The sequence below is a fragment of the Hippopotamus amphibius genome, chromosome 2, assembly GCF_030028045.1.
Source record: "Hippopotamus amphibius kiboko isolate mHipAmp2 chromosome 2, mHipAmp2.hap2, whole genome shotgun sequence".
Taxonomy (NCBI): domain Eukaryota; kingdom Metazoa; phylum Chordata; class Mammalia; order Artiodactyla; family Hippopotamidae; genus Hippopotamus; species Hippopotamus amphibius.
The window spans coordinates 45987922-46120286 of NC_080187.1; the positions used below are offsets into that span (position 1 = coordinate 45987922).

Below are 132365 nucleotides of genomic sequence, written 5' to 3' on the forward strand. Positions count from 1 at the left end.
AAAGGATATGAATATGCTTTGTACATTGGCTGAAATATAATAAAGATTTATTATTCTCACAAAATGAGGAAGGGTCTTGATAGTAGGTATTCATTGGGGACTGCTGTGAGCGACTCACTTTTTCAGAAGATAAGTTTTCCACGTGCCATTTTCTTTACCAGCTTTTCAAACTCTGGGATATTCATGGTTATTATTTTGCACTGAAATTGGACCTAGATATGTTATAACACTGAAAACCACTTTTCAGGCAAAATAGAGGCTAAATCTGCCAGTCCTTAGTAATATATGGAAAGAGCACACAAAAATGCTATATCTTTATCATATTTGACTAATGAACACACAAAAAACAATCATTTTGGAATCACCAAATATGGCGTACGATTCACTGTTTCGTATTGTATTATTTGATTAGAAATTGTTGTGTTGAGAAAATTGGTGAGTGTTCAATAGTCTAAAACCACAATGTTTCTTATAGTATATATATATTTATTATTGCTTGGGTGAAAAACAATTACTTTTTTTAAAGAGTTTTCTGAAAAATGTTAAATATGTTAAAATTGTTAAATAAATATGCTAAAAATGCTAAAGCTGTTAAGTAGGCAAAAAAAGGATTAAACGAACAGTTTATGAAGTAAATCTATATATGAAAATATCATTTACTGTCAGTAAATATTAGTCTACAGCAGTATTTTAAATGGCTGACGTGGCTGAAAAAATTCCATTATGTAAATTTACCATAACTTAAACAATTTCCAATTGTTGGAAATTCAGTGAATTTTTTTTTCAAATTTCACTGTTATAAACAATACAATGGATGAACATTATTGTGGTTAAGTCTCCTAGGAGGTTTTTCATGTACAAGAAATATCTTTGACCTGGAGCTAGATCCCAATTCTTCTGATTCCCAAGTTAATATTTTTTTCTCTATGCTAAAATGGGGAGATTTAGACCGCACTAGATTGGCTATACACAGATTCTGCATAAACACAGAAGCAAATATGCAAAGATTCCCATGAACACACACACAGAAGTTTATATTGATTGCCCAATTCAAGTGATTACAATTCTCACTCCAGAGTAATTGACTGACAGTTTACTAAGTAATACTCTTTTTGAGACACACAGTCAAGGAAAAATTGTAGTTCTTGTCTGACTTACATTGTCCTAATAGTTTGTATGGGGAATCCCTTATGACTCAATGCCTGTGGGCCAGAGCCTCTTTAAGAGTTTTCCAACTTTCCTTACTTAACCAAGTAGTGGGAATAGTGCGTTGTGTTCACACACACACCAAAAAAAATGCCTAGCTCTAATTCTTCTGCCTTACCTTTATCTCTTTATTGACTCATAAAGGTAATTAACATGGAAAAACTCTGGTGAACTACATGGCAACAGTGCTCAGCACTAATCGTGTTACACACACACACACACACACACACACACGCACGCGTGTGCACACATAAATATTACCTGGGCAACTGCACACAGAAGCAATGAACCCAGTGACAAATGCAACTGAAGTAAGACTCCACGGCCTTTGAAAGGTATAATCTAGTATGAATAGGAAAGAAAACACTAAATGTGTTTTCATATACAGAGAAATAAATGGCCTCAAATTGTACTTCCAATTCAGATGTAACATTTTCCTGATGAAGCACAGGACCTGGCCAAGCAGAATGCTGTATCATAAACAAGTTTTCTATAGGTGCTACCAATCTATTCAAATCCAACATGTTCCCTTAGCTTCTCTCTCCAGCAGTTCACGTAAAATACACAGTATATTAATGTAATTTATCCATCTTGTTCAAGAAGGATAGAGCAAGGTTTACATCAATTCTGTCAAGAAAGTACAGAATTGGTGAGGTGAATTGATTTCCCATTTACTGTCTCTGGAGTTGATTTCCTTGAAAATGAGATGTGTTTGGATTTAACCTTCATAAATAGCAAATCAATGACCATTTTGCTTTCCTTCATTCTATTTATAAGAAGGCAGGCTAGGGCATTGACGGGCTCCCTAGACATAACAGAAATGGAAATGCCAAAGAAGTGTTACTGCTGCTTAAGGGACTGCTGGAGTATGTAGTTTCCACAACCCCACAATCCCCAAAGCAATCACCAGCAACTTCCAGCAATTATCTGCTACTGTGGAAGCCAAAACCAGATGTACCTGCTCCTCTCACTTCTGAACTCTCACAAATGCTTCTGAATGACAGACCCTAAGAGGAAGCCAGTTGGCAAAGGAGCCTGGGAAATGTAGTTTGTAGACTCCCAGATGCAGCAGTACAGAAACAAGTATGAAAGAGGAAGTGTTTGGCTTAAAGACAACAGATAAATAACGCGCATACTTCTAAAATAAAAAACAGAAGCAGAAAAACAAAATGGAATTAAGGAGTTCAGCAGAAATACAAAACAGGAAACAGGAACAAAAACAATTATTAAAATAATAATTAACAACTTTAAAAAAATAAGAGAAGGTATAATCTTCATACAACAGAATGAGACACTCAAAATAAGGGAACTTTCAAAAATAAAATGGAAGAGTTCTTGAAAAATTAAAATCTTCATAACCAAAATTAAAAATAAAAATTCTAAAGGCTGGGAAGATTAAGTTAAAAAAATTCCCATTAAGGTTTTTTTTTTAATACTGTAGAGAAAAGTAGAGAAAAGACAGTAAAATTAGAGTATATTTTGAGAAGTTTGTCATCTGAATAACAGCAATTCCAGAAAAAGAGAATATCAACAAAAAATAGTGGAGGGGAAACTAAAAGATAGAAGAAATTTTCTCAGAACTGAAGACAATAAAATCTATAGTTTGAAAAGTACCCCAAAATACCAAGGCACGTCATCATAAAATTTAGCACACCGGGAATAAAAAGATCATAAAAGTTTAAATAGAAAAAAAGGAGGACACATCAAAGATTCAGGAATAAGTATCTCATCAGACATCTAACAAGCAAAAATAAGGGAAGGGGCATAGAAAATGTCATCAAAATTCTGAGGAAGAAATTCTTTCCAGCTTAGAATTCTTTCCTGTCTACATTATCAAACAAAAAATAAAGACTTTTTAGAATACAAGGTACTCCTCAGATAATATATCTCTCAAGAATTGTTTCCCAAGAAAGCTATTATAGCGTAAATTCCAGCCAAAGAAAGAAGCAAACCAAGAAGCCACAAGATCCAAAACACAAGGAGTTAAACAGCAAGAGAAGTGAACGGAATTCAGAAGAGAGTGCTTCATGGATGGCGCTCTTCCAACCAACGCAGACTGGAGCAGCAGGACGAAAGTCTCCAACAGAGCTGTCTCCGTGCTGGGGGGCAAAGCTAATAGATTACCTGATGCATAGCGTGTGGCTATGCAAAAAAGACCTTTACCATTCAGACAGAATGGGGAAGAAGTAATGATAAGCACATGTGAAAAAACACAGCAATTATAAACGTAAGGGAAAAAAACTGTAAGTAACTGTAATCATATTACACTTTATGATAATTTGTGAACAACATTTACTTGATCAAAATTGATTTCTCCAAAAATGTATAATATGACCATACTAGGAAGATTGAAGCAGAAGCTTAGGTGGGGTTGGTGGGAGCATGTGTTGAGGGAGTACAAGAAAGGTAAAACTTCAACTTCTCTAGTACAAAATCAATAGAATATATTTAAAACTGAGAAACTAAGGAATATCACTTAAGCATGAGGATCAGGATCCATTTTATCGATAATAAAACTAATGTTTTTAAGTTGTAACTTGCCTCAGATTATACTCACAGTAATGACGGTGACCGGATTTCAGTCTAAACTTGTTATGTAAAATCTTTTTAACCCCTCTATGTGCTAATTCTGCCTCTTTGGCAAAGTCACCTTTTATATTTCTAGTGTTTAAGTTCTAAGTCCTACTCTATAAGATGAGCATTTCTAACACCACAGAGTCCCAAATAGCATCATATTAGGGATGTGATTCAGGAATTAACTGCAGGGAAGAACTGTACCAAACCATTTGTCAGTATAATATGCTAACCACGAAAAGTAGCACATCCTCTCACCTGCATTCTCTGAGAATTAACTGTAATACCAAGATCTTTTTATGATTTTAGAAAATCATTTTAAAATAGATTCTCATTGAACAGTATGGCGGTTCCTTAAGAAACTAGAAACAGAACTACCATATGATCCAGCAATCCCACTCCTGGGCGTATATCTGGAGAAAAGCATGGTTCGAAAGGATACATAAATCCCAGTGTTCACTGCAGCACTGTTTACAATAGCCAAGACATGGAAGCAACCTAAATGTCCACTGACAGATGAATGGATACAGATATGGTACATATATACAATGGAATATTATTTGGCCATTAAAAAGAATGAAATCATGCCATTTGCAGCAGTATGGATGGACCCAGGGATTATCATACTAAGTGAAGTAAGTCAGACACAGAAAGACAAATAATATCACTTACATGAGGAATTTTTTTTAATGATACAAATTAACTTATTTACAAAACAAAAACAGACTCACAGACTTAGAGAACAAACTTATGGTTGGCGGGGGAAGGGTGGAGGGAGGGATAGACTGGCAGTTTTGGATTGACATGTACACACTGTTTTATTTAAAACAGATTACCAACCAGGACCTAATGTATAGCACAGAGAACTCTACTCAATACTCTGTAATAACCTAAATGGGAAAAGAATTTGAAAAAGAATAGATACATGTATTTGCATAACTGAATCACTATGCGGTACACCTGAAACACAACATTGTTAATCAACTATACTCCAACATAAAATAAAAATTTAAAAACACAGCTTCTCATTCCTGACTTCTTAAAAATAAATAATCATTGTTAACTTTATATTAATGATTCAATCCATTGCTTTTAAAGTCTTATAGAAATGCGCTTTCTCACATCACCAGGCTACTTTGGAGGAATTTTAAAGTAAATGGCAGGTCTAAAGTAGTAGGTTTTTGCCAGCTATAATTAGAATCACCTGATGAGTTTTTAAAACTACTGATCCCTAAGTCCCACTAGCGACTGATTAAAAATCAGCATCTCTGAATGTTTTAAGAGCATCCCAGGCAAATTTGTAACGTAAAGCCAGTGCTGAAAACCATAGGTCTAGAACAGTGATTCTCAAAATGCTGTTCCCAGATCAGCAGCACCAACATCTCCTGGAAACTTGGCAGAAATGGGAATTCTCGCCCTTAATTCACACCTACTGAATCAGATACTCTGGGAGTGGGGGCCAGCAATCTATGTTTCAACAATCCCTCCTCCAGGTGAGCCTGGTGCACACCTGTATTAGTTTCCTTGGGCTGCCACAGCAAATTATCAAAATCCAGTGGCTTAAAACAAGGGAAATTTCTTTTCTCACAGTTTTGGAGGTGTCAGCAGGGCTATACTCCCTCCGAAGGCTCCTTCTCTTCCTTGCTTCTTCCAGCTTCTGGTGGCTGTTGGCATTCCTTGTGGATGCATCGCTCCAATCCCTGTCTCCATCTCCACATACCTTCTCCTCTCTGTGCCTATGTCTTCTCTGTCTCTTATGAGGACACCCATCACTGGATTTAGGGTCCACCTGGAGATCTTTAACTTTACACCTGCGAAGACACCCATTCCCCTCACATTCATAGGTTCTAGGGACATATCCTTTTAGGGGACCACCATTCAGCCCACTTCAACACTCAAGTTTGAGAAGCAATGGTAAAGGGAGAACACACATACTCCCTTTAATTTCACATGAACCCTCCACTCTTTTCCTTTTCTCCTCTTCTTAGTCTTGCTCACTCCCTTCTCTTCAATTATCTATTTGACTGTTACATTTTTCTATTTATTTTCCACTGTTTAACTGATTTCTCTTTCTTCATATTCCCTGAGGAAAAATCTTTCTAACATTCCTGAATTCTTTTCCTGATATTTATTCATACCGGAAACTTAGCAGATTTTAGCAGACTATTCAGGGTAGCCCCCCAAAAAGTTGCCTTTCTTAGATGAAAATATCATAAGTCATATTGCACATAAAGTGTGATCAAAGTTGATTTTAGAATTAATACTACAGATAAATTCTGTATATAATTTCTTAGGAATTCTAGTTTTTATCATTGCCAGTAGTGTCCTCTAGTGGCCAATGTCAGAACTGATAATAAAAACTAAAGCACTTCAATCCTTTTCTTGCTCACTGATAGTGAGCATCTAATGTATCTCAGACACTGTAGATGTCTATGTGAGATATCTGGACAAATAAACTACATATCCTGATCTTCAGCTGTTCAACTCTTTCCCAGAGTTGGCTTGGCATTTAGGGGTTGGCTGACTGGATATACTGTGTTTTTGGTCAAGTGGGGCATTTACAGGGACACAGAAGTTATCAAAGTTTCAGTTTGTTGACGTGGCACCACAAGCAGTTGCAGCTCCATCTTGGGCACAGAAATTTATTTCTATAATTGTAACACAAATCAGAAATCCTGGGTGTGATTTAATGAATTATGAATGTTGATATAGAAATTTTAACTCTTGGACATTCTTTTACCTATAATGTAATTATTACATACCTCTTTTTTCCTTTGAAAACTAGCAGTGATGGCTAGTTTTCAAGATAGCTAACCAAGCATACACATTTCTCTCTCCTTCCTTCCCAATCACACTGAAATAATTAAAGAAATATAAACATGAGAATAAATCTGTAGAGAGTTGAATGAATGACATCAGACCAAAAGAAAATGCAATTTTGACAAAATGTACTTGCTAAGCACACAGAGGTTCCTTGTAAGACATGAGATCTTGTGGTTACTATAGGGCTTTCCAAGGGCTGTGTTGGTATGCACAAGAAGAAGAGATTAATAGGGAAGATGAGGTAACAGCAGGGAAAAAATAAGGAGGATTCATAAGAAGCAAGAAATTAGAGCAGGTGTGACCTGAAGAAATATAAATTTCTGGAGATCTCTGGAGATACTGGAGAGAACACAGATTTCCAACAGCATATGGGACTAATGTTGGAACAGTTCTATCCAGATCAGGTAATCTGCTAAGGCTGGAGGATATGAGGACACCTAGACACCAAATTGATGGGTATCAAATAGGTAAGCTTGCAAATCATTTGTGTGTGTTTTTTAAAATACATTAGAATGGTCTTGCTCTCTCTATAATAACATCACTCTAATTCACTTGCACTTAGTATACTTGATTGAGAAAGGGGCAGTAAGAGCTAGCTTGAGGGCAGTAAGAACTGATCTTGGGTGTGTTGCATTGGGGAATATTATCCATCATATGTTTCACTGTGGGAAAAAAATGATTCATTTCATGGAATTCATCCAGGGAGCCTGTCCTGATGACTCACCTGATGTGTTGTTCATAATCCTCCAGTTAAGGGAGGCTCACCCAAGGGTTGGCCCACACTTCCCTGAATGATGAGAATAGAGAATCAAGGGAAAAAGGCTGCTCCTTCAGTACTCTCACACCCAAATCAGTATACCTATTCAAAAGAGCCCAAACATCTACATCCCTCGTTATAGGCTGCACTGTATCCCCCACAAATTCACATGTTCAAGGCCTAACATCCAGTAGCATCTTACTGTCAAGGGTGGAAAGCTGAAAATGAGAGAATTCTGCACAAACAGACTTTGTTGAAAAAGTAAATGTAAGACCAGCAACAACAGTGTTTTCAAGGCAGCATTGAACTTGGAAAACTCTATGTTTTAACTGGGTAACTAGGTATCTCCTCATGGCTCTGTGGGTCAAGACTTGATCCAATACTAAATATTGGATATATGATGTTGGACCAAGTCTTTAATCATAAAGGGACATAAAAGTTTCTTACTAGGTACATGAAAAACACATGATACAAAGTGTTCATTCTGGGAAAAAAGGTTTTACTCACTGTGTTATGCTTGTGGTTGCATCCTTTTAAAGAGATGATTAAGTTAAAAGGAGGTCATTGAGGTGAGCCCTTATCCAGTCTGGCTGATATCCTCATAAGAAGAGGAAATTTGGTCACACAGCGAGATGCCAGGGATGCATACACACAGAGGAAAGACACAGCAAGAAGACAGCCATCTTGAAGCCAAGGAGAGAGGCCTCAGGAGGAACCAAACCAGTCAATATCCTGATCTCGATCAACCAGCCTCCAGAACCATGAGGAAATAAACTTCTATTAATTTAAGCCACCCAGTCTGTGATATTCTGTTAGAGCAGCCCTAGCAAACTAATATATTTCTCAAGGTATGATATCTGATTTTTAGTTTTCTGTCTCACTAGTCTCTTTTTTTTCTGCTATTAAAATTCAGTCACCAAGGTTTATTTGTTTCCAATAGCAAGAGGGAGCATACACATCCCAAAGTTGTATAGATATTTATTTACAGGGTTTGGGGGCCTGGGGTTTATCATTAGGTGGTTTTAGGACAGAAGACAATGAGCAAGGTCTTGGGCAGGGATCAGTCAAAATTTGCAAACTAGGTGAGTTACTGGAACAATCAGTGGTTTTTATCTCTAAAAGATAAAAGTCTTTAAACAGTATTAGATCAAGTCTGTGACTTATCTTGAACATAGGGGTCTGAATGAACTAGTGTTAAAGGGATCAGAGCTTAGTTTGTCTTACAGTCACAGTTTGGTACGAGTTTATCTGTTTTGCAAGTTGTGGTTTCTGTTTCATTTCTCACTACTCAGAACCTCTTTGTGCTTCCCTCAGTGATCTCAGATACAATCCAGATAGCTGACATGGATCAGTGAGCACTATATCAGTGAAGAGTGATTATGCTTACTTTCTGGGTGATTCCAAAATTCCTTATCTGTTTACAAACCATCATAATCCTAAGATTAAAAAAAAGCAACTAAGGTCTGAAAAACTAAATGTTCAACACATTCAATTAACACAAATTTACTTTTTCATATTAATTGAGATCCAAACAGTGGGATTGCATTAAGAATTTAGCTCAAAAATTGAAAGCAGGGCTCTGGAGTCAGGCAGATCTTGATTCAATTCTCATCTCCCTGGCTTATTAGTTATAGGATCTTGGGCAAATATTCGGAAGGGAAGCAGGTTAGAGGATTTTCAGACCCAACCAGCAGAATTCGGGGGAGAAAGAACTCTTGCCAGCAATTGCAGTATATGTCACTGAGGAATAGTTACTGGAAGAATCATACTACAGAACCTCCATGTTTGTGTCAAGGTGAAAATTCTAAAAGGTGCTATACAAATAAATGTAAATGGAGATATATAGAAATCAATCATGAAAAGACACGACATCTATTGGTTGGGGGGCACAGGAAAGTTGATGTACAAGCCACAGTATTTTAAAGCAGAAGCAAAGTAGATGAGTCTGTAAGGAAATGAACTTAGTGGCATTTATGCAATATCTACAAAACTCTGCCCTGGGCATGCAGGCCTAGGTAAGAGCCCATCTTGGCACGCTGATGGAAGTGCTTGTACCATTAGGCTGGGAAAGGACTTTAGTGACTAAGGGCAAGGCTATCATAAGCCTGAAGATCCCCATCTTCACAAAGATCACTCTTACAGGAAAACTGTCTAATCTTTACAAGAATAATTAGAATCTTAACACCAATATCACCAATGACCTCTGTGTTGCCAATTTCAGTTACCACTCTCTGTCCTAATCTTCTTTATTATTCTTATAATAAGAATTTATTATTCTTATTATTTCTTCTTTCTTTCAGTAGCTTTCCACACAATTAACCTATCCTCTCCTTCCTTTAAGCATTTTTCTCTCTTGGTTTCAATGACTCTGAAACAGGAGGGAAGGGGGCAGGGCACAACCTTTAAAAGAAGGACACAGCCCAAGGACACAACAATAAACTGATTAGAACCAAATAGGTCCAAGATGGCAGATGAGTTGACTTCCACTAGACCATGAGCCTCAGTGTACACTCATTTGTAACACAACAGTAAGTCAACCAGCCCTTAACCTCCAGCCCTTAGAGGTGATGTCAAAGAGAAGGGCCTGCAAAGAAAACTTGGCCATCCAAAAAAAAAAAAAACCACACAAAAAACAAAAAACCCCAAAGCAAACTTTAGGGAAGGAAGCAAATCTGATTTCAAGAGTTACCATGTTATAATATTCAAATATCTGGTTTTCAACCAAAAAAAGAAAAATTACAAAGGCATACAAAAATAGCAAGGAAGGGACTTCCCTGGTGGCGCAGTTGTTGAGAATCCGCTTGCCAATTCAGGGCACGCAAGTTTGATCCCTGGTCCCGGAAGATGTCACATGTCGCAGAGCAACTAAGCCCGTGCTCCACAACTACTGAGCCTGCGCTCTAGAGCCCATGAGCCACAACTATTGAAGCCCACGCACCTAGAGCCCATGTTCCACAGCAAGAGAAGCCACCACAATAAGAAGCCCGCACACTGCAATGAAGAGTAGCCCCTGCTCTCCACAACTAGAGAAAGCCCGTGTGCAGCAACAAAGACCCAATGCAACCTAAAAATTAACTAATTAATTTTTAAAAATAGCAAGGAAAATATGGCCCCTTAAAAATTAAGTGACAGGAAATATCCTTGAGGAAGCCCAAACATCAAGCTTACTAGACAAAAACTTTAAACAACTCTTGCAAGTGTGCTCAAAGACCTAAAGGAAAACACAAGGAATTAAAGGAAATCAGGAAAATGATGAGTGAATAAATTAAGAATATCAATAAAGGGAAAGAAATTATAAAAAGGAGTCAAACAAAATCTGGAGCTGAAGAGTAAAGTAACTGAAATGAAAAAAATTAACTAGAGGGATTCAAAAGCAAATGTGAGCAGGCAAGAGAATCAGCAAACTTGAAAGTTTGACAATTGAAATTATTGAGTCTGAGCAGCAGAAAAAGAGTGAAGAAAAATGAGCAGAGCCTAAGGGACCTGTGGAATGCCATCAAGAGGACCAACACATGCATTACAGGAGCCTGAGAAGTAGAGGAAAAAAGGCAGAAAGAATATTTGAAGAAATAATGGCTGAAACTTCCCAAATTTGGAAAACTCAGTCAACTCCAAGCAGCACACTCAAAGAAACCCACATTTAGACACTTACAATCAAACCATTAAAAGACAAAGAGAGAATTTTAAAATTAGCAAAAGTGAAGTGATTCATCATATACATCAGATCCTCAATAACCTTAACAGCTGAATTCAGAAAATAAGCTGGTCAGAGGACAGTGGGCTGACAGATTTACATGCTGAAAGAAAAAAACTGTCAACCACGAACTCTATATCCAACAAAACTGTCCTTCAAAAATGGTGAAGAAATCAAGACACTACCAGATTAACAAACAATGAAGGAGTTTATTACCAGCAGGCCTAATCTACAAAAAACACTGAAGAGAATCCTTCAGGCTGAAATGAAGGGACATTAAACAGCAATGCAAAACCATATGAAAAATTAAAATCTCTAGTAAAGGTAAATACATGGGGAAATGTAAAAGCAAATATTACTGTAGTTTTATCAAGTCGTATTATATTGAAATTTATAACTACAATTTTTATTTCACACAGGATTAAAGGCAAGTGCTTTAAAATATATAAACCTATATTACTGGACACACAATGCATAAAGATGTAATTTGTGACAACAACATAAGAAGACGATGGATGGAACTGTATAGAAGCAGAGTTTGCGTATGCTACTGAAGTTAAGTTCTTATCAATTCAAATTAGATTGTTATACATTTAGGATGTTAAATAAACACACAGAAGGAAATGAGAAGAGAATCAAAACAATCTACTGCAAAAAAGTAAATAAATAAAATAAACACAAATGAAGGTAGTAATGGAGGAAATAAAGAACAAAAAAGGTATAAGATATCAGAAAACAAACAGCAAAATGACAAAGTCCTTCCTTATCAGTAATTACTTGAAATGTAAATGGATTAAACTCTCTACTCAAAAGGCAGAGATTAGCATAATGAATGAAAAACCATGATCCACCTATATGCTGACAAAACAGACTTTAAGTCTACTAAAAAGAAACAAAGAAGGATATTATATATTGATTAAAAAGGTTAATTCATCAGAAGATATAACAGTTATAAACATAAATGCAATATAAAACAGAGACCCAAATATATGAAGCAAACATTGACACAATTAAAGGGGAAAATAGACAATTTTACAATTACAGTTGGAGATTTTAACATACTTTCAATAATGGATAGAACATCCAGACAGAAGATCAATAAGGAAATAGAGGATTTGAAAAACACTATAAACCAATTAGATTTAGCAGACATATATACAATACTCTACCCAACAACAGCAGAATACAAATTCTTCTGAAGTGTACATGGAAATTTCTAGAATATCTCTCTAGGATGCAGCATATGATAAGCCACAAAACAAAGTTTCAATCAAATTTTGAATGGCAACCATATACAATATCTTTTCTGATTACAATATTGGAATGAAGCTAGAAATCAATAGAAGGAAAACAAAATTTCACAAATGTAGAAATTAAACAACACTTTCTTAAATAATCAATAGAACAAATACAAAAATAACAAAGGAAATTAGAAAATACTTGTGGGCAGATGAAAATGAAATGAAACATGCCAAAACTTATTGAATGAAGACAGTGCTTAGTGGGAAATTTATAGCTGTAAAGAATTACATTAGAAAAGAAATGTCTAGTCAATAACCTAATTTATACCTTCAGGAACTAGAAAAAGAAGAATAGACTAAACAAAGCTAGCAGAAGGAAGGAAATAATAAAGATTAGAGTGGAGAAAAATAAAATACAGAAAGATAAAGTCAACAAAATCAAAAGTTGACTCTGAAAAGATCAACAAAATTGACAAAACTTTAGTGAGACTGACAAAGAAAAAAGAGATGACATAAACGACTAAAATGGAAATGAAAGTGGGAATGTTGATATGCTTTACAAAAATAAAAAGGATTGTAAGAGAACATTATGAACAAGCGTATGCCAACATATTGGATAAGCTAGATGAAATAAATTCCATACAAATTAGCTAAACTGACTCAAGATGAAATAAAAAATTTTAACAGACCTATAACAAAAGAGATTGAACCCGTAGTCAAAAACTGTCCAACAAAGAAATGTTCAGGATCAGATGGCTTCACTGGCAAACTATACCAAACATTTAAAGAAGAATTAACACCATTCCTTCTCACATTCTTCCAAAAATCAAGAGAAGAGGAAACACTTCCTTACTCATTCTATGAGGCCAACATTACCCTGATACTAAAGCCAGAAAAAGACATCATAAGAAAAGAAAACTGGGACTTCCCTGGTGGCACAGTGGTTAAGAATCCACCTGCCAATGCAGGGGATATGGGTTCCATCCCTGGTCCGGGAAGATCCCACATGCTGCAGAGCAACTAAGCCCATGTGCCACAACTGCTGAGCCCATGCACCTAGAGCCCATGCTCCACAAGAAGAGAAGCCACTGCAATAAGAAGCCCACACACAGCAACAAAGAGTAACCCCACTCGCCACAACTAGAGAAAGCCAACACGCAGCAGTGAAGACCCAAAAGCAGCCAAAAAATAAAATAAATAAATATTAAAGAAAGAAAAGGAAAGAAAAGAAAAGGAAATTATGTGAGAACTCCCTGGCAGTCCAGTGGTTAAGACTCCGTGCTTTTACTGCCAAAGGTGCAGGTTCCCCAATCAGGGAACTATGATCCCACAAGCCATACGGTGCAGCCAAAAAAAGAAAAAAGAAAAGAAAAAAATACAGACCAATATCCCTTCTGAATATTAATGCAAAACTCCTCAATAAAATACTAGCAAACTGAATTCAGCAACACATTAAACTGATCATATACTATGACCAAAGAGGACTTATCCCAGGAAAGTTGATAAGGAAAAACCGATTAATTCATTAATAGAACAAAGGGGGAAAAACCTCATGATCATCTCATTTGACACAGAAAAGCACTAGACAAAATCCAACGCTTTCATGATAAAGGCACTGAGACAACCAAGAAGAGACAGAAACTTCCTTAACATGATAAAGGGCATTTATGGCAAACTCACAGCTAACATCACACTGAATGATAAAAGACTGAAAGCTTGCATCCTAAAATAAGAAACAAGAAAAGGATACTCACTTTCATTATTAATATTCAACACTGCACTGGAAGTTCTAGCCAAAGCAACTAAACAAGGGGGGAGAAAAGGCATTCAAATTAGAAAGGAAGAATTAAACTCTATTCACAGATGGCATCATTCTATTTACAGAAAATATCAAAGAATCTTTAAGAAAGTTACTAGAGCTAATAAGCAAATTCATTAAAACTGTGGGGTAAAAGATAAACAAACAAAATTCAGTTGTGTTTCTTGCAATGAACAACCCAAAAAGTAAATCAAGAAAGAATTCCATTTACAATAGCATCCAAAAGAATAAAATACTTGAGAAGTAAAATAAATCTAACCAAGGAAGTCAAAGACTTGTACACTGAAAACTACAGAACATTGAAATTAAAGACCTAAATAAATGGGAAGACATCCCAGGTTCATGGGTAGGAAGACTTAAAAACTGGAAAGATGTCAATACTACCCAAATCAAACCACAGATTAATGCAATCTTTATCAAAATTCCAATGGCCTTTTTTGCAGAAATGGAAAAGCCAATCCTCAAATTCATATGAAATTTCAATGGACTCCAAGTAGCCAAAAACAGTTTTGAAAAAGAAGAACAAAGTTGGAGGACCCACATATCCCAATTTCAAAACTTACTTCAAAGCTACAGTAATCAAAACAGTGTGTTACTGGCCTAACCACAGAATACAGATCAATGGGATAGGATTGGGAGTCCAGAAATAAACCTATTCATGTATGGCCAATAGATTCAAAAATCTATGAAGGACACAGTTGATGGGAATGTAAATTGATACAGCCACTGTGGAGAACAGTATGGAGGTTCCTTGAAAAACTAAAAATAGAACTACCATATGAACCAGCAATCCCACTACTGGGCATATACCCAGAGAACACCGTAATTCAAAAAGACATATGCACTCTGATGTTCACTGCAGCACTATTTACAATAGCCAGGTCATAGAAACAACCTAAATGTCCATCAAAAGATGAATGGATAAAGACGATGTGGTACACATATACAATGGAATATTACTCAGCTGTAAAAAGGAATGAAACTGGGACATTTGTAGAGACATGTCCCACAGTCTCCCCCAGAGACTGTCATACAGAGTGAAGTGAGTCAGAAAGAGAAAAACAAATATCGTATATTAACACATAAATGTGGAATATAGAAAAATGGTACAGATCAACTGGTTTGCAAGGCAGAAATAGACACACAGATACAGAGAACAAACATATGGACACCAAGTGGGGAAAGTGGGGGCAGGGGGGTGGGGGGATTGGGAATATTAGAGGGGATGAATTGGGAGATTGGGATGGCCATACATACATTACTAATAAGAAAAAAAATATCAAATTGTACACTTTGGATATATGCAGTTTATTGTATGTCAAATTGCATGTCAATAAAAGCTCTTAAAGAAAAAAAATCTATGAAGGAGTGTCATGTCCATTCAATGGGGAAAGAACAGGCTTTTCAACAAGTGGTGCTGGGACAATTGGATTTCCACATGCAAAAAAAATGAAGCTGGACCCCTACATCACAACATATACAAAAAGTAACTTAAAATGGATCAATGATCTAAACATAAGAGCTAAAACTATTAAATTCTTAGAAGAAAATATAGTGGTAAATCTCCATGACCTTGGAATTAGCAACAGGGCTTTAAACATTACACCAAAATCAAAATCATAAGCCGCAAAAGATAAGAATAGATAAATTGGGCTTCATCAACATTAAAAACTTTTGTGTACACCTGAAACTAACACAATTTTGTAAATCAACCATATTTCAATTAAGAAAAAAATTTTTGTTCTTCAAAGGACGTTAACAAGAAAATAAAACAGCAACCTACAACATGGGATAAAATATTTGCCAGTCAAAAATATGTAAGGTTTCAATATCCAGAATATACATAAAGAACTCCTAAAAGTCAACAAAAAAAAGACAAACAACTCAATTTTTAAATGGTCAAAGTTCCTGAATAGACATTTCTTCAAAGAAGTATATAAATGACCATGAAAATATGTTCAACATCCTCAGTCCTTAGGGAAATACAAATCAAAACCACAATGTGATACCACTTCACACCTACTGGATGTCTATAAAAAATGGAAATAACTGTTGGTGAAGATTGGAGAAATTATAACCCTCATACATTGCTAGTGGGTATATAAAATGGTACAAACACTGTAGAAAGGATTTTTGTGGTTGCTTTAAAAAGCTAAACATAGAACGACCATATGACCCAGCATTCCCCTCCCAAGTATAATACCCAAAAGAATTTAAAACAAGGACTCAAATGTATACTTCTATGGCAACATTCACTGCAGCACTATTCACAATAGTCAAAAGATGGAAACAAGTGTCCATCCATCAACAGATGAATGAAAAAACAAAATGTAGTATATCCATGTGATGGAATAGTATTCATCCATTAAAGAGAATGAAACTCTCGTACATGCTACAACATAGATGAACCTTGAAAACACTATGCTAAGTGAAATAAGACAAATGCAAAGGACAAATATTTATGATTTCACATAAGAAATATTAGAATAAGCAGATTCAAAGAGACAGAAAGTAAATTAGAGGTTATCAGGGGCTAGGAGAGGAGGGGAATAAGGAACTGCTTCTTAATGATTACAGACTTTCTGTTTGGGTGATGAAAACGTTTTGGAAACAGATATTAATGTTGGTTGCACAACAGTGTGAATGTAATTAATGCCACTGAATTATACATATAAAATGGTTAAAATGGTAAATCCTATGTTTTATATATTGATATTTTACCACGGTTTAAAGATATATATAAATAAACACATGTACACTAACAAAAGAATGTGAGCAGACACATATCCTGGGAATATTTGCTTTTTAGTAGGGAAGTACATTTATTGAACTAACATTTCCTGGTCCAGACTCTGTGCTAATGCTCTGGTCAACAAACATTAAGACAAGGTCCAAAAAGCAAACAAAACAAAACAACAAAAAAAGACAAGGTCCTTGATCTCAAGGAATTTACAATCCAGTATAAGAGGCAGATATGCCTAATGCCAACTGTGATAAATTCAGGGATAGATGTAAACTTAGGAAGCTAGGCAGCACATAAAAGAAGTACCTAATCCAGACCAGTAAAGAAATAAGACTAAAAAGGGTCAAAGTATTCTGGGCAAGAACAACAGCTTTTGCACAGGCTGGAGGTGAGACAAACTGTACATTACGGAGGAACTGTCAGTGGTTGAGCAAGGTTGGAGCAGAACTGGGGAGGGAGGAGTGGTTATAGAGGGGTAGTGAGGCAGTGATATAATTATGGGCTGCTCTATAAAGAATGGATTTAAGGGTGGTAAAACTAATGTTTAAAGGAGAAATCTTCAGGAGACAGAAGATCTATCAACAATGACCTAAAATCACAAACTGTTTGATAAATTCTGTGTTGGTGAGGCTTTAGATAAACAGGCATTCTCATTCATTACTCATGTAGGGCAGTCATCCCATCAGAGTAAGTTGACAATATTTATGAAAATTTATGTACATATTCAGCAGTTCTTCTGGGAATTCATCCTACAGATAGGTACATTTGTGTGTAAAATGGCATACATATAATGTTATTTATCACTGCACTGTCTGTAATCATAAGAGCCTGGAAACAGCCTAAATATTCAGTAGTTGCAACCTTGCCAAATAATTTGTGGTACAGCCATACACTGGAATACTATTTGATAATAATAAAAAAAAAAGTGATAAAACTCTCATGTACACATAGAGAATAACTGCCAAGATAAATTTTTAAGTAATAACAATAATGAAAAAAAACAACTTCCTCCAAAAAAGAGTGTAAAATATGACACTCTTTAGTTAAAAAAAAGAAAAAAAAAGAGGGAGGGGGGATCTTAATTTAAAGAGGAAAAGTTATTCTCAAAATAAAATTTTAAAGAATAACAAAAAAGAAAAAAGTTACTATTTGTATAAAAACAAAAGAAAGAAATCTTGGATTTAAGAAGAAAAATGCTATAAGGAACATTAGTAAGACAACTGGGGAACTAGCATTATAACAATGTTAAACTTCCTGAATGTCTTGACTGTATTGTAATTAAATAGAAGAATGTCCTCCTTGTCTATAAATTCATTATTTGTTTTATAATTCATTCCATAATTTTAGCAATGACTGCTATAAAGCCCATTTACCTATAGTTTCTGAAATTCAACTATTTCCTTCTTTGAAAAATAAGGATATTTGCTACCATCAAATTTATGCCTTACTATTGGAGAGATAATAAGTCCCTTTATGCAACTGACTCCTAGCATATTAGTTGTTCAACATCCAGTTCTAAATTTCCTCCTGACCATCTGTCTGATATATTGATTAGAGTCCTCAGGTTTCTCATATCATCTGTGTTTTAGGAACATCCATAAGAATTAATTTTAAAAGTGGACTCCAGACACAGACCTTACACCCTTCACAAAAATTAACTCAAAATGAATCATAGGACCTAAATGTAAAATGCAAAACTATAAAATTCCTAGAAGATAACTTAGGAGAAAACCTGGAGGACCTTGGGTATGGTGATGCCTTTTTAGATAAAACACCAAAGACACAATCCATGAAAGAAAAAAAAATGACAAGCTGGACTTCATTAAAACTAAAAACTTCTGCTCTGTCAAATACGACGTCACGAGAATAAGAAGACAATCCACAGACTGGGAGAAATATTTGCAAGAGACACACGTGACTAAAAAAAAAAAGACTGTTACCCAAAATGTCCAAAGGACTCTTAAAACTCAACAATAAGAAAGCAGACAGCCTCTTCAATAAGTGGTGCTGGGAAAATTGGACAGTAACATGGAAAAGAACGAGATTAGAACACTTCCTAACACCATACACAAAAATAAACTCCAAATGGATTAAAGACCTCCATGTAAGGCCAGACACTATAAAACTCCTAGAGGAAAACATAGGCAGAACACTCTATGACATACATCAAAGCAACATCCTTTTTGACCCACCTCCTAGAATCAGGGAAATAAAATCAAGAATAAACGAATGGGACCTCATGAAACTTAAAAGCTTTTGCACAGCAAAAGAAACCATAAACAAGACTAAAAGGCAACCCTCAGAATGGGAAAAAATAATTGCCTACGAAACAATGGACAAAGGATTAACCTCCAAAATATACAAGCAGCTCATGAAGCTTAATACCAAAAAAGCAAATAACCCAATCCACAAATGGGCAGAAGACCTAAATAGACATTTCTCCAAAGAAGACATACAGATGGCCAACAAACACATGAAAAGATGCTCAACATCACTCATCATCAGAGAAATGCAAGTCAAAGCCACAATGAGGTATCACCTCACACCAATCAGAATGGCCATCATCACAAAGTCTGGAAACCACAAATGTTGGAGAGGGTGTGGAGAAAAGGGAACTCTCCTGCACTGTTGGTGGGAATGTAAGTTGGTATAGCCACTATGGAAAACAATTTGGAGGTTCCTTCAAAAACTACAAATAGAACTACCATATGATCCAGTAATCCCACTCCTGGGCATATACCCAACGAAGGGCATATACCCAAAGAAAACCATAATCCCAAAAGAAACTTGTACCATAATGTTTATTGCAGCACTCTTTACAATAGCCAGGACATGGAAGCAACCTAAATGCCCATCAACAAATGAATGGATACAGAAGATGTGGCATATATATACAATGGAATATTACTCAGCTATGAAAAGGGATGAGATGGAGCTATATGTAATGAGGTGGATAGAACTACAATCTGTCATACATAGTGAAGTAAGTCAGAAAGAGAAGGACGAATATTGTATGCTAACTCACATATACGGAATCTAAAAATGGTACTGATGAACTCAGTGACAAGAACAAGGATGCAGATACAGAGAATGGACTGGAGAACTCAAGGTATGGGAGGGGGCGGGGGGTGAAGGGGAAACTGAGACAAAGCGAGAGAGTAGCACAGACATATATATACTACCAACTGTAAAATAGTCAGTGGGAAGTTGTTGTATAACAAAGGGAGTCCAACTCGAGGATGGAAGATGCCTTAGAGGACTGGGGCGGGGAGGGTGGGGGGGACTTGAGGCGGGGGGAGTCAAGGAAGGGAGGGAATACGGGGATATGTGTATAAAAACAGATAATTGAACCTGGTGTACCCCCCAAAAAATAAAAAATAAAAATAAAAATAAAAAAAAAAAAAGAAAGCAAACAACACAATTTAAAAAAATGGGGCAAACGCCATGACAGACACTTCACCAAAGATGTACAGATGGCAACTGAGTATATGAAAAGATGTTCTACATATATCATCAGAGGAATCCAAATTAAAACAACAATGAGTTACCATGACTCACCTATTACAAAGGCCAAAATCCAAAACTCTGACAACACCAAATGCTGGTAAGAATGTGGAGCAACAGGAACAGATGCTGGTGGGAACACAAAATGGTACAGACGCTTTGGAAGACAGTTTCGTGGTCTCTTACAGAACTAAACATACTCTTACCATATGATCCAGTAATCATGGCTCCTGAAATTTACCGAAAGGAATTAGAAACTTATATCCACATGAAAACCAGCACACAGGTATTTATAGTCGTTTTATTTATAACTGCTAAAACTTGAAAGCAATGAAGATATCCTTCAGTAGGTATATCCAGACAACAGAATAGTCTTCAGTGCTAAAAATAAATGAGCTACCAAGCCATGAAAAGACATGGAGAAACAAATGCATGTTACTAAGTGAAAGAAGCCAATCTGGAAACGTTATATACCGTATTATTCTAACTATACTCCATTCTGGAAAAGACAAAATTATGGAAACAGTAGAAAGATCAATGGTTGCCAGGGGTTGCAGGGGGCAGGCAGGTGATGACTAGGTGGAGGACAGAGGATTTTTATGGCAGTGATACTGCTGAACAATGCTCTGTATGATACTATGACAATGGATACATGTCATTATACATTTGTACAAACCTATAGCATGTACAACATCAAGAGTGAACCCTAATGTAAACTGTGAACTTTGGATAATTATGATGTGTCAGTATAGGTTCATCAACTATAACAAATGTTTTCCCTGGCAGTAGATGTTGATAACAGGGAAGATTATGCATGCTTGTGGTCAGGTGATATATGAGAAAACTGTATTTTCCTCTTAATATTACTGTGACCCTAAAACAGCTCTAAAGAAATAAAGTCTTTAAAAAAAACTGGACTCCAGACTAAAAAATAAATTCTACAGAGCACTTGGGAATCTTTGGGTTCAACGTTAGACATTTAATGCCATTATTCCTCATTTATCATGAAATAAATTCCTTAATTTGAAAGCCTGGATCACAATGCATAACCTTCCTCATTACACCCTCCAAAGAAATTTCAAATAGAAAAAACTTCCTTATCTTTAAAGTGTACTAAGAGCAAATGATTTATAAAATTTTTCCAGCTCTGAATTTTATTTTTACTTCTACTTTTTGTGGTTGTGTAAACTGTGAACAGATATATCTTCCAGGCACAAAATTCCTAGATCGGCAAGTAAAGATGTCAACTACAAATTGGCACTTGCTACTGGCACTTGTCATCTACCTCTACAAGGATTAAATCATGCACTGTTGCAGCTGCTGGCTTTCAACACCTCCCTGAAAGGAGCTCAGGGAAGAGAGCAGAAATGAGGCACTCTTGTGCTCTGGGAAAAACTGGCAGAACAGGTCTTCAGGTAGTTAGGTATTTTCAGGAGCCGATTTTATGAGCCCAATTCTTGTATCTTCTCATATCTAGAAAAGCACTAAAATCCTACATGGTGACGTCCGCTCCTCGTGACTAGCAGAAACCTTCTGCAAAAAATATGTGCTTGATTACATGTACTCCCCCTTCACCAAAATCACATATAAACCGACCTTCCTTCCCCTCTACCTTTTTGGAGCAGTTTCTCAGAGCTATCTGAAATGCTGTCTCCCAAGGCTACAGTCCTCATTTTGCCCCAAATAAAACTTAACTCACAACTCTCACGTTGTGCCATTTTTTTTAGTCACAACTATTATGTCCTACATTCTCTTTTATACTCTAATTTGACCCACGGTAGATAATTGAAAATGAAATCTTAAAGATAAAGAAGTTAAATTTCAGAGAAGGAAAGAAGGCAAGAACTTAACATTTATTAAATGAATAATACGACTAGTATTTTCTGTATATCATCTCTTGACATCTGCAAAATCATTTTGCTTGGTAGCCAATAGTACCTTCATTTTAGAGATGAGAAAACAGGCTCAGAAGTCACTCACCTAGTTTGTAGCTAATCCAGGACTAAAAACAGCTCTCCCTGAAACTGAATGCTTTCTTCTCTATGCCATATTTTGTAAAACATACTGTCCTCTGTTAGTAAAAGGGGAAGTCAGAATGTTTTGCACTATTTTCACTTTTTCTGGTAATATCTTGGTCTATTTGAAATTTCTGAGAATGTCTAAATTTACAACTTCTTAAGAAATCTGTATTTAAAATGTTCTGGGACTTCCCTGGTGGTGCAGTGGTTAAGAATCTGCCTGCCAATGTGGGGGACACGGATTCGATCCCTGGTCCAGGAAGATCCCACATGCCCGGGGAACAACTAAGCCCGTGTGCCACAATTACTGAAGCCCCCTCGTCTACAGCCCATGCTCTGCAACAAGAGAAGCCACTGCGATGAGAACTCCGCACACTGCAACAAAGAGTAGCTGCCACTTGCTGCAACTATAGAAAGCCCATGCACGGCAATGAAGACCCAAAGCAGCCAAAAATAAATTAAAAAAAAAAAAGTTCTGTACTTCCCAATCACAAGGAATGGTTCTATCAATGATATGTAAACTGACATTTTGGACCTCTTGATATGTATGATATAAACAAGCGTTTCAAAAATGGTCAGTTCTATATAAATTACAAAATAAGCAAATCTTTATATGTTTTTACATTTCCTTGATTTGTAGTGTCAACCCTTTGTTTGGGAAGCAATTATTTGACTTCAGAATCCAAATAATATTGATCATACCTCAATGACACCCACAATTAGCCAGAAATAATCCTCTTTTCCTGAAATCCGAAAGATCATTGTATATCTATTTTAGAACTACTCATATACACACATATAATGTAACTTGTATATATAATTTTTATATATGTATAACATATACATTAATTATATATCAAGAGAGAAAACATATAATAAGAAATATATATTTGATCTCCCATCCCCCTTTCCTGGCACACAGTTCCTAAAACCCTTGTAACACCTGAAGTGATGTGTCTTCTCTGTATGCTAATGATATGACTAACAGCTGGAGGGATCCTGTCAACCCTCAGGATGAGAGCTGTTTAACCAGGGTGGTTAACTAGCTGTTTAACCAAGCCTATGATTAGAGGGTTGGAACTTTCAGTCTCACCTGGGAGGAAGGAGGGGCTGGAGGTTGAGTTAATCACCTATGACCAATGATTTAATCCATCATGCCTGTGTAATGAAGCCTCCATAAGAAATCCTAAGGGAAGGGATTTGGAGAACTTCTGGGTTGGTGATTACACGGAGAGCAGCACACTGGGAGAGGCAGGGACCCTCCTTGTCCTTTCCACCACACCTGACCCTACACAGCTCTTCTACCTGGCTGTTAAACTAGTAAATAAACTATTTTCCTGAGTTCTGTGAGCCACTTTAGCAAACTATCAAACTCAAGAGAGGGGAGGGAGGGAGTCATGGGCATATCTGAATCATAACCAGCCGCCCAGAAGCACAGGTGACAACCTGGCCTTGTGATCAGCATCTGAAGGGTGCCCAGGGGCAGTCTTGCAGGACTGGGCCCTTAACCTGTAGAATCTAGCGCTAACTCCAGATGGAGTGTCATAATTTAACTGAATTATTGGACACCTGGTTGGTCCCCAGAGAGTTGGAGAATTGCTTGGTGGGGAAACGCACACATTGGTGTCAGAGTGTAAAAAGTAAAGGGAACAGAGTTTTCCTTTTCTGCATCCACCGAGGCCTACCCTAAGCTTTGCTAATATAAGGCAGTCCATAAAAGCAAACGACTGAAACCATGCTGACCATGTATTCATCTATTCACCGAAAGGGGACTTACCAGGTGGCTGGCCCTCTGCCCGCGCTGGACATGGAGGCCTGGGCTCCAGTCCCCCCAGGGCGGGGGATTTTAAGGAGAAGGAAGCCGGCAGCCTGGGGATTCGCCCTCGGAAATATGGCAGCAGCAGGGGTGCTCGCTGCCCGGGCGGCAGAGGGCGTGGCGGAGCACGCGACACAGGTCGCAGGGAGACCTCGTGTTCCAGGTGCCGAAGTGACAGCGACGCCAACGCGGTGCTGCACGTGGTGGAGCGAGACCTCGTCGCCCAGATCTCGCGAGATGACCTGGCGCAGGCCGGAGAGCTCTGGGCTGGGGGCCCTGCAGACAGCCCGGCGGCGTTCGGTCGCTCCAGCCAGGGTAGTGGTGCGTCTGCCTACGGGTCCGTCTCTCCAGCGGGTAGGCAGAAGTGGCCGGCGCGGACCCCATGCTAGTCCGGAGGGGAGAGCCCTGCGTGGAGACGCCCTGGACCGCGTGCTGAATACTTGAGGAAAATCGCGGATTTACAAGTACAGCTCGGTTATCATCCAGGCAGTAGCAGAGATCTGGGCACCTGGGCCTTGGGTATGTTCCCAAAGAAAAGATTTCCAAAGTAAATGGAAAAATATTTGAAGGACAGGTAAGGAAATCACGGGCGCAAGAAAATGTCCAAGCAGCCCATGGGAGGTTAGAATTCAACCATCCGTTCCATTCCTGTGGCTTCACCCACTGGTGAAGACGGAAATAGAGGGAAATCTGATTTGCTTTCCATATAAAAGAAAGAAGGGGGGGGGGAGGGAGGAAGGAAGGAAGGAAAGAAAAAAACACTAGACGCGTACATAAATGTTTATGGCTTTTCATAATTGCCAAAAACTGGAAACAACTCAAATGTTCAGCAACAAACTGTTACATTCGTAAAATGGAATGTTTTTTAAGATTTTTTTTTTAATGTGGACCATTTTTAAAGTCTTTATTGAATTTGTTACAATATTGTTTCTGTTTTATGTTTTGGTTTTTTGGCCCCAAGGCATGTGGGATCTTAGCTCCCAGACCAGGGATCGAACCCACAACCCATGCACTGGAAGGCAAAGCCTTAACCACTGGATGGCCATGGAAGTCCCTATAAAATGGAATATTAACCAAGCAGTTTTAAAAAAGGAACTGTTGATACCTGCAACAAATTTGGATATTCTCAGGCACTATGCTGAGTGAAAGAAGTTTTGTCTCAAAATATTATATACTGTATGATTCCATTTATATGACATTCTGGAAAAGATAAAACAGGAATGGAGAACCGATCTGGAATTGACAGTAGAGTGATTGACAGGGGGGGTGGAGTAGGGGAGGGTGTGACTGTAAAGGGATAGAACATAAAGTTATTTGGGGTGACAGAACCCTTCTGTATCCTGTGTTAAAAGTCATAGACCTCTACATAGAAAAGGGGAAAAAGTCAATTTTACTGTATAACTTTTTTAAAGCACTTACTCTATGCCAGGCACTATGTTATCTGAGGCAAAACAATAAGCTCAGTGAGATATGGAGTGAATATAAACACAAAGTATAATAACTATGGCACAAAAGCATTTGATATATGATAACTGAAAAGTAAAAATAGCAAATGTTATAGGAAATTAAAGGAGAAAGAGATCATTTCCAGCTTAACTGAACAGAAAATGCTTCAGAGCAGATGCTACCTTGGATTTCAGTTTCAAGAGCAAGAGAAGACATGATCATTCTGTGTGGAAAATGGTCAGTTAGATAATCATGTCACTAGCCTGCAGGAAGAAATGGAACAGAAACTGCCTGAGGGTAGAAGGTGTGCCTCGTTAGATGGTAAGGAATTTGGGGAGAGCCTGAGCTGGGGTGCTGGCCATCTAGCACAGCAAGCCTTTCCAGGCAGCTGGACCCACGCCTGCAAGGTACCCTGGAGACCATGTAGAAGGTTCGCCTGGTCCACATCTTCATTTTGTTCCCACCGAGTTTTTTGCCTCATTTACAAATGTGGGGCACATCTTCATCTTCCTTGCTTCAACTCTGACTCTTCCTAATTATAATTATGCTGTCTCTTACCTGCAGTTTGTCCTCATATCCCCAAAGACATCCTTTTCCAGCTTATTTTATTGACCAGCAACCTCTACTCAAATAGTACCCCCAAGACAGGGACACAAACTCCTCCTTGAGAATCCAGGCAGTAGGAGTGGAAATGGAAAGGTAAGCACAGATTTAAGAGACATCATTTGGAGTTAGGATTGACAAGGGTTGTAAACTGGAATGTAAGGGATAAAGGAACAGGGAAGAAAGAACAAACACAGGTTTCAAAGTTCTAAAAGGATGAAATGTAGATAGTGATAATTTTTTATTATTATCCAACAATTGCATATAAATATTAGTTTGCTTTAATCAGTATTTTTAAATGAAACCAACTTTTCTTTATTAAAAAAATTACATGCAGGGCAATAAAAAATGTTCAAGAACAGGCCATTCCAAATTCAAGTTAAAAACTTAAAAGTATTTTAAGCAAAAGCATAATTAATCCAATTTTTAAAAAAATCAAATAATAGACAATCCCTCAGATCACAATTAAAAACTCCTTACTGGTGTGAAGATGAGGAAAGAATTTTCATGGATTTTCTAAAATACAGAACAATAAAATAATATATAATTGAAGTATTCTTTAAAAATAAGTATTGGTGGCTTTTCTCATAATAAAGAAATCATGTTGAAAGAGAAATAAAAATGACATATAGAGAATAAAATCTGTTACACAGCTTGCAGTAAAAAGGAAAATTTGATAGTACTGGATATATATTGTTACGGTTTTAGTACTAAACCACAATTGTATGCAGCAGAAGAGACCTACAAACTAATTTGAACACAATGAGAATTTTCCTATTGGTGCGAATTCATGTGAAATCATTGCTAACACAGCAATAAAAAATATACGCAAGCCATTAAAATAAACAACACACATCAATAAAAACTGAGGAAGTGAAACTGGCCTTTCATTATTACTCATTTGAACTTATTACAAAGTTTACTGGGTTCTTGGTTCAAAGGAAACACAATAGACACAAATATTTACCTTTTTACCATGGTTTCATTCTTAGGAGTCCTCAGTGGCTCTAATGACAATGCTGTTAGACAAGTACTAAGTAAAAGCATTCAACATATTTAATTATTATTCTTCAACTTAAAAAGGAAGCACCTTAAAGACAAAAATGTTCATCAGTATTAGCTGAATATTCAGCAATATTCATTGCTGATAGATGAAACAGAGAGAAAGCATGGTGAACACTGATACTCTGCAATTGGACATACTCTATGGAATTGTCATCTTGTTATTGTAGTAACTCAGACACCATAAAGTTAGGACACAAGAGTTTCAACTCCTTTTCATCTAGGATAGGTAATAGGGGCCAGCTACAAAACATGGGTAAAATTCAATCCTTTCAAATTTCATTTTGGCTAGCATTTCCATTTCTTCCCATATTTACTTTTTATCAGGAGAGAAAAGTAAAAAAAAAAAAATTGATTCAATCAGGACTTCCCATTCCCCCTGTGTGTGGCTAAAATGTAGTTAGAAAAAGAGAAAAGAGGATGAAGGGCAGAGATGAAGATAAAGAACTTGGAAAATCCACTAGAGGAAAAAAATGCCTGAAGTAGGAAAATGATCTCGCACACAGCAACATGATTTAGAAAGAAAAACCCATGGCAGTTATTTCAAATCCTCTGCATCTGATTCCTCATTGGTGATCAGCTCTGTCATTAATTTGCTGTTTCTAACAAGACGTCACTTCTGGGCCTCAAGCTCCAGCTATTAAAAAGTGGAGATGGGCCAGACATTAGACTGAGTAAATAACATCTGAGGACTATTCAAGGACATAATTTAAGAACAATTCTAATATAAACGCAGTTAGTTTTCTTGCTGAAATATCGTAGTGGGGAATAAATGCTAAATAATTAGATGTAGTAGTAAATGAATTCACATAACAGTACAGAAGAAACCATTGCTAACTAGAAATGAAAAATGGAGAAAGAGAGAAGGCACAATTTTCAGAGAGAGAAGAAAGGTATTCACAAATTTGATACAGTATCTGTAAGGAGTGACCAAAAGTTTAAAAACTCGAAAATCACATGATTCATAGAAAAGCAATATCCCCAGCACTGATGAATGCAGATCTAAAGATAAGTAAAAACCTCCCACTACACCACACCATACTCATACTCAGCTGAGTCTCCATGTGCCCTTTCATCCTGAGATCCACTGTCTGAACCCCAGTTCTGAGATTAAGTTCAGTGGTTCTTCATGTGTCCTGCTGCAGATAAGGGGTATCACATGCTGGAAAACTGACACAGCAACCACAGTGACTTATGCTGTAATCTGAGATGCTCAAAAATCAGATCCTTGATTGAGGTCTTGTAAAAAATTGAGGCAGCAATGACACTTGGCATTCACACAAGGAGGCAATGTCACCTGATCCTTACTACAGGCGCATCAAGGGCTTGAGGGGCCTGGCCAGTATCATAGGGCTCAGAAATGACAGGGCGAGGGCTATAGGCCAGGTTTCCCTGAGTCCTGGTGTCATGGTGACAAATCCTCTCTACCTGAGCGCTTTTCAGAGCTGTGTATTTCTCTGAAGTTATTTCTAGTTTCAGCCAGTGACTGGCTTTGGCTGATTCTCCACACCACGCAGTGCCCAAACAGGCCTCACTTCTACATACTTCCTCTTGGAATAAGAAGGCGTTTTCCTTGTGGCCCCAAAAGTTCCCCTCCTGGAGTGGCAAATGATGAAATATCCAATTTAGTCCTTCCTTATACTATCACCTTCTTGTTCAAAGGTAGTGAGGATTCTATGATACTTTTCTTCCAAGTGTCTCAGACTCTCTACTGTATGTCATTGATACTGGGAGACCAAATTTTTGAAGCTTAGACCTTATGGGGGAAACATACAAAGTTGCAAAACTCATCCATTTAAATAGATAGATTGTTTCCATTTTGAAGTTACATATAACAGCAAGATGGTAACACTAAATACCCTTCTAATTTGAAATCATCACTTACCAAGTATTGGACCTTTGGTATTTCAAGCCCATCAAACCACTCCAAAGCAACAATATAAAACTGAAGCAGTGGCAGAGACATTCTCCTCACTTCACCTTTGAATTATTTTAATAACAACAGTAATAACCAGGTCTTTTCAAGTTACATACCTCTTCCCTGTAACTCACAGAAAGTATATTTACTTTGAAAAAAAAAAAGCTACTACCACATGTAAACACATCTAAATGACTGTAAGGAAACATCGTCTTCCACCCATTTTAAAAGCATTTTAGGGAATCCCACTCTTCACAATAATGGTGCCTTTGGAAAACATTTACCACATTCTTCATCTGCACACACCTATTTGTTTTTAATGAAAACTTCCTTATCAAGCTTATGAGTATAGCCAACATGTATTTAGCAATTACTCCGCCAGATACTATCCTAAGTCATTTACATAGATCATTTTATTTAACCTTCTTAACTTCAGGCAGTGGGTACTATTACTTTCTCCCATTTTACAGTTAAGGAATCTGAGTGTTTTAGGTACCTTGTCCATGTCACTCAGCAATAGGCAATAGAACTAGACTTGAATCCAGAAAATTCTACTCCAAAGCCCATACTCTTAGCCACTTCTTGAAGCATTCTTATGATTTCATATCAGAACTATGGGTAATTTAGAACAGGTCACCATTTCTCCTTTGCTATTTAGCCTCTTTCCTCGTCTCTTCTTCCAATTTCCTTCCTGCTTCCTCGCAGTCTCTCTAACTTATACCTTTGGATTCCTCAGTTATCTTTTCCAGACACAGCCAGCAACCTGGCCTCACTCCAGCTCCTAGTTGGCAACAGTGCAAGTTTAGGTGGGAGGCTGTAGGGAATCCCAAGCAGATGGCCACTGGCAGAAGACAGCACTGCCTGCGACGTGTGAGGTTATCTACATGTCCACAACAACCTCCTACACTTGGGTAAGAAACATTCTCCAGTGCTTCACAGGGACGCACTTATTTTCATGGTAAGGTGGAAATACATGAGGAGCTCTCAGGCTGTATGAGGGAAATGTTGAATTTAGCCATGCAAACTCAGAGCAAGGTGAACAGCTGCTAATCAAGACTTTCCTTCTTTAATACTTACTCGGTCTACTGTGCATTTTGTTGAAAGTTTTGGAAACTTGGGCGTACAACCTGCTTCATTAAATTATACTTCTTCAGGGTTACTGGGAACCAAAAAGGTTTTCCAGAATTTTTCTGGGAAAAAAAAAAAGGAGATCCTTTATTTAAAAACAATTTTTTGAGTGTTGGTTTAAATATCACAATTAAATTAGCTCCATGTATGAGATGGAAAAGGAGCTGGTCTGTGTCTACATCTTTTTCTGGCAGTGTGTGAATCGTGTCACCTGCCAGCTGCAGGAGGCAGCAGGTGCATGAGCTCAGGCGTCAGCCAGACCTGCATTTCCACCTTCAAACAGTGTGAGCTTGAGCCAGTTAATTAACTTCTTCAAACCTCAGCTTCTCTGTAAAGAGGTAGGGGCGTTAATGTTCACTGCCCGGGGTTACTGTAAAGATCAAGTGACATCATGTCTATGAAAGTGCCTAGCACAGAACTGGCAGAGTAGGCATTTAATAAATGGTTGTTTTATTTAATTTTATGTCATTTTAAGGGAGGAGCGATGTACAGGCTTGTTATTAAGAAATAAGGAGACAGAAACCATAAATTTGTGGTCTGTAATTTTTTCTCCACTTAAGAAAACTGTTCACCAAAGCTATAGTTTCAGTTAAAATAGGGAGAGCACAATCTTTTGCAATACTTCTCCCACCAAAACCTCAACTTTTAGTAATCAGACACTTCAAAGTTTGACAATATATGGCTGTCTGTGTATTACTGCTACATACATACATGTTTACAACATAAAATTCAGGAAAACAAACACAAAATCAAAGTCAACAGGGAAATGCTGATGATCAGATGTAAATTTTAGGCTCTTGTAGCCTATCAGAAATCATCATTTACAAAGAAAAGATGAGAAATACATGTTTCACAAAAGAAGAAATACCAGTAAATCAGAAATTCTACACAATAAAGAACATTTGTGAAGAAAGCTTATATGGGAATATTATGTTTTCTTCTGCCTAAAATTATCTCAGGTTTTATTTTCAGCATTATTTCCAGTTTGGTTTTTTAAGATTAAAAAAAAAATAGGGTCACCACTGCTTTGCTCAACATTTCCCTTTGGGTAACAACATAGCCAGTTCTATTTTAAAAAGCAGCCAGTGGGGGGATGGGTGGGGGGTGGTTCACTGAAGCAACAGAAACTGACAAACTGTAATGCATGGCAGTCCAACAACAAATAATTTGCAAGACAGCAGTCCTGGAAAGAAACTTAAATGAGAAACTATGATAAAAACTGTTCTTTGCATGAGGACAAGTCTTTCACTGCCCAAGGGGCTGAAAGGCATTTTCTATGTAAAGGATGCAACGGTTGGGAAGGAGTTCAGGCCACAGTGACTGTCAGAAAGCTCAGGTTACAGCAAAACCTCCAAAGTCATTTCTAGAATATAATCAAAGCTCTCCTTTGCACAGAGCCAGAGTGGTGGCAAGTTCCAGGAACTGAATTTTGTTGCTGAGTTCAGCATTAAACAATCTCTGAGAAAGCTCAGATAAGCTAGACTGAATAAACAAGAAGCAAAGTAAATCTTCCCATGGAGTTTCAACCATAGCCAAAGGCATTGTGCTGTTTCAACCAAAAAAATTGTGCATATACCTAAGTCTGCCCTCCACTGCCAAAAAAACTATACATAGTTGACCAGCTATTCTCTTAGGTTTGATAATATTAAAAGCAATGACAGTGAGGCCTCCTTTCCTCAAATACATTATAAATCTACATCAAGCACATAGTATTTCCATAAAAATTATCTATATTCCTACAAACCGTATTATCTCTACCAATGTTAAAAAACATTGAGTGCTTAGTTGGCACCTATTCTGATTACCCCAGGCCCAAAGTATACAAGAGATCTCCAGAAGGTTTTTGTTAAGGCACAAGCCCCATTTTAAAAAAACAAATCTTTAAAAGGTTCTGTGGGAACAGAATCTCAACAAGAATTTCATTTATTCAATTATAAAGCAATAAAAACGTTTAATTCAAATTTTCATATTTGTTCTGAAAATAATCTTTTTTACTAATTTCAGATTTTGTGTTCATCCTTTGCTGTTACTACTTGTACAGATGTCTTTCTACTAAAATTTATTTGGGGTATTTGACAGATCTCAAACAGGCTTCTCAGGGTATCCTTTCTCAAAGCACCCACAGAGAGAAAAACCAAAGTCACAGACAGAGGAAACTCCTCTAGAGGCAGTTATTCATTTCCTGAGCTAACCCACTTCCTTCTTCAAACATTTCCTTTTCTTCACCAATGTGTTTTTTGAAATTAGCATCAAAGTCATCCTGCAAAATATACTTCTGGGTCTGGGGCCTAGAATCTAGGCAAATGCCAGTGGCTGTGTCATTTTTTAATATCATCACTGTAGTGATACAAAATTAGAATCTCAAATGAAGTGTCCCTTCAGTAGTACAGAAGGCTCCCTGCAATGTTAAATTGATGTTTTAACAAAAGAATCCAGATCATTATGAGCTAGAGCCATGTTTAGAGAAAATAATTGTTACCAAAGTGAAAAACAATGTGAAAAAATTTCATGGCTCCTGGCTATTGCATTATGGAAAACTACAGCATCTTCCATAATAAAGAAATCAATTTTTTAAATCTTTCAAACCTTAAGCAAACTGTAATGAGTTGCTGGGTTTCTTCACAATGAGTACAATATTGGAGAGAAAATTAAAAGTCTCATAATTATTAAAGTTTATATATTTTATTAGTAATGTATCTCCTCAATGATTGTTGTCTTGACTTTAATCAAAGCAAATACAGAAGGCTGAACAGAAATTTGGCTACTATGCCAATCCGATACCCTAAGAATCTCCCGACCTCCACACAGTTTCCATCCCAGACCCTCTGAAGAAGGGGAGGGGCTTAGGGAGTCCTACTTTGTCATGTACCATCAATAAAGTACACTGTACCCAGAAAAAAAAAAAACTTGGCTACTATGATTCTTCTGAGCTAATAATACAAAATGTAATTTAAAAAATCAAATCAGTCTTTACCTAAATATAAATATAAAAAGCTTTATTTATTTACCAGCAAAGAGTGATACCACAAAACAGACAAAAGAAATAAAGTCTCTTAAAATGTTTATTTTTGTCAGAATAGCTGACAATTTTCTGTTGTCTTTTGGTTTATTATTATAATAAGCATTTCCCCCCTTGAAAAATCCATTTAAAATATCTCAATCCTTGAGGTAAAGAACTTCTAAAAAAAATCCTTATTTTTTTAAAGAAAAAAATTCTTAAAATTTCTTTAAGCTTGATAAATAGAAATAATCTCTTCTTGTTCTACTCTGGTGAACAAAAATGTACTTTATACAGCAAAACATCCAGTCACTTATTGGCAAACTGAAGGTGAGAAGTATTCATTTACACGTTTTACTCAAACACAGTGCAATACTGCCACGTTCATATAGACTTTTTTTTTTTTTTTACAGTTACCAACACTTCTGGCAAAGACAAGGTTTTGAAATGGCAAAAGCTACAGAAGTTTTAGATCTCAAAGCTCCAGAAGGGAATTAATCTGAGTCTTCATCATCAAGATAGTCCTCAGCACTGCTTAATGTTCGGACTGCATCTAAAAGGAATAGAGGGAAAAGCAAAACAGAGAAATTACAAATGGCTCAAATTTTGTTTTCACTTTCAAAGCTCCTGCAAATTCAACAAATTACAATCTTCCCTCAGACCTAGGGATTCTATTTTCCCCAAGGATCTTTTTCTACTTTTGTTTTCCAGTCTGATCAGTTTCTGCTGCCACAGAGGCTGACAAATACATTTACATGTTACCTAGACATGCAGAAAAGCACACAGTGCTGAGGTACCATTAGTCTGTCTCACACAAAATACAACCAGCTACATGCACCATGACCAACGTGGAACACACCAGAAGCCCGTCCACCCTGACAACTGTGCTTCCAACCGCCTCTCCCAATGACAAGTGCACAGGTGGCTTCAGTCAGTCGACAGCCTGTAGCCTTACCTGAAGGCAAGGTCACTGGGTAGAAAGATAACTAATGAAGGAGGGAAAAGGAAAAGAAAGAGAATGAAAACACAAAAGCTTCAGTTTCATTTTAGAAAACACTGATAAAGTATACTCAGAAGCAAAAGAAACTGAAATGAAAAATAAAAGTTTTAAGATAGAGCTGAACCCCAACAAATGTTGTCAACCTTAAGCAGAGTTCAAAAGGAAGACATCTGATCTTTAACTGTTCACCTGTTCAGTCAAACTGTCTAGTCAAATTCCTATAGCAACAGGTTACATGAGATAGTTTTAAGGGGAAAACTGAAATGCAAGTATAAGTACATTGTTAGAGTTCAATAAATGTTATGTTACAAAACACAGAACATGATCTCTAAATACTGTAAGCCCACGCTCATTGGAAATATGACTGATTTCAAGTCTGGGGCAGAAACTATAAAAGACAGACCTGAAACCTCTTATGCCACAAAACAAGGATCCTCGCAAAGAGAGCATCATTTTAAAAGGGCTTCAGATCCAATCAGGAGAGGCCTCCACTAGCCAAATATAGGCTACCAGTAAGGAAACTATACTGGATTAAAACACAGCAAATATTTCAACACACACCAAAGAGAATTCACTGGTCCCCTTTGAAAAATAACAGGTTATTCTGAAAACTCTTAAAGGGCAAAAATCAAGCCTTTATTCTGCCCCTGCTATACAAACCATTGCTCTCAGTAACCAAACAGTTGACGAGGGGAAATTTTTCTTTATAGAATGTTCCAACTAATGCCTGAGAAAGGAGTGACAAAATGAGAATATCACCATTTTGCAACCATCAGTGAAATAATGAATCTAGACAATGATCACCCGTGGATGCTAACATCGCAGGATGAGTGACAGATATTATGTGTCTGATACAAGAACACAATTTTCTTTATGAAGTATTCTTCCCTCTACCCCTAAGATAGACAGATATGATAAAATCTAATCAAGCCCCTAGATGTAATAGCAATTGACAAAAATATAGAGGACAGAGGAGCATGATGACACCATCGAGAATGCACACAAGATGCCCAGTCTCTTTAACAAATAAACTGCAAGGCTAAACAAAGAGAAAAAGGAGAGGGAAAGGTAATAGTAATTGAAAAACAAAAACAAAGAAACAAGAGACATAGCTATCAATTTGGACCCTACTTAAACAAACTGTATACAAATAGATAAATAAGCAAAGAATAAACAAACATGTAACAGAAAATAGCAAATTTAGACCATCACAAGATATTTGATGACAGTGTAGTTTTTTTAAGTCTTTATAAGTTTAGGAAAATGATTACTGAAAAAAAAGGAAGGGGCAGGGGAGAGGGCAGGGATATAGAAACTGATTTACCTTATACAAGAGGGAGAAGGAAAGGTAAAAGAACAAGAGGATGTAAGCAGAACAGAGGTGGGCTTCAATGATTTCACACCAGCTTCCAAACTATTAGAAGTCTCTGGGTTGACTGTACTCTTCTCCATTCTCCTTAAGAGGAGTTCTGGAGACCTGGGAGGAAGGTATTTTGTTCTGTCCCACACACACCCGTGAACTTCAGGACTGGCTGTGGACTTGGAAAAAGCAGCCTTTTAAGCTAAAGACAAAAAGATAAATAGCAAAGCTCTTCCCCTTTCTACTTTGCTACTACAATCCTGTGTTTTGCAAGATGGGAGATATTCTTTGTCCTTCGATGGTTACTTTGGCACTTTGCTTTAAGCAAGAGAAAGATGACCTGCCATGGCGCAAACTCTGACCGAACAGAAAGTAAGAGAGAGCCAGGCAAATAAACTCCCTTCCTTCCTCCCTCCCTCCCTCCCTCCCTTCCTTCCTCCCTCCCTCCCTCCCTCTCCTTCCTTCTGTGGACTTTCTGCAGCACAGTTTCTCTGGAAACTTCTCACATGGCCAAGTGCTGATGATGAGCTGTATCTTCATAGCCCGTTTTGGGGCATGACCATCATGGTAATGTATCTCCTAGAAGTGCTTCCCAGCCTCCCCTACCTCACTTCCATTTTTTTCTTAATCTCACTGCCTTGGATTTACACATTCCAAAGTACCAGAACTTAAGACAGGCAGACAAATAAATAAATGGTGGAGGAATAAACACAGTAACATGGCTAAATCTCATAGATGTGTTACGTGAAAGAAGTTAGACACCAAAAAGCACATACTGTTTGATTCCATTTATATCAAGTTTGAAAACAGGCAAAACTAATCTTTGGTGAGAGAAGCAGATGATGCTGAGGGAGGCTTCTGGTAGGTGGGAAATGTCCTCTGTCTTGACCTGGGTTGTGGTTAATAAGTGTAAGCACAGTGGAAATTCTGTGGCAGTCCAATGGTTAAGACTCTCCACTTCCACTGCAGGGGGCCCGGGTTTATCCCTGGTTGGGGAACTAAGATCCCACATGCCCTGTGGTGTGGCCAAAAAAAAAAGGTTAATTTCAGTGAGGATTAAATCGGGTTAATGAATTTTAAAAGTGTAAGCACAAGTAAAAAAGAAATTATCAGGATGTACACTTAGGATTTATGTACTTGATGTAAATTATACCACAGTTTATAAAAATTGGAAAAAGAACCTAAAGGTTCAGTCCTCAAGTACGGCTTGACCTCTCCCTATATCCTAAAGTTACCCTTCATGGTAACTATAACATGTAAATTATTTTGTCCCTATAAGAAATTCAAGATGTGCTTTAAAAAGTGGACAATATCAGAATACACCTGTTCTAGTGTAGGGTTCATGCTGGCAATTAGCTATATGGCTCAATAGTCAAACTCTCATTCCAACCAGGATCAAAATACACATTAAAAATTTTTAAACTGGATAACTGGGGGAATGAAGCGCGTGTGCACGTGCGCGCGCGCACACACACACACAGCAGAGAAAAAGGTAACATGAAAATTAAATATGAAAATTCATTTCTTGGCTCCATGTGCCAGGCCCCAAGACTACCTCATTACTGAGATCAGTATAGCACAGATTTACGAAGGCAGACTAAAGACACTTGGAGTAAACAGAGAAAAAGAGCACCCACCTCCCAGAGCTTTTCTACAAAGACTACAGAAAAATGAGAGGGAAAAGAGAAGTTTTCCACCTGCCTCTTCCAGCTCCAATTGCTCACGTGGAGGCTTCTGGGTGTAGCTCTCCGGGGTCTGAGCACGTGTGATGTTTTCCTTGTCTATCACAATCAAACTCATCCTGTGCATGAGGCTCTGACAACCTTCAGCTCATAAGAAACCTTACTGCTAGGTCAGGATATTTTGAAGATACCCATATAGCAACAGGAAGTCCGTGGCAGAAAAAAGACATTAGGTCACAGTCTTTCTTCCTGACCCAACCAAGGCAGCAGGGAGGGAGAGGTCCACCTCAAGTAAAAGTGTCTCTCACACACGGCTGCAAATACGGCTTCTCAGTCTAAAGGGAGCTGGGAAGCACCTCTCAGTTGGTAAACACTTTCTCACTCACCTGGTAGAACCTATATTCATCTATGTATGAGTAATTACTTTAAAGAAAGACTTGCTCTGCCAGTGAACATTCATGGCTCAAACAATTAAGAAGTCCCTAACTGCTTAATGGTTTACACTATACCTGAACTGAGGTTAAATAAGAATCTAGAACACACACTTATCTGAAATAAGGGACAAAAGGAACAATGGATTCGTGAGGTCGACTATGATGGGAATTTGATGGTAGGTAAGGAAGATGATTCTGGGAAGCTCCCTTCAATAAGCCATGAAGAGACGGGGGCTGCTTGCTTTTTTTGACTGACTAAAGCAGGAAATCAGGGGACTGACTGTACTTCGTTGCTTCTGCTAGAAATGGAATATAGGACAGCATAATACTGACTCTTCTCATAAATCAAGGGATACCTGAGGGACATTAATGGGAATGTTCAAACATTAATGGGAATTTGATTCAAATGATAAAATCGGAAATGAGTATCTCATTACCCAAGTTTGAGAATTCTGAAAATGATAATACCCTAAGGATAAAATGAAAACACACGCACTTAGCATCTATAATGGAAATTTCTAAAAGTTGTTTTGGTGATTCTCCACCAACATGGATCAGTCTGAACGTCAGACGCTGAAGCAATACTAAAAAGTACAGAATGATCAGTGGCAATGCAAAGACTTGCAAAAAGTGAGTCCTCCATTATACTAGTTCCTTTCTTGAAAACGCTAGTAAAAATGTATCCACAACAGGCTTATACTTCAAAGTGGTATTAAAGTGTCAAACATGAGATAATAAAGTAGGAAACAGCTTGAGAAGTGAGAAAAAAGAGATTGAATGTTCCTTCCAACCAAGCATCTTCTATCTTTCTATTTTTCTGCCTCTCTGGGTTTCTCATGGGTCAGGATGCTGATGAAGAATGAAAGAGGGGCGAAGGAGAGGTAGATGGGAAGAAGAGTTCAAGGCACACTCCTTTCAAGAATCACCCAGCACTCCTTTCAGGAATTACCGTATTAGAATGAATCTGGGGGAACATATTCACTAGACTACACACTGAGAAGTCAAATAAACAGCCAGTCTCTAAATAGTAATCATGAATGTTGCAAATGTGTTTAACACCTTTTCTTTCCTTTAACACCTTTTCAAAACCACCACACAAACTCTTCTTTTTCATAGAATTGCATGTGAACTTTTCAAACCTCTTCTCCCACATCAATAGATATTATCTTTAAGAATGTAATACTCTATCTTTAAAAACCACCCATAGAACTGTGAATAGATACCAATAAGTTTACCAAGTCTAGAATAATTCTGATTACAGTTTATTGATACCCTCATTTAAAATAGAAACAAAATATAATCATAAAGCTCTTGAATGCATAATTTAAAAAATATTTAGCGATAACCACTCATAAAAACAAACCTGAAATGAGAATATGGAAACAATGGTTCTCTGATAAGGAGTGTAATGGAAAGCAAGGTAATTAGAACTTGACTGTAAGGAATAAGAAACACACTAATTATTGCAAAAGATCGATGTCTCTTCACATTTGTTTGCATAAAGGTATTCTTCCATGCGGGAGGTTCTGATTCAGACCAAGGATATAAAATCTAACTTTACAATCACCTGAAGAATTTACCAAGAAAAACTTTTTCCCAATACCAAATCGATAAATCTTAAGTCATGACGGCATCAGGAGGAAGAAGGATTAAAAGCAAGTACCTGTTCCCTGTTTCTTTTTCAGGAGAGACGCACAGGCAGCATTAGTAGCCATGTCCAGGGCCAGCTTCTTCTCATTGTTTCTTAAGTCTGTTCTAGCACCTTCCCCAACACAAGAAAGTAAATCAGGTGTTTTGAAGACTCTATAGTAGCAGTCAATCCCTTTTTTTTTAACTTTAGTTTCTTTTTTCTCTTTGCTTTCTTCCAGTTTTATTAAGCTCTCGTTGACACACAGCACTGTACACATTTAAGGTGCACAGTATGATCTGACTTATGAACATCATGAAATGATCACCACAAGTTTAGTGAACATCTATCATCCCATATAAATACAAAACTAAAAGATACAAAATTTTTAAAAAAAAATTTTTTTTGTAATGAGAACTCAGCATTTACTCTCTTAACCACTTTCTTATATAACGAACTGTAGTGTTAATTGTATAGTTACCAATCCTCTTTCCATTAAAACTAATCACTTTTAGCAAAACTAACTAGAGAACCATTCTGGCCCCAAAGTAAGCTCTCTCCAAAGAATAGAACTTTCTCAAAACAGTAATAGCATATTTGGCATCTTTAATCAGGGAGCTTATTGCTGCAACTGTAATAATTATACACAATTAAATACAGCCTCCCTTTTGAGTCCCTATAGAATTGCATGTGAACTTTTCAGTGAGGAGTTTACTGTCCCCATAGTAAAATGTTAAACCAGCTAGACTCAGCGTGCCTTGGCATGAGTTTTTGGAGATTAAATTCAATACAGCTTTTCCCTCTTCTGTTCAAGAAGATCTTTAGAAAAGATCATGTAAGTTGAGCTTTAGGGGATTAATATTTATCTCAAGTATATACTCTCACGCATATTAGCAGAATAGTAACACTAACATCTAGAGGCATCCATTGTTCCTATTACCCAGCTTCTACTAACTTCTTCCTTGTCTTTATTATGTTATAAATTACATCCGAATTCATAAATACATTCTCACTGTCAAAGATTGAAAACTACAGAAGTGTGCTGAACAAAAGCTTGTGTCTCATTTCAGCCCTCCGCTAACCCCTTGCTACGCCATCATCTGCCTTCCCCAAAGGTGACCATTCCCAACAAGCGGGCACCAGTTCCCGTCTCCCTTACGTGCAAGAATGCATTCACAGACACATGTGGACACATACACAAAATCGTACTACATGTATGGGTCTCTAATTTGAATTTTTTTTTTTTTTGCCAATGATATTTTCCCTTTTTTAAATTGATTATAGCTGAGGTACAATATATTTCAGGTGTCCAACATAGTGGTTCACAATTTTTAAAGGTTATATTCCATTTATAGTTATTATAAAATATCGGCTATATTCCCTGTATTGTACCATCTATCCTTGTACATCTATCCTTGTAGCTTATTTATTTTATACACAGTAATTTGTACCTCTTAATCCCCTAACCCTATCTTATACCTCCCCCTCTTCTCTTCCCCCTGGCAACCACTAGTTTTTATTTTTTTTAACTTAACACTATATCATGGTATTCATCCCACAGTGGTATACATACTTCTAACCCAATCTATTTAAACATGTATAATTATTCCATCTTGTGGGTGTTCCAAAATTTATGTAACCACCCCTCCACTGAGGGGCATTTAGGTTGTTTCTAATTTTCATTACCACAAACAATACTACCATGAACCTCCTTGAACAACATCTTTGTTTACATGTATTTCTGAAGGATGGTTTCCTAGAAGTGGTGCTGAAATGTAAGGATGTGTATGTTTTCATTCTGCTAGCTACTGTCAGATTGCCTTCCAAGAAGGCTTACCAATTTACACTTTCTGCCAACAGTGTGTGAGAGTGCCATTTTCTCTACAACCACATCCTCTTCACTAAACAAAAAATGTCCTAAAACTCAAAGCCACAAAAATGCTATCAAGAAAAAAATAGTATGTTTAATTAGGAATATGGTGATTGTGTGTGAAAATCTCTCATGAACAAATTTATATCTATCCCCAGCTGGGGTTATAGGGAAAACCTCATTCTCTCGCTGTGCTGCAGGTCAAAACTCCTGCAGGTTCACAGTTCTGTGATTACACTTGAGAGCTCACATACTGACTTCTGTCAGGAGAGGAAATGTTCACAGACAGGATGCTAGAGAAGAAACTCAACCATCTCCTGCGTCCCTCTCAACCAGCGCTGCCCAACCGAAAATCTTGTGGGCCACAGACGTCATTTAAATGTCTCTAGTGGCCACATTTTCAAAACGTGGAATTCATTTTAAAAATACATTTTATTTAACCCAGTATATCCAAAATGTTACCACTTCATCAGGTAACCAATATAAAAATTACTGTGATACTTCACTGTTTCTGTTTTTACTAAGGCTTCAAAATCTGGTGTTCATTTTACACTTACAGCACATCTCAGTTCACACTAGCCTCAATTCAAGGGCTCAGCAGCACATGTGGTTAGTGGTCGCCGTAACAGCACACAGCACTGGTCTTGGCATACCTTTGGGGGGGCACTACAGTGGTCCTCAAGGCGTCTGATCTTTTGTACCTGGAGTTTACATCATCAACATCCTTTAAATGAAAAACATTTCCGGGACTTCCCTGGTGCTGCAGTGGTTAAGACTCCGCACTCCCAATTCAGGGGGCCCAGGTTCGATCCCTGGTCAGGGAACTAGATCCCACATGCATGCCACAACTGAGAGTTCGCATGCCATAACTGAGCCGGCAAGCCACAACTAAGACCCGGCACAACCAAATAAAATAAACAAATAAATTAAATTAAATTAAAATTAAATAAAAAACATTCCCTCTCATATAACCCACAACATTGCTCCGAGGATCCCTAATGATAGTGCATCCATGTGACATGTAGGTTGGAACTCAAGCATCCTGTATTACAGCCTTCTGGACTACGGTGCAGTGCGAGGTGATATCCCTGGTCTTCTATAAGCGTTAACTAATATTTGTGGGACAAACAGATAAATAGATGGTGAGTCCATAATTTCACTGTTCCTTCTGACTTGTGTAAAAACAGGGAATCAAGGTATCTTCTCATTTGCTGTACATCTAGCACCTGCTCAGCTCAAAGCAGGACACTGCAGCCACGGCAGTCTTTCTTATCTATCGAGACTTTCCTGTGAGAACAGGGGCCTCAGCAACTGTACCCATACAGCTTTCTTAGAGGGATCTCCTCTGTATGTGTGCGTGCACACGCACACACCCCTTCCTTCTAAGGCCCTTTAATTCTGCAGAAATGTACAATAAATTCTTACTAAAAGTAACATGTAATTTTTAAGCTTATCAAGCTTTTGAGTTAAAATTAAGAACTTACATCACCTCAGCAATTTTATCTTATCATAACAACTCTGTGATGCAGACAGAGATCAAAATCTCAGTTTTAAAATAAGAAGGCTATTATTTTCCCTACTATTTCAAATGGTATAATGGGATGTAGCCTATTTTTCAGGGTAAGTAAAGACCAGATAAAGTAAGCATACTTTACCCTTTGCCAGAAGCAACTGGACAATATCTGCATAACCCTTCCAGGCAGCAGCATGCAAAGCTGTGTCTCCCAACTTGTTCTATGGTGATAACAAAAGAAAGCAGCGTTTTAAAAGGAGAGTGTGGGTTGAAAACGTGCATGAATTTAGGTTTCCTCTAACCTAAGTAAATCTAAAATGAGAACAAAGTTATAAAATCATATAAAATCCCAAAGAGGGGAAAGAGACTCAAGAGATCAGAGATGAGTCACTTGGGGAGAGGGAATGGGATGGAGGAGGAGAAACTGACTTGGCAGAGCACAGTGGAAATGCAGATGCCTGCAGAGGAAGATGCCAGGAGGAAGCAAGCAGATTTGTCCCCGCAGAAACCAGCATGAATTAGTAACTGGAGATGCCTGGAGACACGGGAGCAGGAATGAGACATGGGAGTGAAACCAAGAGTACTGGGTGAAAGTGTTTCTAAGGAGTAATCAGAACCCCAGAACCCCAGATCACCTTCCTCTCTCCTTGCTGCCAGATGGCCCAGTACAGATGGTAGAATTACCCTGTTGAGAAATTAACCGGAAAGTTTCCAAGCTCATGGAACTTGGAGGCACAAGAGAAGGTGGCAGTTAGGCCAGGACTAAAAGCAGGGGACTAGCTGAAAAACCTACAAACTGAGCAGTAAGACTCCTCTCCCAACTGCCTCTACCTACCCCACTGTCCCAGTGTGTACAGTCTAGCATCTACACCCCAGGGAGGAGGCTGAAGAATGCTTCTCTGCTGGAGCTGAACAGCCCCAATGCGGGGGAGGAAGGGAATATTTTAACTTGGCATCTGGGTATAAGCCAGCAAAACAGCCAGGACCTCACCACTTCACCCTATGGAGAAACCCACCAGTCAATAAGCCCCACAAGCACACAGAACTTCCAATCACACTCAAACATGAATGGACAAAGGCACTGTGTATTTGAGGACAGCCTTCAGTATCTGAAGACAGATCAAAACAAAACTAATGGATCTCAGAAGAAAAAGACACGGCACAGTGAATAGCAGAAAATGTTTTAAAATATGTATATAATTAATATATCAGAGATGTAAGATGACATTATGTTATGAAATGAGAAAAAGATGCTACGTAACAGTAAAAATCAGAGTAAAAGGAGGAGCTTGTGGTAGAAAGAATTCTAAGATGGCCCCCAAGTCCCTGCCCCCTGGTACACACCCCCTATATCATTTCCTCCCGTTAAGTGAGGGTGAGACCAGTGACTATAACAGGATGTCACGCCCATATTTTCTCATCAATTGATGTTAAGTTCATCAAAAGACATTACCCTACGTGGACCTGACCTAATCAGGTAGGCCCTTTATAAGGAAAGGCATCACACCAGCCACACAACCTCCTGCTGGCCTTGAAGAAAAACGCAGGTAGCCATGCTGTGACCATCAGGAGGGGGGTTTCTGAGAGCTGAGGGCTCAGTACCACAGGTGCAAGAAACGCAAGTCTCCCAGCAACATGAAAGAGTTCGGAACAGGACTCACGCTTCAGGTGAGAACCCCACTCCAGCCAATACCTTGCATTCAACCTGTGAGACCCTGAGCAGAAAACCCAGCTACGCCACCCGGAAGTCTCACCTACAGAAAGTATAAGGTAAATGGGAAAACTTTTAGCAGCTTAAAAGTATGGTAATTGTTAGAAGCTGGTAATTGTTACACAGCAACAGAGATCTAATACAGTGCTCTGGGGAATTATTAATAAAAAAGGTGAAAAAATCTCTGAGAAAAACTAAGAAAATTAGAGGCTCAATCAGAAAGGTCCAACACAGCTACTAATGGTCCATTCCAGAACCAAAGAACAAAGGAAACAGATAAAAATATAGAAGAAATAAACAGAGACACAGATGTAGAGAACAAACATACGGCCACCAAGTGGGGAAAGCGGGGAGGGCTGAGGGGGAATGTATTGGGAGATTGGGATTACCATATATACATTACTAATAAGAAAAAAAATACCAAATTGTACACTCTAAATATATGCAGTTTATTGTATGTTAACTGTATCTCAACAAAAGTTCTCAAAAAAAAAAAATATATATATATATATATGTGTGTGTGTGTGTATAGGAAATAATGCAAGATATTTTTCCAGGCTGACAGAGTTCACCACCATCATCAGGAAAAGACCCATTCTAAAGCACATCACTGTAAAAGTTTAGAACACTAAGGATAGAGTAAAACGCTAGTCAAGAGAAAAAGCAGATTACACGAAGAATGGGACTCAAAAAGGCATCAAACCTATCAAAAGCAACCCTGGAAACTAGAATACCATGGAGCCATGCCTGCAAAATTCTGAGGGAAGTCATTTTCAACCCAGAATTCTATCAACCAAATAATCAAGCTCAAGCTCCCCTTTCTCAGGAATCTACTTGAAGGTGTTTTTCAACAAATGGAAGACACAGGATCCAAAAAAGTGAGGACACAACACAGGAGGTGGGAAAGGTCTCCCAAGAAGACAGCAAAGGGCGGTAGAGACCAAGTTGCTCTGATTAGAGAAGGAAGATGGAGGGCTTCAGTATGATTCCAGGAAGAAAAAGAAAGAAAGCAATTATCTTACACATTTTAGAAAAGTATAATAAGAGAGTATAAAACAGTGTAGAGGTCTTTGTGAGATTAAAAAAAAAGCACTAAATATTAGAAGTCAATAAATACAAAAACAAAAAAGTTATACAAGCAGCAAACGATATTTAAATAGCCATAATACCATAATATAACCCAAAACAATGATATGATACATTAGGAGGACCAAAGGAAGAAAGATTGGATGCTAGAAGATGACAGCTGGGCAGATGACAAGCATAAACCTACCAGATAGGATGCTAAAATACTTATGAAGATGATGAATTATGAGACAGCTCCACAAGCATATTCCTTAGTAACGTGAAGGTAAGAGGAAAGAACTAAAAGCTGACAGTGATATATGACGAGTGTATGGCAGGCATTTTTGGCTTTATAAAATTTAGACTTTAAAGCAATAACAATTTTTTAACTACATGCTTGTAGTATTTTGATTAAAAGTTTTATAAAAGATAATAAATGGGAAAAGGTCAGTTCAAGACACCAAGGTAAGATTTTACACAGCCATAAGCTAAACGAGGAGAGCATGGCAGGTGGGTTAAATGACTTCTGCTTACGCAATCTCACCTGTTGGTTCAGTTCAACGTTTGGCTGAGTAAAGAGCATTTCCACTATATCTGAAATTCAAATAGAAGAGATCTTTTAAGAGAATGAGACTAAATGTCTGACAAGACTCAGCAAAATAATTTTAGTGTTTTTTTTTGTTTGTTTGTTTTTTTGGCACACGGGCTTAGTTGCTCTGTGGCATGTGGGATCTTCCTGGAGCAGGGATCGAACCTGTGTCCCCTGCATTGGCAGGCGGATTCTTAACCACTGTGCCACCTAGGAAGCCCAGCAAAATAATTTTAAAAGGGAGGATTCTTTTTAGAAGAATCATCAAGAAAATCCTTATAAAAATTTTTTCAATATTTATGTAAATAGAAGACCTAAGAATATAAAAGGTAGAATTATTTAGGGAAATTTTTTTTTCAAATATTTTGGCTTCTGCATTTTCACACAACATCTATGATAGGAATATTTTTACATTTGCTGAGGTACTTAATATTCATATCACTAATTTGTGTTTAAATTTTCCTTTGGCCATGCTATTTAATTTGTTGGGTTCCTTGTTTCTTATTACCGTAGGGATTATTTTCTGTGTGCTGTAGAGAGAGGGAGAAGGAGAATGAGTGTGGTAAATTCTCGGCCAGGCTGAAATACACCTGGAAATTCCATTTGTCATTATTATAGATTGTAACAGAGAAAGTTATCAACTGAATTACTAACTCAAGCAAATGCTGTCTCTCTCCCAAATCTTAAACTTCGAATGTAAATCATAAAAGCTTCCGGGGAAGAACTAAGCTAGAGGAGTCAATTCTGGCCCTTTCTCTGTGGGATTAGATGGTGGGGTTTGTTTTTATATTATTGTTGTTTTTCTGTAACCTTTCCAAGCCTGAGAGAGGAAAGGAAGCTTCCATTCTTTCAAGTGAAAATGTCCTTGTCGTGAGCTGAGCAATCACATTCTACCTACTATTTTACAGAGCTTCCAAGGACTGGGCTTTTGGCTGATGTTCTGAAAAATTTAAAAGAAAAATCAATTTTTTTTTCATTTGTGTAACTCTGGCCCCCCTAGATGAAGCACATTTTCAGTAGCACACACATTTATAACAAACAAAATGTAATACCTTTGTGGCCCCCGTGACAAGCCCAGTATAGGGCAGTGCTTCCAGCTTTGTCCAAGCCATTAACACCAACTCGGTTGTCCAAACACTCTCTCAACCAGCTCAAGTTGCCTGAAAACATTTTACATTTATAAAAACACATGAAAAAGGTTTTTTGGTTTTTTCCTTTTGTTTTTAAATCAATTCCATCCTGCATAAATTCACATTTGCAAAGGATGAATCAGCAAGTCTGAAATTAAAACCTGCCCTGTAATGCATTCTCTATGGTACATTTTGGCTTCCAGTTTATTAACGGAAAGCATTAACATCAATTTTTAATGGTAGATTAATGGGAAGAGATGCCTAAAAAGGTCCACTTAAGGTATTTTTACTCGGTAAAAAAATTTTTTTTTCCTTTGTGAAATCCTAGAACTTTGGGGAAAAACAGTCAAACCCAAGAACAAGCAGACACTACTCATATTCATATTTAAAACGCATTTTCAGTTCCTACAAGAAAAGGAAAACTGAATAATCTACTCAAAACTGCTGCTCTTATATGTTAAAGTATAACTATTAATTTAAAATCCTCTGGCTAACGCCCTAAATATCTAGTTTACAAAGAATTTTTTAAATGTCAATTTAGTAGTTCTACTTACACACAATCCTAAACCAATAATTTCCTTTTGCACATTCCGATTTCAAAAAGATCTAAAATTAAATGAAAGAGAGCTTACTGTGGCCTTACAAAAAACTCCCCATTATCTACGGCAGGGTTTCTCAACAGCGGCGCCTTTGACGTTTGGCGTTGGAGGATTCTTTTTCACGGGGGCTGTCCTGTGCACTGTAGGATGTTTAGCATCATCCCCAGCCTATACCCAAAAGGTGCCATCATCCCTCCAGTCATGACGGTAAAAATGCCTCCAGGTACTGCCAAATGTGCCAGGGTTTGCAGGGAGGAGCTACCCTCTGTGGAGAACCACTGATGTACGGGAGAAAGCCCCAAGTACAAGCCCCTTCCCTGGTGCTCCCTCCTCCCTGACTCCATCCTCACCATACACACTTGCACTACACCAATACTTTCCCAGACGCTGGACCCCAGAAAAGCCCCCACTCTCTGCCCTCCTGTTACTCATTCTGGCCTCTACAGCCCATTTAACTGAAAGACACTTCAACTGCTGTACTCATCACAGCATCTTGTAATAATCTGCTACACATATCTCTCCCCCGCCAGACTTTGAGCAATGTGAGTCACAGACCATGCCTTTCCACTTGCCACTAAGCACAGGGCAGGTAAAGGACTCAAAAGCATTTGTTGACTGACATTTTAAAAATTAAAATTACACATTTCTGTAGAGTGAAAGAAGGCAGAACGGAGACTGCCTCTGGAGGAGACAAGGACTGAACTGGGAAGGGAACTTTCTGGGATGACAGAAATGTTCTGGATCTTGATCTGGGTGTTGGTTACACGGGTGTATATATTTGCCAAAGGTCATCAAACTACATAATTAGTATCCCTGTGTTTTACTGTACTGTTTATCTCAGTCAAAAAGAATCAACCTACCTCTTTTTGCAGCTTCATGCAATGGATTGTCAATGGATTCTGCCTGCTCGGCCACTAGATTGAAAAGAAAAAGTGCAAATCAATGTTGAGAGGGCCACCCAAAGGATTCCCCGAAGCCAACTCAGTACCCCAGCTTCAGAAGTGCCAGGATCTTCCACCACACAGCTTCCTTTACTTAATGTAGATTTTAAAAAATGGCAGAAAGTCAAAGTGATGTTTGGTGCTTCAAAAGAAGCTGAATTATGTGTCAAAAGAAACCAAGCTAAGACAATAACACAGCAATTAACTGGGAGTATAAACAGAAACAAACACAGCAATTAACTGGAAGTATAAATAAAAACAAACAGACCCAAGGTCTGCATACCAGTTTCCTCAAATATTTCACCAACAAATTTAGTCAGGAAACTGCAAAAGAAAGCATTGAGGTTCATTTTTACATTCTATAAAAACACCCTGCTTTGAAGATAGCCGAAAGTAATTGTTTCCCTTGTGTATGTGCATATGAGGGGTGGCGTAAGGGAGACATATTTTGCTTTCTGTATTCAGAAAGGGCAATCAGCATACCAACCTGCCTCTAAGGAAGATGTGTTCACTGCTTTCCTAGAATCAGCAGGAGTGAATACACGAAGACTGTTGTTCAGATGAGACTTCAGACCCACCCCTCCCACCACAAAGCTCCGTAACTAGATACTCCTTTGGCTACCAGGGATCTAACAACTGAGGAACATTTCTGCACCTTCAGTGTCTATGCCTGGCTTGGAATGGAATGCACAAAAGTTGTTTACTTGGGATTTCAAAAGTTAGAGGAGTGTAGAAATGTTTAAAGTCTTTTAAAATCCAGAATGGTATGGCCCTTAGACCAGGTAAGTGGGGCCCCTGTGTTGAGCCCCAGGTCTCACTCATTTCCCTTCCCCCCTCCCTCTCCTCTTCTCCCCTAAGAGCTTTGAAGTGCCTTCCTTGAAATTTTCTAAGTCCCCTCCCGGTGTTTGGACCTGGTGCCTGATGTCAGCCCTACTGGTCTAAGGATGTGTCTAATGCTCAAGTCCAAAGGAAGCTTAGAAGTAATTTAAATCAAACCCTCTCATTATACAGATGGAGAAATGGTCCCGGGGCAGCAGGACCCTTGTTTGTCAATCCTGCGTGCTTTACTCTGCTGATTTCTACGAAGGTCTGCTTTGTCCCCCTTCCAACCAGAAGCAGCTTCATGGCAGGGCCCGTGTCTCACTGCTCAAGCTCCTCAAACTGCCCTAATATTCACTTAGTGAACATCACTGCCCCAAACATTAATTAACATAACAAGGCAAGGTTACTTCATCACAAAAGAAAGGGCTAGTCTAAAAAACAAAAAAGAAAGAAAAGAAAAAGAAAAGTGTTCTAAGCTTTGAATAAAGTAAAGCCATAAGCATTTCCCTGGAAACCTTAGGTGCTTTCAAGAATGTTAGAATGCATTTTCTCAAGCCAAGTAGTCAAGTTCAAGTACCTCCAGTGTCCATGACCACCCTATTAAGAGGAGGCTCAAAGTAGAAAATGTCCTAGACTGGCGACAACTCCATTGATTTCTCAGCCACAGCAGGAAGGAGAAAGGCCTCAGGAACCAGATAATTGAAAATGCAAAAAGTACAGCCCAAGTAAAGCCACCGCAGGCTTGCTTACCATAGTTGCTTGGGATCAGTCCAGTCCTGCCTTTGGAGGTGCCTTTCCACCAATTGGTATCACTCTGGTGAAAGAAGAGTTAAATTAAGTAGCACCAAATCCAGTTTACATTCAGTCACTTTTAAAACCATGTGGCTCATATTGGCCTCATTTGGGGCAGTTGATATTTTTGTTTTATTTTATTTTAGATAAAAGACAACATACTTCCAATTCAAATGCAGAGTTACTGCTTTACCAAATGTCCATCAGCCCTGGTCACACTGATCAAGCTTCCTCACTCCCTAGTTACAGAGTTATGTCCATTCCCATTATCATTAAATTACTACACACATCTGCCTGCAGCAATTCAAATACACTGCATCACAGAGCCTCAACATTCAAACAAATCAAACATAATATGAGAGAGAAGGGGAAAAATTACATTTAGTTTTGACTATCTGTAGAATTTTTCTGTCCAGAGTCTGATTTCTCTTAGTCTCAAGATGTATATATATTTGGTTTTCTAAAGACCTCTTTATTTCACCTTTGCTTTTTTGGTAACTTTTTATCACAGAAAAATTCAAACCTATACCAAAGGAGAAGGAACCATATAAGGAACCTACACAAGCTCATTTCCTAACTGCATGAATTATTTACTCATGGCCAATACCGTTTCGTGTGTATCCTCACTTACAACCTCCCTCCCCTTCAGATTATCCTGAAATTTAAATTCTAGACATCATATTCTTTTATCTGTAAATATTTTAATATGAATCTCTGAAAGATAAGGACTTTTTCAAAGATATAATAATAATATCACTATCACAGCTTAAAATTTTTTCAACAATAATTCCTTAATATCATCAAATATCTGTAATACTCAAAATTTCCAGTATGCCTCATAATAAGGGCCATGGAGCATGATTACTTGATTTGCCTCTTAAGTTTCTTTTAGTCTATACTTTCCCCATTCATTTTTTTTTCACTCCCTCACAATATACTTGTCAAAGAAACTCGTTTGTTCCAAAGAGTTTCAAAACGTCTGGATTTTGCTTGTTGTAACCCTTGTTATTAAAAAAATGTGTTCCTCTGCTGCCTGTATTGCCTACAAATTGGTCATTAGTTCTAGAGGCTTAATTAGATTCAGATTCAACTTTTTCAGCAAGACTATTTCATCTGTAGCATTGATTCTTGCATCAGGAGACACGCGATGTCTGGTGGTCTCTCCTTTTGTAACATTAGTAACCACGGATAAGCATTATCTGGATCCACTAATTCAGAAGGGTTGCAAACCATAACTCTAATTCTATCATTCCTTCTTCATTTAAATAACTAGAATATTACTTTAAAGACAAACTTTTCCTCATCAACTCTCAGGGTACCCAGATAAAGTTCGCAGAGAAAAGGCAGAATAAATACTGATTCTTTTCCTTAACAGTCATCAGAATACAAACGTGGTTCCTAGCATTCTCCCAGGTTGGCTGATGATGTCTGGTTTTGGTTTTGTTTTAAGTATCATCAGGAGCTCATGAATTTAAACAGAGTAGATGTGTTTCAATCCTTGGGATTGTTGCCCTAATTGACTGTCCTATCTTTGACTAGCAGCAGCCTCTTCAATTTAGTTCTATGTCCTTCCAGTGTGACCCTAGTTGCCTCTGGTAGCTTCCTTGCTTTCTAATAACAAGATGTCCTGGGATTATCTTGTACCTTTGCTGCCCCCAACCTGGTACCAGACATTTCTCAAAGGAACTTTGTTCCTTTTAAAGGGAAATAAAATATTATTATCGGGTTGGCCTTTCTTTGTTTGTTTGTTTTTGCCTTTTCAAAGGACAGAGCAAGAAACATTTTTGTTTGTTTTATTTTAGATAAAATACACCACACTTCCAACTCAAATGCAGAGCTTAATCCTACATCTACCTGTACATCCTTTCTCGCAAGCTGAAACTCCTAGTTTTCTACATCACTGACCTAATGACTCACTTGCTCTAAACTGCAACACACATGCAGCAATCTCGGAATAACAATACCAACAATTCTCCAACATCATGATTAAAAACTTTTTTTTTTTTTAAATTGGGGGGGGGGTTCTTTTTTGTTCTTCATATTTTCCTACTAGAGATATTCAGTCAAAATGCTGAGTTTTAAAGTCACTTGGAATACTTCCCCTCTGTGTGTTATGCCAAAAACCTGGGGTACAACTAAATTCGTTTGATTCATTCTGCTTTTAATTTTCAGGGATTGCTTTTTTATCATTTAATTTAATAACTATGAAAAAGTTTACATAATTCAAAGACAGATCTCCAAAACAAGGTGTAATTTTTTAAGTCTATATTCCATGTTTCCCCTACCCTTTTTACCTTTCCTTTCAGAGAAGAAACCACTTTTTAAAAACTTATGACTCCTTTTTTATTTTAAATTGAGAAAAACAGGTATATGTATATTGTCTCACCTTTTCTTCGATAAGTAAAGGCACAGTATCCACATTTTTTTCACGTTGCTTTCTTTCACTTAAATTACTCCATATCATATTGAGATATTCCTCACTCTTTGTTAAAGCTGCATAATACTCTGTTTGTAGATACAGCAAAGTTTATTCAGCTATTTTCCTACTGATGGACATAAGGGCTACTTTCAGTCTTATGCTAAGTGAATAGACATGGGTGTATGTATTTCTATAGCTACACATGTAAATAATGCACAATATTACAGCTATATAAAATAGTCTTATACATCTTTAGTTCATGGGTGGTATGACAAAATATTAGCTGGGCTTACCATGTCAGTAATGTAGATAATATCACCTTCTTCAAAGTACAATTCATCTGGCTAAAAAATAAAATAAAAATTAAGTTTTATTCCACGTGATTTTTTTCATTAATTAGAATACACTGATGATAATTATACAAATTCCAGATTCTACAATATCCTTATAGACAGTGTAGTTTTTATATACTTAAATCTGCACATAAACCATATAACAAAACATTACTGGCAAACTAACACATGTATAGAAAGGTGAATCTTCCCATGATAAACTTCAAAGAATTAATATATAAGAATTCCCCCCTCCCCACCACACACACATCTTATATTCTTCCACAATGAAAGCAAGCCATTTTTATACCAAAATAGAACTTCTTCATTGTAAAAATTTCAAAAGGTGATACATATTTTTTCATAAAAGGATAAATGTCTAAAATTAAAACCATGAAAAAAAGCTAGAAGTTGTCTCTCTCCCAAATGATAAGGCTTCAATCCTTAAGCCCTTTCATATCAACATCACCATCTACCTATTTTGAGAAAACCATTATCTTATCTCTTCATGTTCAGAGAGAATGAATATCTCATATATGAGAATAGTTCATACATAATTCAACCATTAATAAGGCTAAAGAGCTGAAAGATATGAAGCAGTAACTCAGTCTTAGGCCATAAGCAGCTCTAAGGGGTTAATTAATTACACATACAATACGTGCTCTTGTACAAGCAAAATGTCCTACAAACTCTCTGAATAAAGCCAGGCACTTTCGTCTTCTTTTTCCCATCAGTAGATAACACTTATCATCATGGCTTTATGAATAAATAAAATGATGTCTAGGGAGTTCCACAGCAGTCCAGTGGTTAGGACTCAGCGCTTTTACTGCCAAGGGCCAGGTTCAATCCCTGGTTAGGGAACTAAGATCCCTCAAGCTGCGCAGTGTGGCGAGGAAAAATAAAAAATATATAGATATAGATATAGATATAGATATAGATACAGATATATAGATGTCTATTGAGAGCAAGTTTTAGATATTGGGAAATGTTTACATAGTCATGTTGAGTGAAAAATGTAGGGCACAAAATTTCACATAGGATAGGATCAAAATTATGCATGAAATATATATTGGACATTTTTCCAAATTTTCTATCATGAGCATGCATCAGTTTCATAATTTTGGTTGGAAAAAAAATTTTTTAAAGGCTTTGATATTTCTGATTCTAGTTACTGTTTCACACAAATAAAAATTATGCTAGTGAAACAAATTATTTCATTCCTTCATTTTCCTTTTGTTAATCTCCTCTCTCAGCAGCAGACTAGGGCAGTAAATATGATTCTGCACCAGTAATTTATTTAGTTTCAAAGGTGATCTCTATTATTATTATAACTATTTCCCCTGAATATAAATGAAGACTATGTCAGCTATATCATGTTTTAAGCAACCATAATTCATAAATATTTAGATGCAATATGCATTCAAATATAAAAATTAGAGACTGATAATTGATGAAGCCAAAAAAAAATGTCTGAGTTCCTCTAAAAAGCACTTCTTGAAGCATTTGTTGAATTTACACTTTGGTCTGCAGAGACTAGACTTACTACACATAACATATCCATGCAAAATTAGTTGAGCCTATGTAGATCAACGACATACATTTTAATATTATCTGAAATAGGCGCTCGGAAGGAAAAAAGTAAAGCCTTAGAAGATTTTTCTCAATCTTTCTCTAAAATGTTCTGATGATCTATGATCAATATTACTACCAATATGTGATGGACATAGAAAGTGATTAGGGAAACAAATTGTTTACTTTAGCATTTCCCTGATATTAACTGGCTCACTTCTCAGAGGCCAGAAAGGGGACTCACCTGCCACCAGAGCATCCTAGCTGGACGCAGTGGCCATCCCTACAACAGAAAGGTTGGCCCTCACTGGCGATTTGAACAGTATTTGAATCTCTCTTCCTTTAGATGACAGTAAGGAACGGGAGCAGAGAATGAAGCAGGATGTAAGGAAGTAAAGAAGATAGAAAATATGTGAAAACAGCATTTTTTTGGAGTGGCTGAGTTTCTTAGAGTTTCAAAAGAGTTCAATGTCTTGAAAAGAAGCTAACCTTGCCCACTTATGTCTAACAATGAATCCTCCTCAATCAGTGCTTACATTGACGTGAAGGAGCCATCTCTACCTACAGTTTTGGCCTCCTTCTAAAATCACAAGTGTGCCTGAATTTCCACACTTAATAAGATCATTCACCCCTGAAACAAAAGGCACATTTTGAGAAAGTCCCAAACAAATAACAAAGAATACACACAAGTCTCTGTAATTAGTCTTCCTCTTAAAAAGGAATATAGCCTGGAAGAATGGAAGGTAAGTGTTTAATGGGTACAGAGTTTTCCTTGGGGGTAATGAAAATATTTTGGAACTAGACGGAAGTGATAGCTGCACAGCATTGTGACTGTACTAAATGCCACTGAATTGTTCACTTGAAAATGGTTAATTCTGCGTTATGTGAATTTTACCTCAATTTTTAAAATTCTTATGGTATTTTTAACTAATTCTTGTCCTTCATGGTTTGGTAAAATGCATGATTTGGAAACTGTCACAAAGTACGGTCATTTTGAAACTTCTCAGCGCTGTTTCGGATTTTAAATTAACTGCTGTTGTTCAACAGCGGTGCCTGCCTCAGCCACCTATTAGATCTGACTTGTTTTTCAACTAAGGCAGCAACAACAGGCAGTCGATTTCAGTCAGGTGAAAAAACGCCTGGCTATTTTTTCATCCTGAGAAAAGAGAGTGGAAAGTTTATTTTCTTTTTAATCAATAGCTCCCAGACACACAATGCTACTCCCTGTAAAATAGCTTCTTCCAAAGAAACTAGCTGAGGAGGTAGTCTATCAACTTCTTCAGATTGCTGGTAGCAATACAGACAATATGGTAATTTCATGATTTTAGAACTTAGATTTTACCCCCAATATTCACACTTCCCATTAAGAAACCACTTGCAAGACATTTAATGTGAATTGTTCAGTGATGATCTACTTTTAAATTCCTGGCCTGGTATTTGTGGAATATGATGGGAAAAGAGTGACACAAGCAAGGAAGCACTTTATTTCTAGTTTGTTCTTTGGTTTTTAACCATATTCCTCTTTTCCTCTCTCCTTGAAAAACCACAAGATAGCAGAACAAGTAAAGTGTTGGCCACTGAGATGTTACAGGGATGAGTACACACTTGGTAATATATATCCTCGTTCCTGTTCCATATATTCTTGGTAATGTATAATTCTCAAGGCATTAATCTTGTTGGTTTATGCAAATATATATTTTATGAAAATTTTTGGGAAGATTGTGACATCCTTTTGAAATTTTTCACATTTGTCAACCTGGAGTCCCAAGAATGAATAGAAAGGAAAAAAAAATCAAATTCTCCATAGATGTTTTCATTTAGCACTTAGAGTTTTATCATGTGCAGGGCACTGGTCTGGACACTTACAATCTCACCAGCAATACTGTGAAGAGGGTGCTACTCTTACCATCACATTATAGATGAGAAACTTGTCCAAGGCCATACAGCAGGTAAACTGATAGACTCTGAATGTGAATCATGACAATCAGATTCTAGAGCCCCTGCCCCTCATCACCACCACTGCTTTCTCTCATACAGGAGGGTCATGTGTAGCCATTACTGGTTGCCACGGTGTCATGACCAGGATAAAGCGCAAAGGCTGTGGAAAATATCTGTTGTTTCTCTCTACCCCACCCCAACATAATGCAATACAACAAAACCAGTAGCAGTAACTTATACTTGCAAAGCATACTTAACCTCATTTGATCCTTACAACAACCCATTAAGGCAGGGCTGGGTCATGGGTATAATCTCCATCTCACAACCAGGCTCAGAGAGGTTGAAGGACTTGCCACAAATCACACAGTTAGTGAGTGGTAGGACTGGGCTCCTACTTCAGCTTTTGGAATCCCATTCTAGGGCTCCCCTATAGTGCCATAAACCTAAAGAAGCCTAGCAAATGTTAATGACAGAGGAGGGGCCCACTGGTTTCCCTGCACAAATCAATATACGCCTACTTCCAGCACACAGGACATGCTGTTCTCTCTCCCTCAGTGCAACTTTACACTGGTCTATCCAGTCTTACCAGGCCTCTATATGACACATTATTGGATTGAGGGTTGGGCAAGAAATAAGAACCAGACAGGGCTGGGTGGTGCCAGGACTACCTTGCCTTCAAGCAAGACAGAGGAGAAATGGGTTGGCAGGAAGAACCAGGAGCGACAAGCTTCCCAGTGTCCTACCTGTTCAGTGGATCACCAAGACAAGTTGGGCATTGCTGTTCCTCTCTCCTGAGAGTAGTACAGTAGCAAAAAACTGGACCCAAGTCTTTTGGGGGTACTGTACATGTCAGCAATGGTCTCAGACAGTCCAGCCTAGCCCTTCTAATTTTCTTTGTCTCAATGACTTTTAGGTGAGTTTAGGATGTACTGGGGTAAACCCATCCCCCTAGAGAAGATGGCTACTGGTCTCGGGGGAGAAGGACCAAACTTGTCCAACAGAAAATCCTCATTCAGGAAAGGAAGGTAAGGCTAACCTAGTTCTGGGATGATATTCGAAATACTGAACAACTGGTACAGCATGGGCACTTAACCATGGGACCTAGAGGCTACCTGCTCAGCCAGATGCCTCCCCTTTAACATGTGGATTGAGGGGAGATGGAGAGGAGCAGAGTGCAGGGCCAGCAGGGCCTGGGGTAGTTATTACTGACCATCCAGTACATATACGATGAATTGGCAGCTCTGCTCTGTAGCCTACGATCCCTGGGACCGTGGAAATTAAAAATAGCATTTTAAATGTGGAATATTCAAAAAACCTAATGAATTAAGTATCTGTTTTCCCGTGTACATTCAATAATAACTAAGACTTTTAAAAAAGCAGTAGAGAGATTTAATCATGGGTTAGAATTGGAGGTGATTTAAAGGAATTAATACATCAACCAATCAAAAATATGTATTAAGATTCTAAGAATACAGCAACAACTACTCCTTCTAATAGTCACAATGACTCCTTAACAGTAACAGCAGCTTTACACAATTAATCTCACTTAATTCTCACTAAAACCCTATGAGATTATTACTATTTTCACTTTACAGATGAGTACACTGAGGCACAGAAGTTAGGTAATTTCTACATTTACCAGATCATACAGCTGCTAAAAGAGGTAGAACAGGTCCTAAAAGCTACTGTCAGTTCTAAAACCCTGTGTTCTGCACCCCAGACACTGTGCTGGTGAGCAGGCCTGCAATGCCAAGTGTAGAAGTTCGGAACCGGGAAAGACATCCCACTCCTCCCTGGGGTGATCAGAAAGTCTTTACAGAAGAGGAAGCATGTAATCAGAGCTTAGAGGGGTGTAGAGCCCTGAGTCTAGAAACTGTTCAGAGATGAGTTCTACTGTGTACCAAATCCAGACTGGAATAGTCCACAAAAGGGAAGGAGCAGAGGATGGCAGGACTGGAAAGGGGGTTGGACCATAAAGAGCTCTGTCTTTAGTCAAATGAAGCATTGAAGCAGCTGATGACCATTTAGGCCAGAGGAAGTATCTAAATGAAATCACCTTTGGTTTTTATGTCACTTTTAAAGTGAAAAACTTAATACTTACAGTTCTGGGTTCAAACGTATAAAGAGCTCTGAACACTTTAACTTGCCCTGAAAGAAAAGAAACAAAAAACACATGATCAATTCTTTCATTTCTAAATTTGCTGTGAATAGTATTATCCTTTATATTCTTCAGAATTCACTAACTAAAAGCCCCTGTGAGAAATTTATTTTGGAATTAAGTGCTTTTTCTGCATAGGAGGTATTTTTTAAGTATTTGTTAAATGAAAGTATGAATAAACACACAGCTCTGAGGATGCTTTTGTTTCCCTCTCTCAAACAACAGAAGCTACCTAGTTATTTGTACTTAGCTTCTGTCCTATGTAGAGCCTCTCGAACCCTAAGATCTAAGTTTAAAAACAGAAAGGTGAGAGTTTAACATAAAGAGATACTTTTTTTAAAAATAGCGTTACTTTTTTAAATTTTTTTAAAAATATTTTTATTTATTTATTTATTTATTTATTTGGCAGTGCTGGGTCTTAGTTGCTGCATGTGGGACCTAGTTCCCATGGATTAATCTCCAAAATATATAAACAGTTCATGCAGCTCAATATCAAAAGAATAGACAACCCAATCAAAAAATGGGCAGAAGACCTAAATAGGCATTTCTCCAAAGACATACAGATGGCCAAGAGGCACCTGAGAAGCTGCCTGACATCACTAATTATTAGACAAATGCAAATCAAAACTACAATGAGGTGTCACCTCACACCAGTTAGAATGGGCATCATCAGAAAATTTACCAACAATAAATGCTGGAGAGGATGTGGAGAAAAGGGAACCAATCCTCTTGCACTGTCGGTGGGAATGTAAATTGATACAGCCACTATGGAGAACAGTATGGAGGTTTCTTGAAAAACTAAAAATAGTATTACCATGTGACCCAGCAATCCCACTACTGGGCACATAACCAAAGAAAGCCATAATTCACAAAGACACATACACCCCAATGTTCACTGCGGCACTATTTACAATAGCCAGGTCATGGAAGCAACCTAAATATCCATCGACAGAGGAATGGATAAAAAAGATGTGGTACATGTATACAATGGAGTATTACTCAGCCATAAAAAGGAACGAAATTGGAACTTTGTAAAGACATGGATGGACCTAGGGACTGTCATAGAGTGAAGTAAGTCAGAAAGAGAAAAACAAATATCGTATAGTAACGCATATATGCAGAATCTAGAAAAATGGTACAGATCAACCAATTTGCAAGGCAAAAATAGAGACACAGACATAGAGAACAAACATATGGACTCCAAGAGGGGGGTGGGGGGGGTGTGAACTGGGAGATTGGGATTGCCATATATACATTACTAATAAAGAAAAAAATATCAAATTGTACACTTTAAATATATGCAGTTTATTGTATGTCAATTATATCTCAATAAAAGTTCTTAAAAAAAAAAAAAAAGCTAATGTGCCAAACCACCCCACAGCTTCCCATAAAAGTAATTTTCAGCCAGAAGGAGGAGGGCATCATCACAAGAACAAGAACAAATAAAAAACACGGCAAAATTGGTTGCTGTATAGTATGATACTATAATCTGTTTTTGCATAATAAAATATACATATGTATACACATACACAGACACACAGACACAGACAGACACACACACTAGTCTAAAGCTTTCCTCTGGGCTTTATACTCATAATCAATACCTGATATCTCCATTTGGAAGTCACTCAAGGAAAACAAAAAAAGAAAGCTAGTTCCCTGACCAGGGATCAAACCCAGGCCCCCTGCATTGGGAGCATGGAATCTTAACCACTGGGCCACCAGGGAAGTCCCTAACATAAAGAGATACTTGGGACTTCCCTGGTGGCGCAGAGGTTAAGAATCTGCCTGCCAATGCAGGGGACACGGGTTTGAGCCCTGATCTGGGAAGATGCCACATGCCAAGGAGCAACTAAACCCATACACCACAACTACTGAACCTGTGCTCTAGAGCTTGCAAGCCACAACTATCGAGCACATGTTCCACAACTACTGAAGCCCGCGTGCCTAGAGCCTGTGCTCTGCAACAAGAGAAGCCACCGCACTGATAAGCCTGTGCACCTCAATGAAGAGTAGCCCCCACTTGCCACAACTAGAAAAAGCCTGCTCACAGCAATGAAGACCCAAAGCAGGCAATAAAAATAAACAAACAAACAAGCAACTTATTTTTTTAAAAAAAGAGGTGGCACAGTGGTTAAGAATCCACCTGCCAATGAAGGGTACACAGGTTCGAGCCCTGCTGCAGGAAGATCCCACATGCCTCGGAGTAACTAAGCCCGTGTGCCACAACTACTGAGTTTGTACTCTACAGCCCATGAGTCACAACTATTGAGCCCATGTGCCGCAACTACTGAAGCCCGTGCGCCTAGAGCCTGTGCTCCGCAACAAGAGAAGCCACCACAATGAGCAGCCCATGCACCACAATGAAGAGTAGCCCCCACTCGCCACAACTAGCCAGTGTGCAGCAATGAAGACCCAATGCAACCAATAAATAAATAAATTTTAAAATAGTTTAAAAAAAGATACTTAATGGGATTATCAAACAGTAGTTGAATAGTCTTAAATCAATGGCTTATGATTTTATATTTTCCAAGAGAAAAGAAAATTCCAGGGAGAAAAACAGTACCTGTTGGAGAAATCTGTGATTCCATTAAGTCACCAAACACCATGCAATAATTATCCAAAAATGAGCCATGTTCATGAGAGCTGTTCTCCGCTCTGCCAAACCATCTCTCTCTTTATATGCCCCCTTGATGCATTTCCATAACACCTGGTATCAAAGTAACTGATTTGCTGGCCTGCCTCATTTGAGAGCAGGAACCCTGACTTGTTCAATCTCCTGGCACCTACCTGGTATATACTGTGAACCTAACAAATCCTTGCTAAATAAATATATAAGAACAAATTCAAACAATGTAGGAAAAAGCCTACAGATATGAAAATAGAACTACCTACTTAAAATGTGATAACAGTTCAGTCTCAGTAGTGAAAGAACCTTTAGAGATGACCACCTAGTCCAAGAGCATCATTCAGAACATTGGTTCCCAAAGGTGGGACACAGGAAGGCTACTTCAGAAATTAGGTACGTTTCCATCTTATTCATTTTCATTCCTATTTTAACGTTTTAAAATATAACAGCGTGATAGAATACATATACAACTTATAAATTCACCTATTGGGAGTAGTCCAAACCTTCTGCTGATAGAATGAGGGCAGGTGTTGTTTTATGAATGATATATCCAAGCACCTAGCACAGTGCCTGGAACATGGGAGGCACTTAATAATTATTTATTTAATGAATGAAGAACGGATGATTAAAGGAATGGAAACATGCACTCAAAAAAAAAAAAAATCTGCAAACCAGTAGTTCAGAACAACACTATCCAATATAACTTTATGCAATGATGGAAAAGCTCTACATCTGTGCTATTCCCAGATAGCTACTGAGCACTTGAAAAAAGGCTAGTGTGACTGAGGAACTGATTTTTACACATTATTTAATTTGAATTAGGTTAAACTGCCACAAGTGGTTGGTGGCTAGCATACTGAACAACACAAATTTAGAACATGAGAAAATGAGAAATGACATAATGTCCATGAAGAGGGGACTATGTAAATCAACTCTGATTCATCCGCATGATGGGCATTTAAAAAGAATGCTGCAGAGAGACCCACAGACACTGACGTAGCAAAAATCCTGCAAAACAGAAAAAAAAAACCACGTCATAGAACAGTATGCCAAGTACCATTTATTTATGCTGACAGCACACATCTTGAGTGAAAACACCAACTATGGGAATCTTCACATTCTACTTTACACTCGTTTAAATTCATTACACTGAGCATGTATTACTTTTGTTATCAATGAAAACAATAAAGATACTTTTTACTGGAGGCATGGAGGGGTGGGAATCATTCTTTCTTCTAAACGCCCTAATATAGAAGAGCCGTTCAAACCCCATTAGTTGGTGTGGCTGCAAGAAAATATTATTTTTGCGATCTGAATTCTAGTGCCCCTTCCAGAAGCAAAAGTGAAAACTCTTTTTTGTTTGGAGTTTGTTTTTTACCCCACACCCTTAGGCCTAAGAAAGGAAACATTAACTGGAAGGAGGAGCTGCCAGGAGAAATGTTTTCTGCTGACCTGTCTCTGGGAGCAGGGAGGTTAACTACCTTAATTACTTCAAACCTTCCAAAGATAAGTTACACAAGAAAGCATCCACTCCGACCAAAATCAATAATGACAGAACTTTCTTGTTCCTTTGAGGGAAGGGCAGCGATGAGACAGGCTATGGCTGATTTTAGAAACAAGATCCAGTGTCAACTTAAAGAATTTAGATAAAATTCTGTATCAATTTTAAAACCTGGGGGAAAAAAAACTTGGAGTGTGGCTAAGCTGCTGATTTTTGTAATTGTGTCTTTTGTGATTGTCTTACTTAAAATGTTCACATCTAAAAAGGAAGCTGGAGATTTATTTGCATCTTGATTTATACTAAACAGAGAACATCAGGCAACTCTTTAGGCCATCAGGCTAGGGAACACTCTTATGTAACGCTGCAGAAAACACTTTCACATACACGATCCTATTTATCAATTAATGTTGGGACGTTAGCCCCTTGTGGACCCCTTTTAACCCATATATTATAAAAGTTCTGGGCCTTAATTTATTCCATTCTCAAAGCTGAGTCAAGTAGAAATGAAATGGAATACAAAGAAATAGGCAGAGGTTATGAAAGAACAGCATGAAAAGCAGATGACTTTCATGATTAGTTTACCAACCCTGGATATAGCCTCTCAAGAGAATAGTAATTAATAATACCTAATTCACTGATCATTTTTACATCATATTTAATTCAACTGTGTGCAATGTTCTATAGGTGTACAGGTTTACAGAGAGTACTAAAGGGAAAAAAATCAGGGTACTCTGTGTTTCTACAGTATTGTCCTTGCAGACATTCCAAAACAAAAAACCATCTTAATAAATCATCAAGAGCAGGTGCTGATCAATTCCAAACATATTTAATGAAGGCAGGGTCACAGTGTAAAGTAGTTGTGTTCTTGTATATGCAGAGAGGCTAAATTAGATGCCTTCCTCAGGCACTCTCCATCCTGATCAGTTTCTCAGGGAAGTCTGGTTACACACAACAGAAGGAGAAAGTGGAGCTGAGAAGATGGCATGAATGACCTGAAGTCACCCTGGAATTCACTCTGAATTAAGACTGGAAACAGGCCCAGTCTTTTGCCTGATGCTTTATGTGACTCTCACAGACATGAACTAGCATGTGAACGGTATTAAGGATTTCAGTAGGGCTGGCCTCCTGACATAAGCAAGATAAGCAAATTCCCCTAACACCAGCACCAGCTGGCTCCTCACCTTGCCGGGCACGCCCTTCTCTTTTCTCTGCAACCCCACCTAGCCCCTGCAGTGAAGGGCAGAGTCCACTGGTCATCAGCCAGACACTATTCTCCTCTGGAGTCAGGCTGACTGCTCCCCCAACCCTCACCTCCTACCCTTCCCCGCACCATCTGCCCCCACCCCCACCCCGACTTCAATAAACTAATCCTTGTGCATGGCAGTTAAGGCTGAGAGAGGGAAGGGGATCAGGGGCAGGTCTGGAACAGGCAACAGGGAAGAGAGTTTGCTGTTTCCGAGGTTTGCAGAAAGAATACGTATTGTTGTACTGCTAAGGCCCTGAAGCAGCACTTAGAAGGGCTTTGGGCTTACAAACTCAAACACACACTTTCTAATCTACTTTATTCTCCGTTGGTGGAGAGTGGAGGAGAAGCGTCTAGAGGGAGCCACTACGACAGCATTAAAAGGCGACAGCTCACCACAATGGAGGCGTGGCATAAACAGCAAGAGGAATGACTATTCAAAATATCAGAACTGAGTCATCTGTGACACATCAACCACTTCATTTACATTCTGCTGAAAAATGCTGGGAGGCATGAGACAGTTTAGATGGACTTCATTTAAAATGGCTATGATTACTATACACCCACTATGATAGTCAAAGCTAAGAACACGGACAACACTACGTGTTAAGAGAGATACGGCACAACTGGAATTCTCAGACACTACCAGTGGGCGTGTAAACTGGTACAACCACTACAGAACCTTACTCGGCAGTAGCATTAATTCATTTTCTATAAGTCTTAACATGTCTTTGAGATCTTAAATGCATTTCTGAGGAAGAAAACCATCCTCACATTGCACCCAAAAATGACCCCTCCCAGCTGGTTGTCACTGTCCCCAGAGAACAGCAAGTCTCAACATTTTTAAACTGTAGATCGTGACATATTAGTAGATGGTAAAGCTAATTTAGTGGCTTTTAAAAATATTAAATAAAACAGAAAAGACCAGAGTATACTGTACATAATAGAAATAATTATAGTTTTGTGAAATTTTTGTTTCACTGGGACTGGACAGATGGATGGAGAAATGAATGTTTATTTTACAAATTTACCAAACACATTTTGTCATAATGCCAAATGGCTGAATATGAAAATCACCATTTGCCAAAGCTAAACGTTGCCTTTACAGAATGAACTACCGGGAAACAAGAATAAATTTGACATTTTATTCAAAAATTAATTATGATTACAATTTTATTATTAAAAATTCTGGTAGACCCTTTTTTGTGTGTGTGTGTGTGGAAATGTTATGTAAGTTTTTTTTATTTTTTTTTTATTTTTTTTGGGGGGTACACCAGGTTCAATCATAAAAATATGGAACGCTTCACGAATTTGCGTGTCATCTTTGTGCAGGGGCCATGCTAATCTTCTCTGTATCGTTCCAATTTTAGTATATGTGCTGCCGAAGCGAGCACTAGACCCATTTTTAAAGTTTGATATAAAAGGGCAGGAACCATAATTCCTCAGCACTGTCAGCTGCAGCCTGATGAAACTTCTGCAAAACTAAATAAATGTTCTCTCTAAAATGAGGTCTGTGTAAAAGCAAGATATTATGGTGCTACTTCTGCCAGAGTAGCTGTTTCCTGTGATGATTTTGCCACCACATTAGTAAGCTGTCCTTCCTCCCTAATAGAAACTGACTGACGTCAAGACTTACCTCCTCTTCATCTCCTGGGCTTAAAGATTTGCTTTATGCTGGTGATGAAATTTCACTGAAAGCAATCCCACAAACAAGACAATGGTTACCCCAAAATTATTAGGGATCGTATCCTCTCAACACTGTCAATCCACACCTATGATTTTTACTATTTATATAATAACACTTGGATATATAAAATTCATAGCCTCACAATCATTAATTATCACAATATTTTATTTTATTCTCCAATAAAAATGTACACTTACACTTTCAGCTGACTGAGAATTCTCATATATAAAGTACAAAGAGGACATTTGGAATGAGTTACATTTAGACTATGCACCTATCTTTCAAATTGAATATTAAGAGAACAATAAATCCAAATGTCATGCCTTGTTTGCATCACTGGCATGGCATAAGGGATAACTATGCAATCTATAATCCTTGATCAAGTACATGTCTTGGTATGCCAAATGTGATACTGAAGTAGGCATTCAACCATTTGGTCAGTCATCCAAAGCTGAATGGCAGATTTGGGAAGAAATTTGAGGGGGAGGCAAACTTCTGTGTACCCCTATACTCATGTGAGTGAGTGTGTGTGTGTATTTTTTAATGTACCAGGTCATTAAGTTAAAGATACATATCTCTTATTGGAGCTCAAGGTCAAACAAAGTTTGAAAGCCTCTGCTCTAGACTATCTGATCAAGCTAAAGATTTGCTATAGGACTCTAAGGAATGGATAACATTCTTCTACTTTATGAACCTCAAAATTCAGCTAGCATATAAAATATAATCTTCTCACCCCCAAACACAGATATTATAGCCAATTTTAGATAATTATAACCAATCAAAAAGAAAGATGAGGAAGAGAATTACTTGAACAAGGGAAAATTATAGAAAAATAAGAATTTACTATATACATATATTTCTCACATTTATCTAAGTGAATGCAGGGAATATGAATCTTCTTAATTTATATCCTGTGGGTATGAAAAAAATGTGTCTCAGGGTAAGTAAAAGTATCACTGTTATTTCTACGAGGCATATTTAAATTATTCTATTAAACAAGCATGATGAAACAGGATGTTTTCAGCTCAAAAACAAAACAGAAGGAGTCTATGTGATAGTATCCAAAAGTCAAGGCCATCATTTCCATTGCTGGGGTGAAAGGAAACAGCTGTGCTCTGTTAGGCCAACACAGGGCTCCCCTGGGCTTTGTGGATTCCAACGCCCACAAATGAGGTGGTCAGCTCAGAACAGGCTTCTGGGTGAAGAGCTCTATTCATGTCAGTCCACAAAACCCCACTGCTCTTGAAAATAAAATGTTTTTCTTGAAAAGAAAATCATCATGTGAGTACAGCAATGTCTAAGAGTTTCCAATGTAAAGAATAAGTTTCTTCCCTCATATTTATATTCTTGGATGAATTAAATCAAATCCAATGAACTCTATTTGCATATATACCTTTAAAGACTATAACTAACAAAAAAGACTATGAACGTAATGTTTTCATCTCTCCTTACTCCAATACCACCTCTTCCCTGCTGCCCCCTTATGCAATCCAAAAAATAAAAATAGAAAAACTAAAGAATTTGAAACGTGTCTTGATTTCAGCTGCAGGAATGGCAGACTCATTAAAAACAGTAGCCGGTGTGTTTTCTGACAAGAGGGTTCTGTTTGTTAACAGTGTGCCTTTCTTATGCATTTTTTTTCCTTTGCTTATACTTTTCAGTGCCTCTCAGGAAACTTAGTTACTTTCACATCTTGAGGGGCCGTAACTGCTAGTTATTCGTATTTCTCCTCTGTGGTGTAACATAAAAGTCCCTAAGAGCGGGGTTCAAAATTTCAAATGACAAGCTTACTGCCAACCATGTCTTGACGGGTTAAAAATTAGAGAAAAGAGCAATGACTCGTAAAACACTTCATCTCAGGACGCCCTGCTTCCACAGTCAGTTTGAGAACTGACCAGGGATCGAACCCATGCCCCCTGCAGTGGAAACATGGAGTCCTAATCACTGGACCACCAGGGAAGTCCCTGGAAGAAAACTATTTCAGGCCTTGGAAATTGATGAAAAAAGGCTACACTGGCCACAGCACCTTCTGCAAAAAGGCAAGATGAGTCTGAGGGCCGAATCCTGACAGCAACGCCTGTTTTTTGTACAGCCTGTGAGCTAAGAATTAAGAATGGTTTTACATTTTTAAATGGTTGGGAGGGAGGGAAGATCAAAAAAATACTTCATGACCTATGAAAATTATCTGAAATTCAAACGGTAGTGTCCACAAAGGTTTTTCTGGAACGAAGCCACTATTTGTATTTCCTCTAAGGCCGCTTTCCCCTACAATGACAGGGCTGAGTCGTTATAACAGAGTCCATCTGTGGCCCACAAAGCCTAAAACATTTACTATCTGTATCTCTACCGAAAAAATCTGCTGCCCTCTATCCTACGGTCCCCCTTGTCCTGTGACGGACAAGTCAGACCACAGAAGCATATGTCACAGCCTGAGGGGCTGTGGGTCAGCCTCTCCTGCTGGCCCCACAAGCAGTCTGTGGCTCAGCCTCCTCCGGTGGCAAGTGATTGGATGGGCAAGTGAGTCCGTATCCAAGACTGAGACAGAAAATTCCCTAACCCTGAAAACTCTCATTCAAGAGGGAATGACCCATCTAAGCTCACATTTATGGGACACTTACCACAGACCAGACACCATGAAGAGTGCTGACCTGCAGCAACTCTTTTCATCCTCCAAACAGTCCTGGGACATAAATACCTTATTAACACTATCTTACAGTCGAGGGAATTAGAGGGGGTAACTAGCCCAGGTCTACACAGCTAGGAAGCCGCAGAGATGAGGTTTAAACCCAGGCTGTCTGGCTCCACGGCTCATGCTCTAAACACTCTGGAAGTGGCTCAGAAAGATCTGAGCTACTTAATGCTGGCATGCTGGGATTAAACAGGTTTAAACAAATTTATGTATATAAATATGTAGAGTACTGAGTGCAGTTCCTGAGGTGTTGCATGTGCCCATACGTGTTAGCTTCTATTAATTACTATAAACTTTTACCTTATTCCTTATTCCTTGTGTTTTTATCTTCACTGGCAAGATAGCCTTATCAAAACCCTATATATTATATATATCCTGTATATTAGATATATATAGCCTATATATTATATATATACACACACCCCATGTATCCTGTATATTAGCTAATTTATTATTTACAATACCCCCACAGAGAAAAGTGAAATGCTTTTGTTAAGAAAACAAAGCATAACATCTAATATCATATCCCTTAGTGGCTATTAAAGCATTCAAAGAGAGTTTTAAGTTGTCATTTTTGAAACCTACAGCCATTGTCCTAACTCAGGCTGCCTCAACAAAATACTATAGACTGGTGCTTAAACAAGAAACATTTACTTCTCACAGTTCTAGAGGCTAGGAAGTCCAGGATCAAGGTACTGGTCAGTTTGGGTTCTGGTGAGAATTTTTCCCTGGCTTGCAGATGGCTGCCTTCTCATTCTGTGCTCACGTGGCCTTTCTTCTGTACACAGAGAGAGCTCTCTCTCCCTCCTCTTACAAAACTACTAATCCCATCATGTGGGCCCCACCCTCATGACCCAATCTAACCTTAATTATTTCCCCAAGGCCCCATCCCCGTCACATTGGCGGTTAGAGCTTCAATGAGTGAATCTGAGGGGGACATAAACATTCAGTCCGTAACAGCAATGAAAACAGAATTACAGAAAAAAACAGAAATGCATGAATATGTAAATGTATACATATACTGGAACACAGGTTACCACAGTGATAATAAAAAAGGATTTATCATGACCTTAAAGAAAAATTGCTTTTGGGGGATATGCTTATGTTTTACTGTTATGTAAATATAATCTCACTGGTGGTAATTTATATATACAATCAGCTATGTAAAACAAAGATACGCATAGAAGAAAAGCTGGGAGGAAACAACATCACAATGTTAACAGTAATCTCTGGGTGGTAGAACTATGAGTCATATTTATTTTCTTCTCTATTTTCTTAATTGTCTACAAAGAATACAAATCCCATATATATAATCAGGAAAACTCTCTTTTAATGCCCTATTGAAGGACAATCTAAAAATTATGTGTACTCTATCTATCACAGAGTATTTATTAATACAGTCTTCTGGGTTTTTTTGCCAAACCTTGTGGGATTTTAGTTCCCTGGGCAGGGATCAAACCCAGGCCCTCAGCAGTGAGAACACGGGGTCCTAACCACTGGGCCACCAGGGAATTCCCTTCTTTTGTCCTCTTTGACTCTCTGATCTCACTACCAAAAAAAAAATAATGGTGGAAAGACAGCAACTGTAATGCCAAGTGTGCTCACAAAAATGAGAATACAGGGATGGTAAGTAACACAGACAGTGGGTAGACAGTGGGTAGACTCTTAGCTCAGTGTTGGCTGTATGGGAGATGGCACCCACTTCGTATTTTGGGAAAATAACAGAAGGTGCAAAGAGGGGCAGGTGGCAGGGCAGGGAAAACCTGGAATACAGAGTAGTATACAGACAGAGGAGCTGGAGGCCAGGAAGGGTGGAGGGTGGCCTAGGAATGTCACGTAGATCACTATGCCTGAAGCCTAGAGGAGAAAGCGTGAGAGATTAGGCTGGACCTGAACAAAGATGGGCTAGAGATTTCTCAAATTTTCCTGACACCCACATTAAGAAATATTTTGCATATCAGGACCCAGGAAACACACACACACACACACACACACACTCTCTCTCTCTCTCTCTCTCTCAAAAAACAGAAAAAAATTTCACCAAAAACACTTATCCTTACATTTAATATATGAATGTGTGGAACCAGTGTTTAGAGACCAAATGGAAATTTTTCAGATTTAGATATCTGATACTCCTTGCAATAAACAAAACACTCCCAGAATATATTAAAAATGGCCTTGGAAATTATTTTATTTCAATAGATTTTTTTTTTTAATTTGAGCAAATAATAAATGGACAAGCTTAAACTTCAGACTTCTTGAATGACTAATTCCTTGGGAAATTACAATTGTACATAAGAAATAAAAATTTGTAACAGCAACAAAAATGGTCTTAGCCTTCTATAAAGACACAGACTAGCAAGATAACATGATGATAAAAATGTTTCCTTTATTTAAAGTAGAACCCCTCTAAAACCTGATACAGGGACAAAGATATACACTGTACCTAAGAAAAGGATAAGAGAATCTCTAGAGACATAGGAGAGAGCTTAAGTACTCACTTCATGCTTACCTGATGGACACACAGGGGTCAAATCTGCAGTGAGAGCATTTTACTATTTCTAGTTAATCCTAGAACTCTTGTATAAGAATACAAACTCTGGATGTGTGAAAAATATTATCAAACACAACAGGAAAATGCAATCAGATGGCAAAGAATAAGCAATAACCTTGAAACCGAGCCCCTCTCAGTTCATAAAAAAAGAATTCAAATTCTCTCTGCAGCACATGTAAGAGAGTCTGAAAAAGTCCCTATTCAAAATTATGACAGAACCAAAACCAGTCAAGTGAGTTCAGGGAGGCCATCTATAGGAAATGAATACAATATCTAAGACATTCATTCCTTCCAAGATCATCTATTCACTAAGACAACAGCCTTTAAACTGGAAATTGCTTCCCTAATTGCATCCTTTCCGAAGGCACACAACAGTGCTCCTTCAAAAGGTGTACGAATTGTTCCGAAGGGCCACATTCCTTGCATGAAAGTGGTGAGCCTTGCCTGGTGGCCCCAGAGATGTTGGACATGACCCCTCTCGTGTTAACTACACCCACTGGCCTTTCCAGGGGCCAGACCTAGCATCTTTGATGACTCAGCCCCAGCAAGGGGATGAATTCCTCTGCCCAACTCACCTGGTCCTGAAAGTCAAGATTGTTTATGGAAAGGAGGGGCTATATAACTGGAAGGTCTGGGAAGCCCCAAAGAGTCCAAGTGACTCCTGGAAAAGGTCAGAGGAGAATCTTAACCCAAAGAAATGTTCAGGTATTTTCCCAAACCAGATCAGCTGTTGGGAGGAGGAAGAGAGGAAGAGAGAATGGAGTCCTTAGGATTTCCCCTAGAGAAAGACAAGGCTGGACAGAGACAAACAAAAAGCTCTAGTTTTCTGGGGCTATAATTAACATGGGGTAATTACAGGACCATTCTTATGAAAATCCCCCTTCTACTCAGGCCTTGGGTGGAGCTGTGATAACATTCTTGAGGGTCATACACTTAACTTTCAGTGACTAACCTCAGCCACTCTAAAGCCCAAGGCACCTTTCACACCTACTCCTGAGATTGCAAGTTGCTCACGGATTTTTTTCTTAACTCTTTTTCTTAATGGATTCCAGAAGATCATTTCTCTTTTTTATGAACATGGGGTCATGGCGTGGGGTGGGGGGAAGGCAAAGTGTTGAGACATTGGAATCTGTTCTTAAACTTCTAGGAATATCCCTGGTCCCCTGCCATGAGCTTGCAGAACTATTTGCTGTTTACATTGTAGATGGGTAGATAGTAAAAAATAACCACTCTGCCCACAGGGACAGAAAGAGGGAAAACTCCATGCTCTTTAGGGCAGTGGCTTTCCACCAACCTGCAGCGGTCGGTCAAACTGCAGGCTTTCATAATAATTACTAGAAATTTGCCCTCCCTCAGTACCCACTGTCCAAATGCAGAAGTACCCTGCCTTCTCCTGCCATCTGTCCTAACAAATTGCAGTTCTTTATCTATAGTCTTAAAGATATTTAGCGGAAAATTAACACTCAAGAGCACTATAATAATTTTTAACTATGAACAAAATTTTGTGTGTGTGAGTTCTAAAGTTATAGCAATAAAACTTACTCCCATCAGCAATTCTATTTTCTTAACATTGTCATTATATCGGAAGCCCTATAAGTATGTACATGCTCTTTTCTTTAAAAAATTGATTTCTTGGGACTTCCCTGGTGGTCCAGTGGTAAAGAATTCACCTTCCAATGTAGGGGACGCGCGTTCAATCCCTGCTCAGGGAACTAAGATCCCACATACAGCGGAGCAACTAAGCCCATGTGCCACAACTACTGAGCTCGTGTGCCTCAACTAGAGAGCCCGCATGCCTCAACTAGAGAGCCTCCATGCAGCAAACTACAGAGCCCACATGCTCTGCAGCCTGCACGCCACAACTAGAGAAGAGAAAACCCACATGCCACAACCAGAGAGAAGCCCATTCACTGCAACCAAGAGCTCATACACCGCATCAAGAGATCCTGTGTGCCACAACTAGGACCTAAAGCAGCCAAAAAAAAAAAGAAAATAGAATTCTTGTGTGAGATCTACATAACTGACAGAGCAATAGGTGGGCTGAGAACCACTCTTAGAGGAAGACTATCAATCCTCTTTTAGAGAGAAGCCTTGAAAACGCTCTTTCCTGGAATGAAATGTGAGAATTTCTAAACAGTGAGGTCTGAACTTGAATTCATGGCTTAAAACTATTACCTCCAGTAAAGACGGAAAAAACAAGGAGAAAGGGAGATTCTGAACAGTATTTTACACAGAGAATTAATTTCTAAAAACTTGCCAAAGATATAGTCTTAGATCTCAAATCTACGTAGCTGATATTATTGAGTTATAATTAATGTTATACATTTTCCAAACATAAACGTCCTCATGATGGCCACACTTGCAACGGTCTTATTGGAAACCGTGCATGCAGACCCCAGACACATTTCTGCAGCACCATCCCTATGTTGCCTTCTAGGCAGCTGCAAAAAAACAAAAACAAAAACAAACAAAAAAAACAAAAACAAAAAACCCCACAAACTCCACTGCCCTGTGTAGCCAGAGACCTAACTGAAATCAGATCAGACCTAATTAAGGATACATCATGTCCCCACTTCCCATCCTTCTCTCTCTCTCACAGAAATCTGGATTTATGAACTGCTCTTAAAAAGTATTTAATTCCTCCATGTTTGCATTCAGGTGGCACTGAACACTGGAAGCAGCAGGAAGATGGGCAGGGGATATTGAAACTGTCCCGGGGCTCTATAGAAAGCACACGATAAAATCATCCAGAAATCTGGGCAATTATTTGAAAAATCAGTCTAAGGCAATAAAGATTCAGAATCATATTTAGAATCAAATGAAAAACTGCGGTCTAGAGTAGCCTAGGGACTGACTTATCAAAGTGATCTAATAAGTTAATTTAAAAAAAAAAAAAATGGGACCAGAACTTCACCCCAAAGCTAATTGTTCATTTCCCATTACAATATTCTGCCTCCCTCCCCTCCAAATCACAGCTTGGTCCTAGACTATCTACCCTAATTAGCCCATCTTTATACCTAAATTCCTATCACTAAAGACTAGTTCATTTGAAAAGAGAATTTCTGTCTCGGGAATCTTGTTTTTAGCTTATTTTTTAATGTAAGCACATTGGGGAAGGGGATTTTGATAAATCAATGACTGGTTTAATACTGCAGGCGAAGTTGCTCATCAGATGTGAAGCGGTGAGTTTATTCTCAGAGGCCTGTGGAACTAAGAGAAGAGGAAACCAAGTTCCAGGGGATGTCAGCAATGAAAACCGGATGGTCTTAAGCTGGATATTGTTGTAGGTAAAATAAGGCTATCTCGGCATATGGCCCTGGTCCTAGAGGTGCCAAAATCAGAGCTCCAACAACAACTGGCTATGGCAACTAGGGTCTGCGAAAGGTTAGGTCTGAAGAAGGATGGGCGCCCCGGGAAAATCCATCCAAGCGTAAACACAGACTCACGCCAATCTTAAGGTCACAGCATGTTGAAAAGGCACAGGTGTGTTAGCCAAAGGGCCACACAACATGGAGCATGTGTCCAAGCAAGCTAATGACAAGGGTTCAGGGCAGGCCAAGGAGCAGATATCCCAATGGCAGTCAACAAAAGAGTACCTGGTTAGATGTCAAAACAGCAGAGAGACTCAGTACCAACAAAGAATCAGGAAATGGGCAGGAACCCATTGTGGAGAACAGAGCTCCTACTAAGCCAGTGTCAAGACCTAAGGACCATTTAGCGACCCAATATTTAGGTACAGAATTGGCCCTCAAGAATGGGAAGGCATTAGGCAAGAACTAGAAGCAGCCCTATGGATGGGACACGGCTCTACGTAATGTAGGCCCAGGCTGTGGTTAGCAGCTGCTTGGGTGACTTACATTTAGAACCTGAGTACAGAGGAATAAAAGAGAATGATTTATTCCTCAACAGAAAAACAAGGTTGAAAATAATCTCGACTTTGGTGTGCCATTTAGAAATGAACTTTGGAGGGAATGATGTCTGTTGCTACATGTCCCAGCCAGTTTTCCTGCCTGAAAAACCAGTGAGAATACCTTCAGTTTAGGTCCTCCCAAGGCTACCGTCAACAAACTTGCACTGACTCATCAAAGCAACGAGCCCAAAAAGTAGCCCCAAAACCCTGTAAACCTGGACAGGCAACATTTTAGAGAAGGTCCTAAGAGTCTGGTTTCCAAGAAAGGAAATACGAGACTCTGTGGAATCCTCCAAATCTGAAGTCCTGAGATACCTGCCAACTGTGCCAAAAGCCTGGAGGGGCTTCTCTCAGCCTAGCCGCCCTCATCCGTGCTCAGAGAGCTGGATCCACAGATTGGGTCAAGAAATTCCTAGAAGATACAGCCACTCCAGAACACTCTCCAGGTGAAAGCCATTTCCTTGTCTCATACAAGTGAGTTGAATCAAGTCTTTCCTCATAGATGAGAGAATCCTGAAATAGAAGCCATGAGTTTCTCAGAACCTAGAAAAATCCCTGGAGTGTACGGATTCCAGAAAGACTCTTTAGGGCTGCTTTCAGAGCACTGTAAGAGGTTGGAGGCAGACCCTCCAGCAAGAGAATAAACTTGGTCTAGAGACCCCAGAGTTGGTCTCTAGCGTCTTCCTTAACTCAAATTTAACTTGCTTTCAGGCTCCCTGGGAAACAGGAGCACCAGACTAGGAAAGATCCACCAGATCCCTCTCCCACCCCGCCCCCGCAGGCCCTGGCCTCTTGCCACCCTGCTGCCCCTCTGTGGCGTGCCCTCCTGCCGCAGCCCCTGCTGCAACCACCCCGTGCCCCTTGCCTGTCTTATCCAAGTGACCTTCCCAAAACCCTGGGTGGCAGGGCCCGCCCTCCCAAGCCTGTCTTTCAGTGGCTGAAGACCCCTGGCGTGGGGGCTTCCTCACTGCCCTGCCCGCCCAGCTGCAACTGGAGCCAGGCCCCTAGATGCTCCACATCCTCTCAAAGCTGCTCCTGTGCCCTCAGCCCTGACACCTGAAGGGTGAAGAGCAGCTTGTGTGCTTGCCTGCTGAGTCAATGCTCTACTGGCTGTGGCCCCCTCCAGCCTCCTGTCTTCTTAGCCTCTGGCTGGCAGGGCTGCTCAGGCTCCTTGCCTCTTCCTCCCAATCTGCAACTTGTACCCACTCTGACCTGGCTCCTCTAATAAATTCATGTCCACGGGGGAAAAAAAAGAATGAGTACATTCTTTGGTTCCAAGAATATACAACCAAAGTAATGCATCAAATTCTAAGGAATGCTAAGAAGTTTAATACGCTAATCAAAATGCACAAATACAAACTCTCCCCTGACTCTCACCCTGAGAATAAGTTGAGGCATTTGCCTTGCAACTCTCTAAAAATTCTACAGAAACTCAAACACTGAGTGGGAAACAACGGGCAAGAATTAATAAAAAGCAGGTGGCCTCAGCAGCCCCATCAGTGACTTATGTGAGTTGAAGATGTGACCCTCTTTAACTCATGTCTGCAAACGCACCACCCACAGCTCTTGTTAACACTCCAAGAAACAGATAGCACATGAGTAGGTGGCTCACATGTGGACATTCAAATGCTCGCTTTCTGTGTGGAGCAATACAGTTTTCCACAAACTGCTACACTAGGCAAACGGCTTTCTCTGTAATTCAGAACAAATTTCTCCAGTTCACAGTTCCACACCACATCTCCCTGGCTTCTGTGAGAGAAGCTCAGCCCCTATGCAGTCAAGCAAACGTGGACAGGTTACTTCATTTCTGCCCACGTCAAATGACTTTTCCCTCTTTTCTGCCTACCAAATTCTTACTCCGCATTCGAGACCCTGCTTAAATTTCTCCTCCTGTGACACTTTCTCAGCTTCCTCAAGCTCCTTGTACTTCCTAGCCCTCTGATCTCCCTTTGATAATATCTCCTATCACGTGCATTGTAATGTTTCTGTGTAAAGCGTGCTCACACATTTTTGGCCGATGAGTAAATTAGTGTAACCTCTTTGGAGAGCATTTTGGAAATGTCTGTGAATATGGCAATGCACATACCCTCTGACACAACAATCCCACTGCCAGGACTTTGTCCTGTGGATGTACTCACACAGGTAAAAAATGAGGTTGTTGTAACACTGTTTGTTATAATAAAAGAGTGGAAACAACTGAAGTGCATTTTAATTTGGGTCTGGTTAAATAAATACAATAGAGTACCATGCAGTTGTTCAAAAGAATCAGCAATCTCTCTCTATACTGGTATCTGAATCTCCTTCCCCAAACTCCTTTAATTTGTTTCATAGAGAATCTTTTTTCCCCAGCTTTACTGAAGTATGAATGACAAGTCAATAGAGAATTTTGACTTAATAGCTCACATCAGCCCACTAAAAGGGTGTGTCTGCCCCTCTCTTTCTCCCTTTCCTCACCCCCATGTATTTTGTTTCCCCTGGCCATTAAGCAAGTGAGGACAAATTTGGTAATGGTTTTCACTGGACATGAGGTATGAGATGAAAGGGATCAGAAAATGTCACCCCAAAATATGCCATTTTGGCATAAGGATTATTTTGAGTTGAAGACAACGGAGAAAAAGTAGACTCAGGAAGAACTCTGAGCCTTCCCCCATCTGCCTAAAAGCAAGGCATAAATTCCCTGTGACGTACAATAGCCAGGACATGGAGGCAACCTAGATGTCCATCGGCAGATGAATGGATAAAGAAGATGAGGCACATATATACAATGGAATATTATTCAGCGACAAAAAGAAACAAAATTGAGTTATTTGTAGTGAGGTGGATGGACCGACAGTCTGTCATACAGAGTGAAGTAAATCAGAAAGAAAAAAACAAATACTGTATGCCAACGCATACGCATAGAATCTAGAAATATGGTACTGATGAACCTAGTGGCAGGGCAGGAATAGAGATGCAAATGTAGAGAACAGACTTGAGGATGGCAGGGGAGGGGCGGAGAGGAGGCTGGTACATAATGAGAGAGTAGCACTGACATATATACTCTACTAAATGTAAAATAGATAGCTAGTGGGAAACTGCTGCAGATCAAAGAGAGATCAGTTCAATGCTCTGTGAAGACCTAAAGGGGTGGGACAGAGAGGGTGGGAGGGTAGCTCAAGAGGGAGGGGATATGGGGGGATATGTAAACATACAGCTGATTTACTTTGTTGTACAGCAGAAACTAACACAATACTGTAAAGCAATTATACACCAATAAAGATGAAAAAATTTTAAAAAAAAAATTCCCTGAAGGTATCCTCCCCCTGTAGGTCCCCCATAAAAGACAGAAGAACCCTTATCACCAGGGATAGAGATGGCACAGAGATGAGTCTGCATAAGCAAACCTTACTAAAATAACTCTTATTTTCCATTAGTTTCCACACATCTCTACTTTCCCACAGTCTACTCCCCCAGTGCCGCTTTCCTTTGTTTAGTCACTTCACCACAATGTGTTGCCCTTTGTTAAAATGGTATATAACTTCCAAGTCTAACCACTTCGTCCGGTTTTCACTTCTTTTACAACGGTATATAAACTTCCAAGTCTAACCACTTCTTTGGGTTTTTACTTCTTTTCTGTATAGCCCTTATACACATAAAATTAAAAACCTCAATTAAATTTGTATGTGTTTTCCTCCTGTTAATCTGTTTTTTTGTTAGTTTAATTCAGTTAATTCATAGTATCTAGATATCAAACCTAAGAGGGTAAAGTTTTTTTCTCCCTTACAGAGGCATGTCAGAAAAGCTCGTCATTTAGTCACACTGAAGTCAGGCTATGGGAATGCTGAAAACACTAGAGGGAGGGGACCCCACCAGAAGTCATGCTGATGGACACTGCCTCCAGCCTTTCCTATTTAATGTGAAGCTACAAGATATGCCCAATCATAGTCTCCCCCACCTTCTTCCAGACAAAGACTTTACTATGTATCAAGACTGTTTATGTACCTGTCACACATACAAAGTTTAGTTGCTGTGCAGTTACAAAGAAATAAAAGATTATTCTACTCTCAAGAAGTGTCAATTTTATTTATTTATTTATTTATTTTTGGCTGAGTTGGGTCTTTGTTGCTGCAAGCGGGCTTTCTCTCTAGTTGTGGTGAGCAGGGGCTTCTCTTGTTGCAGAGCATGGGCCCTCGGCATGTGGGCTTCAGTAGTTGCAGCACATGGGCTCAGCAGTTGTGGCACATGGGCTCTAGGGCGTGCGGGCTTCAGTAGTTGTGGCACGTCAGCATATAGGATCTTCCCGGATCAGGACTCGAACCCGTGTCCCTGCATTGACAGGCGGATTCTTTACCACTGTGCCACCAGGGAAGTCCTGAAGTGTTAAATATTGTTAATCGACTATGCTTTGATATAAAATAAAATTTTTCAAGCGTCAAATAGTCTAATACAGATCCAATTAAAGAGGGGAGCTATACGAAGCCCATACAAACAATACAACTGCATAAGTTAATAAACGTGGCTGCCCAATTAAAGCAGGTCCAACCAATAGTCCTCACAGGTTTCTCTGCCAAAAATGCACAGACTCCAGTTAAAGCTTCTGTTCTATTCCCAGGTCAAACCAACCACTTCCTAGCTTTGAGACTTTACAAAGTTTATTTAACCTCACCAAGTCCTATTTCATTCATAAAACGGGAATATTAGGATCCACCTCACAGGGAAATGAGAACAATTAAATGAGACAGAGCATAGGAACTACTTGGCACAGTGCCTGACACGTAGGGCCAAATAAATGGTAATTGTTACTATTATACTCCTCATTCTGGAATTTTCAAGATGTTTGTCAGACTTTATTCTGCCATCAGGTATTAAAAGAGCATCAAGTTTATGAAGGAAAACTATTCATGTGCACATCTCAAGCCACGCCTGTATCTCACCTTTAACTAATTCATTCATTCAGAGGAAAAAATTATATAAGACTTCAATCATTTGAGATGAAAACCTTCTCCCTCTCAAAGGTGTTACATAAGCAGCATATCTGTGACATCTTTGAAGTTTTATGATGTTTTTACTGTAAATACGAAAGAACCCAAAATGCTGACATGTGCTTCTTCAAAGTCCCATGAATTTATTTTCTCAAGACAAGTGAAATATTTATGCCACTTTACTTCCACCACCAAAATCAATAAGCCATTTAAAAGAATTGGTCAAGGTCAGACATCAGGCTTCCAACACAGGGGAAGGTTATCACACTTGCTCAGAATGAGAGGATTCTAGTCCAAATCTCATTCAACATCTTTTAGCCCATCTTTACATCAAGACTCAGAATAAAGTCTCTTTTTAAAAAGTCTTTGTGAGGGAGTTCCCTGGTGGCCTATTGGTTAGGATTCCGGACTTTCACGGTTGTGGCCCAGGTTCAACTCCTGGTCAGGGAACTGGGATCCCACAAGCCACAAGGTGTGGCCAACAGCAACAACAACAAAAAGTCTTGGTGAGAACATCAGTTGTCTTTTATACCCTGACAAGCCAGGAGGGTTCATTCCAATTGATCTGTGAGACTTTGGAGGGTGGCTGAAAGGAACAAAAGTGCTATATGGCTGGTTCACTAAAAGGTAAGCAGAGTCCCAAAAGAGTGAGCTGAAGACCACAAACTGTGATACATTTTAGCAGACTACCACAGTGGCACATCTAACAATCAGAGGTAAGAGTTTCAATGACAGATCTTGAGTGGTCAAAAGTGACCCTACAGAGAAAAATCAGTAAGCAAGGAAAGGTCAAAATGTGACAGAATTGATTTTTCAAGCAGAGCGCAAAGCAACATGGCACAGATTGTAGCATACGTGCTAACCAACAGTAAGACACTTAAAACTGAAATTGAGATACAGTTCTGAGGATAATTGTTTGTATTTTCTTTTTTAAATGAAATGGACATAGAAAAACAAAAAACAAAAAAACCTAAAACAATAGTTATCACTAGATGATAGGTAGGGATAATTTTTATATTTTTATTTATACGTTTATTGGTTTTCTGTACTGTTGTTTCTAACTTTTCTATAATAGAAATAAACTGTTTCCATTTTTAATTAGAAGATTCTTTTAAGCAAAATAGATAAGGTAAGCCATCTAACTGTAGATATGGGACAATCTAAGATATCTGGAGATACAAAAATCTCCCCCATTAGACTCAGCATCTTCATGGACAAGATCTTATTTTATTGTTCCTTGGAGCCCCAGTGTCTAGCACAGGGCCTAAAATATAAGCTGTGTGTATTACGAAGTGTTTAGCAAATGAATTTTGGATGTGACCACTAACCCAAACCCTGATATAACCTCAGGAAGATAAAAAAAAAGGAAATGAAGTGACAGGGCTCTCCTGCCAACACCTGACTAGGACTCTGAAAGAACATTCCTTTCAAAAATGGTCCCCCTATTGAGTATACGCCAATCACCCCAACAGATACATCAGCTCACAAAATAGCTTAATGTCCATAGCTACTAAAATCTTCCCAGAAGTCCTCTGTCCTCCCTCACCTAGTTCCCGTCCTTTCAGCACTGCCTCTGGAATTGAGCTATGCTGTTTTGCCCAGATCCTGCACTGCAGGAAGCTCTAGGGACCACCATTATAATGCCCCACTTGTGTTTCTTGTACAGATGTCCAGTCCACTGCAACACTTCAAGAGAACCCATGGGAGAAGTTCATTTCAGATCTCAGTACCATTAAAATAACTCCTCTCAGAGAAAGTAACACATTTTAATTTTATGAATACTGGGAATCTTGTAATTGATCTTTTCTCTCTCTGCTTGAAGCAGAGAGTCAAATCTACAGGCCTCCTTTAGAAACTCTACAGGACCTTACAACATGCACGTCTGCAAGCTAACTTTCCCTCCAGTTTCCTCTTATTATTCTTCCCTCCGTCTACATGACCCCACTTCCTTCATCTTTTTTTTCAGCTCTCATTTGGGATGAGGCAGGGCATAAACAAACCAAGGAGCTAAGAATTAAATACACTCCACCCCCCAATTCTAAGCTTGCTTTAGACATTTTTACCCAGGTAGCTTGCCTGCATGACAAGAAAGTAAACGTCAGCACCACTCTCCGTGCTGCTATAACCAGGGGGTGCATTTGTAACAAGAAAGCCTGACTGAAGGCCAGAGGCACTTTCCTTTCCACTTCCTGCCCACCAGCTTTAAAATACACGTCTACGAGTGTGAATGGTATGCTGTGATGTAAGGCATCATAACATCATGGTTAAGACCTCAGACTCTGGAGCCAAATTACCTGGGTTCTAATTCTAACCACTCCTCCCCACTCAGCGGCGGACCTTGGGCAAGTAACTAAACCTTTCTATGCCTTGCCTTTATTTCCCCATCTGTGCAATGGGAACAATAAAGGTACTGACCTCATAGAGTTAAATGAGGTAATATATGTAAAGTGATTAGATAAGTGCCTGGCACACAGTAAACGTGGACCAGGACTATAATAGGACAGTTCTGTTTTCAATTAAGCCAGGCTACACAAAGTCTCAAGTCAGATTAAAAGTAATATTTCTCACTGTAAATTCGTAAACGAACAGATTAATTTCTAGGGTGACCTTATTTGAGTCTGGATCTCATTTATGAATCCATGTGGAGTGTGAACAGCAGTCATCTTCAACCATTTGTTTTCTTGATTTGCCAAAGAGAAGGAGAAAGCAGCAGGGTCAGACAACAAAAATGGTTCCCGACAGTGTATTTTCAATTGGTAACAGTGTGATCCCTAAACCACACCCGTGCAAACACACACATAAACATACCCTTCAGCTGCAGTGCAGACGTCACTTAGCGCCTAGAGATGAAAACCTCCTGATCGGCTTCTCGGGACCTTCTTTGAAATACTTTGTTCAGCTATCAAAGAACAACTCTGCTCTTGTTGGATACTTGAGGTCCTGATTTACATCTGGGTTTAGAACGCTGTCACCTCCTACAAACGCACTTAAAATGCAAATTCCTCATCAGACTCCATATCTAAAGAAGCACAGAGCCCAATTCTAGCCATGCCCCCCTTCTGCTCACAGCAGAGCCAAAGTTCCAACAAAGTCAAAGTAACAGCCAGCCCACCAAAATTTGTCTACGCCGTATATATGAGTATGTACATAATTTTCAAATAAAATTACCACTGTATGATGGTAAAGAAAGAAAACTGGATAATCATGAAAGCTGAAGTGCTTGACTAAAGTTTAGAAAAATCAAGAAAATAATTAATCACTGAAGCTCCTTCCTAATCAAGGTTACTTCCAAATTTGCTGTAAATGGATAAAATTCAGCCTGTGCTATACTGAAGTTACATGAGATTGGAAGAAAAAGCTGAGAGTATATCGGAGCCATTTCTCTTCCATTTCCTATGTTTTCTGTAATTACCTACCCAATGAAAGCACGAAAGAATTTATTACTGTATTGAACTGAAATACGTCAGTCCCTTTTAAATTCTCCTTCCTTCATGTCCCAGAAAATATTCCAAGGAGCGAATAAAAAAATGAACAAAGAGTATTGGCCAAGAAAGCTGTTTTGAGGAACTTAGCAAGCTCACCCTCTCCAGTTTAACTCGCCAAATTCACTGAGGGAGTGGACGCAAAGGACTTGTATTGCATGATAAAATGACACTTCCGAATAGTAACAGCTGAGATTACTCTGCCGCAGCCTAGATTCATCTAATCAGGAGCTCGAGTACAGTTTTCTAAAAGCTTTTCCCAAGATCTGGAGGTCAATTTGCTGCTCCTCTCAGACGTCCCAAAGGAGACTCGCTCACCCACCCCACCCTACAAGCAGCGCACTTCCCGTTCGCTCTGGCCGGTCAAGAACTCAAACTTGACGGTGACACGCCGAAGAAGAAAAAAAAAAAGAGGAAGTGGCTAAAAAACCATTTCAAGACATTAATTTTTTTCCTAAGGGAGCTCAATGGCCCTGTCTTCCAAGAAAGCTTCAGTGGGACGTAGCCATCACGTCGACTGGAAAGTGGCAGCGAATGACAACGCTGCAAAACCGAAGGCGACTCCTCTTTAAAAATAAAATTTTTTAAATTCCTCGAAAATCTTCTTGCTATCCAAAACGACCTGTCCCCTGCAGCGAACGCGACCACGCCAACTCCCACCCCGGTGGGTCGCATGTCGAACGCGAGGGCCGGGTCCATGCCCGGTCTGCCCTGCCCAGCGGCAGAGGGAGCGCAGGGCACCGCGGCGGCCAGGGGACCGGGCGAGCACCTCCCTTACCTGGTTTGACCGGTTTGGGTGGCGGCTTCGACATCTCTCTTCCTGGAGCGGCGGATTCTCAAGACCACGCACCGAAAGCCACCCGAACGCTCCTCCGGCCGGCACTCCGGGCGCCTCAGAGTTCCTTTTCGTCTGGTTTGCAGCGGTGCGCCTTCGAGGACCTGCGTCCACCCTTGGCAGCCGGACAAGCAGAGGCAAGCACGGCGGCTCCGCGCAGCGCCCCGCCCCGCCCTGCCCTGCCGCCGACGGAGCCGTCCGGAGCGCGCGGCCAGGCGAACGAGGAAGTAGCTGCAGCCTCGCCGAGCGCTAATTGGCTCCCCGACCGCCAGCTTCGCCGCCGCAGCAGCGCGGGCGGCGCGCACGGCGGCGCGGGCGGCGGCAGAACCAGCCTGAGCCGAACGGGGGCGCTGCAGGCTCGCGCCGGGGCCGGTCTGGCCGCGCGCGCTCCGGACGGGAAAAGGCCGGACTGGGCAGGAGCGCGGGCGCACGCGCGCGCGGGACCACGCTCGCCGGCGGCCCGCCCCGCCCCGCCCCACGCCGGCCGCAGCCGGGGGCCGAGTCCGCTCAGGCTGGGACCGAACCCTAGGTCGGCGGCCTCTGCCCTGCACCGCCTCGGACCTGGGAGGGGCGCGGGGGGAGGGGCTGTGAGCCTCTGGGTTCGCGGGCTTCGGGGCTTGCGGCGGGACAGTGACGGGCGCGCTTGGCCGCCGCCTGTGCCGCTTTGCTCGGGAGCCCTGGAACTGGCGCCCGGTGAGTACCTGCCTGCCCCCGCGCGCCCCGCCGCGCAGCCGCCCTGGGGCCCGGTGGTGTTTCCGGAGTGTGCCTGCGGGGGAGCCCGAGGCCGCGGTGCCCTGCAAGCCCTGTGGGGACGTCTGCCGCCGTAAACGGGCTGATGAGTGGCCTGCCGCGGAGGACGTGTGCTCGTGGCGGTGTGGTGCTGTCCCTACCCCCTCGTAGTCCTTAAAACGGGAGTCGGCCTTCGGGAGACCGTACAGGCTGTGGGGAGAAGTCCCTGGGGTCAGCGTCAAGTCTTGATGCCTACCCGTGGAGACAGCCTTACTCCGCTAGCGTTGAGGTTGGCTCCCTGCGGCCCTCCTGCTGCCTGTTATTGGAGAGCCTGAGGGTGGTGTTCACATTTTTTAATGGCCTAAAAGAAATCAAAAGAAACAGATTTTGTGGCACGTGAAAATGATATGAAATTCAAATTTCAGTGTCCATAAAGTTTTATGAGAACACAGCCACGCTCGTTTGCTTATGTGTTGTCTGCGGTCGTTTTCATTTCCCAACAGAAGGGTTGAGCAGCTGCCCGCAAAGCCAAAAACATGTACCATCTATCACTTCGCAGAGCAAGCTTGCCGACCCCAGACCTAGCAGATTGGACTTCCACTGGGAGGCAAGGGCTGGAGCAGACAATAAATGCAGCGTGCGTAAATTCAGAATAGCACAGGCAATATGATAAATCACTTGTATGTTTGGGGAAATTGAAAAAGCTTTACGTGAGAGTCTATGTAAAATGAGGCTTCGAAGTTTCTACTAGGGATTAATGAAAGAGTGATTCCAGCAGAAATGGGCTAGGGTTGTGTATTCAGAAACACCAGCCTTGGTGTTTACCAAAAAGGAACAAAGTTCAAAAAATAGGAGAAAAGTACTACCCTGTCTCATAGAAGATAATCAAAATATTGAATAAAATAAATGAGTGAGAAGTCCTGAAACACTTCACTCCTTTAGAATCCAAAATGTACCATATTTAGTAATGAAATAAGTTAAATATCGTAAACACATACAAGTTATGAAAAAAGGACTCAACAACATATTTTACTTAGGGTTAAAAAAAAGTATAAAAAAATTAAAATTACTCATTTTCGATTTGCTCTTTGCTATCTTCATCCGTTCTCCTCCCCTTAAGCAATTTCACTCTGCCGTTGAGGAAAGCCTTGCACTTATTGGGAGAATAAAGTACAGTTGATCCTTAAACAACAGGAGTTTGGAAGGCATGTGTTTGTTTATACTCAGATTTGTTTCACTAAATTCATGCTGCAGTACTGCACAATCCTCAGTCGACTCCAAGGATACAGAATGGTGGATACAGAGGGCCAACTGTAAAGTTATAGGTGGATTTTTGACTGCGAGGGGGTTGACATCTCAATCCCCTGAGTTGTTCAAGGGTCAACTATACATAAATATCCCACAAGATTGGAGTTGGTATGTATTCCTACTAATCAGATGCCCTGGATTGATGAGGTTGGAAAGTCCAAATGGTTGTCTCTCCGGAGACATCCAGTGACTTACAGTTTGTAGGTGATGGAGATTGTGTTTGATTCATTGAAGTCTACTGCTGCATGTTTTTGGAGCCTGGTACTTCTCAATTGCAAGCTTTTTAAATGTGCTTTACACTACCAAATGTAAAAGATAGGTAGTGGGAAGCTGCTGCATAACACAGGGAGATCAACTAGTTAATTGGTGATGTCTTAGAGGGGTTGGATAGGGAGGGTGGGAAGGAGTCTCGGGAGGGAGGGGATATGGGGATATTTGTATAAATACAGCTAATTCACTTTGGTGTACCTCAAAAACTGGTACAAGAGTGTAAAGCAATTATACTCCAACAGAGAGCTTTAAAAAAAAAATAGTTCTTAAAGGGGACAACAGGCAACTGAAATAATAGAACATGGGGTGGAGATGGACAGTGCCAGGCCTGAACTTGAAGTTCACCTGAAGCTGCCCTGTGCATCCAATACTGGTTTTGAAATGTATGGCTTCTGGGATTGCTAGGCCCATCCCACACCTCAGCCCAGCCATCGATCTTGGTTCTGTTTCCCTCAGTTCCCTAACCTACCACTACAGGGTCACCTGTTCATTGCTGTGCCCAACATTTACCCAAACACTGTCTTGGAAAGGCTAAAACTGCTAACTAACATAGAAGTGAGGGTTCCTATTTTGGTAAAAACTGGGGGAGTTCTCTCCCGAGCCCAAGAGCTTTTATAAGTAGATTCTTGACTCCCTTACTGTTGATTTCTGAATTGTTAGATTTTCCACCCACATAACCCCCTCAAGCCTATTTCCGGTGCTTCAGCTACACTGCCTTGTTATTTACATGCTGTGTAATCAATACAACATCCTCATGTGTACACATAGATGTGGCAAGAAGCACAGAGGACTAGTAGTTCTTGCCATTTAGTGGATATGGAAAATACCCCATACATCAGTAAAAATAGCATCTATTTTACATGAGAGCCTCACAATTAAGCCAGCACATGTGCAACATCCTTTCTTTGATCTTGGTAATAAAGTGCTTTTTCGCAGCTTAGAAAGAGGGTAAGAAGTTAACTCACTTGGTTTAGTTTTGTTTCTAGTTTTGTTTTGTTTTTTTTGGCTGTGCCTCTTGGCTTGCAGGATCTTAGTTCCCTGATCAAGGACTGAACCCAGGCCCCAGCAGTGAAAGTGCCAGGTCCTAACCACTGGACAGCCAGGGAATTCCCTGTAGTTTTTCATTTACTATCTGTGTGATCTTGAACAAGTCACTCCTGTGGACTAGTTTCAACTTCTGCAAAATGAAGGAGTAGATTGTATGATCTCTAAGGCTATATTTCTCCAGGCTTAAGAATTTATGCTCTGATTAATTATCCAAAAATAGGCGGGACTTCCCTGGTGGCACAGTGGTGAAGAATCTGCCCACCAATGCAGAGGACATGGGTTTGAGCCCTGGGCCAGGAAGATCCCACATACCGTGGAGCAACTAAGCCCTCGAGCCACAACTACTGAGCCCATGTGCCTCAACTACTGAGGCCTGTGCACCTAGAGCCTTCGCTCCACAACAAGAGAAGCCACCACAATGAGAAACCTGCACACCACAAAGAAGAGTAGCCCCCATTCTCTGCAACTAGAGAAAGTCTGCATGCAGCAACGAATACCCAACACAGCCAAAAATAATTAATTAATTAATAATAAAAAATTTAAAAAACAAAAACAGGCAGGGTGGGAGCAAGGAATAACAAAGTTTTATGATTTTATTTTTCTTATTTTGCCAAGTGAGGAAATCAGTCTACTACTACCTACTGCCAACATAATTTCATTGAAGAAAGGACATTTAGCACCAAAAAAATGTAAGAAAGCTACCATCGCAGCATAAAGGGCAACCTTTCCCTTCCCAGAAAAGGATAGCTGGCAGCCTTGCCCTGACGTATTAAAAATAATAGTAGGGTAAAATGTAATTCAAAAGCAGAAAAATTACAATGTAAAAAATTTTTTTTGGCAGTACTCATATGTCATTGTTCCCTTGATACACTTTGGAAATTTGGATGGAGATAAATATTCAACAGTGCAACACCTGGTGAAACTCAGATGTCCAACTTGATATTTTATTTCTATCCCAGTCACATTCTTGTCTCAGGTAGGCTAGTAAATGAATGTGGAATGAAACCTGAATTGCACTCAGTTTGGAATACAGATGTTCTTCAGTGTGGGTGCGGTGGAGATTGCTTCTAGGACAACATCCCCCACCCACCCCACCCCCTGACCCAGAAATAATAAAATCTGCAGATGCCCAAGGCCCTCATGTAAAATGACAAAACATTTCCATATAACCTATGCACGTCCTCCCACATTCTTTGAATCATTTCTAGATTACGGTAATCCCTAATGCTATGGAAATACTATGGAAATAGTTGTAAATACAATGCAAATACTATGTAAATAGTTACTGGTGCAGCAAATTCAAGTTAGGCTTTTTGGAACTTTCTGAAATTTTTTCCTCTAAATACTTTCAAACCACTGTTGGTTGAATCTGCAAACGTGGAACCCTCAGACACAGAGGGCCAGCTGTGTTATGGAAAAACTGAAGAAGCCAAGGAACAGCAGCCCTCTCTCTACCAGGCTCTTCTCCCTACTGCCTCCGCACAGGGGACACCTGGACACAGGTCAGGGGTAGGAACTGGGAGGGCGGCTGAGAGCCTCAGCTCAGCCACCATGCACCCCAACTGGCATAGCTTAGCTTCCTGATCACCGAACCAGAGCAGTCAGGAATACTGAGCAGCCTCAGTCAGAGGCAACCTTCTAGAACCACCATGCTAAGGTTCCCTGTAGCTGAACTTCATCTTTTCACTTAAACAGATGACAGTGGTCCTTGAAATATCCATAAGACTGCTTTGGTGAATCTTAGGGGTCCATGCATGAAACTGCCCTCCACCCCAAGACTAGGGGTCAACAAGCAATGGCCTGTGGCTAAAACCTGGCCCTCTGTCTGAACAGTCCATTTTGTAACAGGGGATACTCACTCTGAAATCCAATAAGGGAAATCTTATCGCAATAGAAAAGGAATTCTGTTCTCATTTATAGACATGCATTACGGGAAAAAAAAATTGTACTCAATTTTTATTATGTTTGACTTCCATCATAAAGTTTGTGGAAATGTTTTCTCTCTTGTTATATAAGTACCTACATAATAACCTTGATTTTGCCTCTTGCCCCAAAAAGCCTCAAAGATTTACTAGTGGGCTCATTTCTGAAAATGTGTCTACCCTGACCCTAGGGTGAGGAAATAGCACACTTAAAGGGAATTAACTTCCTCTTGCCTCTGGCCAGCAGTGAGTGTCTCCGCATTTCAGAAGGAGAGAGAGGCCATCTCTGCCTGGGGGTAATGGGTTATCCTTGGATGACTGAGTCATGCAGGTGACAGGCCACCTGCCTGAGGGGAGCACAAAACTCTGTAGTGTGCCCTGTGATTCAGCAACTCTTCCATGCCCCTGAAAACAGACCCTCAAGGATGTATGCTGCATCATGGGGGCCCTGTTAGTTCACTTGACTTGGCTTACAGGCCCTGAGCACAGCCAGCTGTTGGCACTTAGCAGGAGAGTGTGGCAGAGAGAAGCTGGTACAGTGTAAAGCTCTCCCACGGAGTGTGGGTAATCCAAGGAGGGTAACCCAGAGGTCCTGGCATCTATCCCCCTCAGCTGGCCCTGGTAAGTTAGGACTCATTCTTTTTTCTCTTTAGACATCTAAACGATATGCATTCGGTTTTTTTTTTTTTTAATTTTAGGAAGACGTGATTTTCAAAGCTAATTATGAAAACATTTGTCATTGGAATCGGTGGGTGAGTAATTTTGCTACAAACAGCTGATCAAGATACTCAGGATGTCCAAAGGGTGTTTCCTTGTGGATGTGGTGGTGGAAGAAGAAGCAGTGAGAAGGCTATTCCTGAGTCCCAGAAAAGAGAGCAGGCCACTGTTGAATTTAAAACAGTGGAGCATGGGCTACGTAAATGCCAACAGGAGATGGGAGAGTTTCCTATAAACAGAAACAGGAACAAAGTTTACCTGCTTTACTGTTTGTTTTCTGAAGCTGACACCAGAGGCAGGGTCTGATCAGATGCTACTTTGGTTCAGGGTGATGTATCATTCTCCATGCGGCTGCTCCTCCAATGCGACATAGGAAAAAATCTATTGGGTCTTTCCATTATGCCCAGCTTTGGACATGTAGAGTAAGGAACCACCTCACCTCTGCTTCTTTTTCCCCTTACTTTTTATCTTGAGGTAGTCCTTATTTCCCTGGCATGATTATTAATCATTTACCCCTCTCCCTCTCAGAAGTGTCCTAAGTTATATGGTCACCCTACCCATGGTACCAAGAAGTGGGCATTCAAATAAGACAACAGCAACTTAAAAGGACATTATTTGTTTTGCTAGTGTATTATGTTCATCTTTCTTCTGAGTACTTTTACATTATGTGTAGTCTAGTTAATAAAATATTTAAGACTATTGAATTAAAAGCTTATAATTTGGGGGAAATCATTATATTACTGTATTGCATTACTGTAGTAAGTAATCAGAAGTAACATTGAATGAATTAAACGCCAGAACTCTGCCTTGACTTGCTCCCGTCTGATCAGAACCAAGTTGAGTTTTTCTCTGCATTGCTGCTCTTGTCCATCCCTTCCTTTCTGCACTCACTGCCACCATCCTAATTCAAGCCCTCATCCCTAATTCCAGTCTTCTTCTCTTAGTCTTTCCTACATACTTCTACTAGTTGAATCTTCATGCCAAATTTTAAATTTTCTCTTACCTGATGAACAATATTCAGGGGTTCCCAATTATTTAAAATGCAGTCTGAATTTCCTGATATATGAGGACCATCCAAAAATAATAAAATGTATTAGCTTCAGGGGCAGGCAGACAGGCAGATAGGCAGGGTACAGAAAAGATTTGATCCAGGAGCTTAGTGGTGTCACCAAAGACTCCGTTTCTCTCTGCCTCTTCTCTGTCTTCCTCCTCTTAAATGCATCCTAAAGTTGGCTCTGTTTTTTTGGTCACAGGGGACTACCAGCAGCTCCTGCGACCTCGTGCTTCTTCTTAGCCTGTCACTAGAGGGGAAGAAAGTGCTTTGCTTCCCATAGGTCAGAGGTCTCTTTGTCTGGACCAGCTGTGTTACATACCCACAGTCACTGTGGCAAAAGTGAAGGGATTGCTTTGACTTGTTTAGGCCATTGGGGCCCTGCTCTGGAGTTGAGAGCAGAGTCAACCCAATCAGACCTTGGAAAGAGCAGTGGAACCTGGGGAGGCCATTACCAGGTCCACTGCAGGATCCAGTCCAACTTTTATTCTGCATGTGTGTGAATAAATTCCCCTCATCTCAATACTCCAGTATAATGTGCTCTGTCTAGATGCCTGCATCATGCTTTCTTGCCACGTGCCTTTGGTTCTACCCGTAACTCCCTAAGAGAGCCTCTCTTCATTTTAGTGCTGCTGCTGCTCCTGCAAAGCCCCTGCCAGACTCAGCTGCACTTCCTGCCTTCCTTCCTCCAAACTCACTGTGCTGTATCTCTCTCACGTACTTACCACTTGCTGCCCTATGACCTAAATATTCAGTTGAGACTGCAAGGAATAGTAAAGGTCCTAAAGGATTCAAGGGACATCCATGAACCTCCTGAAAACTTAATGCATGTGTGAAGATGTTCATTTTTGGGGGGAAAGGTTTTATAGCTTTCATCATATTCTAGCAAAGTTCTTTGATGTTAAAAAATGTAAACTCCACGGGTGTTAGAGTTGGACTTTGTATCTCATCTCCATTGCTTGCTAGTTGCTACCTTGAGCAAGTTTTATGAGAATACAACTTTTCAACCCTTCTTTTCCTCAACTGGACAATGGGAATATTATTATCTACCTTGGACGAATGGATTGTAAAATTGATTCTCCACTTGTTGGAGTAATTATAGACAGCCTTTTTAACTTCTCCCTAGCCAAATACCATGTTCCAAGTACAGTGACCTCTCTTGTCACCTGTCACATAAAAAACAGATGGACTAGGAGCTGTGCATTTATTTGGGTGTTGTGAAGAAAGGAGGAAGTGCGCCCAAGTAGTCAACCATTTCCTTCCCCAGATCCCAGGATAGAAAGTGCTCCTGTCTGGACACTCTGGCCCTAGGATGGAAGAGCACATGTGGGAGGCTGTGAGCCTGCAGGTGCATGGTGGTTATGAGCATGCTGAAGGGGGAGTTGAGTCTTAAGGTGTCACCTGACCAGGATGGTTGCAGTCTAATTATAGGTCCTAGGCTCTGACTTGTTAAATACTTTTCCCCCTCTTAAATACTTCTCCCCGTCCCTCATCTCTCTGACCTGGACTGCCTTCTAGCTGGTCCATCTGCTCCCAGTCTACAAAAATGGGGTGTTTATTTCTCATTGGCTCCAGCTAAGTCAGTGAGAAGGGATCTGATTACTGTCGGTTCAATTGCATGATCTTAACTAAAGAGGTAAGTCTAGAAAATGATATATTTTCTAGCCAGGTTGCTCAGAGTATAATAAAGTTACCCGTTTACTGTGTATTTTAAACCAAATTCAGTAACTGAACTATGGACATTCAATATGGATTACAGACATTTTTGTTAAGATAAGAAAATTCTCATGACAGTATTTTCTCAGTGCATAGGGTAACACTCACCCACTTTTCCATTTTTAATGGGATTGCCCATATCATACCCAACTATGTCGTCTAAAGTTAAACAAAAACAAAGAAACAAACAAAAAACTTGTGAATCGAGTTTCTTCTATTAATACTTTGTAGGTATAAGATATTTGGCTAATAATTGAATTATATCCAATAAACAATTTTGATGAATAAATATTAGTTCCTTTCCCCTTTCTAGATTATGAACATATTGCAATTCATCTTACCTGGGAATAAGCACCATAGATACGCAGTCAGGAGTTTTTTGTGCCGTAGACATTTGGTGGTATGATGAAGTCTTAATTTCTCACGGTAGTGGTTTTAAATGCACAAAATAAAATACAGAAATACAAAGGAAACTAGTTCTGATAAAAATATAGTTATAAAAGTATTTTAGAAGCAAATTTGTAGCATTGTGATACATATGCTTTTTTATTAAGTCACTAATTAATAGTGTTCAGTGGTGAGTCTAAAAGCTGCTGTAAATTTGAAATAATAATGTGTCAATGATCCTTCAGGATGTCTGCCCCAAGTGCAGCATGATATGAAAATATCTGTGTGTGATTTCTGTTGGTGACAGAGCCACAGGTACTGTTAATAATACTGTTGCTTGTGACATATTTATAATTAAAGGAAATGCCAAAATTCTGTTAGAATTTATTGAAAATAAAGATGTAATTTCTTTCAAGTCCACAAAGACCCCGAGTCTGTCCATAGACTCTTTGGAAGTACATCAGCCCCAGATGTTAAAAAAAAAACTTTTTGAGTGACTGAGTGGAGAAGTGCTTGGTTCTGGGTACTGGAAAACCAGATACGTACACGGAAGAGTTGGTCAGTTTCCCCATTCTCCTTGATGTCACAATCCAGACAGAAGGGACAAGGAAGTGACGGGATGTAATAAGCTGCAATGGACCTCCCAATCAGCCCCAAAGTGAAGAGAGATTAGGGGAAAAGGAAGCATTCCAAAGGAGGTGAAAGTCACGATACCTGGGTTTGTAATAAGCCACTGCCCCATTATTCTTCACTGTGCATTGAAACAAAATGACAGTGACCACGTGCAGTTTTAGATAATTGCACTAAAATGTACTACTCATATTCTCTGTGTGGTGTGTGAACGCTGTGAATGTTTCAGTGTAGTCAAAAAATTCTTTTGCTTCCAACACAATAGCTGTAATTTGTCTTAATATTACCCAGTTCACTTGCCCAGTAGTTAGTTACCTTTCTGCTCCATGCTTTCCAGCTTAGTTCTTATTATTTGTTGCATCAGACCTACTTGGGCCTATGATTTTGCCAACAGAAAAAGTACTACCTATGAAAGAAATAATTTTTTCTTAGATATTACATATTGTTTTACATATTGTTTTAAATATCCTTTTTCTAAGATCAATTTAAAATGTTTTATGTTCCTTTAATACATCTTCCTTGTTATTTTCTTTGTTTTTTGTTTGTTGGTTTGGTTTGGTTTGGTTCAGTGTGACAAATGGTGGGAAGACAACACTGGCTAAGAATTTGCAGAAACGCCTTCCAAACTGCAGTGTCATATCTCAGGATGATTTCTTTAAGGTATCTATAAAACTTCTCACATAATTTATTTAACCCAAAAAAGTTATAGTTGCAAAGTTAATCAAATTACATCCAAAAGCCTTTGTTGAGTGATTGAACTTTTGTAGTGAAGGTAGGCTCAATGCAGTAGTGTTACTTATCCTCTAGATGGCACACTTATGGGAGCTAATCTTTGATTTTACTTATCCTCACCATCCAAAGCATTTATTACAATAAAGTTTATCAACTCTTCATTCTATGATTGTACTATTTCTGCACTGCACAGTTTTTATGGGTACTTTATTGTTTTTCTAGCCAGAGTCTGAGATAGAGACAGATGAAAATGGATTTCTGCAGTATGATGGTAAGTAGATGAGTTTACAAACCATTATGCACTAATGTTCATTTCCTTTTTTCAAACCCAAATAAGTTTAAATATGTTGCTGTACTTTAAGCATGTTTTTGTAAGGGTTTCTGATTTACATTCAGCTATTTAAATAAATGAAACTTTCTCCCAACTTTTATAGTTAAAACTGAAAACATTGGAACAACAGATTTTTCTTTTGAAGGTGGGGCAAGGTGGGTTTCTGTTAGTCTACTCATCTTGCCTGGAGCAAACTCTAGGGCTATCTATCTTCTGAGCTTACTTTCTCAGTGACCAAGGTACTGGGTATTTCACTGCTCAGAAGATTAGTCAATATTTTTTAGATGAATTCTCTTCATCCCCTTGCCCAATCTAACACTGCTTTTAAGCCATCTGAGTGTCCCCTCCCTTCCAGCACAGCCCACATTTGAGTGTCCCCTCTTTTCTAGTATCCCAATTGCAAAGTGTCCAATGATGCAAATAAGTTATTCACAGAAGAAAAAGGTTATTTGATTAATAAATGTACAATAAAAAGTCAACCTCAAAAGTAGTCAAGGGGATTCTCTGGTGGTCCAGTAGTTAGGATTTGGTGCTTTTACTTGCTAGGGCCTGGGTTCGATCCCTGGTTGAGGAACTAGATCACACATGCTGTGCAGTGAGGCCAAATAAAAAAAAACGAATTAAAAAAAGAAAAATAGAGAATTATAACTTATTTTTCCCACTTAACTAATAAACAGACTTTTAAAGCACTAATAATTAATAATGGCATAGGCCAAATAAAACAAAAACTTATAGATGGGAGTATAAATTTACAAAGACCGTAAAATATTCATACCATATGTTCAAGTGTCACACTTCCAGGAATCTATCTTAAGGAGAAATCTGAACTTTTTAGATAAATGTACAATTTGAGTAAGAAAGGTAATGTTGAAATCTTTGTAATAACTACCAAAACAATAGTTTTAAAGTATGTAGCTATCACATTTATAAGTAGATGGAATCATTAAAATATAGCTGATAAATACAAAAGAAGTAAAGAACAGAATTAAAATATCAAAGGGCGGTTGAATTAGCTCCTCACCATGTCTTCTCACAAGACTTTCAGGATCAATCAATTCCTGGCCAAGAAACAAAAGCAGAATCGTCCCATTCCCCAATGGATTTGAATGAAAACTGGTAATAAAATCAGGTACAACTCTAAGATAAGACATTGGAGAAGAACCAAGGTGGGTCTATAAGGAGCCTTGCATACGAAGTGGCACACATTTATGTTGTGTCAAGGTCACTTGCATATTACTATATCAGAACATCACTATCATCGGAATAGCTGCACTTGTCTGGAAATGGGAAAAATGGGATGTTGCGCCTTCTTTTCTTGATGTGTCTGCACCAATGCTCACTGTCAGGCCTGCTAATAAATACTTGATACCTAAAAAAAAAAAAAAAAAAAAAAAAAAATCAAAGGATGGTGGAAAAATAGAAGATAATAAAATGATAGCTTTAAATCAAACATATTAGTAACTATATTAAGTTAAATGAACTAAAATAAAATCCTCAAAGGTTGTCAGACTGGATTTTTTTAAAAAGACAACTATAAACTCCTCATAAGAGATATGTTTAAACATTAGGATATAGAAAATTAAATAGTAAAAGGCTAGAAAAAGTATACCATGCAAATACCTACTGAAGAAAATTGGTATAACTGTACTAATATCAGACAAAGTAAAATTTAAGGCAAAGAGGACTTCCCAGGTGGTGCAGTGGTTAAGAATCCACCTGCCAATGCAGGGGACATGGGTTCGATTCCTGGTCTGGGAAGATCCCACATGCCGTGGAGCAGCTGAGCCCGAGAGCCACAACTACTGAACCCATGTGCCACAACTACTGAAGCCTGTACACCTAGAGCCCGTGCTCCACAACAAGAGAAGCCACTGCACTGAGAAGCCTGTGCACCACAACTTAGAGTAGGCCCCACTTGCCACAACTGGAGAAAGCCCTTGTGAAGCAACAAAGACCCGACGCAGCCAGAAATATAAATAAATAAATCTCCTCTGTGCTACATGTATTCTCTCCTTTCCTCCTCCCAATCCTTGGCAACCACCAATCTTAAAAAAATTTAAGGCAAAGCGTATTGCTAGAGATAGAGAGATCAATGAATCAATTCAGCTGGAATGTAAAACAATCTAAAATTTGTATGTACCTAATAATATGACCTCAAAATACATTAAAAACTGACAAAACTAAGAGGAGAAATAGACAAATCTGTAATTATTGTGGAAGACTTTAATACAGTTTCCTCAGTAACTTATGGAACAAACAAAATTTATGAGTCTAACAGATTTGAACAGCACAATTAACAAACTTGCCCAAACTAACATATGTAGAATATGTACCCAACAACAGCAGAGTACACATTTTTTTTTCCTTCAAGAACACATGGAACATTAACCAAAGTGGAAGGCATACACAAGGACATGGAACAAGTCCTAATACGTTTCAATGCATTGAAGTAAAATAGAGATACCTTCTAATCACAGAGAACTGAATTAGAACAATAACTGAAGAGTAAATAGAAAGTTCCCAAGTGTTTGAAAATTAATCAGTACTTTTTCTTCCTATTCTTAAAGACTTTTTCTTATGGAAAATTTTAAACATATACAAAGAGAGGCAAGAAAAGTATCATGAACTCTCATATATTCACCATCCTGCTTTTAAAAATGATGAACTCTTGGCCAATTGTATTTTAGCTATACCCTCGCCTTGTTCCTTGTATACTATTTTGAAGCAAATCCCAGACATCATCACATTTTATCTGAAGCAGAACACTTCTGTATGTTCCATGGGTCACAGAATAAATCACAATGAAAATTAGAAAATATTTTTAACTGAATGATAACGAAAATATATTAAAACTAATGGTACTTCTGGTTCCAGCCAAGATGGCTTTGCCCCATTCCTTGCTCTTCCTCCCTCTTATAACTAAAAACCCTGGAGGGAATACAACAAGCAAGGAAAGACTCTGAAAGATTAAGAGAGTGGACTGACTAGGGACTTTGGGCCTTGAGGAATGACATAGCTGTAAGTTTGCTGGGCTTTTTTTTTTTTCTTTTGTCATCTGTATCATATATATCGAAGGGGGTGATGGGTGATGGAGAAGTGTACAACATGGAAGCATCAATAGGTACAACCCAAAACTCCCAAGAAAACTGTTCCCTATAGAAAAAGGACCAGAAAAAAGATGGCCTAACAGAATAGAAAATTATTTTGATAATATTCACCTTACTGCAGGCAAACAAAAGGAAAAACCAACTTCCCCTCGTGGTGTTAGCAGGGCCCAGTGGAGGGCTAGACTTTTGAACCTATCATCACCAACAAGGCAGGGTGACTTGGCTTTTCACATCATCACAGGAATCATATCAGTGGTGCCAAACAGGGAGCTGAACTTCCACACCTACCTGGCAGCAGAGAGACAGAATAAGGCAGTGTGAGGTGGTGCTAGTTGGCACTCCACTTTCCTTAACCAGATAGTGTCAGCTACTGTCAGCCAGACCCACTGGAGAGCTGAACTTCTATCCTCACTGAGCTGTGATGAAGCCACACCTGCATGCTGCTTTCCTCCCCTCCCCTGCCACCCTCACCTGAGTATTGGTGAGGCCCAGCAGGCAGCTGAACATCCACCCCACCCAGACCTGCACACCACACCTAAACAGGGACACTGCCTGCAAAAAAAAAAAAAGAAGAAGATTAAATAGGATCCAGAGCTTCATAATATAATACGCAAAATTTCCAGGATGAGACTGAAGATCACATGTCATATTAAGAGACAGGCAATTTTCAACATCTGTGAGAAAAGACAATTAGACACCAACACTGTGATAACACAAACGCTGGAATTCTGACAAGGATTTTAAAGCAACATCTGTAAAAAGGCTTTAGTGAGCAATTGTGACCATTTTTGAATCAAATGAAAAATTAGAAAGCCTCAGTAAAGAAAGAGAAGTTGTAAAAAAGAACCAAATAAAAATTTTAGAAGTTAAAATAGATACAATAACTGAAATTTTAAAACTCACTGGATGGGCATAACAGCAGTATAAATATGATAGAGGAAAGAATCATTAATCTTGAAGACAGAACAGTAGAAATTAGTCTGAATGAGAGAGAAAATAGACTGAAAAGAAATAAACAGAAATGTAGGACAATAACAAAAGATCTAACATTTTTATCACTGGGAGCTCAGAAGTGGAGAAAGTGTGGTGCTGAAAAAGTATTCAAATAAGTAATGGTGTAAAACATCTCAAATTTGGCATAAGACACAAACCTACAGATTGAACAATCCGAGTGATCCTCAAACAAGTTAAACAAGACTGATCAAGAAAAAAGTAGAGAAGATACAAATTACATATATCAAAAACGAAAAAGTTAATATCACTACAAATCCTACAAAAATTAAAAAGATGAGGATAGGGACTTCCCTGGTGACATAGTGGTTAAAACTCCATGCTCCCAATGCAGGGGGCCTGGATTTCATCCCTGGTCAGGGAACTAGATCCCACATGCATGCTGCAACTAAGAGTTCACATACCACAACTAAGGCACCCTTGAGCTGCAACTAAGGAGCCCACCTGCCGCAATTAAGACCCAGAGCAACCAAATAAATAAATAAGGGTATTATGAAGAATTTTATGCAAATAAATTTGAAAACTTAAATTGACAATCCTGCCAAATGCAAATTAACCAAAACAAACACCAGAAAAAAGAGAAAATCTTAATAACTCTATATCTGTTAAATAAATTAATTCATAATTATAAAACCTATCACTAAAAAAACCTCTAAGACCAAATGGCTCAATACAGTCATTCTGGAGTAGGGCTGAGAATTTGCATTTCTGATAAGTTCTCAGATGTTGCTGATGTTGCTAGTGTAGGTACCACACTTTGAGAATCACTTTTCTAGAATTAACAACTACAAACTCTAAAAATGTGCACATATTTGTATGAATGTGACATATTTGTATCCTTTGTAAATTCTTTTAATGATTTTCTTCCTCTTATTTATCTGTAAGAGCTCTTTATATACTAAAGATATGCATTCTTTGCCAGATACATTGCAGGTATTTTCCCCAGTGTGTCTTATCTTTCAAGCTAATTTATAAATATTTGTCATACAAAAATGTTAAACTTTTATATAGTCAAGGGGAAATAGAAGCTATAAATAAAGCCATGAGTTTATAATAGTCAAAGCTGGTAATGGGGACATGGGAGTTCATTGTACTCTATGCTGCACTTTTGTATATGTTTAACGATTTCCAGAATGAAAATATATCAAGCATACCACCTTATCAATATTAGAGTTTATGTTTTTCTTATAAAATATTTGTTAAGTAAGTGTTTTGAAGGGTAAATAAGTGTTATTTTATATATTTATAGACCACTGGATATATTCATCATAAAAAGCCAACAGCATAAAACTTTTGTTGTATTGATTTCATATTTTTATATGTTTGTTTGAAGTGCTTGAAGCGCTTAACATGGAGGAGATGATGTCTGCCATTTCCTGCTGGATGGAAAGCGCAACACAGTCTCTGGTATCAACAGACGGGGGAAGCGTTGAGGAAATTCCCATCTTAATTATCGAAGGTTTCCTTCTCTTTAATTATAAGTAAGCATTCCCCACTCTAATATTGATTCTGAATGAATGGGGAAAGAAACCTTGTGAACTAAATATGCTGTTATTTTAGGCCCCTTGACACTATATGGAATAGAAGCTATTTTCTGACCATTCCATATGAAGAATGTAAGAGGAGGAGGAGGTAAGTTTTGAAATTACCCTTGTGGATTGTAATTCAAAAGACAAACTTTAGGAAAAACAAGGAAACAGCATTATTGAGCAATGTGTATATGTCATTTTTCAAGCAAGGAAACCTCAACTCTTCACACAAAGAGCAAGACCTTTTTCCATAAATGGTCATCCACATGGAGTCATGCAAGTTTCTTTTCTAAGAAAAGGCCCTTTTACAAGCTATGTGGCTCATCTTTCCTAAATCTTCATATGAAGCAATCCCGTGTTGATTATGACTTTAAATTAGTGGGCCTGCATTCTGCTACAGCCACAGAGGACACCAATTAGTTTAAAGCTTACTACGACATATCAGTATCTCTGTCATTATTTACATTAATATTTGTCTCTCAATTCTTTTATAAATCACTAGAGGTGGGAAAAGATAATTATGAATGATAGTGAATTACAAAGTTCATTTTTCGATCAGGGGATGAAATCCATTGGGTTTTGTCTTTGTAACTGGCATTGAGTCTAAAAAGTGTAGTCTTAATCCTGTTTAGACTCAATCTCTGAGTGATTTCCCTGTTGTCCTGACCATTACTTTACTTTATCAACTGCATGTCTATGTCAACATAAAATTTCCTATGTATTTTAATAGTACAAGGGTCTACGAGCCTCCAGACGCCCCAGGGTACTTTGATGGCCATGTGTGGCCCATGTATCAAAAGCACAGAAAAGAAATGGAGAACATCTCATGGGAAATTGGTAAGTGCCTTTTTTCCCTCCATGGAAGGCTTTTTACTCACCATTACCTCAAAATACACAAAAGAGAGGACTTTAGAAGGCATTTTTCTCGTGTGTTAGATTTCAAAGGACATTTTAACCCAGAACACTCTGGGCCCCCCCTTTTCCACACTGGCTGTCCTGGCTTCTGTTTCTCTCTCTATGGCTCTTGTCAAGGTTTGTCAACTTCTAGATGGTCATTCATTCCACAGATATTGAGTGCCTTCTGTGTACAAGGCACTACCCTGGTGATATCAAGGGAAATAATGCAGACTCAGTCTCTACTCTTATGAACCAACATTCTATCAGGAAAATGGATGTTAGATGGATGCTGCACAAAGTTGTCATTTCTAGCTGTGCTGAGTACTGTGACACTGAGCTTCAGGGGGACTGCCCAAGTCTCAGCAATCCGGAAAGGCTTCCTTGAGGAGGCCACATTTAAACCACATTATGGGGCTTCCTAGGTGGCACGGTAGTTAAGAATCTTCCTGCCAATGCAGGGGACACGAGTTCGATTCCTGCTCCAGGAAGATCCCACATGCCGTGGAGCAACTAGTGTGTGTGGCCCATGCACCACAACTATTGAGCCTGCACTTTAGAGCCCGTGAGCCACAACTATTGAGCCCATGTACCGGAACTACTGAAGGCCGTGCGCCTAGATCCCGTGCTCTACAAGAAAAGCCACGGCAATGAGGAACCCGCACACCACAATGAAGAGTAGCCTCCACTAGCGGCAACTAGAGAAAGCCCATGTACAGCAACGAAGACCCAACACAGCCAATAAATAAATAAATAAATTTATTAAAAAAAAACTAAACCACATTATGATAGATTTAACTGGACAAAGGGAGGTAAGTTCTGGGGATAGAAGGTCACCCCAGATGGTGGGCATTGTGCATGAAAAGGCCGGGGGGCACCAGAAAGAAGGTTGTGGTAGAGAAAGCCAAGGCAAGAGATGATGTTGGCAACACAGGAAGGGTCCAAACCCTACAAGGCCATAGACCCGTGAAGGACTTGGATCATTGTGCTACAGAAAGTGGGAAGCCCTCTTCAGAGAGGCTTTATATAAGGATTTGGTAGATATAGTATTTTTAGAAAAATCCCTCTGGCTATGTGAAGGGTAGATGTAGACGGTGGAATACTGAACATATGTACTCAGAAGAACTGAGTGATAGCATAGATATGGAGGGTGCAGGCAATTGAGGTGTCAAGGACAACAGCTCAGAAACTGGCAGGTGTTATTTCAGGAAACAGGAAAATGTGAAGGAGTTGCAGATTTGCAAGGAGGAATGCAAGTCTGTTTTGCATGTAATGAAGTTGAGATGCCTGAAGGACTTAAAGTAGTGATTTAGAGATAAATATCTGGATCTATGGACCTGGGCTAAGAACAGATCCTTGGGATACAGAGCACAACATGGAGATGATGCAGGAGGCTGGAGGCTTTTGGATGGGACAGAGCAATCAGAACTGACATATCTTTTCAGAATAAAGGGAGTTGCCCCATATTGTGAGAAGCCTTGTGGCCTCTTTGGTAGCCCCATGGTCTGGCGGCTATTACAATCCCTGCTTCAGTCCAGTTCAGCCCCTCTTCCCCATCCCCAGAGCCTCTCATGACGTTCTGGCCACACCATTTCCAACTTGGACCGTTGGTTGCAGGATGTCTTCTTCTTACTACCCCTCTCTCTCTCCATCTAAAATGCAAATCCAAGCATTCTTCTACCTTGCTTAAATACCTTCAAAGAGTCTGCAGCCCCACGGGACAGGGTCCAAACAGCCAGACCTCGAGGCCACTAAAGACTAAGGCACAGTCTTGCTCTAAAATCTCATCTCTACACTGTTTCTGCCTCCCCACACTCTAGCCTTTCCAAACTCAGCATCTTTTCCATAACAAAGTTCTCTCCTACCTCTCTACCTCTGCAGTTTTCTGATTAGAAGGCCCTTTCTTTCCTTTAACCTATGTAACTTCTACTTTTTACCCCAAACTGACTGTGCCAGTTTTGTTAAAAATATATGTCTTGGGACTTCCCTGGTGGTCCAGTGGTTAAAAATCTGCCTTCCGGTGAAGGAGATGCAGGTTTGATCGCTGGTCAGGGAACTAAGATCTCACCTGATGAGGGGCAACTAAGCCTGTGAGCCACAGTTACTGAGCCTGTGGGCTCTGGAGTCCACCTGCCACAAGTAGAGAGAAGCGTGTGCACCGCAAAGAAGAGCCTGCACACGGCAACAAAAGATCCTGTGTGCTGCAACTAAGATCCAATGCAGCCAAATTAATTAATTAATTAAACAAAAATAGACCAAAGTCACACAGATAGGGAGGGGCAGAGATGTGAACACTCACTGTGTTTTTTTTTTTAATGACATTTTAAACAAAGTGGACCTGGAGAATTCAGATTCAGTACACATGTGACGGAATTCAGACCTCTTCCCTGCCCTCCGTGATTTAAGAAGCTCACAGGTGATTCTGATGCATAAGTTCAAGAACTACTCCCTTAAGTGATTTTTTTTTTTTTTTTTTTTTTTTTTTGAACATGCTGCGTGGCTTGTGAGAGCTTAAGTTCCTTAGTTTCCCAACCAGGATTGAACCCGGAGTCCTAACCACTGGCCTGCCAGGGAATTCCCTGAATGATTATTTTAAGAAGGTACCTCTTTGGTGCTCTTAAAGTGCCATATACACAGTGCCACTCCACACTGTTTCTTTTCTTTTTTAATTTTCACATCAGCTTGTTTGAATTTCTCTGCAATAAACTAAAATTTTTTACCTGTTGTACCTGGCTGTGATATATTTCTCTCTTTAATGGCTATTAATTTCTTTTTAAGTTATGTTCTTTGGTTCTTTGGTTAAAGGTATTGGTGTTCTCAAGAGATGCCAAGTGTCAGAGTAAACGTCCCGTAGTAAGAAGCCTATTAGCATTTGAACAGCTCTCTTTTCCCCTTCTCAGTTTACCTAGATGGAACAAAATCTGAGGAGGAACTCTCTTCACAAGTGTATGAAGATCTAATACAAGAACTAGCAAAGCAAAGGTGTAAGTATTGTCCAATCAAAGTGGATTGTGAAGGAGCACCTGGGAAAAACAGTTCATTACTTACCCAAGAATGGTATACCAGAATGCTGATATAGGAGTGATTGTATCCATTCATTCATTGCTTTGAAGATAGTACAGAATCAGAGAAGCTGAATGGGTCTAGGGACTTGATTACTTTTTTTTTTTTCCCAAAGTTGTTCATATTTAGTATAAGAATATGACTTTTGTTTTTTAAGCTCTTTATTGGAATATAATTGCTTTACACTTTTGTACCAGCTTATGAGGTACACCAAAGTGAATCAGCTGTATTTATACACATACCCCCATATCCCCTCCCTCCCACGACTCCCTCCCACGACTCCCCCTCACCCTCCCTGTCCCGGCCCTCTAACGCATCACCCATCATCAAGTTGATCTCCCTTTGTTATACAGCAACTTCCCACTAGCTATCTATTTTACAGTTGGTAGTATATATATGTCTATGCTACTCTCTCACTTAGTCCCACCTTCCCCTTCGCCACCTGCCCCCCTAACCCCATGTCCTCCAGTCCATTCTCTGCAAGGACTTGATTACTTTGTGAGTTTTTTTTAAGGGTGAAAATATTCACCCTTTGTTACATTTCTTAATGAAATGTCTGTTATTTAGTTTAAAATTTTCAATAGTTGGCTATTATTTCACTGGGATTAAAATCATCCTTTGAGTTGAGTGAAGTTAAAATGCTGGTGATCTTGTTTTAATATGTATAGATTTTCCTTTCTCCTTCATTCCTCTTAAAGATTTTTCATAAATTCTATTTCCAAAAATAAACACAGAGTTTAAAAATTACTTACTGAGTGTTTCTTTAACATGCTCACATCGGACAATACACTTCGTAAGTGATGAAAATCCTCCTAAATCTGGCTTAAGCAGAAAGAAAGTAGAGGAATGGCAGTGGCTTCAGGCTCAGCTGGGTTAAGGGGCTCAAATGGGGTCCTCATGGTTTTGCCTCAGTTTCATTTTCTGTTTGGTTATATTTGAAGTAGGTCTCTCTCCACTGACAGACATGATGTCTTTTGGCAGCACCTTCCTCCTAGGTCCAACAGTCCCAGTAAAAAGACAGTTTATCCTTTTTTCAAGATTGTCTATGAGTTGATAAATATTGAAGCTGGGTGTTGAGTACAGGTCTATATATTATTCTTGCTAATTTTGCACATGCTTAGAATTCTTTATTTTAAACATTTTTAAAAGCAGTTTCTGGGGGGAAGAAAGATGGCGGTGAAGTAGAAGGACGTGAAATGCATCCCTCTCCACAGATGCATCAGGAATACACCAAAAGACGCAAAAATTCCCACAGAGAATCAGCTGAACACCAGCAAACGACCTTGGACACCAGAAAGGACTGCAAAGATCCCGACATAACTGGGTAAGACAGAGGAAAAAAAAAAGAGAGAGAGAGAAAGAGGAGGAGAAGAAAGGAAAGGGATGGGTCCCACACCCTAGGGCAGGGGGATCTGAAACGGGAGATTGCCGAATTTGGGGAAACGTCCCTTATCTGATGGGGAAACCCCTTCTCCAACGGGGGATTTCCCTGGGTCAGAAGGGAGGCATTTGGGACTGTTCAAAGAGGGTGAAGCAGCTGACATGGCAGACAGGAAAGAGTGAGAAACACATGGAGGGTCTGCACCACAGCTCAGCGTGTCCGGACTGAGACATTGATTCACGGCTGAACAGGGGGTCTGGGAGCTGAAACATGGGAACCAGAGAACTGGTTCAGGGTGAGAAACATTGTTGGCAGTGGGGAGACGGACTGAGCGGACAGGAGGGAAGAAATCCACAGCGGAGAATGCCTACTGAGGAAAGCTGTGGCCATAGTTGTGGCTCAATACTGCTGACTCACAAGCAAGGGGGAGGAGCCATGGGTGTAGTGCCTCTCAGCACCTGCGACGGGCAAAAGAAGGACCCCTCTGGGCCTAGCTAAGGATCTCAGGGATAACAAAGGCCCCCAGGCGGGGCTGGTCCATTCTGGGATCAGTTCTACTTTTTTTTTTTTTTTTAATTAATTACGATCTTAGTCCTAAGGGATCTACACGTTTTATAACATATTTTTTATTCTATTTATTCTATTTTTATTTTTAGCCTTTTTATATGTTTCTATTTCTAGCTAAGTTTTTTGTAGTGCTGACTGTATCTCTCCAACTTCTTTTCATCTCTATCTTTTATACATTTCTATTTCTTTCTTTTTCTTTTCATATTTCCAGTCACACTATGCTCTTCTGTTGCCCTGTCTTCTATCCTTTTTTAGTTTGTTTTATCTTAATATACTTATAAGCAATATTATTGATCTGCTCTGTTTACTTACTTTATTCACCAGGTGACACACTGCTTTGGTTTTTATTATTAGGTTTTGTCTTTATCTTAGTTCTAAGTATAATTGTCTGATTTCATTCTGGGAATCTTCAGTTGGCCTGGTGGTACTCTAGCTCTTTATTATATTTGATCCTAGCTTTCAGAATCTCCCTGGATTTGTGTTTGTGTGTATGTATGTTGGGGACGAGGGGGCTTGGTTTTGAATTTCTGTTGGTTTTCTCTTCGATTGTCTGATTGCATACTGGGGTTCTTCTGTCAGATGTTTCTAGCGCCTTATGTTCTATTGGATTCAGTATTTGTGTGCCTTATACATGTATGTGTTTCCTTGACTTAGTATTTGTTTGACTCTGCCATTTGTCTGGGGCTTGGACAGTTTTCTTTAAACCCCTTTATTGCCAGGACAAGCAACCTTTGAAGTGTGGACTACTCCATCAAAAGTCAAGTAGGAGGCTCTGGGGAGGGAGCACTGAATCCAGGTTGCTAGACTACTAGGGAGTCCTCAGATGCAGGAAAGATTAACTGCAGAGAGCTCTCACAGAGCCCTGTATCAGAGTCTTAGACTAGGCTTCATCTGACTGTCTGCAACTGCGAGTGCTGGACACCTCACACCAAACTACAAACAAGACAGGAAAACAAACCCTCCCATCAGCACACAGACTACCTAAAAGCATATTAACCTCACAGATACCCTAAAACACACCTCCTGATGTGGCCCTGCTCATCAGAGAGAAAAGACACAGAGCCACACACTGGAAAGCAGACATCAGACCCCCCCACCAGGAAGCCTACTCAAGACACTGGACAAACCCCACCACAGAGGGCAGAGGGCAGAAACAAGCGGAATTACTACTGGGCATCATAGGGAAAGGAGATAGCAAATCCTATCAATTAGACAAAAGGAGAAAACAAAGAAACACCATGCAGGCAAAGGAGTATGAAAAAAACCCACAAGACCAAATAAATGAAGAGGAAATAGGAAAATTGCCTGAAAAAGAATTCAGAGGAATGAGAGTAAAGATGATCCAAAATCTCAATAACAAAATACAGAAAATACAAGAAACAGTTAATAATGACTCAGAAGAACTAAAGAGCAAACAAACAGTAATGGACAACAAAATAACTGAAATTAAAAATACTCTAGATGATATAAACAACAGAATAACTGAGGCAGAAAAATGAATAAGTGAGTTGGAAGATAGAATGGGGGAAATAACTGCCACAGAGCAGGAAAGAGAAAAGAGAATAAGAAGAAGGGAAGACAGTCTCAGAGACCTTGGTGACAACATTAAGCACACCAACATTCAAATCATCCCAGAAGAAGAAAAAAAGAAAGGGTCTGAGAAAATATTGGAAGAGGTTATAGTGGAAAACTTCCCCAACATGGGAAAGGAAATAATTAACCAAGTCCAAGAAGCACAAAGAGTCCCATGCAGAATAAACCCAAGGAGAAATACACCAAGGCACATATTAATCAAGCTAATGACAATTAAACACAAAGAAACAATATTAAAAGCAGCAAGAGAAAAGCAACAAATAACATATAAGGGAAAACCCATAAGGATAACAGCTGATCTTTCTGCAGAAATTCTGCAGGCCAGAAGGGAATGGCAGGATATACTGAAAGTCCTGAAAGAGAAAAACTTACAGCCAAGAATACTCTACCCAGCAAGAATCTCATTCAGATTTGAGGGAGAAATCAAAAGCTTTCCAGACAAGCAAAAGTTAAGAGAATTCAGCACCACCAAACCAGCCTTACAACAAGTGCTTAAGGAACTTTTCTAAATAGGAAACACAAGAGAAGGAAAAGACCTACAAAAACAAACCCAAAACAATTAAGAAAATGGTAATAGGAACACACATGTCAATAATCATCTTAAATGTAAATGGATTAAATGCTCCAACCAAAAGACACAGACTGGCTGAATGGATACAAAAACAAGACCCTTCTATATGCTGCCTACAAGAAACCCACTTCAGACCAAGGGACACATATAGACTGAAAGTAAGGGGATGGAAAAAGATATTCCATGCAAATGGAAGTCAAAAGAAAACTGGAGTAGCAATACTCATATCAGACACATTAGACTTTAAAGACTATTACAGGAGACAAGGAAGGACACTACATAATGACCAAGGGACCCATCCAAGAAGAACCTATCACACTGGTAAATATCTATGCCTCCAACATAGGAGCCCCTCAATACATAAGGCAAATGCTAACAGCCATAAAAGGGGACATCGACAGTAACACAATAATAGTAGGAGGCTTGAACACCCCACTTACATCAATGGACAGATCATCCAAACAGAAAATAAATAAGGACACACAAGCTTTAAGTGACACATTAGACCATCTCGATTTAATTGATATTTATAGGACATTCCATCCAAAAACGACAGAATACACTTTCTTCTCAAGTGCATATGGAACATTTTCCAGGATAGATCACATCTTGGGTCACAAATCAAGCCTTGGAAAATTCAACAAAATTGAAATCATATCAAGCATCTTCTCAGACCACAATGCCATGAGACTAGATATCAATTACAGGAAAAAAACTATAAAAAATACAAAAACATGGAGGCTAAACAATACACTATTGAACAACCAAGAAATCACTAAGGAAATCAAAGAGGAAATCAAAAAATATCTAGAAACAAATGACAATGAAAACACAACATCCCAAAACCTATGGGACACAGCAAAAGCAGTTCTAAGAGGGAGGTTTATAGCAATACAGTCCTACCTTAAGAAACAAGAAAAATCTCAAATAAACAACCTAACCTTACACCTAAAACAATCAGAGAAAGAACAAAGAAACCCCAAGGTGAGCAGAAGGAAAGAAATCATAAAGATCAGGTCAGAAATAAATGAAAAAGAAATGAAGGAAACAATAGCAAAGATCAATGAAACTAAAAGCTGGTTCTTTGAGAAGATAAACAAAATTGATAAACCATTAGCCAGACTCATCAGGAAAAAAAGGGAGAAGATGCAAATCAACAGAATTAGAAATGAAAAAGGAGAAGTAACAACGGACACTGTAGAAATACAAAAGATCATGAGAGACTACTACAAGCAACTATATGCAAATAAATTGGATAACCTGGAAGAAATGGATAAATTCTTAGGAAGATACAATCTTCCAAGACTGAACCAGGAAGAAGTAGAAAATATGATCAGACCAATCACAAGCACTGATATTGAGACTGTTATTAAAATCTCCCAACAAACAAGAGCCCAGGGCCAGATGGATTCACAGGCCAATTCTATCAAACATTTGGAGAAGAGCTAACGCCTATCCTTCTCAAAATCTTCCAAAATATAGCAGAAGGGGGGACACTCCCAAACTCATTCTATAAGACCGCCATCACCCTGATACCAAGACCAGGCAAAAATGTCTCAAAGAAAATTACAGACCAATATCACTGATGAATATCGATGCAAAAATCCTTAACAAAATACTAGCTCACAGAATCCAACAGCATATTAAAAAAATCATACACCATGATCAAGTGGGGTTTATCCCTGGGATGCAAGGATTCTTCAATATATGCAAGTCAATCAACATGATACATCATATCAACAAATTGAAGGATTAAAAATCATATGATCATCTCAATAGATGTAGAAAAAGCTTTTGACAAAATTCAACATCCATTTATGAGAAAAAGCATTTCAGAAAATGGGCATGGAAGGAAATTACCTCAACATAATAAAAGCCATGTATGAGAAACCAAAGCCAACATCATTCTAAATGGTGAAAATCTGAAAGAATTCCCTCTAAGAACAGGAACAAGACAAGGGTCCCACTCTCACCATTATTATTCAACATAGTTTTGGAAGTGTTAGCCACAGCAATCAGAGAAGAAAATAAAATAAAAGGAATCGAAGTTGGAAAAGAAGAAGTAAAATTGTTACTCTTTGCAGATATTATATTATACATAGAAAACCCTAAAGATGCTACCAGAAAACTGCTAGCAGTAATCTATGAATTTAGTAATGTAGCAGGATACAAAATTAATGCACAGAAATCTCTTGCATTCCTATACACTAACAACGGAAGAGCAGAAAGAGAAATTAAGGAAACTCTACCATTTACCATTGCAACAAAAAGAAGAAAATACCTAGGAATAAACCTGCCTGAGAAGGCAAAAGACCTGTATGCAGAAAACTATAAGACACTGATGAAAGAAATCAAAGACAATACAAACAGATGGAGAGACATACCATGTTCTTGGGTTGGAAGAATCAGCATTGTGAAAATGACTGTACCTAAAGCAATTTACAGATTCAGCGCAATCCCTATCAAATTACCAATGGTATTTTTCACAGAACTAGAGCAAGAAAACTTACGATTTGTATGGAAACACAAAAGACCCCAAATAGCTAAAGCAATCTTGAGAAGGAAAGATGGAGTTGGTGGAATTAGGCTTCCTGACTTCAAACTATACTACAGGGCCACAGTGATCAAGACAGTATGGTACTGGCACAAAAACAGAAAGGAAGATCAGTGGAACAGAATAGAGAACTCAGAGGTAAACCCAAGCACATATGGGCACTTTATCTTTGACAAAGGAGGCAAGAATATACAATGGAAAAAAGACAACCTCTTCAGTAAGTGGTGCTGGGAAAATTGGACAGCAACATGTAAAAGAATGAAATTAGAACACTTCCTAACACCATACACAAAAATAAACTCAAAGTGGATTAAAGACCTACATGTAAGGCCAGACACTATAGAACTCCTAGAGGAAAACATAGGTAGAACACTCCATGACATACATTAAGGCAAGATCCTTTTGGACCCACCTCCTTGAATAATGGAAATAAAATCAAGAATAAACAAATGGGACCTCATGAAACTTAAAAGCTTTTGCACAGTGAAAGAAACCATAAACAAGACAAGAAGGCAGCCCTCAGAATGAGGGAAAATACTTGCCAGCGAAGCAAGGGACAAAGGATTAATCTCCAAAATATACAAACAGCTCATGCAGCTTAATATCAAAAAAGCAAATACCCCAATCCACAAGTGGGTGGAAGACCTAAATAGACATTTCTCCAAAGAAGACATACAGATGGGCAACAAACACATGAAAAGATGCTCTGCATCACTAATCATTAGAGATATGCAAGTCAAAGCCACAAGGAGGTATCACCTCACACCAGTCAGAATGGCCATCATCACAAAATCTGGAAACAACAAATGTTGGAGAGGGTGTGGAGAAAAGGGAACTCTCCTGCACTGTTGGTGGGAATGTAAGTTGATACAGCCGCTATGGAAAACAGTTTGGAGGTTCCTTTAAAAACTACAAATAGAACTACCATATGATCCAGTAATCCCACTCCTGGGCATATACCCAGAGAAAACCGTAATTCAAAAAGACACATGTACCCCAATGTTCATTGCAGCACTATTTACAATAGCCAGGACAGGGAAGCAACCTAAATGCCCATCAACAAATGAATGGATAAAGAAGATGTGGCATACATATACAATGGAATATTGCTTAGCCATAAAAAGGGATGAGATGGAGCTATATGTAATGAGGTGGATAGACCTAGTCTGTCATACAGAGTGAAGTAAGCCAGAAAGAGAAAAACAAATATTGTATGCTAACTCATATATACGGAATCTAAAAAAAAAAAAGAATGGTACTGATGAACCTAGTGACGGGACAAGAATAAGGATGCAGATACAGAGAATGGACTGGAGGCCACGGGGTTAGGGGGGCAGGGGGTGAAGGGGAATCGGGATGAAGTGAGAGAGTAGCATAGATATATATATACTACCAACTATAAAATAGATAGCTAGTGGGAAGTTGCTGTATAATAAAAGGAGGTCAACTCGATGATGGGTGATGCCTTGGAGGGTTGGGGCAAGGAGGGTGGGGGGGAGTCACAGGAGGGAGGGGATATGGGAATATGTGTATAAATACAGCTGATTCAGTTTGGTGTACCTCATAAGCTGATACAAGAGTGTAAAGCAATTATATTCCAATAAAGAGCTTAAAAAAAAAAAAAAAGATGTTTCCCATTTTAGCGCAGCTGAAAAGTCCCAGGAAAAATTTTCATTGATCCTGGTTGAATCACATGAATTTTGCTAAACCATTCACTATGCCTGGGAAAATGGCTTACTCTGATTGGCTAAGACTGGATCATGTGCTCATCTTGTAATTGAGTACCTTTCCTAAGGACTCCTGACTTAAGGGGAGAAATTCCCCACGGGAAAACAGGGCAGGAGGTAGAAACCAGAAGAAGGATGACAAAGTGTACTGGGAAAATAAAACTATAGATCTAACTATTTTATTGGAACTGTTTGAACTAAAAAGATTTTCATGGCTAACATACAAAATGCAGTCATCAGCTGGCTCAAGAGATGGCAGTATGAGTCACTTTGGCAGTGAAGAATATTACATGCTCTTTTGGTAAGGAGCAACTCCCCTAATCCAAATGTCATCATCTCTCAATAAGAATTAGATTTCCTATGCCTTCAGTAAATTCCTATCTGACTAGCGGTCTGAGCCCAGCCAGGCAGTTCGTTGATCCTAACACACTCCCAATTTCAGGATCAGTCCTTTATGTAAGCGTGAACCTATTTAAAGAAATTTTAGGACCATATTAAAATTTCTTCCTTTGAATGGAACTTAAAATCCTTGCCAGGTATGCCTGCTCACCCCTGCTGTTACTCTGATGAAAGGCAGGCCTCCCATAATGAAGCTCAGACACCAGCATAAGTGGATGCAGAGTGTAAGGTAAAGAGAGGGGCTCAGCCTTCGTGAATGATCGCACCTGAACCAGAGCCACTTCTCTGAGAGTTATTGGCTCCCTTGCTGACCTTGATAAGATACTTACAGAGTGTTTCAGCAGATAGACACCTATACCTTTCTATCCTCTCAATAATGGCTAGTGCTTGGGTCCAACTCCTCTTTAATGACCAAGTCATATGCTGAAGTTTGGCCTTATGATCCACCTGCTGATAAAAATGAAGGAGCCTTGATTGTGTAGCTCAGGCAAATTGTACCTAATTGCAAAGCAAACACCAGCTTGTGCCATCTGGTCCGAGGCCCAAGAAAAGCTTGGCATGTTTTGACGGGGGCTGATAGCCCACAGGAAAGTACATCTCCATGTGTGTGACACCCTCCTCTTTCCTTGCCTACATCCTAGAGGTTTGTAAGGAAATATTCCTTTGTAAGACTGTCTTGCTTGTGTTCTAGATATTGCATAGAGCTTAAAAAGAAAAAAATAATAACGAAATGTTAGAAGAGACATAGAATCCCAAGATCATCTTTTCCTACCTCCAAGATCTATGTTCGTTTTTTCCAGTTGCATAAATAAGTCACTGCGTTATTTATAATGCATCACCTTTCCCAGTTCTCCCAACAACAGTACCCTGGCAAAGCTAGTCTGAAGGGATCCTCAGCATAGCCTGGTTTAAACCTTCAGTATGGGACTGAGCTATCAAGGAGGCCTTTCAGATGTTTCAGCTGACTACACCTCAGGCTTCTTATAGCATCTCATAAACTGTTTAATTTTCTGCTCTAAACATATAGAATCAAAATTGTGATTAAGTAATAATAATGAAAGGGAAACAACAAAGATTGAATTTAATTATTAGTGACATAAATGACCCAGGAGAGTAAGTTTTTAAAGTTATATGTTTAATCCTTATTTAAATCCAGACTTTGAGGCAAAATTTAATCATTACCTATTCTCCCTATGACAAGGCAGTCTAGCCACCAGGAACATTCAAACTCCCTTTAAAAATGTTATTTTCATTTTATTATAAAAGTATCATGTTTTTAAAAAAATTTTAATATGAAAGCAAAAGAGAGAAAATAACCACCTATATTCCCACCAGTCATCACTGTCGACATTTTAATAAGTACATATCCAGTGATATCGCTATTCATATCAGTCTCTTTCATATGGTCACGTGGTTTACAGGGTTAACTGCCATGCTTACTTTTGTTTTTAAATTAGTATTTAATATTAATAAGCTTTATAGAGTCCATTATATAATGAAACTGAATAAAACTAAATAGCTCTCCTGGTTGAAGGATTCAAGGCTGAGTTCTGTTTTGCTTGTTAAAAGTAAATTCTGACCTGACAGTGACATCTTACTGCAGAAAAAAGATGTCAAATCAAAGGAATAAAAATTATAAAATAAAAATTTAATAAAATGAATTTGGGGGGATGTTTTTCTATATTGAATTTAAAAGTTTCCAGTTATAAACTAATAGTGTAATTATTAGTATAATAATCCAAATTAACATCAAATTATTTAACCATTTCCCAATTGTTGTATGTTTAGTGTTGTTACAAAGTTTTTTACGTTGGCGAATAACGTGATAAAAATATCTGCACATATTTCTGGTTTTCTTCTTGAATTATATTAAAATTTTTCAGAAATAGCACTTGCTTAATCAAAGAGTGTAATCATTTCTATATTTTACATGCTTCAAAGATTAAATACTATACTAAAAAATGTGCGCTCTTCCAGCATGAGATGTGTAATAAGAATGTAGTAGGCTTATCATTGAGTTTCTAAGCCAAAGTCACTAAGTATTCAGCAAGGCTTCCTTACTTTAAAAAAAAAAAAAAAAAAAGATTAAAGTAAGAATACTTCTTTCCTTAAGCCAAGGATAACATTCCAAAACAAGAATTCTACTGTACCAGACAGCTTTTGTGATATTCTTCTAGTTCTCAAATTATTTCATTCCTTGAATTCAAGCATTATTATACCAATTGCAAATGATATTGGATATCTAATATCTGAAAATAGGCTTAAATTTAACACAAGGATTAAAAGAATGAGACTTGGACTCTATTTAGTTCTTTACAGAAAACCAGCATTCCTGCCCCAGAATGTAATCTTAACATCCTTAGATGTAAGTGTGAAGATTTAATAAAATGACAATTGGAATTCTCCATTAATTTCTTTTTTATTTATAATTATTCCCAAGGTCTGCAAGTGACAGCATAAAGTTGGAATGCACCAAATCCTTCCTGGAGTGAATTATGAAATTCAAAGGAATCTGTGCAAGAAATTTAACCAAGATGCAATGTGTACTTTGGTACAGTGACAGCCTCTTTTGTTTCTTTGTTTCTCTGTTTGTTATATCACACATGATTTCTTTAACACACGGAAAAGTAAGTAGTCATCCATGACAATGGACAGGAATTTACCTTAATGTTGTTCTCATTCCAAGAAGTGCACAGATACAGCATAGCTCACAAAGAGTGAGTCAGTTTCTCTAGACCAGTGATTGTCAAACTTTTCTGAATGGGACCCAGAGTAAGAAATGATGTAGATCACAATCCAGTGTGTATGTAATCTGTTGGTGTGTGTGTTTGTGTGCATATGTCTGTATGTATATGCGTTGCGTGTATCATATCAAGTATTATAAAGTATTTACCTCACATACAATGTACTCTTGATATTTTTCTATTTTTAATTTTTTTAAAGTATTAGTTACCATTACCACATCAGTGCTCACCTCCTGCAAATAATGGGATTACCAGGAGTAGTAGTCATATTGAATAAATCAACAATTTGCAACAGTATCTTTTTTGTATGTTTTGTCCTTGTTGCTGCTGTTAGTGTTTTTCATATGTGTCTGAAACTGCTGAATCATTTGTGTCATTTATGTTGAGACTGTTACAAATAAGATTTTTTATGTTTGTGTTTTATTTTGTGTTTGTCAAAACAGTGGTCTAAAATCACAGAAATAAGTTACTTCAGTGATAGGCAATACAGGGGACCTTTCATTGAAAAGTACAACAGGAGATCTGTATAATCATATAATTTTTGAGGCCTCATTTAATGCTGAAATTTAAATTCCTGATCAACTTGTTATTTATTAATAATAAATAGATTGCTCACACCCTCTCAGTCCTTAAAAATATAAAATATATTCTTACATTAACTTTAAACATTCTCTACAGATTCATCTGATCAGCTGTCATTACTTAGAAATTTCTAACTAGCTTGTACTCAGTGATGACTAGGGGTTTTTTTGGTCACACTGGGGAAAAAAAATCTGGGCTCAAATTACAGTTCATCCACTTAATAGCTATATGCCTTTGATCAAACCATTTAAATTCTATATTTCCTCTTTATAAGAAAGGGGATATTAACAGTACTTAGTATGAGTGTAGTGGAGAGTAAGGATGAAGTTCACAATCCCTAATCCAGCCCCAGAGACATTTCCTGATGTATCTTCTGAGTGTCTCTACCCTCATTTCCAGTCCCTCAACCCACTGCTGTTCAGCCCCTGGGACCTCCTCTCCTCAAACTTACCAGGACCCTTCCTGCTTCGCAGCCAGTTCGTGTACTGCTCCTGATACTTAGAGCAAACTCCTACGACCCTTCCCCCCAGCTAGTCTGCTAACTCCTACTCCCCCTTCAGCTCACCCCTAAAATGCTGCTTCTTAGAGGATTTCCCTCCTTCTTGCCCTGCCCTCATAGGGGCTCTCAGCGTTCCCCTACTTTTCCTTTATGGGGCTATTCACAATTGCAGTTATACTGCCACTTACAGAATCACTCGTTTGGTGGGCTGTCTCTCCAGCTAGACTGCAGACTCCTTGAAGGCAGGACCTACCTCTGTGACTTAATTACACACACACCCCTGCTGGCTAGCACTGTGTCTGGCACATAATGAACAAATTAATATTGGGTACATTTTGTAAATTACTACTCTATCAAGAATGAGTTCACATGCAAGCAGTGTGTTAGTAGCTTCCTGGGGTTTATTCTTTTTACATAACAAAGTCCAAGGCATGGAGTCCAGGGTTTTTGTATAGCGTTGTCAGGTTTACGGGGAAAAAAACAAAAAGAAAATTAGAGGGCACGCAGTTAAATTTGAATTTCAGGTAAACTATAAATAACTTTTTAGTGTAAGTCCTAAATGTTACATATTTAAGACTTGTTTTTCTGAAGTTCTGCAACTTGAAAGTGCCGGTGAAAAAGCCAGGGTCTTTCATCCTTGGTTTGTGGCGCTATCACCAGGAGCTCCCAGCACAGGGTCAACTGTCAGGGCAGGAAGCTGGGTACAGGGGGCACAGGCAGCCACAGGCCTTCCGGAATCACCCAACAATGACCCCAGTAGCCGGAGCTGGCTCCCATGGCTACTTCCTTCTGCAAGAGAGGCTGGGAAGGGGCTGTTACGATATGATTTGAGCCAATTATGATTCATTGCCTGGGGATGTTGCCATGAAGGAAAACAAAGCTTTTACTAAGGAAGGAGGAAGAAATAGGTAAGCAACTCCAAGTATTATCACAGCCTTTTTCTGCTTATCCTCCCTGGCTATGATTTTATCAAGCTTAAATGGATGTAATTTGTGTTACCAAAACAATACGATTTTTTTTAGTATAAAAGTCTAGATATGACTTTTCAAACTTTATTTCCAAGAATTTCTCTGCCCCACAGAGAGCAATTGTTGATTGAAAAACATCATCGTTGCCTTTCCCCCCATTTTAGCATGTGAAAATAGGTCAGAGAAAGACTCTTCATCTTGAAAAAACAAAACAAAAACAAAAAAACTAACAAACATTAAAAATGTAAATGTTCAAATCATTTTCAGAAGAAGTAAACATTTTTGTTTACTATGATCAGTGAGAAATAAATCATAAATTTGAAATAAAGAATGCTAGTGCTTCATTTCCACTGTTTGTTTCCACATTTAGTTACTGTCATCAAAGCAGTTAATGGGATAGAAACCTGTGTAGAAAGGCACGTGCTCTATATATTGAAAAGGAGCAAATATGAAAACTTCACTTTTGTATGCATAAATAACCTCTATCCTTTAGGATGAATTTGCTGTAGGAAGGTTTCATTGTGCTTAATGTTAAACACAGAGGAGAGGATTTAGAAAAGGGCCTCATGCACAGACTGTTACACTAAAGGGTGAGATTCGAGCCCAACAAGTTACCTTTTAAGGTTATGCTTGTGGTAGTACATAGAACTGTAAAATGTTGGAGCAGTATCAGCTGGTCCAATGTTCTATATTTAGTGTAGAAGTTAGAACCACAGCTGGTGACCTGCCCAACCCCGTGCAGCTAGTTACTGGCAGGACCAGAGCCAGGGCATAATCCCTGCACCACGCAAACATGCACACACACATTTTTCATTTTAAAGCAAAAAATCGCAGAAAAATCTCTTGCTAGAGGACATCATCGCACTGTCTTTCCTTTGAAGGGAGCAGATTGTGGAGACTGGAAAGGCAAGGGCTGTGTCAGGGAAGAATGAAGCTTTCTGTTCTGGGCTACTGGAGCTTTGTCAAGGAGGCAAGGCAACTCATGAGGTTATCTGAGGGGCAAGGATCAGTGGTGAGCTAACATGAGCTATGTGCCACTGTGTGTTTTGCCGACCTTAGGTCTGTGATTCTAGTTGTCCTTTCAGTAACTGCAGCCATGGTGGAGACCTAGGGAAAAGCAAGGATATGGAAAAGGTAGAATGGGATTACTCTCCACTTCTGTGTACACACAGAAACAGATGAAAATTGCAGTAGCAGCTTTGGGGCCCTCATCAAGGTAGCATGATCTGCAAATAAGAAAATATCAAAAACAGAATTTCTTACCAAAGTGAGCATAGCTGATGCATTCACGCCCAGGAGTCCAGAAACACATCATCAATGTAAACGTGAGACTAAAATAATGTACTCCTTGCTAGCTTTCAGATCCAGAGAAGTTAGGTTGTCCTCTTCAAGATTAAAAATTGATACTAAAAATCATATGAAGAAATCCTTATTGATTTTTCTCTTCCCTGTACAGCAAGTTCTTAGAACTTACTGTTGTAACAGTGGTTCTCAAACCTTAGCATGTACCAGAATCCTTTGGAGGGCTTATTAAAACAGATTGCTGGTCCCCAACCCCAGAATTTCTGGTTCAGTTAGTTTGGGGGAGCGTACTAAAATCTGCATTTCTTCTTTTTTTTTTAAGAACTTATTGAGATATAATTGACATACAATAAACTGCTTGTATCTAAAGTGTACAGATTGGAATTGCCATATATACATTACTAATAAGAAAAAAATACCAAATTGTACACTCTAAATATATGCAGTTTATTGTATGTTAACTGTATCTCAATGAAAGTTCTTTAAAAAAAATTAAATAAATAAATTTAAAAAATAAACATAAAGTGTACAATTTGATATATTTTTCCTTGTTAGTAATGTATACACAGCAATCCCAAACTCCCAATTCATCCCACACACCCCCCCCCCCAACGCTTTCCCCACTTGGTGTCCATAGGTTTGTTCTCCACATCTGTGTCTCTATTTCTGCCTTGCAAACCAGTTGATCTGTACCATTTTTCTATATTCCACATATATGTGTTAATATATGATATTTGTTTTTCTCTTTCTGACTTACTTCACTCTGTATGACAGTCCCTAGGTCCATCCATGTCTCTACGAATGTCCCAATTTCATTCCTTTTTTACGGCTGAGTAATATTCCATTGTATATATGTACCACATCTTCTTTATCCATTCATCTGTTGATGGACATTTAGGTTGCTTCCATGACCTGGCTATTGTAAATAGTGCTGCAGTGAACATTGGAGTGCATGTGTCTTTTTGAATGATGGTGTTCTCTGGGTATATGCCCAGCAGTGGGATTGCTGGGTCATATGGCAATTCTATTTTTAGTTTTTCAAGGAACCTCCATACTGTTCTCCATAATGGCCATATCAATTTACATTCCCACCAGTAGTGCAAGAGGGTTCCCTTTTCTCCACACCCTCTCCAGCATTCATTGTTTGTAGATTTTCTGACGATGCCCATTCTAACCGGTAGTGATACCTCTTTGTAGTTTTGATTTACATTTCTCTAATAATTAGTGATGTTGAGCAGCTTTTCATGTGCCTCTTGGCCTTCTGTAGGTCTTCTTTGGAGAAATGCCTGTTTAGGTCTTCTGCCTATTTTGGGGTTGGGTTCTTTGTTTTTTTGATATTGAGCTGCATGAACTGCTTATGTATTTTGGAGATTAATCCTTTGTCTGTTGATTCATTTGCAAATATTTTTTCCCATTCTGAGGGTTGTCTTTTTGTCTTGCTTATAGTTTCCTTTGCTGTGCAAAAGCTTTTAAGTTTCATTAGATCCCACTTTTATTTTTGTTTTTATTTCCATTACTCTAGGAGGTGGGTCAAAAAAGATCTTGCTGTGATTTATGTCCAAGAGTGTTCTTCCTATGTTTTCGTCTAGGAGTTTTATAGTGTCTGACCTTACATTAAGGTCTTTAATCCATTTTGAGTTTATCTTTGTGTATGGTGTTAGGGAGTGTTCTAATTTCATTCTTTTACATGTAGCTGTCTAGTTTTCCCAGCAACACTTACTGAAGAGGCTGTCTTTTCTCCACTGTTTATCCTTGCCTCCTTTGTCATAGATTAGTTGACCACAGTTTATCTCTGGGCTTCCTATCCTGTTCCATTGATCCATATTTCTGTGTTTGTGCCAGTACCATATTGTCTTGATCACTGTAGCTTTGTAGTATAGTTTGAAGTCAGGGAGTCTGATTCCTCCAGCTCTGTTTTTTCCCCTCAAATTTGCTTTGGCTATTTGGGGTCTTTTATGTCTCCAGACAAATTTTAGGACTTTCTGTTCTAGTTCTGTAAAAAATGCCATTGGTAATTTGATAGGGATTGCATTGAATCTGTAGCTTTCTTTGGGTAGTATAGTCATTTTCACAATGTTGATTCTTCCAATCCAAGAACATGGTATATCTCTCCATCTGTTTGTGTTGTCTTTGATTTCTTTCATAAGTGTCTTATAGTTTTCTGAGTACAGGTCTTTTACCTCCTTAATTAGGCTTATTCCTAGGTATTTTATTCTTTTTGTTGCAATGGTGAATGGGATTGTTTCCTTAATTTTTCTTTCTGATCTTTTATTGTTAGTGTATAGAAATGCAAGAGATTTCTGTGTGTTCATTTTTTACCAGATTCATTGATTAGCTTAAGTAGTTTTCTGGTAGCATCTTTAGGAGTTTCTATGTAAAGTGTCATGTCATCTGCAGTGACAGTTTTACTTCTTTTCCAATTTGGGTTCCTTTTATTTCTTTTTCTTCTCTGATTGCTGTGGCAAGGACTTCCGAAACTATGTTGGATAGTGGCATAGAATCTGCATTTCTAACAAGTTCCCAGGTGATGTTGATATTGCCAACTCAGGGACCATTCGGAATTACTGCTCTGTAGTGGACAGATAGCAGCTTGCAGGCCCAGGAGGGCCCACACTGGCTGTTTTTCAGACACTGCCAACCTGAAGTTATCAGTCTTGTCAGCCCCTAAAAATATTACAGAACAACTCTCGTGCCAGTTGTTGATTTTATTTGCTCCTAGCTCCAAATTCTCCCTTGCTTTTTCTGTGAAAATGAGTCTGGGCCCTCTAAATGGTTTTCCTTTGCCAAGTGGAACAATCTTAAGCTTTGTCAATAGAGGGCGCTGGAGAGCTGTTTCAGGAGAAAGGATTTTGCTTTTCGGTTCCCGTGGGTTGGCAACTGTAGCAGAGTGCCTCTGGTGAGACATCTCCTGGGGAACAGTTTTTCCATGGCACCCTAGAGAGTGGATTTCCCCAACATTCCAAGGGATAGATTTCCAGCAACTTTTGCCAGCATTGCACCACAGCTACTTCCCTGGTGCTCAGGGGGCCATGGCAGTGCCTTCTCCAAGTCTGGCTCTTATTAATGAGGAGGGAAGGGGGGGGGGGCTGGGGGGCAGAGGGTTAAACCTCTTCCTTTGGTGTTCCTGCTCAGCCCTAGAGGATGTGATTGTTCTTCACATCTGTCCTCTTTAGAGTTCTCTTTACTCCTTAGCAGCCAATCCCTTGTTTATGTTTTATTTATAAAATAATTATAATTAATTAATTACTATTTGTTTTATTTGTTATATATTTATATTATACTTGTACCTTTTTATTTTAGATACCTTAAATATACATTTTATTTATATAAATATACACATATTTAAGTATATGTTGTATATTTATAGCTATTTAGTATATTTTCTATTTATTATTTATTAAACATCTAGAAGTATAATTATTAAATTAAAAAAATAATTATATTTATATCAAACTTTTCTTGTTCACATTAGTCTGGTTTCTCTCTCTTGATTGGACCCAGACTGATAGATACAACCATTGGATATGCTATTCAGCTGATTTATATAAGACGAATTTGGAAAATTTTGTGGCTGCTTTTTTTTCTTTTTTTACCTTTGTAATGTACAGCATAGGGAATATAGTCAATAATATTGTAATAAATTTGTATGGTGACAGAAGGTAACTAGGTTTATTGTGGTTATCATTTTATAATTTATATAAATATTGAATCACTGTGTCATATACCTGAATCTAATATACTATTGTACGTTACTTATGCTTCAATTTTTAAAATGTCAAAAAAAAAAACACATTTTAGCCATTAAAATGGGCCACAGCCTGCAATTCTATGATCTTTACCTTACCATCCTTTCTATAGTGGACTTTAAATGGATTTCCTAAGGATATCTTGAATATTCTCAATTTGACAATAAAGTTTTTCATGTAGGAGGAGGAGCTCAGTTTTTTGAATGAGGCTTTCAGGAAAATTTTTAAACATGACTTGTCTTTTTTAACAGATGTATCATCTATAAGTCTGAAGGTTATATTGAAGGACTTTCTTAAAACTTCAGAGTGCCATGATGAAACAATCTAATGGGAAAAAATTTCTGAGAGTAACAATGCATCTGTAAAAGTATGGTATTATTTTACTGTGTGGGCATTTGGACTTCTATCTAGTGGCCTATAAATTTATAGAAATAACTAACCTTTATTGAGCACCTACTGTGTTTCAAGTATGGTGTCAAGTATTGTTAAGAAAATTTTCCAAAACTGGGAAATAGGCAAAAAGGACTACTGCATGCCCTTTCAGAGTTATGTAAGCATTTTCTAGCCAGCCCACCCAAGGGTTAGCCAATTCTCAAGGAGTTGTGTATCTTTCTTTGACTTGCTATTTTCTCTTGATTAGGATATTTTAAATTTCATGAGGGTAGATGTTAACTTGTAGAAATTGATAGACAGGGTTTCTCAGCCTCAGCACTATTGGCATTTGGGGCTGGAAAATTCTTTTTTGTGAGGGGCTGTCCTGTGCGTTGAAGGATTTGTTTAGGACCATCCCTGGTCTCTACCCGCTAGACAACAGTAGCACACACACACTTCGCATCCCCAGCTGTAACAACCAAAAATGTCTTCAGACATTGCCAAATGTCCCCTGGAAGGAGAAGTTAGCCCCAGTTGAGAACAACTGCTGATTGTGATGAAAATTAAATTTGTTCACCAGAAATGCAAATTATTTGTCTAGTAAAGAAGACAACCCCAAAAGTTATAGTTTTATTGCCCTGTACATTAACCAGTTTTGTATCTAAATTAGCCATCTTTTTCAAGCCTTTTTCTTTAGCCACCATAAATACTTTGCTCTCTCCAGTTTTCTTTAAACCATCTTGTCAGTTCTTTCATTAACGTGAAATGAATCTTTGACACATGCTCACTTTATATTTGTATGAGAGTCATCTTTTTAACTTTTTGGAAAGTATATTTTGACAGTACCTTACAAATATGACTTTATTTAATCCTCATAACAACTATGTAAAGCTGAGGCTTTGAAAGATAAAGTAACTATCCAGAGTCACACTACTAACATTGGTTGGAGCCAGGTTTCGAACCCAAGACTTTAGGACCCCGAATAGTGAACCACTGTGCTACTCTGTATTATGAGGCTAGTCCTGAAACTGTGACTCGGCTTGCTGTTGTCACTACACTTAGCTGTACCTCCACAGCTCCTGGCCACCCAATTTATACACTGTGAAAGGGCTTCATAGTTCAGAATCCAGGAACTAATCAGAGTAGCCTTCTAACTTTGGACCATTCTGTGCTCACTTTATTATGATATCACAGATATCAACAAAATAGGAGGCTGACAGAGGAGTACCTGGAATCTGTAGCAGTTCCACTCAAAACTGTATGTTCAGCACACTTCTTGAACTTACCTTTGTAAGTTGCTGTGCACCTTCTCCCTCCCTCCCTCCCTCCCTCTCTCTCTCTTCCCCAACTCTGTAAAAGACCCAGCAGGAGACTCTGTTGGAAGTTGATTTTCCTGGTAATCACTTTTTGTCCCTTTTCCTGTTTTGAAAATGGGGGATGTGGTAGCATAAGGCAGAAAGGCATCAGGGATTGATGACATCAGCTCTTAAAGCTGCTTTGTTTAGGTCTATATTGATCTTCATGTCTTCTCTGTTTAGTCCAATAATACTAATTACAGTAGGCAGCATATAAATGTTTATTGGACCCTCTGGTTAAATAATCAGTTGCCTGAGAAAGTTTTTAGGAGGTAACCTAGCTTTATGAAAAATGCATGCAATAATAAAAATAGCTATCACCTGTAGAGTGCTTACCATATACCAGGCATCATTCTAAATCCCCTACATATATTATCTCATTTAATACTCATTAAACCCTACAAGAAGATGCTATTATTTTTCAGATGAAGAAACTGAGGCACAAAGAGATAAAATAACTTGCCCAAGGCCATACAAGTAGTGGCAGAGCCAAATCCAAATTTGATTTCCAATTTCATGCTCTTAACCACTACACTCTACCATAATAACAGGAATGCTTGACTACCCGACTGATGGGCCTGGAATGAGGGGGTTAAGGGATAAGACTTCATTGAAGATATGACTGGCTGAGTGTCCTGTAAGCCAGGATATATAGGGTATGTAAGCGGTGAGAACCTCTAGACCTCTATGTTGATGTGGTCCTTACTGAAGCAAAGGTTGTACAGAGCTCAGAATAGGTGCTATGATCACCCTGACACTGCTGGATGGAGGACATATTGCCTAGCTAGCCTACAGCTGCTAAAAATAGCAGACTTATTAGGTGGGAGACTTGACATCCACTTTGGGTAATCTCAGGTAATACTATTACATAGTGCTTTTAGTAAGCCACAGACAACATGGAGGTGTAATTGCATATTTGTAAGTCATAAGAGCAGTTAGAGGTTTGAGGCCATTAGTAATAAAGATGATGTTTACCTCTTGAAAATTATTTATTTCACTCAAACACATGTAGGAACACAAAGTACATCTTATCTTTTGTGCCACCTATCTTTCTACACCCATGAAAGTTAGGCCAACCTTAAGAAATATTACCCAACTTGACAACAAAGGAAAATGAGATGCCAAGGTGTTATTTGTGGCCACTCAAGCTGTCTGCTTTGGAGACAGATTTTTAGTAAAAATCAAACACAGCTAGATGTTCCTAGAGAACTGGATTTATTTCAGTATTAACCATGAACTAGATATCTTTTCTTGTTCAATATATTTTCCTCTGCTTTTCTTTTTTCATTCCAATAGGCTTTTAATGAAGTGGTCACCAAAAAAAAAAAACCAAGACAGAACAAAACAAAAAACCCACCATTCTTAGGGTACTATAAGTCTGGGCCTGCAATTATTGAGCCCTCTGTCTTTTTGGGGAGTCCTATGCTATCGTAAGATGAAGGTTAAGGCAAGGATGTAGCATGCGGAGAAAGCAGCAGCCGTGGTTGGTTATGCCAAAAAGCTAAGCAGCCAAGTGGAAAGCATGTAGGACTGTGAGGAGGAAAACCCGGGTTCTCCTTCCGGCTCTGCTGCTTGGCTGTGCGCATGTCATTTAACTTCTCCGAGCCCAAGGAAGCTAAGCTTCGCTCAAAATTGAAATGACTAATATTGATCTCGTGGCATTTGGTGAAAAAGTTTATGAATATAAAGTATCTATCAAATTGCCTGGCATCTGGTGGGTGTTCACTATTATTAGCTCTCTCTTTCAGTCCCAACCCTCCTGATTCCATCCTACAAACCTAAGATTGTTCCTAAGATCAAATAAGATGTTATGAAACCATCCGAGAAACTCTAAAGGGATCTGTAAATGTTAAAGATTTTAAAGGCTTGTTAAGGCAGATCTAAGGCTATCACCACAGGTAGAGGTGAGTCACACATAACCCTTGAGGTTTTAAAAATTATTATTCTTTTCCCTTCAAGCCTTCCCTCAATACTCATTGTAATCATTTTCACCCTATAAACAATGAATGGGTATGTTGGAACATACGGTATGTTTGCTCTGGGACCTAAAACTCTATAGAAGGATGGTCCTCAGCCTTTGCAACAATAGAGCATCCCACCTATGATGATCCCCCTCCTACTCAAAGCACCTTCATCCCAGCCATAAAATTGTATCCAGCTGCTTCAGCCTTGTTCTCTTGGATTGCTTGATCTGGGGAAAACAAGCCAACAAATTGTGAGAAGACTCAAGCAGCCCTGCACAAAAACCTGTGCGGCAGAATAGTTTGCCAGCCATGTAACTGAGCCACCTTGGAACTGGGTCCTCTAACCCCAGTCAAACCTTTGGACGATTGAAGCCCAGTTGACACCTTGATTTCAACTTCATGAAAGACCCTCAGGCAGAACCACCCGCTAGGCCACCCCCCAAATACTGGTCAACAGAAACTGTACAAGGTAAGTGTGTTTTAAGCTGCTAAGATTTGAGTTGGTTAATTTGTTCCGCAACATTAGATAATAATTCACAACTCACTCCAAATTTTAGGCTGAGACTGAATTGAGTTGCATTTCTGCCACTTTCAGTCAAAGAAATTCTGAATAATATGCCTCCCGTACCAGAATCACTTGGGATGGGCCTTGGGCACCTGTAGTTTTTAAAGCTCTGGAGATAAACCTTATGTGCAGCCCAGTTAAAAACCTCTTTTATTGGGAAGTATTAATATTTAACATGTACTTATAACCCACTGGCTTCAAATCCGCTAAACTCCCTTCTTCCCTCCATAATGCACTGTGAGGGTTAGGACCCGCCTTTAGCTCAGTGGAAGCTCAGGTTGGTTTCTCCAACATTAGGAAAATCTGAGGTTTTTTCCTCTCCTCTAACATAGAAATGAGCAAGAAAGATTAATCTTCCCTGCTTTCCTCTTGAATTTCCATCTTGGCTTCACCATTCTAGGTTAAGACCAGAGCCAGTTTGTTTGATATACTTCTGGCCATGGGACAATTTGTAACGGCTCCCATCAAATTCTGTTGTCTCCCTTGCCCCTGACTCAGACATAGTAACTCTTTCACGCAGTATTCCGCAAATATTTGTCAAATACATATGAAAATTCTCTTTCATCCAGAGAAAATGAGGGCTGTGATGAGATGCTGACTTCTCTCTCACTAATAGATACAGACCAAAGATGTCGCATTTCCAAACCTGAAACTTGAAAACAGGAGTAAATAAATGGCTGAAGATCTCTTTCTCCCCCTCTTTCTGTATCTTTCTGTCACAGACATGCAAACAACCTCTTATAGCATCCACACACCAGCAAATTATTTTTTTTAAAAATCTTATTAGGGAATCTGAATTACAAAGATCTTAGCCACCAATTGATAATGGAGTCAACCATCTACCTGATATCCTAATATCCTAGTGTTTATCCTCAGTTCCTCTCTCACCTTATTTTACTCATGGAAACAGCTCCCCCAATCCTATTGGTTTTACCTGGGAAATCTCATATTCAGACTTGCACCCCCATCCCTACAGTCACAGCCTTAGTTCCAAATACCTTCATACTCTGCCTAGTGTATTACAACATCCCCTAACAGGTGCCTTATCGATAACCTTCCTTCACTCCTGTTTACTCTGCACCTCACTGTCAGAATTACCATTCAACATTGTAGATTGTATCATGCCACTCCCTTGAGTAAAAGCATGCCATTGATATCATGTAGCCCCCAATATGCTACACTGAGAAGGGCTCATCACTTCTGTGGTATTCTTGCCAAAAATGCAGAGCCTCAATCTAAGCATGAGATAAGCCCAATTGAGGGCCATTTTAAGTGACAAGATCATGAAAGGAAAAGAAAGACTGAGGAGCTGTGGCAGATCGGAGAGGACAAAGGAGACAGATGAGTAAATGCAATGCTACCTCATGGATTGGATTCTGGACCAGTGGAAGGACATTAGGGAAAGACTGATGAAATGCATGTAAATTCTATAGTTAATGCTACTGTACCAACTTAGTTTTGATCATTGTACTATGATTAAGCAAGATGTTAACATGAGAGAAAGCTGGGTGGAGAGAATATGAAAACTCACCATACCACTCTTGTAACTTTTACAAAGTGAAAAGTTATTTCAAAAGGTAGATAAAAAAGAGACCAGAAAAAAATCATATGTGATTACCACAAATTCCAATCAACTGTAGAAGCTTAGTAGAGGGGGAAAGAGTGATAGATGGAAGGAGGAAAGGGAGAAAGCTACAGACAGACAGAAGATGAATGTATGTTTGGCAGGTACCATGGGATGAGATGAATTTATAAGATCTCCCACTAGTGCCTTACATACACATGTAGTATGAGCATCTCACAATGTTAAATGTGGTTCACTCTTTAGAAAATATGACCCCTAAATGCAAGCCAGTTACTTCATCTGGTGCTCAGCTGAAGAAACGGTGATCTGTTCCAACAGTAGAGGAAAAACTAACTGTGCTGATTTATTGAATGTGGCAGAGAATGCCTCCCAATTTCCCTCTGCCCCTCCTTCTTTAGCAATAAAAATCCTGGTTTTGGGGCCAGAGCATTGTCACCAGCTAAAAAAAATTTAAGGGATTATTTATTTGGAAAAGAATACAATGTGGCAATGAAAACCGGGGCTTGGTGTCCATCACAGAGAGCGGAATCAAATCTAGCTGTGTGACTGCAAGCAAGTTACATCTGTGTTGAGGCTTAGTCACCTTGTCTACAAAATAGAGGTAATGATAATGACATATGTACTTTATAAATCTGCTGTGAAGATTAAATTTTTAACCCATGCAAATGCTTTACATTTAGCATAGTAATGTGGCACAGAATGTGAGTTCATTAAATATTAGTTACTTAAATTTTTTATTTATTACTTAAATATTAGTTATTTAGAGAAAATGTCTAAAATTTGTAGCAGTGGAAGGTTAGACATTCAAGCATAACTCCAACTGCATGCTCCATTAATCCAGTAATCAATAGTTTTTAAATTATGAGCTGATACTCAGCTTTCCTTTTCCACTCTAGACTACTCCTTCTGGAATTCTCACAGTCTCTATATTCTATCCACCAAATCATTGAATCTCTCCAGCTTCCTGAAACGAGGAATCCATCCTCTGATCTAGTGACCAGAGAAAGAAAGCTAGAAGGGAATATGCATCTCTTTGCCTGAATGCTAATGTGAGTCCCATCCCCCATCAAGAGATTGCTTCACCTCATGTACTTTTCATCTTTCCTCTTCCCTCTTTCCTCTTCCCTCTGCCTATATGTAATTACTACCCCCAACTGAATAGTCCTAATTACTAAGCTTTTATTTTTTCAACAGCTGAAAGTTATAAATAAGTTATAATTTCAGAATTCTTATTTATATGTTTATGTATACCACATCTTTATCCATTCATCCACTGAAGGACATTTAGGTTGTTTGCATGTCTTGATTATGGTGAATAATGCTGCTATGAACGTGAGAGTGCAGATATCTCTCCGATACCCTGTTTTCATTTCCTTTGGTGAGGTAGGGGGAAGTATTTCAGCTGTATTAGGGCACTGTTAAAAGTTGCTTAAAAAAAAAAGAATATCTAGTCTAAAAATTTGTGTTTTCAACTTGAGGTTGAAAATAAGTACATAATTACTAACAAGTAGTGCTGGATGACATAAACTAAATGTGAATTAGGGTATCAATAAGTAAATTTCTTTTTTAATTAAATTTAATTTAGTTTTTATTTTTTTAAGTTTTTATTGGAGTATAGTTGCTTTACAATGTTGTTAGTTTCTACTGTACAGAAAAATGAATCGGCTAAATGTATACGTATATCCCCTCTTTTTTGGATTTCTTTCCCATTTAGGGCACCAGTAAATTTCTAATGAGAAAAATTTTGTGATTGTAAAAAAAAAAATCATTTGACAGATCTTGACCATTGGACTTCTTATGCTTATTTTACCAGTTAATATTTTTATATGGAATCACTCCATTTTTATATGGTGGTAGGTACCATAATCTTTCAGTACTTAGACCCTTTATCAGTCTTTATCCAGGCTACTGAAAGAAACCGAAGGCTAAGAAAGAAGGCTTGTGGGGTGCGGGCATTGGGAGAAAGGGAAACCCACTATCCTTATAAATTTCTATTAGCAATAGCTTTGTAACTCTAACTACAACCTTTGTCACCCCTTTTGATTCTTCTCTTTATTCATCCCCTATATTCAATTTAGTCTCTTCTTCCTTGGAAAATAATATCTAGATTTACCTTAATCTCTTCCCTTTACTATCTCTGTCTAGCATAAATCTTTATCATGCCATTTCAGGATTATTTGAACAATCTCCTCATCTGGGCTTCCTGACAACAGTTGAGCTACTGGCTCTTGTCTGATTAATTGTTCTGTAATACTGCTTTTACTATATCACTCTACTGCTTCAGAATCTAAAATGAATCTCCACTGCTTAGTGACTCATTCAGTCTCTTCGGTCTGACTTTGAAAGGTTCTAATAATTTTATACTACCTGAACTATCAAAATTTTCCTCTGTTTCTTAATATGGATTATAGTCAGACTGGTCTTTGCTTTCCTTTCCACCTTGCTCTTGCTGTTATTCCCCGACCTCGCCAAAGATTGTTGTACTTTCCTGTCCAGAACTGACTTTACCTTTTGGTAACATCACTCAGAATTTCCTTTGGGAATCATCAAACTTTTACCTTTGGTCCATAGGCTTGCATGTGGCTGACTTCACAGCCAGCTCTAAGGTGGACATGTGACCCAAGCGGCTAATCAGAGGACCATGACCCCTTGGTCAGCGATCAGCATGACCCAAGCTGGCCCAGCGTGAGCCTTACCTGAACCTTCAGTAGGAACTTTTAGAAAAAAGTAGTGCTTGACAAAGCCAAGGAACAGTGACTGACAGATTTCTGATGATATAATTGATGATATAATTTCTAGATCTACCTATGCCTGATCTCTTTGGTAATAAGAAACAATAAATACTTTTTTTTTTCCTTTTTGACTTAAACCAATTTGAATTGGTTTGCAAAGAGTATTTCCACCTCTTTGCCTTTTCAAGTTAAATTTACCCTTTAAGATCTAGCTCTTATGCCACTTTCAAACTGTTCTTCCCTTTCCTTAACTCCTATTATACCTCACTTAATCTACTGCTTTAACAGTAAATCATCTCAATTGTTTAATATTTTCTAGGCTT

The 132365-nt window shown here is 39.0% G+C and overlaps 2 protein-coding genes, 1 non-coding gene and 1 pseudogene across 8 annotated transcripts; 2 read left to right on the top strand and 2 right to left on the bottom strand.

Moving 5' to 3' along the window:
* Positions 1 to 33333: 33333 nt before the first annotated feature.
* OSTF1 (osteoclast stimulating factor 1) lies at positions 33334 to 84804 on the bottom strand. Its single transcript, XM_057724133.1, has 10 exons — positions 84336 to 84804; positions 58845 to 58891; positions 53198 to 53248; positions 50444 to 50507; positions 48791 to 48844; positions 47254 to 47361; positions 46157 to 46206; positions 42979 to 43057; positions 39490 to 39588; positions 33334 to 33903 (listed from the first exon to the last, which is right to left on the bottom strand). The coding sequence occupies exons 1-10, from the start codon at positions 84367 to 84369 to the stop codon at positions 33845 to 33847; spliced, it is 645 nt and encodes a 214-aa protein (XP_057580116.1). The 5' UTR covers positions 84370 to 84804; the 3' UTR covers positions 33334 to 33844.
* LOC130847721 (U6 spliceosomal RNA) lies at positions 65562 to 65668 on the bottom strand. The gene has a single exon (XR_009052464.1). It is a non-coding gene; the product is annotated as a U6 spliceosomal RNA (small nuclear RNA).
* Positions 84805 to 84948: 144 nt separating the features above from the next.
* On the top strand, positions 84949 to 121625 carry NMRK1 (nicotinamide riboside kinase 1). 6 transcript variants are annotated; one of them, XR_009051512.1, is made up of 10 exons: positions 84949 to 85085; positions 90367 to 90420; positions 94739 to 94829; positions 95124 to 95172; positions 100684 to 100831; positions 100911 to 100982; positions 101610 to 101716; positions 104674 to 104757; positions 106051 to 106160; positions 116069 to 121625. XR_009051512.1 is itself a non-coding variant. In XM_057724127.1 (10 exons), the coding sequence occupies exons 2-10, from the start codon at positions 90392 to 90394 to the stop codon at positions 116118 to 116120; spliced, it is 807 nt and encodes a 268-aa protein (XP_057580110.1). In that variant the 5' UTR covers positions 84949 to 85085; positions 90367 to 90391; the 3' UTR covers positions 116121 to 121625. The 6 variants fall into 6 exon arrangements, 5 of the variants coding, with proteins under 5 accessions (XP_057580110.1, XP_057580114.1, XP_057580115.1 ...); XM_057724127.1 differs by having other exon boundaries at positions 105986 to 106160; XM_057724131.1 differs by having other exon boundaries at positions 105989 to 106160.
* On the top strand, positions 96249 to 96620 carry LOC130846115 (60S ribosomal protein L39-like; annotated as a pseudogene).
* Positions 121626 to 132365: the final 10740 nt, after the last annotated feature.

Coding starts and splice junctions, on each gene's coding strand:
- OSTF1 (XM_057724133.1), bottom strand. CDS start 84,369: ATGTCGAAGCCGCCACCCAAACCGGTCAAACCAG. Junction 58,892..84,335: donor ACCCAAACCGGTCAAACCAG/GTAAGGGAGGTG, acceptor CTTTTCTTTCAG/GGCAAGTTAAAGTGTTCAGA. Junction 47,362..48,790: donor GCATGAAGCTGCAAAAAGAG/GTAGGTTGATTC, acceptor AAATGTTTTCAG/GCAACTTGAGCTGGTTGAGA.
- NMRK1 (XM_057724127.1), top strand. CDS start 90,392: ATGAAAACATTTGTCATTGGAATCGGTGG. Junction 101,717..104,673: donor GAACATCTCATGGGAAATTG/GTAAGTGCCTTT, acceptor TCCCCTTCTCAG/TTTACCTAGATGGAACAAAA. Junction 104,758..105,985: donor AGAACTAGCAAAGCAAAGGT/GTAAGTATTGTC, acceptor CATTTTTAAAAG/CAGTTTCTGGGGGGAAGAAA.